The sequence below is a fragment of the Eptesicus fuscus genome, chromosome 6 (assembly GCF_027574615.1).
Source record: "Eptesicus fuscus isolate TK198812 chromosome 6, DD_ASM_mEF_20220401, whole genome shotgun sequence".
NCBI classification, from domain to species: Eukaryota; Metazoa; Chordata; class Mammalia; order Chiroptera; family Vespertilionidae; genus Eptesicus; species Eptesicus fuscus.
Window position 1 is genome coordinate 105,354,757 of NC_072478.1, and position 129,884 is coordinate 105,484,640.

Sequence of the window (129,884 nt, forward strand, 5' to 3'; positions counted from 1 at the left end):
TTGAGGGAGGCATGAGGAGGAAGTGGGTTGTGGTTAGAACGACCTGGTTCCCATCTGGGTTGTTCTACAAACTCCCTGTGTGACTTGAGCTTCACCTCTATGAGCCTGCTTTCTTACACCAGGATTTCCATACCCTTTCAAAATTGTAACAATGTCTCCTCTGTGGAGGCATTTTTACTTCATTGCCTTCCAGGAATGATAGAATCCCATTTCTAAATGGGACTTCAAGGAAGAAGCTAGTAAGTGAGGATTCCAACCTAGGTCTCCCACCTCCAGAATTGAGCTCTGGCCCATAGACCCTGAAGTACATCCCCTACTCAGGCTAGCAATAGGTCTGAATCATTCCATAAGGCCATTCCTGGTTTTGAAAAATCTCGAGTGCCCAGCTCATAGGGAAGATGCCCATGGAGATGACTGATACTCTTTGGGATTTCCCTCAGTGGCTTCCTGAGATTAGAGTATCACTCAGGGGAAACGATGTAACTGAACTTTTCTACCCTCTGTCAAGGGGAGTTACTCAGATTTACAGAAGGTATTTCCCTATGAAACCTGTCACCAGTGTTTATGATGACAGAGAGAAACCAAGGTAAACTTGAACTTGTTACCATTCACGGGGTACTGAATTTGGTGACAACCGGGCATCTTCTTTGGTTGGGGCAAGCAAATGACCACTGCCACATTGAGACGGAGAGGTCACTTCCTAGGGTAAGGGACTCGTGTGAACCACGCTAATGCCTTTGCAGGCCAGACCAAATGACTTCATGGGCCTCTACGATCCGCAGGCCGGACGTTCCCCAGCCCTGCTCTAAGAGGTATTCCTCACTATAATTCTGCCCCATACACCACACGTACTTGTGCAATGAAACCTAGAAAGCCTCTCTGTAAGTCAACATTTTCTAGCAATGGTGATTCTTACAGGGCCCTTGCAGGCCCGTGGGGTCTTGGTCTCCTTCTCTCGGCCATTATTCTATTTTGCATCAACACCCAGAACTCAGCTCTCCTGCAGGTGCAGAGGGAAGCAGGGAACCAAGGCAGAGAGGTGGTGCTTCATGAAGCCTGGGGCGGGGAGGACTGCAGTGGGCAGGGTCCTCAGGAAGAAGAGAAGCCACCTCTGCCACAAGGACCCCTCTCTTCTCCTCCCCGTCCCTTCTCTTCCTCTCAGGTCCCTCCATCCTCTCCTCTGGCCAGGCCCACCCTGCCCTCCCTCTTTGGCCGTGTGTTGGCTCCTACCTGCTGCTTGCACTGTGGTCATGGCTAACTTCAGTGAGCTGCCCCTGGGCGGTGAGAGGGAGCCTGAGGACTGGGCTGGGAAGAGACCCCTTATGCTCCAGCAGAAGACAGGCTGCGGCCAACAACATGAATGAGCGGTGGAGGAGAAAGCCACGGGGGAAGAGCCATCTCAGGTGGGGTGACCGGGGAGGAACTGGGCAGGGCCAGTTCAGAATGCAGCCTCACAATCCTGCCCTACCACCAAGATTCTCAGGTTCTGAGCCTGGAGTCCTGCCACTAGGAAGAGGCTCACAGTGCCACTTACCACATTTCACTCTGGGAGCTGGAGAGGTTCAGGAAATTGCCTGTTTAATTCCACTGCCAAGGCAATTCCTGATAAAAACCATAACCATGAGAAGACTGTAGGGCCAGTGAGGTGAGAATAAAATATGACAGGCACCAAAGACTAAGTCCCATCCATAGTAAGGTTTTTTTTCCTATGTCCATGACTAGGCAAGAATGGCCCCTTGATTCCAGGAACCAAGCCCTCCTCAAACGAGACCATCATTCATTCGTCCGCTTTTGTGGGTCATTTTCCTTATTTCCTAGGACAAGTTCCTCCTGCAGTTCCAAAGTAGACCTAACAGAAAGGGAAATGCAGTTCTGTACCTCTGCCAGGAGAAAGGGGGTACCAGGTGCTGTGCCTACAGGTATCCAGGTCCAGAAAAGCAAGGGCTTTCGGGAGGAGCCCAGCAAGGTCCACTCTGCCCAGGCCATTCCCTATGTTCACTGACTAGTAGGACTTCAGGCTGGCTGCTGCAGGCTAAAAAGTGGAACAGATGTGAAATGCAGTGAGAGAGAGAGAGAGAGACAGAGACAGAGACAGAGAGAGAGAGAGAAAACGAACAAACGTGGGATCAAACCCGAAACCTTGGCGCATCAGGACAACACTCCAAATAAATGAGCTACCCAGCCAGGACCTGCAGAGTAATTCTTAACTGCACACTCCATGCCACATTGTCTGAGGAATCCATTTCCAAATCTGAACTGTTACCTCAAGTTCACGATTACAAGCCAAATCCATACCACCTTTCATCCTCGTTAGTTTCAGTGAAAACGTATCTCCTTCCTCTATTTCTGCATTTGGGACCTGGGACCTGTAATCTTGTTCCTTCTTTTTAAAACAGTCTTATGGAGGTATAGATGTGTGTTCTTTCTTTCAAAGGCTACACAGCTTTCTTTTCCATCTCGTGACGGCAGGACCTGGTCTCCATCATGTCCAGTCTCTCTGCAACCCCTTCACACCAACTATCAGAAGATTCATCTTTAAGAGCCATGTGCTCAGTCATGCTTACCAGCACTCCCTGCTGTAAACCTTCAATGGCTCTCCACTACGCGTTTGTCTTCCAGCCAAGATCTCGTGCCCCTGCGAGAAGCACCCTCCACACAGGCCAGTCTTTCCTTCCTCCTCGGCTTCCCATGTCGCTCATTTAGCATATTCTCTTATTTATTTATTTTTATTTTTTAATCCTCACCTGAGGATATTTTTCCATTGATTTTTAGAGAGAGTGGAAGAGACAGAGAAACAGAAATATTGATGTGAGAGAGACATCAATTGGTTGTCTCCAGCTTGTGCCCCGACCAGGGCCTGGGCTGGGGAGGAGCATGCAACTGAGGTACGTGCCCTTGACCGGAATCGAACCTGGGACTCTTCAGTCCGTGGGCCGGTGCTCTATCCACTGAGCCAAACAGGCTAGGGGCATGTCTAGTTCTTTTGAATACTGCAAACATCTTAGGTAGCAAAACAAGCATATACTAATGTAACAGTAACAAAACCAACTTCTTACTCTAAATATCAACATCATGGATTTAACCAACATGTTATTTCCTTTACTTTTTTAAAAATACATTTTTTGGGTTACTGCTATGTATACTTTGATATTTTTTCAGGGTTGAAGGCCCCAATGAAAAAGAATACCATCCCTAACAAGTGAGTTAAGGCATTTTGGCTATAGATTCTTGGGTAGGGCTGGCTCTAGATTGCTCTTCCCAATGACATCAGATTAAAGTTGCATTAAGCTGAAACCCTTCTCATAGGTTTTAGTTCTCTGCATCCTTGTGTCTCCCTACAACAATGCATTTTAAAAGTCTTGTTTGGCCCTAACTGGTTTGGCTCAGTGGATAGAGTGTCGGCCTGTGGACTGAAGGGTCACGGGTTCGATTCTGGTCAAGGGCATGTACCTTGGTTGTGGGCATATCCCCAGTAGGGGGTGTGCAGGAGGTAGCTGATCGATGTTTCTCTCTCATCGATGTTTCTAACTCTCTATCCCTCTCCCTTCCTCTATGTAAAAAAAAAAGTCTTGCTTGGTAGTATTACATAACCCACCTTTGGGATTTTATGATTGGCTAGCCTAGTCTTGTCACTGCAATAGTGATTTGATTAGCATTATTAAAAATGTATGTTTGCATTCTTAGTACTGTATTAAAATGAGTAAGACCATTTATAAATATGTCACCAGGAAATGAAGGATTGCATCTTCGTGGTATGTCTTCTCTTGAGGACATCTGGGTAGTGTATTATCTGGTAACTCACTGCTGACCTGCTCATTATCTAGCTTTTGTGTGTGAGCACTGGGTTAGGCACCTCATTCTCAGGAGTAACCACCAGTGCTGACAGTTCCTGCTCATTCTGGGGCCACCACTGACTTTGTTTATTGGTCTCATGCATTCACCTGTTTCTACTTACACAGACAGAAACACGTACGCAGCATCACTTTATAGTCTGGGAAACAACATACCCAAATATTAGCAGTCTCCTACTGTATTAGTTTTCTAAGCTACACCACAAATTACCAACAGATTTAGCAACTTAAAACAATGCACATTTATTATCTCACGGTTTCCATGGGTCAGGAGTCGGCACAGCTTACTTAGCTAGTCCTCCCCTCAGGGTCTCACAAAGAAGGAGTCGGCCAGGCTTCGTTCTCACCTGAAAGTAGAAGTGGGGAGGAATCTGCTGTCAGCCCCATTCAAGTTGTTGGCAGGATTCACTTCCTTACAGCTAAGGATTGAGGGCCCCAGCTTCTTGTGAGCTGTTGGCTGCCCTCAGAACCTAAAGGTCTGTGGTCCCCTGCCCTGTGACCCTCCCCAGAGGCTGCTCACAACGCAGCTGTTTGCTTCTGCAAAGCCAGCAGGAGAGAGTTTCTAGCCTCAAAAAGAGCTGCATCCCTCTTTAAAAGGGCTGTTACCTAATTAAACCAAGTTCATCCAGGATAACCTCCCTTTCAGTTACCTCAATGTGCATTTTGTGAATAGTGTGGTGTGGTCGCAATAACAGATCACTGTTTTGTTCAGATTCCTTTGTGTGAAAGAAACTTAGTTCAAAGACGCTGATATGAATACCAGTAATATGTGAGTGCTTGCTGGGTGCCAGGCACTGATGTAAGGGCTGTGCACACACCTTCTCACTTCATCCCTCAGACATCCCAGAGAGGTAGGTAGGTGATGTTATTCCTATAGTTAGGATGGAGAAGAAAACAAAAAAGGAGACGTGACTGATGGAAGGCCAGGCACAGTGCTCATAGAGGCTGAAACTGTCACTGGACCTAGGTTCCCTCCTCCACCCCCCCGGATCTTGCTCCTTTCCAAGGATGCAGACGGACTTTTTCCCTGATTGTGATGACTGGGGAGGCCTCACGTGGGCCAGCTCTAGTAGGGGAAAAGGCAGAAGCCTCTGATTCATCCTGATGGCTTTGTGCAGTCCTATGTCTAACCTGGAACCTAACTTGTGAGGGAATGGCATTCATGGACTGGCTTAGTCTGAAGATGTGGGTTGTTATGAGTTATAGATTTACATCCCCCACTCTCAAATTCGTAAGTTGAAACCCTAATCCCCAATGGGATGCTATTTGGAGACGGGGCCTTTGGGAGGTAATTAAATCATGAGGGTGGAACCCTCGTGATGAGAGTACTGCCCTTATAAGAAGAGGTACGTGACAGCTGCAGCCCCCTCCCCTGTGAGGATATAGCAAGTCAGGAAGTAGGCTGTCACCAGACAGCAGAGCTACTGGAGCCTTCATCTTGGGCTTCCCAGTCTCCAGAACTGTGAGAAATACTTGTTGGGTAAGCCACCCAGCCTAAGGTGTTCTTGTTTGAGCAGCCAGAGCAGGCCAAGACCCATGGCATGAGGGCTCAGCGAGGCAAAAAGGTGGTTCCTTAGAGGAAAATTAGGGTATTAGCAGGAGGATGAGTGGCTGCCAAACTGCAGAAACATTAGTCTGCAAGTAGGAAGACCTGGATTCTGTTCTGGCTGTGACACTGCATAGACATTTTTCCTCTCTGGCCTCAATTTCCACATTAGAGGCATTGAATTAGGAGCTCTCCAAGGTCCCTGCAGTGCTCCTGTGCTGTGACAGAGTTCAATACCAATTTTCCTGAATTCAGGGTCTGGCACAGCAGACCTGGGGATCCCTGCCCCCACCCCCTACTACTTCACTCCCCACCCCTAGTCCTTTCAGACTTTGCAGAGCTGACTTTCTGCAATTATTGTCAACTGATAATCCTCATTCCCATTTCGGCCTTTTTGTTGTTGCTAATCCTCATCCAAGGATATTTTTCCATTGATTTTTTTAGAGAGAGTGGAAGGAAAGGAGAGAGACAGAGAGAAAAAAAAATCGACAGGTGAGACACATTGATTGGTTGCCTCCCACATGTGCCCTGACCAGGGCCAGGGATCAAGCCTGCAACCGAGGTACATGCCCTTGACCAGAATTGAACCTGGGACCCTTCAATCTGTGACCCTTCAGTCTGTGGGCCAATGCTCTATCCACTGAGCAAAACTGGCTAGGGCCAGTTTCTGCTTTTTTAAAATATATTTATTTTTTTTTTTTATTGAGTTTTTACAGAGAGGAAGAGAGAGGGAGAGAGAGTCAGAAACATTGAGAGAGAAACATCGATCAGCTGCCTCTTGCACACCCCCCACCAGGGATGTGCCCGCAACCAAGGTACATGCCCTTTGACCGGAATCGAACCCGTGACCTTTGAGTCCGCAGGCCGACGCTCTATCCACTGAGCCAAACCGGTTTCGTCCAATTTCTGCTTTTTCTAACTTTCATTTCTTGTTTCTTCTCCATCCTAACCCTGCCACTTCTCTCCCAGGCCAGGTACAGGGGGTTCAAATCCCAGCTCCATCACTTACTATGTCACTCAACCTCTGAGCTTGTGTCCTCACCTGTAAAATGGGACTAACACCACACCTGCCTCTTTGGGTCAAAGGGAGGGTGAAGTGAGAAGGTGCATGTCCAGCACTGGCAATGGTGCCTGGCACCCAGTGGGCACTCACATATTACTAATATTATTATGACCTCTGCTTCTCTGGGATTGGGACACTTGGCCATGTATGTCACTGCTTAGTCAGAGTTCCAGAAACACTGGCTTCAGCACCACTCCAAATGATGAATAGAAGGCTGCTTTCAGGATGACGGACATTACTGTATACATCTCCAGTGTTTGGACAGAGAGGGATGGCTAGACTGATGCCAGGCTGGGCGGGCTGGAGTCCAGGGTCGGCCACAGGAAAGAGCTCTGGCTTTTCCTCACCGGGCTCTGCCTCCCGTGTAGCCTCGTTTCTGCCGCAGCTCCCATGAACCTTCAGGCCTCCACCTTGGCAGAACTCACTGCTGCAGGCCCTCCTCTACTCCATCAGACTAGGCTTCCCCTACACAGCCCCACTGTCCCACACGTCCTAGCGACCTTCCTTCTTCCACTGTCCATTCTCAATCAGCCTTACATCAAAGGGAACTCTTCCCGAACCCAGGGGAAGAGCCCAGGCCCCTGCCCTCTCATACTCTAGGTTCTCCACTCTAACCCCCGCACATGCTGCACTGTCATTGTTTTCTCAGTTGTCTTCCTGACCACACTGAGCTCGCTGAAGGAGTCACTTTCTTACTCATATTGGAATTTCCAGGGCTTTAATAATTGCTTAACACCTAATAGGTACTCAGTCTTTATTAGCAGAATGAGCAAGTCTCCCTCAATTCCCCAAATAACAGCTAAGTCACGCACTGAAAAACATTTGGAAGAGCCTGAGCAAAAAGGGCAGAGATTCGCAGAGCTGGCCTGCACACGTGTCTCCCTGTCTCCACCTCCTCCCCCACCGCCACGAGTTAAACAGGGGCAGTTAGGTCGTTCCTCAGCTCTTTCTGATGGTGTAATCTTTGGTAACCACTGTCCATTTTTAACTTTTTCTGTAGAAACTATCATTTGCTGGGAGTAAACTCTTCATCACAAGTGATTCATGGTATCTTTACTTTGGTTCTGCTTACAGTCATCCTTCCCTTTGCAAAGCCAATGAGCCAACCTCCAGTGCTGAGTCTGGTGCTCCTTGCTCCTTGCCCTTGGCTACCCCCTCTCACCACTCAGCCAGGCATGCCCAGCTCCCAGGGTCACACTGTGTCCGTAGCTCCTTCCTTACGCTCTGCTAATTAATTTCAACACTTGTTTTTCCTTGTGATGCCTAAGGTGGTAGGTAGATGAAGCAGCTAAAAATGTGATCTTTCCCTCCCTCCCCTCTATCTTTGGCAAAGGAAAACGTGCAGAAACTGTAGAAAAGTGCAACTAGAAGTTCATGTGCACGTCCTAATTCACATATCTAAATACAGGCGACAATACCTTGAAGAGAAGTGGTGTTTTTGTTTCTAAGAGAAAAAAATCCCTAACACCTAAATCACAAACAAGGGGCTAAGCCTGGAAGTCAATGATAGTCACTAAGAAACTCAGCTGTCTGTCCTCCCGCTGGTTATACAAAGTCATGCAAACATGGCCACGGCAAGTGTTCATTCCACAGATGTTTACGGAGTGCTTGCTATGTGCTGGGTTCTACGCTAGCACTGTTGGGAGTTCACATTGGCCAAGAGACCTTTTCACCTGGAGCGGAAAAGGTTCAATGGGGGAGAGAGAGAGTTAGAGGGAAGGGGAGACTGAAACCCATTGGGGTTTATGTGCGATGTGTGTATAAAGGTGGTTATTAGGGGTGAAGGAGGATAAACTGATGTCAACAGCAAAGTACAAGGGTCAGGAGTAGATAAAAGAGAGCCCAGGTTAATTTGTTGAACATAAACTAGGCCCCAGGAGCAAAGTCATACTTGCACTCAGACCGTCAGTTAAGCCCTGACATTTCTGTACAGGAGGCACATGGGTCTCTGTATGGATCTGGTGGACCAGAACCCTCTCACACGGGACCTGCCTTCCACTGCTCTGTGCATTACTCTGCACTACACCACGTACCGGCCACTGGCTGACAACAGTTTGAGGCATTTCTACTGGCAGCAAACTCGAACAGTAGAAGGAACGTACTATATATTTTGACTCCAGAAATGTAACTTGTCAAACAAACCAGTTGTACCTAACATGTCTTTCATTGTGTTTTACATCATTTACACACATGAAGCTTATTATTAACCTGCTTCAGAGGGATGTTTTCTGTCCGAAAGCCCACAGCTGTCTTCCCAGCACAGAAGCAGAGCTCCGTGGACTGCCACCAGTGGGATCTGCCCTGGGTAGGAACCAATGAAGCAGGCCCCAGCCTCAGCTGCGATGGGCTCCCCACAGCTCTCCCAGGGCACAGGGCACCGAGGATGGATGCCACCCGGCTGGCTGGGCCCAGACCCGGCTCCTCCATATGTTTCTCCACACCACACCTGAAGCCCTCAGTCTACTAGTACAAAGGCCAGAATCACAACTAGCCAACAAGTGCTAACTTTTCCCCTAGAACAGTGATGGGCAACCTTTTGAGCTTGGTGTGTCAAACTTCGCCAAAACACTGAGCATAACGCGGGTAGTGTGTCACTTTGAGGAAAAAACATTATTTCGCAATATTTATAGTTTAAATAACATAAATGTATAATTGTTATATATAATTGTATTTAATAAACCTCAGCGGCCGCGTGTCATCAGAAATGGCTACGCGTGTCAGTGCTGACACACGTGTCATAGGTTCGCCATCACTGCCCTAGAAGAAAAGGGTAAGGGAACTGTACAGACACTTCAGGTGCCAGGAGAAGAGACGTAAACCTAGGTACTATGGCCGCTCTAATTACAGGTCTAAGTGTGAAGCAAAACAAACCTTCTAGAATATATAACGTTCTTAAGAACTTGAGGAGGATTTCTACCAAAAAAAAAAAAAAGGTAAAAAGCACCAACCTTAAAGATACAATTCAACTACTTTAAAATCACGACCTTCTCTTTATCAGGACACCATTGCATTAAGAGGGTAAAGAGGCGGGAGGAGATGATGTGCAACACCCATACCAACAGGGGGCGGGGAACCAGGGGACAGAAACATCTAAACTGGGGCGGGGGGGCGGGAAAAACGTGAAGAGACACTTTAGAAAAAAAGAGGAAATACAAATGGCCAACAAACTTATCAAAGAGCGACCTCGGCAGTAAGCGGGGAAACGCAAATTAAACCCACAAGGAGATGGCCTCCAGGTCGGCGAAGTGGAAGGGGTGCGAGGCCTGGGACACAGTCCGGCGTTTTCTAGCGAAGGCGACGGGACAGCGCCGCGCGCACCGCGCCTGCGGCCACGCGACGCCGGGAGCACCTCTCCCGGCCCGGCGTCCAGGGCGCCCTCCAGGGGCCGTCAGCGCCGGACACCGCCACGCACCTGACTCGCGCCGGGCTCTCCTCCCCCTCGGCCTCCGCACCCAGGCTCCCTCCCCGGCCTGCTCGCGGGCCGGGTCCAGCGGTCTGGTCCGGGGTGGGGGGTTAGGGAGCCCACGGACCGGGACCTGAGAGGAGGCTGGCCGGGAAGGAGGACGGGACCTGAGGGGAGGCGGGCCGGGACCTGAGGGGAGCGGGCCGGGATGTGAGGGGAGCGGGCCGGGAAGGAGGACGGGACCTGAGGGGAGCGGGCCGGGAAGAAGGACGGGACCTGAGGGGAGCGGGCCGGGAAGGAGGACGGGACCTGAGGGGAGGCGGGCCGGGACCTGAGGGGAGGCGGGCCGGGAAGGAGGACGGGACCTGAGGGGAACGGGCCGGGGAGGACGGGACCTGAAGGGAGGCGGGCCGGGAAGGAGGAGGGGACCTGAGGGGAGCGGGCCGGGAAGGAGGACGGGACCTGAGGGGAGCGGGCCGGGACCTGAGGGGAGCGGGCCGGGAAGGAGGAGGGGCCCTGAGGGGAGCGGGCCGGGAAGGAGGACGGGACCTGAGAGGAGGAGGGCCGGGACCTGAGGGGAGCGGGCCGGGAAGGAGGACGGGACCTGAGGGGAGGCGGGCCGGGACCTGAGGGGAGCGGGCCGGGAAGGAGGACGGGACCTGAGAGGAGGCGGGCCGGGATCTGAGGGGAGCGGGCCGGGAAGGAGGAGGGGCCCTGAGGGGAGGCGGGCCGGGAAGGAGGAGGGGCCCTGAGGGGAGCGGGCCGGGAAGGAGGACGGGACCTGAGGGGAGCGGGCCGGGATCTGAGGGGAGCGGGCCGGGAAGGAGGACGGGACCTGAGGGGAGGCGGGCCGGGACCTGAGGGGAGCGGGCCGGGAAGGAGGACGGGACCTGAGGGGGAAAGGGTCGCGACCTGGGGGAGGCGGGCCGCGTCCGGCGGCGGCGGGCGGTCTGCAGGGCCGCTCCGCTCTTGGGAGCGCGGGAACTCGCTCCACGGGACCCTGCGGCACGGACCTCAACGCGACCCCGCCGCGACCCCGAGGCCGGCCCGTGACGCAATGCGCCTCAGCCAATGGCGCGCGCCCTGCTTCTGCGTCACGGAGAGGCCGGCCAATGGGCGCGGGCCTGGCTGCCGCTTCCTACGCGCCCGCTGTCCGAGCGGCTGAGAAGCGATCGCGGCGACCCTGCCCGCCGGGCGCCGGCCCAGGTGAGTGCAGCGGGGGCCCGGGCTCGGCGACAGCGCCCCAGCCTCTCCGGACAGGTCGGGGCGACGGAGGCCGCGGCGCCTCCTCCCCCGGCGGCTGCGATGCCCGACGGTAGGAGGGAGGGCGGGGCTGCGCCCGTGCTCTTTTCTGCCCGGGGATTCGGGCGCCGCCCCCGCCCCCCGGAACGCGGCGGCCAGGTGACGCCGGCCCCCCAGCCCTCGCTCTGGAGTGACGCGTGAGGCGGGGGGCCGGAGCCCGGCAGGTTTGGAGGATCGCGCCGGGAGGAGCCCGCTGTCCCTCTGGGCAGTGGCGGGAGCAAATCTGCTTGGCGTGGGATTAGCGCGGGCAGATGGTCCGGGCCCGGCGCTCCGACTGCGCTCCTGGCGGCCGGGCCGGGAGCCCACCTGTCGCCCAAGTGCACGGAGCGGGAACGCAGCGAGGCTGACCCGCCCGCGGTGATGGGGACGCGGGGCCCCTCCTGCCCGGGCGCCGGGCGGACCTTGCTCCAAGAAAGGGCTCTACGACCATGCATGCCCCGCTGTGTTCTCCTGCCTCTTTGGACCCTCATGTCGCCTTCCAACAGCCCCCGCAGTTGGCAGGCAGTCATCCACCTTGTTTGCCAGGACTGTTTGCCAAGGGGGTGGGATTGACGGGGTGCAATAGGGAAACAAACCAACAGGCAGCCTTTCACGAAGGATCCTGAAGCCGACTCGGGGAAGTAAATGCTTCAGGCGCTTCCTTGGAATTATGATCCTGTTCCCCACCCCACCTGCCTCGGGCACTTTGGCCTGAAGGGATCTGTTAATAAACCCCTGCAGATAGGCAGAGGGCTCTGCGAATGACCGAATGACCGAAGGTCCCACTGGAATTCATTGTGCCCAAGTTCTTGATGAACCGGAAGTGGCTTTCCTGAAAGATGTTCCTTCCATCCCTTCACCCCTACAAAACAAAAGAAATGCCAGGACCCCAGAATCACGGGATTAAAGCTCCAACCCTCCATTCAAGAGTCCTCTGACCCAGTGACCCAGTGTCCCCGACAGGTTACCTGATCACCTCACACCTGGGAAGTGGCCTGTAGGGAGCCGGGGCAGCACCCTGGCAGAGGTGGGAAGGAGGTGCAGCTGACCTAGGTAGGATATTCACGCCCTGTCATCTTTAGCTGAGAAGGGACTGGAGCCCAGGCCCCACTCGGAAGGCAGTTTGCAAACACAACCCCACCCCCATCCTTCCTCTGCAGTAGGTGCCCCAAGGTTCAATTACTGGTATGTCTGTGTGGGAATTACTGCTTAGTCAGTTCTCTGAGGGAAAGTGTATCAAATACAAGTCAAAGTCCCCATTCATTGACTTCCACCTGCAGACTGAGCCTGACTTAACAGGTCACATATACAATGAACTGTCAGCTAAGAGATATCTTTGAAGACTGGAGTTATATTAAAAACTAGAGGCCCGGTGCACGAAATTTGTGCACAGGAGGGAGGGGGGTGTGTCCCCTCAGCCCAGCCTGCACCCTCTCCAATCTGGGACCACTCGGGAGATGTCCAACTGCCCACAGGGATCGGGCCTAAACCGGCAGTCAGACATCCCTCTCACAATCCAGGACTGCTGGCTCCCAACAGCTCACCTGCCTGCCTTCCTGATTGCTCCTAACCACTTCTGCCTGCCAGCCTGATCACCCCCTAACTGCTCCCCTGCCGGCCCAGTCACCCCCAACTGCCCTCCTCTGCCAGCCTGGTCACCCCTAACTGCCCCCCCCCTGCAGGCCCGGTCGCCCCCAACTACCCTCCCCTGCAGGCCCGGTCGCCCCCAACTGCCCTCCCCTGCAGGCCTGGTCACTCCCAACTGCCCTCCCCTGCAGGCTTGGTTCCCCCCAACTTCCCTCCCTCCCCTGCAGGCCTGGTTGCTCCCAACTGCCCTCCCTGCCGGTCATCTTGTGGCGGCCATCTTGTGTGAGGGCGTGACAGTCAATTTGCATATTACCTCTTTATTATAAAGGATAACACCATCGGAACCAACATTTCCCCTCCAAAAAAAACCTTACTTTTCTCCCCCAATAATTTATGAGGATTTTTAAGCATACAACCAAGTTGAAAGAATTATACAGTAAGCACTCACACGCCCACCACCTAGATTCTACTGTGGATGTTTTGCTATATTTGCTTTATCGCACACCTGTCCACCTATTTTGACCTGGCTGCTGACCTGACGTAATTAGTGACTTTTGGCTTTCCTGGAGCAATAGTTCTGTCTTAGCTCAGGGAGTTGGCAGTGTGGTGGTCGGAGGTGGTGGTAATTATTTCTATCTTCAGTTAAAGACCTACTGTGTGCAGAGCACTGTAGGTGCTGAGGAAATGAAGAGGCTGAAGACTCAGGCTGACCAGAAAGGGGCTTGATTTTTGGTTTTGTTTTTAAGAGATAGAAGGTAAGTGGCAATTTGTGGTAGCAAATGCCAGGTAATAAGATGACAGCAGTAACATTCATTGCGTTCTTGATGGGTGCTGAGCACTATTTATTAAAAGCTCTGCAAAAAATAAATTAATAAATACAAGAAAAGCTCTGTACCTGTATTATATCATTTAATTCTCAGAACCACATAGGTAGGTCATGATTCCTTTTTGCCTTTTACAGATCACGAACCTGAGACACAGAGGTTAGTTGACTTTTGGTGGTGCTGGAAAGAAGTGTAGCCAGGACCCGAATTCCAACAGTCTGGGTCTGAGGTGGCTCTGGGCACTCTTAGTCACAGTGTAGACGCCACGGGATAGGGGACCCTCAGGCCTGACCAGGGAGGAGCAAAGGGGTCACTGGGCGTTGCCGCAGTTCTTCCAGGGGCCCCAGCTCGGGCACCGGGACTCAGGTGCCAGTTTCCAAGTGGCTCCAGAATGCTGGTATTCTGACTTCCCATATGTTTGACCTGGCGCCGGTGCCCTAGGAGACAGATGGAGGTTCTGAGAGAGCTCCCCTGGGGTACGTGTCCCAGTATTTCCCAAGCTTGACTCCTGTCCCTTGTGCTTCCTTTCTTCCTGTTCCTTATTCTCCTCTCACTTCCTTTCTAACTTGTCACTTCTCTTGGTGTTTGTAAGACCATTTGTCCCCAAAAGGCCTGTTTGCCAATGGCAGATGCTCCTGTGTTCAGACGCGGTCCATCTCGTGTTGACATTGCAGTCGCCAGCCTTCCAAAGTGCCCTCGCTCCTCTGGCATTCACAGAGGCAGCCTGGCCCAGCTCAGGGGGCCCAGACTGCCTCCTGGTGGCTCCAGTTTCCAAACCAGACCGGCTCTGTCCTCACCTTCTGGCTCTTCCCTCCGTCCTAGCCCTTGGGCAGGCTTTAATCTTGGATGTGGGAGAGCTCCTCACCGCCATTCCCCCTGCCGCCCTCATCCAGCTGCTGTTTGGCTGCCATGGGTCTGGCCACATGGCCCTGCTATGGAGGGAGGCTCAGTCCTACCCACTGCCAGGCTCCAGGAGTTACGCCCCAGGGTCAGCAGCACAGACATTCCCCAGGGTGAGGGGCGTGGCCAGTGGCAGAGTGCAGGGGTTGCCTCGCCCACTCTCTGCCGAGAAGAAAGAGAAAAAGGAACAGGAATGGAGAAAGGCAGGAGACGGATGGGGAAGAGAGAGAAGTGGTCACGCAAGGAGAGTGAAAATAGGACTCACACACCCCTGCCACACAGCCGCCGGGCTCCTGCAGGACCATGCCAGGCTCTGGCTAGGGTGCCAGGCCCACGTGGTGTCCCCCACCAAACCCATAAAGGAAGGTCCCAGCGGGACCAGCACAAGGGAGGGGACCCTCCCACCGTGGGGCAGAGGCTTCCTGGGGTGGCAGCAGGACATTATTTGGAATTCAACTAAATCTGTGACTTTTCATTGATTCTTTTTTAAAAAAATACGTTTTTATTGACTTCAGAGAGAGGGAGGGAGAGGAAGAGATAGAAACATCAATGATGAGAATCATTGATCGGCTGCCTCCTGCACACCCCCTACTGGGGATCAAGCCCAAAACCCAGGCATGTGCCCTGACGGAGAATCACCATGGCCTCCTGGTTCATAGGTCGGTGCTCAACCACGGAGCCACACTGGCCGGACTCATTGATTCTTTTGGCATGAAAGATCTGAAGGCAACATGACAGAATAATATTCATTTAATCTCTGTGTTCTTTTGGATGCTTGAAAGAAGTCCCCGCAATGAGGGACAGAAAGGCAAAGAACGAAAAAGGGCCCTAGACTGGAAGCCGGGCTCTGCTTCCCATTTGTGGGGTGACCATTCACCCACTGTGTGGACTGCATTTTGCCATCTGTGGTATGAGCCTAGAGCTGGTTGTGGACACGACACTGACACTGACCCTCGCCCGTCACCTCCGGTTTTCTTTCCTGCAGCCCTTGCCGCCATGCCCAGCTCGGCGCTGTGGGCGGTGGACCTCTTCGGGAGGGTGTACACACTCTCCACAGCCGGGCAGTACTGGGAGCTGTGTAGGGACACCCAGCTGGAGTTCAAGCGGGTCAGCGCGGCCACTCAGGGCTGCTGGGGCATCGCCTGCGACAACCAGGTCTACGTGTACGTGTGCGCCAGTGACGTCCCCATCCGCTGCCAGGAGGAGGCCTATGAGAATCAGGTGGGGCACGCGTGTTTGGGTTGCTGAGTTGGTTGGTTGGCTGGCTGGTTGGGAAATAAAGTCCCCACTCACCAGACTTCCAGACGGTTCCCATGTTCGGCTAAAGATCCAAGTTGCATGGTGTCATGGGCCTTTGGGACCAGAACCCCTGTTGTGTCCTCACCGAGGCAGGCTGGTCAGGTTCACACAAGGGTGGGCCCCCAGCGGTTTCCAGGAGCCCAGAACGGGCCAGGCCCTCCACTGCTGGCCCCTGGGAGGTGTCCTGTGGCAGGTTCTCTGCCCTTTGGGGCCGTGATGATGTGCTGGCTGATCCCCGAGTTCCAGGCAGGCCCTCTGTTCACATCCCTCCATGGAGATGAGCTGGAGTGCCCTGCTGGCAGGGGCCTGGCCTCCCCAGGCAGCTGCAGGCCTAGAGCCCGTGCCTGCCTCCACCCTCAGCGCTGGAACCCTGTGGGGGGCTTCTGCGAGAAGCTCCTGCCGAGTGACCGCTGGCCGTGGAGCGACGTGAGTGGGCTCCAGCATCGGCCGCTGGACGGGGTGGCGCTGCCCTCGCCGCACTGGGAATGGGAGTCCGACTGGTACGTGGATGAGAACTTTGGAGGGGAACCCACCGAGAAAGGGGTAGGTGAACTTGGTTCCTGTGTGGCTCCACGTGGGGAAGGAATGCTTTGGGCTCAGCCCGTCCCCTCAGTGCTGTCCCCAGTGTCCTGTGGCAGCCGACCCCGGCCTTTGCCCTGCATGCACCCCGCTTTCTGCACAGGATTGGTGGGGATCTGTGCTATTCCTTTGCCCTGCATGCACCCCACTTTCTGCACAGGATCAGTGGGTATCAGTGCTGTTCCTCCTTCTGCCTGCTCCCCCTTCCCCAGCCCTATCACTTCGTTCCCCCAGAGCCTTACAGAGCACCCCCACCTTGTATTTCAGGGGTGGACATATGCCATGGACTTCCCTGCCACTTACACGAGGGACAAGAAGTGGAATTCTTACGTGAGGCGGCGGAGGTGGATCCGGTACAGGAGATACAAGTCCCGCGACACCTGGGCCAAGGTCGGAGCCTGCCTGTGGCCTGGGGGTGGGGCAGGGCCCACAGAAGTCCCACTGCTGGGAGGATCACATGGACCCTCATTTCTGCCTTCCTGCCTGTGCACAGAGGGTGCCACCCCCACACTGGGACCTGGCCTTTGATTGTCTCCTGGGAACACTGTGGCACTGCGTGTCCCTTCCTCTGGGAGAAGGCCACGTGGGGAGGCAGGCCAGATTGGCCCAGGACAGCACAGAACCTGTCCTGACCCTGGTCTCCAGCTGCCCTGTCCCAGAATGAGGCTCAGTCTGTGCACATCTTCCTCCTTTATTCCTGAACTAGAGGCCCGGTGCACAAAATTCATGCACGGGTAGGGTCTCTAGGCTTGGCCAGTGATCAGGGCTGATTGGGGCCTTCCAGATGCTGGCCAGGGCCTCCCTTCCCCAGCTGCCAGCTGCTGGTCGGGGCCTTCCTTCATTCCGCACCCTCCCCTGGTGGTCAGTGCACGTCATAACAAGCGATAGAACTCCAGGTCAAACTCCCATGGGGACACTTGGCATATTAGCCTTTTATATATATATATATATATATATATATATATATATATATATATACACTTTGGCTCTTGTATTGACCCAGACAAACCTCCCAACTTAGGGACATGAGGCCTGGACTGGGTCCTGCATGGCCTTCGAATGAGGGGAAGGCCTCGAGCCCTCACCAGACCTCTCTAGAGGGTCCACGCTTTGAGGTGGGTCTGCCAGCCCAGCCAACCTGCCCGTTGGGCTGGGAGCACCCCAGAGAACAAGGGCTTACACCGCAGGGCCACCTTCTGTGATCGGCCCCCTCTTGGTGGGGGATGGAGTCCCAGCGTGCAGGTCACTGCAAAGCACAGAGCCATACCCTATGTGTGCAGCTGCCTTCCTTGCTGGAGCAGCAGTGACCACTCGGGGATGGCAGCTGGAGCCTGGTGGCTGGCAGAGGGAGGACAGGGTAGAGAGCACCCAGGGGAGGAAGCCGGTGTTCTGACGTGCCTGCTCTGTGAAGTCAGGCAGCTGTGCGCTGAGGTGGAGAGTGAAGGCAGCGTGCTGAGGGCCTGTGGCACCGCTGGTGCAGGGCAGCTGTCTACCAGGAGGGGAACAGTGCCATCTGTCGGCCCAAGTGTCCTCAAGGACTGACTGCCCCTGCCTCCACCTGTTTCAGATCCCTTCAAAGGATGACCCCAAACAGCTGCCCGACCCCTTCAACGACCTCTCCGTGGGGGGGTGGGAGATCACAGAGGAGCCCGTGGGCCACCTGTCCGTGTGGGCTGTGTCTCTGCAGGGAAAGGTAAGGCTGTGGCCCCTGTGCCTTGAGCAGGGGGTGGCTGAGGGGGTGGCCACAGTCAGGAGTGGACAGGAGATAAGTCGGCCTTCGTTGTCCTCCTAGAGGTGAAGGAAGGAGGAGGGCTGCCCCTGAGACCTCCTCGCCTCCTGTCCCCACAGCAGGTGGCATTTATCAGGGTCCCCATAATTGCCCTTTCTGTGAATCCTGCTGTGCTGTTGACCCCCTGGATTCTACTCCTCCCAGAAGCCTCTGACCTCCCACCCTACTCCTGGCCCTGGCCTGGCCCTCCTATGAGCCCCCAAAGCACTGACCAGTGCCCACCCTGGGCTCAGATGCCATCAGTGTAGTCTCCTCAGACAGACTCAAGAGTTCCCTGCCAACTCCCTGTGGCACCTCCACACCAGTCTCTAGAAGTACTGCTGGTTGGTGGGTGAACGGGGATGGGTAGGTGGGATGCATGGATGGATGGGTGGAAGGGTGGGTGGGTGGATGGATGGATGGACGAATGGATGGGTATGTGGACGGGGGATGTTTGGTGAGGGGAGGAGACCCTTTTCTCAAGGAGGATGTAAATTAAACAAAGTAATAAAACCAACCCGACTACAGCAGCAGCATAGGTGGCCCTGAGTGGGGTGACCCAGCACTTACTCGTGATTCAATCCTCCGTTCCACAAACTGACCAAAATCCTCTGATTGGCTTTGGGACAGTCACGGCAGGCTTTTATCAGGCTTACCTCCGGGGTCCTATTTGGGCCTGGCTTCGGTCAACCACAGTGTTTCTGAACTATGCTGCAGGGCCTGGCTTGGGACAGAGCCCCCACCGAGGGGCCATGCCCACCTGGAAGCAAAGAGAAGGGAGAATGGGGGCTCAAGAGCAGTGTTTGTGCTGCCGGCTGTGAGCCAGCGCTGCCCTGCACCAGCCCTGAGGTCCGCACAAGCTGTGACCAGGACCCTGGGCTCCAGGAGAAGCTGGGAGACAGGGGGGGCCCTAAACCAGAGGTAGCAGAGGGAGGCTGTCCAGGCCTAGTTCTGCAGTGCGGGCTGTAGGGGTGAGGCAACAGGGTTGGGAGGCCATGGTACCCAATATGGAGACAGGTCCTAGGAGGGGGCCCCAAGCCCTCCTAGACCACACAGCAATGTGCAGCCCCCTCCAGATGAAATGTGCCAGGCAGCGCGCACATGTGATCAGGTGGCTCAGTCTTAAATATTTGGTTATGCTGACTGTCTTCAGGTTAAAGAGAAAAAGAAAGTGTGTTTTATTTATTTTTTTTTTATTTCAGAGAGAAGGAGGGAGAGGGAGAGAGAGATAGAAACATCAATGATGAGAGAGAATCATTGATCAGCTGCCTCCTGCATGCCCCCCACCAGGGACCAAGCCCGAAACCCGGGCACATACCCTGATCAGAATCGAACCATGACCTCCCAGTCCATGGGTCGACACTCAACCACTGACCCACACTGGCCAGGCATCTTAGACAGCTTAGACATTCCTACGAAGGAGAGTGGTCAGCTTCCCCTAGAGACAGGTGTTTTGAGAGCGTGTCACCACTAGAGTGTGCAGGACGCCCAAGCTGGGGCTAAGTTCTCCCATCCAAGTACTAACCAGGCCCGACCCTGCTGAGCTTCCGAGATCAGACGAGATTGGGCGCGTTCAGGGTGGTATGGCTGTAGACATGGGGCTGAGTTCTCACTGTGCACATGGGTGAGTGAGGAGGGGGTTGTCCCCTAGGACAGCGGAAATCCAGGTGTGGCATTTTTAGCCGCCGGGAGAGATCTCCGCCTTTGGCACTCTGGGCCCTGGTCTCCCAGGACTCCACCCATGCTTGGCCTGTGCGTGTGCTGACGCAAATGCAGCCCAGCTTGGGCAGCTGGGTTCTTCACGGAGTCCTGGCCTGGCCCCGCTGGACCCTTCCTGTGGGCTTCTCTCACCTCCCAGGTGTGGTACAGAGAGGACGTCAGCCACCCCAACCCAGAAGGCTCATCGTGGTCCCACGTGGACACTCCGGGGGAGGTGGTCCAGATCAGCTGTGGGCCTCACGACCTCCTGTGGGTCACGCTCTGGGAGGGGCAGGCCTTGGTTCGGGAAGGAATCAACAGGAACAACCCCAAAGGTGGGAGACCTACACCCATACAGGGAGCAGGGGGTGGGGGGGGGGTGCCCAGCTTCTCCCAGGTGCGCTTGCTGATGGGGACCCTGCGCTTTCTTCTGGGGTCGAGTAGGAAGTTCCTGGTGCCTAGTGGAGCCTCCCACCTCTGAAAACGGCATCATGCACGTCTCCGTGGGAGTGGGCGTGGTCTGGGCCGTCACCAAGGACCGGAAAGTAAGGCTGGGTCGAAGCGGGGCTGGGTCCCAGGACTCTGTTTCACGCTGAGGGCGGGGTGTGTTGTTCTTTTGTCCTGAACCCTTGAGAACAAATTAGCCGAGCACCGTGCACTGTCTGTGTTGCGTCCGAGATGTCCGGCACCTGCAGAATCCCGCCTGCTCGGGCCCTGTGCCAAGTGCGGGACAGCGGCATTGCTCACTCGATAGGCCGTAACATCACAAGGAATCAGAAGCTGGTTTTCTAAAACCCTCACCTAATTGGTTGCCTCCCCCTGCTCCTGTTCGTGCTTGTCATTTTTATGTATTCTTTTTCCCCATTGATTTTTAGAGAGTGGAAGAGAGGGAGGAGAGAGAGAAATATCGATAAGAGAGCAAAACATCGATGTGAGAGAGACACATTGATTGGTTGCCTCCCGCATGTGCCCCGACCAGGGCCAGGGACGAACCTGCAACTGAGGTACATGCCCTTGACCAGGAATCGAACCCGAGACCCTTAGGTCCCTGGGCTGAAGCTCTAACCACTTAGCAAAACCAGCCAGGGCTGGTCATTTTTATTTTATCAGAGGCAAGGCCACTAAAATAAGCTGATTTCAGGTTGCTTACAAGTTCTCTAACCCCACTCACATCAAGGGCATCCCCTAACATCCAGGGGGACGGGTCTCCCACACATCCAGTCCATCTCCAGTGAAGCTCCAGAGCCTCAGGCCACACGCCCCCTTGGAAAGTACAGATGGGCTATCCCCCCCGGGTCCCCAAGCACCCCACTCTCAGATCAACAGATAAATGAGCAGCAGATTAGATTAATAGGAGCAGTTTGCTCAGCCTTAAGACAAATATTCGGTTATATGTGAGCTAAGGTGGGGGTTGCACGGAGGCCCACGGGATGGGGTGTCACTGGTCAGGCTCACAGGTCAGAGTCTGGATTTGAGGTGGAGTATGTGCCCTCCCCTCCCCCACCTCCTCCCAGCTCCCACTGCACCAGTCAGCCGACACCTGCTGCTACCTGCTGCCAACAGGTGCCACTAGTGTCTGAACTGGTGGGGAGGAGGTTCTGGAATGATTCAGGCAGTCTTGTCTCCTGGAGGGACAATGCCCTGAGCCAGAGAATGGACAGGAAGCCACCAGGACAGGTGTGACTGGGGACAGGTGACCCTCAGCCCGGAGGGATGTGGGCGAGAGGCACGGGGCGAACGTTCCTTCCTAAAGGATGTGCTGTGCTCATTTGCGGCATGAACCAGAGGGTCAGATGATTCATTTGTTCTTTCGCTTTAATTGAGAACAAAGCACCCCACCTGTGTCAGTGGCACTCCAGGAGGCGTTTGTGTCTGCCTTTCCCAGGTGTGGTTCCGCAGAGGCGTCAACTCGCACAACCCCTGTGGCACCAGCTGGATCGAGATGGTTGGAGAAATGACGATGGTGGACGTGGGGCTCAACGACCAGGTGCGCCGTGGTTCCACGCCTCGCTTCCCGGGGGCGGGTCTCAAACGGGGGCTCCTGATGCTTCCTCCCCGCATCTCTTCCTGGTGCCCCCATGGGTGGTTGGGGAGGGGGGGTCCCAGCACCTCCACACTCTGCCAGCCTTTGTCCCAGAGCCCCCGCCTGCCTTGGGTCACCACCAGCCCCCCACAGGACCCCCAGAGCAGGGGCAGGGAGCACAGATCTGGGGGAGAGACATGCATCCCGGAGACTAGAAGAGTTTGGTTGAGAAATATTGGGGAAATCAGACCACCAGGGAAGGACAAAGCTGATCTTCCCGACTTTCTAGATGCAGTGTCTCTTACACGTCACCCGTGTAGTTCGCACTGCGTAACCCCCTCCTCGTCAATAATGAGGTCTGGCGATTTTTAAGACTCGATGTGTGAAGGTGACATGTCCCCCCTGTTGCACAGGGATGGAAGCTCCCCCAGGGGTGCTGGCCCTCCCCCCACCTGCCCCAGTGAGCTGTGTGCATAGCGGTCAGGGGTGAGGCAGGCGCCAGCAGGTGCACACAGGAATGGAGCACCAGGCCAGCCCTCCTGGCAGAGGCATGGGAGCCCTCCCAGCAAGGCCTCCTGGGGCCAAGGCTGGGGCCCGTCAGGCACCCCAAGTCTAGGCTCGAAATGGTTGCTCCCTGGACCCCTCCCCTGGGCCCTTCGGCTGCCCAGCACCCCTTCCTCGGCGCCCAGAGGCAGAGGGAAGAGCCACCTTTCCCATGGAAGATGAGGTCAGGATCAAGGAGGTTATTTTACTGAAAGACCAGGACCACCCTCTGTTCACTGGGAACAGCTTCCCTCCCACCAGAGACAAGATGAGCACATGTGGGCTTCGTGTCCCAGCCCAGCGCCCACCGGCACCACCACCTACTCTGGCCCCGGGTCTGCCTGAAGGTCGAGGAGCCGCACAGGCCCCTGCTTCTCCTGAGCTTGGTGCCGAGCCCTCACCCAACGGCGCTAGACTCCACTTCCTGAATTTTACCTCTGCACTCACCCCACGGCCACGCCATCCACCTTCCACCCCCAACACGTCCAAAACACGTGTACACACACCCCACTGCGTGTACAGACACACCCTCTGGTCTTGGGGCGCTCCCCTCAACCCCATCCTCCTCCCACACCCCCAAAGGGAGGAGAGCCCCCAGGTCTGCCCCGGCTTCCCACCCAGCAGCACCTCTGTTCCAGGTCTGGGGCATCGGCTATGAGGACCGGGCCGTGTACTTCCGGCATGGCGTCACCCCGAGCGAGCTCAGTGGGAAGATGTGGAAGGCCATTGTCGCCAGCCGAGTGTGTGACCGGTCGCACTCCGGCAGCTCCTCAAGTCTCCTCAGGTGATCTCAGGGGCGCGGGGCATGGAGGAACCGGGCGGGGAAGGGCTCCGTGGCCTCAGTGGGCAGTGTCTGGAGCCTCCTCGCGGGCAGGAAAAAACTGCAGCCTGTGGGTCCCCCTGCCTGTGCCTGGTGTTCGGGCTGGTCCCGCGGGTGGGAGGTGAGCGAGGCTGGGATGCCTGTCCCTGGTGGAGCCACGGATTATCCCTGAGCAGGACTGGCCTATTGGTTCTGGTACCTCAAGGTCAGGGGAGAAAAGGCCTCTTCGCAGGTGGATGCTCAGGGATGAGGATGGGCGGTCTCTCTCCTCTGGAGCTGGGACTTCAGCCTGGGGCGTGCCCCAGACCCTCTGGGGACTGGGTCCCTCGGTGTTTTCCAGGCCCCGCCCCCAGAGCATCTGTTTCTGTAGATACGGGCACCCGAGATTTTGTTTCTTGCACCGGCCCCAGGTGTGCTGCTGCCTCAGTTCTGGGGCCACACTGAGGTCCTTGGTTCTAGAGAGTGTGGGTGAGGCCCAGCTCCGCCCACCGGCCCTTAGATTGCAGGCAGGTGATTTAGCGTCGGCTCCGTCCGCTCCACACGGTGCTCCCCAGCCCGCCAGGTTCCTGTCTGCAGCCTGGGCCCTCCCACAGCCTGGTGGTCATTGCACTGTTGCATCACCAGCTGAGAGAACTGGGAGGCCAGCCAGGCAGGGTTTCCTCCACTTACCGGAAGTTTCCGTCTCAGCTGGTGGTTCTCACGCTGAGCAGCACATTGGAATCAGCTGAGAAGCTTCTGAAACTACTGATGCCAAAAATCTGCCTGACCTTGCAGTCGGCAGTGGCTTCTTAAATACAAAAAAAAAGCACAAGAAACAAAAGGAAAGATAGATGGGACTTCATCAAAATGAGAAGTTTTATGCACCAAAGCACACTATCAAGAGAGTGAAAAGATAATTCAATGGGAGAAAGTATTTGCAAAGCATATATTTGACAAGGGCCTAGTATCTAGAATACACATCAAGAACTCTTACAGCGTGACAAGGACAAACAACCCAATTTTAAAAGGGCAAATGACTTGAATGCATTTCTGCAAAGTAGATAGGTGAATGGCCATCAAGCGCAGGGAAAGATGCCAGGTGTCGTCAGTCATTGGGGAAATGCAAGCCGAGGCCCAGGTGAGATGCCAATGCACACCCACCAGAACAGCCGCGATCAAAAAGCAGGGCAGTGAAAGGGTTGAGATGTGGAGGAACTGGAACTCTGTACACAACTGGCAGGAATTGAGTGTTGGGAAGCAGCCTGGCAGCCCCTCGGGAAGTTAAAGATCGAGTCACCTTGTGACCGAGCAGTTTCGCTCCTAGACAGGTACCTGAAAGAATGGAAAACAGGTGCTCACTCAACACATGCGTGCGAATGTTTGTAGAAGCAGGACTCACACCTGCCAGAAGGTGGAAACAACCCAATGTCCGTCCTGGGTGAATGGAGTAGTACTAGTGAAATGGGGTCTAGCCATAAAGCAGAATATCATTCAGCAATAAAAAGGAGTGAAGTACCGCCCTGGCTGATGTTTCTCGGTGATGAGAGTGTCGGTGATGAGAGTGTCGGCCGAGTACCGAAGGCTCCAGGGTTCGATTCCCAGTCAAGGGACGTACCTGGGTTGCAGGTTCTATCCACAGCCCTGGTCAGGACATGTGAGGAAGGCAACCAATTGATGTGTCTTTCTCACATTGTTTCTGTTTCTCTTCCCCTTCCTTCCTCCTCTTCCTTCCCGCCTTCCACTCTCTCTAAAAATCAATGGGAAAGATATCCTCAGGTGAGGAATAAATAAATAAATAAATAAATAAATAAATAAATAGAAAGAAACGGCCTGCCCAGCGTGGCTCAGTGATTGAGTGTTAACCTAGGAACCAGGAGGTCATGGTTTGATTCCTGGTCAGGGCACATGCCTGGGTCTCGGGCTTGCTTCCCAGTGTGGAGCCTGCAGGAGGTAGCCAATCGATGATTCTCTCTCATCATTGATGTTTCTCTCTCTCCCTTCCTCTCTGAAATCAATAAAAATATCTCTATATATAAAAGACTAATATGCGAAGTGTCCAACTATCCAGGTAATGATATCACATAGCAATGCCCGGCTTCCTCTCCCTAGTGACTAGCCTCCTTGCAGTTTTTTTTTTAAATATATTTTATTGATTTTTTTACAGAGAGGAAGGGAGAGGGATAGAGAGCCAGAAACATTGATGAGAGAGAAACATTGATCAGCTGCCTCCTGCATACCCCCTACTGGGGATGTGCCTGCAACCAAGGCATATGCCCTTGACTGGAATCGAACCCGGGACCCTTCAGTCCACAGGCCGACGCTCTATCCACTGAGCCAAACCGGTTAGAGCTCCTTGCAGTTTCTTCAGCCCAGGAGCATGACTTGCTTTATAGCCAGGTGCAAACATTTTACACTTTTAACCAAATGTCTGTGAAGCGTTTTCCCATGCCTCATCCCATTTGATCCTCACAGAAGTCCTGGAGTAGGTAGATAGGAGACTCAGTGGAATCCTATTTTCTTTTCATTAGCTGGAAAACGGAGATTTAGAAAGCGTAGACACTTGACCTGACTGAAACGAAGTAAGAAATGGTGGATCTTGACAATGACTTCAGGTTTTCTCGCTGCACAGAATATAGTCAAACACTGCTGCAGTTAAATATTTTACCCTTTGTTCTCCCTGCGTGATCTACAATAATAATCTGCTTCGTGTTGATATTTACTGCTGTGTTGCTGACAATTACCTGAAAGAGAAGTTGGGGTGCTTCACTGGGATAGAAAAAGTTTAGCTAAATCAGAAAGCAGGTCTAATCAAGCAAGTTTATTCTCTATCTATAAAAGGCTGTTGACTTGCTCATGCGCAATACATATAAAGCTCTCACTGGTGCCAACCGCACACATGTGTTTCGACCTGGCATTGTCAATCGTGAATTTGGTTAACACTTCTATTATAGAGAAAGGGCGAATAGCGATATTAAAATATTTCTTCTAATTAATTTCCTTTCAATGTGCACAAATTTGTGCACCAGGCCACTACTATTAAAATTAAAAATAAATAAAAAGGAACGAAGTACTGCCACAACATGAGTGAACCTTGACATCATTATACTAAGTCACAGAAGCTAGTACCAAAAGGTCACGTTTTGTATGATGTCATTTACATAAAGTGTCCAGAATAGGCAAATCCATAGTGACAGAAAGCACATTAGTGGTTGCCAGGAAGCTGGGCAAGAGGAGGATGGAGCCCTAATCGGTTTGGCTCAGTGGATAGAGCGTCGGCCTGCGGACTGAAAGGTCCCAGGTTCGATTCCGGTCAAGGGCATGTACCTTGGTTGCGGGCACATCCCCAGTGGGGATGTGCGGGAGACAGCTGATCGATGTTTCTCTCTCATTGATGTTTCTGACTCTCTATCCCTCTCCCTTCCTCTCTGTAGAAAATCAATAAAATATATTTAAAAAAAAAAAAAAAGAGGAGGATGGAGAGTGACTCAGTGGTACAGTGTTTCCATTTGGGGTGATGAGAAGATTCTGGAACTTGGTTGTGGTGATGGTGACACAACATTATGAATATACATAATGCCACTGCATTGCGTGATTTAAAATGGTGAACTTTATAGCACACGTATTTTGCCACAATAAAAAAAAAGATATTAGATCTCCACGTCCAGGAATATTGATTTGATGGGCGTGGACACGGCCTGGGTGTCGGGACTGCGCACAGAGCCCAGCTCCCTGTGTTGCACAGAGAAGCTGTGACTTGCCCGGGGGTCACACAGGTTCTCGGTGGTGGAGCAGGTGAGCAGCACGTGTTCCTCCCTCCAGAGAGTCACAGCTCTGCCCCCTTCGTCCCCAGCGCTGGCTGTTTCTTTGGTGACGAGGTGAGGGTCAGTGGCGATTCCTGCGCGCCGAGCGACACGGATGCCTCCTCGGAAGCTGAGAGACCAGGGCCTGAGCAGCCTGTCCCTGCAGAGTCTCCGGAAAGTCCCGGCAACTCCAAGGGCAGCTCGGCCTCAGGCCCAGGCACCACCAAGACCGCAGAGCATGCCTTGGAGGGTGCCAGCCCGGCTGATGGGACCCCGGGGCCTGAGCCTTGCCCTGGCCAGGCCTCCACCCCTGCCGAGCTGCCCTGGACCAGTATCGACCTGAAGGAGCCCAAGAAAGCGCCCAGCCACTCCGCTGAGACCACCGGCCTCTCCTCGCTGGAGATGCTCCCACTGGGCTTGGAGGAGCCCTACTGCGCTGACGACCACCCGCTGTGGGTCTGGGTGTCAGGAGGAGGCTGTGCCGTGGAGGCCCACACTGTGCTCAAGTGGTTCACCGCGCAGTCGGGTAAGAGCGTGCCCCGGGGGAGGGAGCAGGCCTGCTGCCCTGTGCTTGCCGTTCTAGGCTGGACTGGGGGACATCAGGGAGAAGGATGTGGGGAGGGCTCGTGGGCATTTTCGGGAGATCATAGCTTTCTAGCAAGAAAGGGCTGACGTAAAAACAAAAACAAAACCCTGGCCTGCTGCCCAGCTGTGGGCGGGCCAGACATCTGGCCCTGAGGCTCTGGCCGGCCGCAGGCCTGTCTTCCTCCACGCAGACACTGTCCCTGTCCATCACGCCGGCCCAGACCGCCGCCTGGCGGAAGCAGATCTTCCAGCAGCTGACGGAAAGGACCAAGCGGGAGCTGGAGAACTTCCGACACTACGAACAGGCCGTGGAGCAGGTGGGTGGGCGCCGGGCACAGTTTCTCCGCCGGCATTTACTGAGTGCCTACTGTTTACCAGCCCCAAGGTGAGGTGGGAGAAACAGACAGATGGATGCCTGCATCCCTCTGTCCATCTCTCTCGGATGGGAAGCCTGCCTTTCTCCTTGTAGATTCCATAATGAAAAAACAAGTTCGTTCCTTTATTTGTCCACCCGGAGGCCTCTGTCAGGCCCCACTGTGATGCGGGCACAGCGTAGACCCTGGGACCAGAGACCACTGCAGCCTCAGCGGGTGGTGGGGTGGGATTCACCGTCCTCTCCCTGCAGGAGGGTCCCCACGTGCCCGACGGGCAGTGTTTTATTGAGAACTGGGGACAGGATTGAGGGTGGTCTCGGCTCCCTCAGGCCGAGCCCAGCCCCTGGAGGCGGGAACTACATGAAGGACTCAGCTGGGTTCATGCAGAGGACCCGCTGTGTCTCAAATGGTGGCACAAGCATCTCCCCGTGGCCAAGGGGCCACCCGGCAGGCGGCAGGGTGTGCGCCCGCTTTGCCACTGGCTCCCTCTGTGATGCTGGGCCAGGCACAGGATCCCCCCAGGCCTCGTTTCCCCACCCAGAACAAGGGGTGACTGTGACCCCCAGGCTGTGTGTGCCGCTGACACTGGCTTGCAGCCTGGCCCCTGTTGGGGTCTGATAGTGTCCCTTGTCGTTGGGGTGAAGTGGGGGAGCTGGGAGCGCTGGGCGGGAGTCCCCTGTGAGGTGGCGAAGGGACTGGGGCCAGGGTAGCTCTGTGGTGCTGGGAACTGGGCACACGCAGGGCCCAAGTCGGGGGCCCGGGGGCGCGCCTGTGACGGTCTCTCGCCCTCGGGCCTGTGCTGCAGTCCGTGTGGGTGAAGACGGGGGCCCTGCAGTGGTGGTGCGACTGGAAGCCCCACAAGTGGGTGGACGTCCGCGTGGCCCTGGAGCAGTTCACGGGGCACGACGGGGCCCGGGACAGCATCCTCTTCATCTACTACGTGGTCCACGAGGAGAAGAAGGTGCAGGGGAGGGGCAGGCGGGAGGGGTGCGGTGCCCGGGGGAGGCGGGTGCAGGAGCAGGCCTGGGACGCTGGCCCCGAGGTGCCCAGCCCAGGACAGCGTCTGGCACCTACAAAGCCCCAGCCCCTACGACAGAGTCCCCGTCAGTGGCGGGCAGGTGTTGGCGGCCCGCAGAGCCATCTCCCGGGTCTGATGCTGGCAGGCTCCCGTGTCTCAGGAGAAGTCGGGCTCACAGAAATAAAGCCGCCCCCGCACCCCCCAGGGCTGGGTCTGAACCAGTCAGTCCAAGAGCCCTTGCCATGAAAGGTAAAACCCCGCACCTGCTCGTGAGCTGGGCTTCCATGCTGGGACTCCCAGAGCCACCAGCAAAACCAGAGGGCCAGGGTCCCAAGGACCAGCTCTGTGGAAAGGGGGGCACCCAGGCCGACCCTGTCCATCCGGGTGACAGCCTCGCCGTCGCCCTCTGTGCGCAGTACCTGCACGTGTTCCTCAATGAGGTGACGACACTGGTCCCCGTGCTCAATGAGGACAAGCACTCCTTCGCCCTGTACACCCCCGAGAGGACCCGGCAGAGGTGGCCCGTGCGTCTGGCTACTGCCACCGAGCAGGACATGAATGACTGGGTGAGTGGGCAGTGACCCCACAGGCCAGGGGTCAAGGGGCAGCAGACTTAGGGCAGCCCAGCCTTGGCCTACTGCCCGCCCCTTCCCAGTGGTGACCGCCATCTGCCCACGCCAGCTGGCCCTGCTCAACCTGTCCTGCTGTGAGAGCCGGCGGGTCCTCGGCCGCCCCTCCCTGCAGGCCATCTGGTCCATCACCTGCAAGGGCGACATCTTCGTGAGTGAGCCCAGCCCGGACCTGGAGGCCCCTGAGCACCCGCTGCCCTGCGACCAGATGTGAGTCCACCCTGGCTGGCCACTGCCACCCGCAGCCAGCGCCGAGGCTCCCCAAGGAGGGGCCCCCGCAGGACACACGGCCTCGCTTCCTGCCGCCAGCCACATGGCCGGCTGGTTCCCAGGCCTGAGCCTGCCGGGCCTGTGCGAAGACCCTGCCCAGGGGGACATCAGGGCGGGGCACCCTGCTGAACAGTGTCTGTGTCAGAGTGAGGGGATGGCTCTGCAGGTGGCATTTAAAACCAGGAGGTGGAATGAGGCCACCCACTGGGGACAGCGTGATAGAATCTGGGGCACCCACCCTTTTGGTGGGAACATGGTGCCCCCACTTCTGTCCCCAGAAGGTCACCCAGAGCCAGGGAGGACCAGGGAGACACGAGACTAGAAGGCCCCGCCCAGGAGGGGACCGTGGCTGTCTGCCCGCCCTTTGGTGATCCACTCATTTGAAAAAGTCACATCCCCTCTGGTGCCAGTGGCGGGACCTGGGCCACAGGAGGTTGACCCAGGTGGCAGCCGCACCCTGCACTCTGCCCCCCAGAGGGCCTCACCGTCAGTGCAGCAGAGCAGGCGTCGCTGGCTGGCGTGGCTCAGACAGACGATGAGCCGACCCTGCTCCCTGCCTACTCACTGTCCCAGGCCCCAGGGCTCCGGGGGGAGGCTGGAAGGCCTGCTGGGGTCGCTTCCCCGCCCTCTCTCCCCTCCTCCCAGGTTCTGGCGGCAGATGGGCGGCCACCTGCGGGTGGTGGAGGCCAGCAGCCGGGGCGTGGTGTGGGGCATCGGCTACGACGGCACAGCCTGGGTGTACACAGGTGGCTACGGAGGAGGCTGCTTCCAAGGTGAGGGTGGCCCGCGCCCCGAGCTGGCAAGCCTGGCTCCCCGCCCTGCACAGCCTTCCTAGCAGTTCCCTCTCGTCCCTCTGGCTCCCCGGCCCCACGCCAGAGCCGCCGTCCCGGTGTTGACACTCAGTTGGCAGCCAGGTGACAGGTGACCTTCAGCACTGCCAGCCTCTGCAGGGAACGTTCCTGGGCCAGCCAGGAGGCATGACAGCCCGGAGACCAGGCCTCGCCTCCCACGTGCCTTCCCGGCCTCGAAGGCTCTAGAAAGGCGGCCACAGAGGCCTCCACCCTGTCCAAGCCCCCATTTCATAGACGAGCCTCAGGCACAGGGGCAGCCCGGCACCGGGGTCCCCTGACTCCCAGGCCCAGGTTCCAGCTCCTCGTTAGGTGGGTTGTGCCTCGGGCTGGGAGCCCCGTGCGCTCCCCCAGCTCTGGGAGGCAGGGGTCCCTTTCTCCTACTGGGAAATGGAGCAGAAACAACGCTGGGACGGGACACTCCATGCCCACGCCCTGCGCTGGGGTGGCTGACGCTGTAGAACTGTGTGTCCACTGAGACCACGGGCCGCACCTCTCACAGGACTAACAGCATCCGTGTTGGTGAGGCCGGAAGTACCTTAGTCCCCACTTCACAAACGAGGAGATTGGGGCTCCTGGAGGTTAGTGAGTGTTAATAGGGGTGAGCTGGTTGGGCCTCTCACCTGGCCAGTCCAGGTAAGTGGGACGGTGAGGGGTAAGAGGTGCAGCCAGAACAGAGTGTGAGACGGAGGAGCTGGCGGGGGTGTGGATGGGTGAATAGCAGGTTCTCCTCACCAAGGTTAGGCAAACCCAGAACAGTCAGAGGCCCCGGCTGGCCGGCCCCTGCGAGGTAAGCTCAGCAGGCCTGTGAGCCCCTCTCGACTGACCTTCAGCCTGACCTCCCCACCCAGTCTCTGGGGCCTTTGGGGCCCAACGGGCAGGTGCAGCCCACGGCCTGGCAGCCTCTTCTCCCCCCAGGCCTGGCCAGCAGCACCGGTAACATCTACCCGCAGTCAGATGTGAAGTGCGTCTACATCTATGAGAACCAGCGCTGGAACCCCGTCACGGGCTACACCAGCAGGTGAGCACGCAGCGTGGACGCTGCATCAGCTGCTGGGGGGCTGCATCAGCTGCTGTGGCCCAGGCCACAGTCTGACAGAACGGGGCAGCCACGGCCAAGGGGCTGATGCAGCGTGAGAGCTGGCGTCGGCCCCGCCATGGCCTCACGGCGCTTTTCTTCTTGAGTCTTTATTTTTTATTATTATTATTTTTTTAAATATATTTTATTTATTTTTTACAGAGAGGAAGAGAGAGGGATAGAGTCAGAAACATCAATGAGAGAGAAACATCGATCAGCTGCCTCCTGCACACCCCCTATTGGGGATGTGCCCGCAACCAAGGTACATGCCCTTGACCGGAATTGAACCTGGGACCCTTGAGTCCGCAGGCCGACGCTCTATCCACTGAGCCAAACCGGTTTTGGCTCTTCTTGAGTCTTTAAATGTAAGGAATACTTAACAACTCACTTGGGAGGTACAACATACATGAAATGCACAAAACGTAAATGTACATACAATGAGCTACAGATCGATCTGTATGCGTGGAGACAGGTTCATCCATAGATAGGGGTAGACAGAGAGGTGGGCTTTCTGCCCTCACCGTGGCCACAGCCCTCCATGGATTGCAGGCCAGGCCCCCTCATGATGTGGGGTCACCCCAATTGTGGTCCCGGGCCTGGGGCAGTTCATCCCTTCGGAGGTGCAGTGGTCCCGGTGTGTCTGTCACTGGCCAGTGCCTGGGTGGGACAGGCTGTTCTTGCCTCTCGAGTCACACACAGACACACACACACTCCCGCCTTGTCCTGCGCAGGGGTCTTCCCACGGACCGGTACATGTGGAGCGACGCCACGGGGCTGCAGGAGTGCACCAAGGCGGGCACGAAGCCCCCCTCCCTTCAGTGGAGCTGGGTGAGGTCCGGCGGTGGGGCGGGCAGGGGTTGGAGTGGAAGGTCGGCCCGCACTGACCCGCCCCTTCCCCAGGTTTCTGACTGGTCCGTGGACTTCAGCGTTCCTGGGGGCACTGACCAAGATGGGTGGCAGTATGCCAGTGACTTCCCTTCGTAAGCATCTCTCTCTCTCTCTCTCTCTCTCTCTCTCTCTCTCTCTCTGTATGGGGAGGCCCTCATGGGGCTGCCCTGAGTATCAGGGGGTGTGGCCCAGCCAGACCCTCCTCCCCAGCAGTGGCCTCACCACCCTGCCAGGCAGAGCCCTGCCCTCTGCCCCCCACCCCCCAAGCACCTGGCACAGCTGAGGAGCAGACCCTGTGTGCCTGCCTCAGCTGCCAGCAGGGTTTGGAACCGGCTGGAGAGGTGTGGGGGGGCTCAGATGGGCCCACGGAGGATGCCATGGCTCCTTCGACACCTGTCTGGTGTCTGCCCAGCAGGGTGCGGGAGGGCCAGCTGGGGACCTGGCTCACCAGCTGAGGGGTCTCGGAGCTTTGGGCCAGGCAGGAGGCCAAGTGTCAGAGCGGGCAGTGCAAGGAGAAGCGGCTGACAAGCCTGCTGGGCTGGGGTCCCTGGCAGGGGCGGGGCGGGGCCCCAGGCCTTCAGGGAACACCAGTCATAGGTTCGAGTGGAAGACGAGCTGGAGAGCCCAGCCAGGGCCTGAGCCATGAGCCGACCAAGGAGGTGACAGGTGCCAGAGGCCTCGGGCCCTCGGCCTGGCTGTTCCCAGGAGAGCTCTGGTTGGGCCTGGGGTGGCGAGGGCGCAGAGCTCCCTTAGCTAGAACCCCCGGTCCGGCAGCTGCCATGTCCTGGCCCTGGGAGACCCCAGCCAGGCAGGAGGTGTCTGAAGGAGGAGCGTCGTGTCCTGTGATACCTGCTCCCTCAGCCCACTCCCCAGCTCACAGGCTCCGTGTACCAATGGAGAGAGAGTGTGTGCACGCATGTGTGTGCGCATGTGTGTGCAGTGTCCCTTTCCCCGAAGGGGTCTCGATTTCGGCTTCTTCTTCCTCTTGCAGCTCATATCACGGGTACAAAACCATGAGGGATTTTGTCAGGAGGAGGTGCTGGGCCAGGTAAAGACTGAGCACAAGGTAGCTGGGGTGTGGCCTGGCCCCTCGTCCTGGTCCCGCCCAGGCCAGACCCCCCTCCTCTGACCTCAGGCCCCTGGAAGGAACTGGGAGGCCGTGGGGAGGGAAAACAGAATCAAAGTAAATGTCAGCCCAGGAAGTGCCCGCGGCTCCCAACGCTTATTTCTGGAGAGTTTGCTTTCAAGAACAAATAAGAAAAATGTCATTGGCAGCCTCTGCTTGTAGGCAGGACAGGAGGCCTGGCTCAGGGAGGGAGCGGCCGGGGCAGGAGGGTGGGTCCACCCATCCAGGAAGGGGTGCCCACCCAGGTGCGGGGTGGGTGGGGTGTCCTGCCCTCCCCGGGGTCCCACGGAGGCTGCTTCCTCCTGAGCCTCCGAGTGCCCAGGGAGGCGGCCCGCGGCTGGCAGTAGCCTCTGGGTGCCCAGGTGCCCAGGCTGTGCTCTCCCCACTGCACAGGAAATGCAAGCTGGTGACCAGCGGGCCCTGGCTGGAAGTGCCCCCCATCGCCCTCAGGGACGTGTCCATCATTCCCGAGAGCCCGGGCGCCGACGAGAGTGGGCACAGCATCGCACTCTGGGCCGTCAGTGACAAGGGGGACGTGCTGTGCCGCCTGGGTGTGTCCGAGCTCAACCCCGCGGTGAGCACCCCAGTCCCTGCCTCTGGGGACCACCGGCCTGCCCCCCTGTGGTCACTCTCGGGGTTCTGACAGATTGTTCCAGAAATAGGACTCCTGCTGAGGAGTCCGGCGAGGCATGGGCCCGCCCAGGGGTCACCAGGCTCTGGGGGCAGTTGGAACCGAGGGTGAGGTTGGCGTGAGGAGCCGCCAGCTCCTGGGCCCGGGGCTGGGGTGGCAGAGGCTGGGCCAGGCAGCCCTCAGCGCCTCCTCGCTCGGTCTCCAGGGCGCCTCCTGGCTGCACGTGGGCACCGACCAGCCCTTCGCCTCAGTCTCCATCGGGGGCTGCTGCCAGGTGTGGGCCGTGGCGAGGGACGGCTCTGCCTTCTACAGGGGCTCCGTGTCCCCCTCCAAGCCGGCCGGTGAGTGCCGCCTGCCCTGGAGGGGAGGGCTGTCGGCGAGGCTCAGTGCGGGGAGGCTGCTGACGGCCCTGGCTTCCCGTTCCCTCAGCGAGCACGTGGTCAAAGCGGCCTGCGGCCCAGCTGCTGGCACAGCCAGGGTCCCGAGGCCACGGCCTGCCCCGCAGCTGCGCTTCACCGTCCTGGCCTCCTGCCAGGGCAGCTGGTGGTGGGCACTCTTGGGTGCCTTGCAGGTCCTGCCCGCCAGGGCACAGGCCTGTTGGGCCCCTCCTGGGGTGGCCCCGCTCGGCCCACTCCAAAGTGGCCACTCCCGGAGGACAGCCTAGGCCGGCGTGTTCTTGACTGGATGTCTGGACAGTGTCCGGCCCGGGGGAGGGCGGCACCGGGATGGACGGATGGAGAGGTGGTGGCTGGTGCGTCGTGCCTTCCACACGGGGCCTCGGGCCTCGGGTTTGCACAGCAGCTGCAGGGCTGGCTCTTGCCCACATGCCGGGCTGGGCACCGTGTGTGCCTGCCTGTGAGACCAGCCCCTCCATCTGGAACCTGCCCCGGCCTCTCTTGGGCCTTGAGAGAGGCCAGGGTGTTGGAGGTCAGCAGGGCATGGCCAGTGCACCCCCACCCACCCTGGGAGCTGGGAGGAGGCCATGGGCCCCCACGCGCCTGGGGTCGCAGGTTCGGTGCTTCCCAGGCACACCCAAGTCCGACTCCCTCTGCAGGTGACTGCTGGTACCACATCCCGTCTCCTGCCAAGCAGAGGCTGAAGCAGGTGTCTGTGGGCCAGACGTCCGTGTACGCTGTGGATGAGAATGGCAAGTTGTTCCTGGTCCCCAGTGGTCACCAGGGGGGTTGGGGTTCTCTGAGCACCCCGATGTGATGAGACCCTCACCAGCCCCCAGGTCCCTGACACAAGACCTTCATAAGCCACCAGGAGAGGCCCGAGGTCAGCCTCCAAACAGATCCCTCCCCATGTTCCCTAGGATGGGGACCCCGGCCCTCCCCCAGGTGGTCAGCCCTGCCTGGGCGAGGGCACAGTGCCAAGGCCTGGGTGACGCTGCACAGCGGGGCCTGTGACCTGCGAGCCCCGCGACAGGCCCTGGGGGAGCAGATGGCCACATGGCGCTGCCTCCGGCGCCTCTGGCACCGCTCCGAGTCCGGTTGTGCAGTTGTCCCGGCTGAGCGCTGAGCGAGGGAAGGCAGGGCGGGGACTGGCCGGGGACCCAGGCCCCAGTTCCAGACCGTCCTCTGTGTGTAAAGGATTCCTTGTCCTCAGTTTCTCATGCGTAGAAAGCAGAGGAGGGTGCCAGCCCAGCCCAGTGGCACTGGGTGTGGGGCGGGCAGAGCTGGTCCTCGGCTTCTCTCTCGCTGTGGGTCAGGGAAGCCCAGCCAGTGTGGGGACGCGGGGGCAGTGGGGGGCCAGACCACTGGCTTCGCAGACCCTGCGGTGGGTCCCGACGCCCTGGGCCTCACCGTGGGTCACACCCTTCTCTCCCCAGGGAACCTGTGGTACCGCCAGGGGGTCACGCCCAGCTACCCGCAGGGCTCCAGCTGGGAGCACGTGTCCAACAATGTGCGCCGAGTGTCCGTGGGGCCCCTGGACCAGGTCTGGGGCTCGGGGGCAGGGCTGATGCTCACTCTGGGGTTGGGGACTTAGGGGGCTCAGGTTCCTGCTCTGGTCTCCCCACTGCCGTCCCCACGGTGCCACCACAGCCAGGGCTGGGCCTTCAGCAGGTCTGTGTTCCAGGTCTGGGTCATTGCCAACAAAGTCCAGGGCAGCCACAGCCTGAGCCAGGGAACCGTGTGTCACCGCACAGGCGTGCAGCCGCTGGAGCCCAAGGGGCAGGGCTGGGACTACGGCATCGGGGTGAGCGAGCCGGGATGGCTGCTGGGCCAGGGCTGCCTGGTCACGTTGTACCTGCTCCCCGATGGCCTGGGGTTGGTGGGAGACCCGGGCAGTCCCTCGGGGGTCCTTGGGCCCCAGCCGTCTGGAAGGATGGCCTCTGCCCCTCGACCCCCTGCGGCCCTGGTGACGCAGCTCTCTCCTTCAGGGGGGCTGGGACCACATCTCCATCCGGGCCAATGCCACCAGGGCTCCCAGGAGCACATCCCAGGAGACGGCTGGCGAGCAGGGCCTCCCCAGCGGGCCCTCGAGTGTGGCCGGTGCCTTGCAGGAGGCCGTGGGCCCCGTCTGCTGCTGAGGCCACCTCCCTCACCTGGTGGTGCCGTCTGAGGAACCCGTCGGAGTGAGCCTCTCTGTGCTGAAATGTGGGTCCTGGCGTGGCTTGCGGGGACCTGGCCTGCGGTCACAGCTCAGGCACCAGAAACAGCCCAGAAATGTGAAGCTGTGGACGTCCCCCACACTGTCCCTGCGAGCACGGAGGCGCTGGTGTGGAGTGGGCGCCCTCACCCGGCCTCTCCCACCCGTCCGTTCCCCCTCAGCCTCCGCCTTCCCAGGGCGGGAACCTAGAGCCTGGAACCTCCAGGAAGGCTGGCCCCTGGGAAAGCCGAGCCCCCCAGAGCCCCCGGTGGCCCAGGGGTCCAAACGCAGAAGTAGCTGGGGGCTCGGGGCCGTGGCCCACGCTGTGATCTTTCTCAGCACGGGACTTGCAGATACAGTCTCATTCCAAAGGTCAAGGGCGGGGTTGGCAGGTCCGAAACAAATGCTGGAGAGGTGTGCCCTTCCCCAGGTGGGCATGGGCCCCGCGGGTGGACAGAGGACCGACGGCCTGGGAGAAGTGGTTGGAGTGTCAGCTGGCCCCTCTCCGGATGGGGCTGGGGCTGGGACATCATGCAGGGGAGGGGCAGGGATGGAGACCGAGGCCCAGCCAGGCGGTAGGAGGGCACCTCCCAAGCGCCCCCTCCTGTCCCGCAGCTTCTGGCTGCTTTTTATCCGACGACGCCCCAGTCCGTAAAGTCCCCAGTTTGCTTCCTACAACCAGTCCAGGTCTCCGAGCTGCTCTCACCCTCAGGTCCCATTGGTGGGTTGTCCTGACCACCACGCGCCCTCCTGAGTGGCCACACCTGAGAGCAGCCCAGGCACTGGGCCCCCCCTGACCCGTGCAGGACGGCTGGGACGGTGGAGTGTGACCACATAGCCCTTCCCAGGGGCTTCCCCCGCATGCTGGCAGGAGGGCTCAGTACCTCCTTCGAGGTGCCCTCCCCGGGGACATTTGAGGGTGCCAGCAGCCTCTGCATTTGCAGGTGGGACCAGGAGGCGTGAGTCTGAGCCCAGGGCCCAGAGGGGCCTTGTGGGGTTGCCAGTCTCGGTCTGTTTACATCCCTTCGTCAGGGGCTGCCTGGGCATTAAGGTTCAATCTACAGCAGCTGCTGTCCTCTCGCTGTGACTCCCCGTGGCCGGTCTCCCCCTGTCCTTCCTCTCACTGCTGAGCACCAACTGTTTACCTGCTCAGCATCACTGAACCCTCTTGAGTCCCAGATGCTTTATTCAATTAAAACTTACACCAGCGTGTGAGTGACGAGACTTTTTTTTTTGCTACAGTTATGTATACAACGCGGTTCCCCATGCTGGAATGCAAACTGCTGTGAACTCGTATTTTCATTTTGTGACACAACATCAATTTCATGAGTACTTTGAAGGGGCCATTAGGGAAAATTAAAGCCAAATGTGGGTCATTTAGGAAACATTTTCACCACAATTACAGCCTGGGCGTTCAGTCGGGGTTTTCCCAGACAGAGAAGTGGGAGTTCTGGTTGCTCTGCTCCATGGCTTTCGCCTCGGGAGCTGTCTGGTCTGCAGGCAGGTCCACGGCCCAGGTCGGGGGCAGGCGCCAGGGCTCCTCGAAGGACAGGTGAGTCCAGCTGGGCTTCGGGCCCACAATGAGGGTCAAGGGAGCAGACTCAGCAGCAGGCCTCTCACCGGACCTGTTCCCTCGCGCCTCCCTATTTAACACCCCCAAAGCGGAACTGAGGCCTTTAAAATTCCGCTATGTGGCCACAGGGCATGCAAGTGCCCTCCGGCCTCCGGTGAAGGCGGACTGGACGTGTGGGCCGGGTCAGGAACAGAGGAGGTGCAGGTCTGGGACCGAGAGCAAGAGCCCGCACGGCTGTCCTACAAGGCGGTGGCGCAGGCCCTCCCGCGCCCGGCACGCTCTCCCGGACACAGGGCACTGCTGGGCGCCCTCCCTGTGCTTCCGGCTCAGTTTGTCGGTTCCCTCAGCAAGTTCAGGGGCGGACTGAGCCCTGCTCTGGGCTCGGCTCAGCCAGGACAAGAGCCACCAGGTTTGCGGGCCTCACCTGTTTGTTCAGCCAGCAGGCCATCCTCAGCAGGGGTCGCATGGACCCCACCTGTCCCAAGCTGGGAGCTGCTCTCAACCTCAGGTCCCATTGGTGGGGAGTCCTGACCACCACGCACCTTCCCAAGTAGCCACACCTGAGGGCAGTCAGGCGCACCCGGGCCCTCACTGACAGATGCTGAAGGCTGGCTGGGACGGTGGGGCCGGGCCAATCAGGCCTCCCAGGACCACCTTCCAGAGGGGCCTGCACTGGGGCCTTAGGGGGGCCCGGCCAGTGTCTGACCAGGTAAGTGGCCACGGCTGTTCCGAGGGGTGCCGCCCTCTCCTTGATGCCAGGGCTGCATTAAATGGCTGGGCCCGGGCCTCCGGGGCTGAGAGTGAGGGCACGCATCAGGAACAAGCCCTGGGCCGCACAGCGCCACTGCCAGCCCAGCCCTCCCCCATCCACAATGCCCAGGAGGGCCGGCAGAGATCTGGGACAGGGACGGCCCCGCATGCCAGGCCAACTCTACCCGCACCCCAGCCCCTGTCACTGTGGTTCCGGCCTGAGGCTGCCAAGGGCCCTGCCCCCTCCCCATGTTGGCTGTGGGCAGGAGGACAAAGTCGCCAAGCCTGCTGAAGCCAGCGGGGCAGGAACACAGAAGGAAGCTTGGCCAGAGGCTGCGGAGACCTGCCAAGATGCCAGTCCTGTCTCTGCAGAGCAGCCTCGGGTGGGGGAGGGCGCTCCTGCCACCCCAGGCTCTCCAAGAGCGCCCCTCACCCCAACCAGGACCCAACATCCTAAAGCCCTATCAGACCACACAGTCAGCCACGACTATGACAGCGAGCAGCAAACCTGGGTGGGACCCGAGGGAGGCCTGGGGGTACACCCTCCCCAAAGGGCCAGGGCTGAGAGGCCCAGCCTCAGCGGAGCAGAGCCTCGAGCCTCTCTCCCGTCCTGCCCCCGCCCCCTCAGCACCAGGCCACAGCCCCTCTGCCCCGCCCAGCCCCTCCGCTGTCAGGAGCCCCCAGCACAAGAGGAGGCGGGAAAAGACCAGCCTCCGGGACCCCTGAAGGTCCCTTCGAGTTCATGTGAGGTCGTCTGATGAGGGATCCTGTCTAACAGATGCTGAACCGCTTCAGCCATCTTGGCTCAGCCGCACTCCCCAAGTGGCCCTGAGCTTTACTTGCTTTGTGCCTCAGTTTACCCCCAATGAGGAGGCTCTGCTGCAGGTTGGAGGCGGTCCCTTCCTGGGCCTGGGCTTCAGGAGGACCGGGGAAACTTACCCAGGACCCCTTTCCCGGGCCCTCCCTTGCTTCCGGAGGGAGCCCGCAGTGAGGAGAATCTACCTACAAAGGCCTGTCAGCTCCCGTCCAGTCAATTGACGAACGGGTCCGGGGCCCCCGGCTCCATCCCAAAGGCAGCGGAGTGTTCAGGGAAGATGAAGCCGCTGGGGCCACGGCCACGTGGGGCTGCCCCCCGAGCCGGGGGCTCTCGGTGGGCCCAGGGCGGTGCTAGGAGCCCTCCCGGAGGCTGTGGATCTGTGTGGAGTATTTGTGCAGGTGGCCCTCGGGCTGGGCCTCCGCGGCGCCCAGGGCGCCCCCCGCCGCCTGCTGCTGCTGGTAGTGCTGGTAGAGCTTCGGGCCGGGCCCCTCCAGGCCGGGAAGGCGGCCGCTGGACATGGTCAGGATGGTGGCCGTCAGCGACTTGATGTAGTTCTTGGCCAGCGTGAGGGTCTCGATCTTGGAGAGCTTCTTGTCGGCGCGCACGTGCGGGATGACCTCGCGCAGCGCCTGGAAGGCGTTGTTGAGCGTGTGCATGCGCTGCCGCTCGCGCTCGTTGCTCTCCAGCCGCCGCTGGACGCTGCTCTCCCGCCGGCCAGCCTGGCCCGAGAGCCCCGGCCGCCGGCGCCCGCCCTCCGCCCGCACCCCCTGCGCCCGCGCGGTCCTGCTCCGCAGACCCTTGGCCAGCGGGGCCCCGGAGGCCGGCTGGGGCCTGTCGGGGGTCTGCTCCCCTGGGGTGGCCTCTGTGTTCTGCGGAGGCACCCGGCGCCGGGGGGGCCGGTTCTTGGTCTTCATGGCTCCAGACTGGTTGTCCCAGGGGGTGGCGGCTCTGAGGGGGGCCCTTGGAGCTGAAATCCAGAACACAGGCCACCCCGTGGTCACTCGTGGGCCGGTGGACACTCAGAACAGCCAGCGGACACTCAGGGCGGCTCCCCCAGCAGCCTCCTCGCTGCCCCGTGGCAGCTGACCGCTTGGTGCAGTGACCCCGGGCTGCTTCCCATGGACACACGGAGCCCCGAGCTGACCCCCCACACCCCCATGTTCCTGTTTGATCTCATGGTGACCCCTCAAACCTTTCCCTGACCTGGTGGCCCCCTCTCCCCCTGAGGGAGGCGTCCTGAGCCCCCGGCTTTTCTCTGGCTGCTGCTTCTCACTGCCCCCAGGTGCCTCCTGGGTTTAGGGGTCAGGCCACCCAGAGCTGTCACCCCCTCCCAGCTCAGCTGCCTCCCGTGAGCCCTGGCCGACGGGCACCGATTCCGGCCACCGCACTGACTGCGCGGCCCGGCCATGTCACCTGCAGGGACAGCCCGGGGCCGGCTGCTGCGGACCGGGGTCAGCAGAGGTCGGCAGGGGCCAGCGCCTGCAGCAGCCCCCAGGCTAAGCCGCCGAGGGTCCCAGTCCGGGCTCTGCGCCCAGACCTCCCACCCAGGCTCCTCTCCAGGCCCCACCTGGCCCTGACCCTGCGTCCTCTCCCCGCGGCTCCCCCCACCGCCGGCCCCCACCCCGTTACCTGGGGATCAGCGATCGCACGCACCGGGGCTGCCCACGGGGGACAAGGACACGTCGCTTTAGCCGCCCCAGGCGGGGCCGCGGCCACACGTAAATGAGCCCGCGGGGCGGGGCCGGGGCGGGGCCGGTGGCCGCGGGGGCGGGGCGGGGCGCGCACCTGGGGACCCAGCCCCGGGCGCGCCCCCACCCCCGCCGCGGAGCCCAGGCCGCGGCTGGGGAGACTGAGGCCTCCCGGCGAGCCCAGCGGCGCGGAGAGGAAGCCGGGGCGGCGCAGGCGGCCGCACCTGACCTTGGGGTTCAGGCTCGGCACACGGAGCCGGTCTGGGGATTCGCGGAGAAGCCGCGCTGAATAATGCCCGTTTCCTAACCGGGAAGCGGCCACGTCCTCAAAGAGCAGCAGCCCCAGTTCCGGCGAACCCGGCAGCGCCCCGGGGCTCTGGGACACCCCCACCCCCACCCCGCCGGCCGGTCCAGGGGCGGGGAGGGGCCCTGCCCGCGGAGCACCTGGGCGCCGCCTGCGTGCCAGTGGCCGGGAAAGAACTGGCCAGTGGCCTTAGGTCTCCAGGGGGCGGGCGGGCAGCTTGGGCTCAAGCCCGGCTCTGCCACCCACGTGCCTGACTGACTCGCACCGGCCTTTCCGCAGTTCACAGGCGCCCGGAGCGCAGTGAGACCGGGGCGGGGGCGCAGGAGCCGGGGCCCCACCCCCGCAGGACCAGGGTCAGCGCTGTCCCTCGCTGCCCGTCTTGGGCATCTCTGAGGGGGGCTCACAGGTCTCCATCCACCCGCTGAGGGTCACACGGCAGTTATTATCACCGGAGTTGGGGCCGGTGTGGTCAGTCTTGCTAAGAGCCTGTTGGGTGCTCTCGGCAGCTGGGACCAGGAGAGCAAGGACCGGCGATGGGGACGAGGGCCACTCAGGGCACAGAAAGGCTGGTTTGGAGCTGATGAGCCTCTAGGTTTGGAGCTCATGGGATGCTGGAGCTCAGGAACTAAATGCTTCCGAAACGCATCCAAGGCTGCGGATTGCAGACACATTAAGGCAGCACCACGTGAAAGCTGGTTCCCAGTCACCACCCTCTGTTCCGGGGCGCCGGGATTTAGGTGGGATTTAGGTGTGCCTCGGAAAAGGGCATCTGAAGACCAGGGCCGTGCCAGCTACCTACCCAGGGTCTTCCGTGTTAGAATTATAGAATAAACACAGCAACAGAGTTTATAAATATATAACTATATTTATTTTGAATATTAAATAGTTTTTAAATTACAAGCAATTTATTGAATCACACTATGCATCAATATACAGTAGAAATCTTACAATTTAAAAATGTACACAATTTAAACTGAAAGTTCCTTCACTGTTACACTGCCGTGAAGATACTCTGACGACTGTGTTGCAGTACCACAGGGAAGCCGCACAGGTGTGCCTGCCCCTCGGGTCCTCCTCTGCGGACGGAACTGGACAGTGGAGGCGCAGGCCCACTGAGGCCACAGACACGGTCAGCCATTCAAACAACGGCTGCTGGTGGTTCAATACTGACAACACATCTTTAAGGATTTATTTGTACATTAGAGAGGACTTTCTTTTTAATAGTCAAAACTTGAGCCAACCCCGTCACAACCTAGGAAGATTGTGTTTGAGATTCAGGTCTGAAGAACTACAGCATTCTTCCTCTAAGGCTACTTCTCAGAAGGCTCCTGTCTTGCAGCCCCTGACCCGGTCCGCTTCTGGAATTTTCAGATGACCAGCTGAGTCAAGTTAAGCCAGGAGCAGCATCCCACACCTGGGCCCTCAGGGCAAACATGCGGCAAGTTAAGTCATTAACCCTACACACACCCTATGAACATAATACTAAGAGGCTTTTAAAGGTGTTTCATGGCAGCAAGACAGACAAAGACTTGTCTTAGATGAACCCATCTCTATAGAAACCACCGCCCGTACATTTAAAAATAGAATGATTTCCAATGCAGCGCTGCTGAGCTGCTTCACCCTTAAGATGAATGGCTGCCTCCCAGACCACAGTCCATGTCTCAGAAGGACTCGGGAGCACTTTTCCTACATTCTTTCTGACTTACAACAGTCACTGATAACCCACGGAACATCTAGCTAGGAAGGAAACGAAGGTTAGGTTGTTTGTACCACGGGATTAAACTCCACCAAAGGAGGACTAATTGAATTGAAACCTGATCAATTCCAAGGGAGGCCAGGAAAGGCTGTGAGCCAGTGTTTCACACCTCACCCGCCTTCCCTAGAGAATCACTGATTTGTTCACTGCATAACGTACTAGAGCAAGTGCTGCCTGAAAACCCACTACTGGTATACAACCGAGTTAAAAAAAAAAAAAATGCAACAAAGCACACGCTGACATTTCAGAAGTGGGCTGAAAAGTTTAAAGTTTAGTGTACATGATTTATTTCCTGCGTATTGCTTGAGATTTCAGAAGAACATGTTCACACACGTGTTCATTATAAATATAAAATATTCCCACCATGCAACCCCACAGTAAGATCTATTCCAACCCCTCCCCCCAACTCAATGTATAAAATGCCTTTTTGGCAATTAATTATGAGAGCGACACAGACTTAAAATAAATTAAAATGGGAATTATGTTGTTAAAATCTCCTTAATCATAGTGAAAAATGGTCAACCCAAAAATATCAGATTTAGCCTGGGCTGACTGTATAAGACTATATATTCTATGGATTGGCTTGGTTTTAGTCATTAAGTCTGAACCCCTTAAACCTATACTTTGAAAAAACTAGTATAATGGTCTTATTTCTCACTCAACCAAGCTGGTAGTTAGATGTAAAAATTCAGAAAGCTCAGGAAGTCTCCATAAGTAAGAAACTCAGAGTTTGGCAACTTTGGCAAAATCACCTTCTAATGCCCTGTTAACTTTTCAAAGTGCACACCACAGGGTCCGGTTCCCAGTAGCGCCCCTGGCCGCCCCCCCGCCCCCGTGGTGATCCATGCTCACAGCAAGTGGGGGGTAAAGGGCTCTTCTCCAGCGGAAGTCTCTGCTCTGAACGTTATTGCTAGTATAGAAAGTCAGCGGAGTGAACCAGAACTGGGAGTAAGGATCAACATTTCCTACGGAAACTAGCCAGAGCCCACATCTGCACCTGCCCTCGGCCAGAGCTCCTGACTGACGCCCCGTGCCCCGGGGCCTGGAGCCGGCCTCGGGCTCGGCTGGAGCCGGGAAAGCACATCGGCACGAGAGCACCCGGGGAGGGCGCCTGTGGGACCCGCCGAGCCCCCCAGCGCAGCGCCGCTCTAGCCCCTGGGCACTCCCCGCGGCGGAGCAGGACTCAGAGCTGCACAGAGGCCGCCAGCATGAGGTCGCACTGCACACACTCGTCCTTTTCCAGGAAGGGGAGGGCGTGGGCTGAATGCAGACGGGAGGGTCAGTGCAGGGCGCCCCGGGGCGGCGTCTGGGTGAACGGCCAGGCAGGGCTGCCCAGCGTCCGACCAGGAGGACGTGCTGGCTGCGGAGGCCTCGCCGCTGTCCCTTGTCCCTCCTTCCTCAGCGGCGGGATGGCATGTACGGCATCTCCTCGGCTGCAGACACCAGCCGCGCCTGGACGGGACGGGACAAGCCTCGGAGGGGTCCGAGGGGAAAATTCCGCTCTGGGGTTAAGAGCTCCACACCAGAGGCTGAGCCTTTACAAACAGAATCAAACCCTCTGGGTCCAGAGCCCTGCGGGAGCAGCTCCTCCCTCCGCCTCCCCGCCTCCTGCGGAAGGAGCTCAAGGACACGGACGCCACGGCAGGTGTCCAGTGATGGCGTGGCAGCTCGGGGGGGTGCCTCTGGGGGAAGGGCCAGGGGCCGCACAGTCTAACCAGCACTCAGTTGTGGGGTGTACCACCTGCTGATGTTTACCAAAAGGGTTTAAAAAGCGGGGGTGGGGAATCGCACAGAGAGGCTGCAAGGCCCTCGGCTCCTCAGAGAAGCCCCTCCGCCTCAGGGAAACCACCGCGCCGAGAAGGGACAGCAGGGGTTCCAGCCGAGCGACCGACCAAGGAGCAGCCTCTCGGGACCCATCAGAAACGTCTCCTGTGAGGACACGAAGCACTCACGTTCGGAATCGGTTATCGTTTACGAGAGAGGACCATCTGTACAACTCCAACAACTCTAAGGACTGCACACACTCAAAATATTTAAGCTTCACAAGTACCATGCAGGGCAAATACACTATAAAACAACCAAAGCATCAAACCAGTGGGGAGCACCAGCTTGACCTGCCTCGTTTTCCTTGAATAACTTAAGGTTCTGTACAATATCAGGGACTCTTAGGACATTTACCCACAGTGCAATTACAGAAGCAGTTAGTGATTTCTTACAAGAATAAGTATGGCTCACGGTGCCAGGCCCACCACGCGCCCTCTGGGCCCCCGTGCGCAGACGGAGGCAGGGGTGTGGACAGAGAGCACCCCGCGCGGAAACCAGAAACAGCCGGGAGCCCCCACGCACCCGAGCAGCGCCAGCCCTCCCACGGCAGACCAGAGCCCGAGTGTCTTTAGTGGTGAGAGTGGCTGCCGGCGCGCAGCTGCCGGGGCAGCAAACCACGCGGGACAGGACCCCGGCTCCCCAGACAGGCTTCCTGCCGTGGGTACCGGGCTCGGGGCCCAGGGCTGGCTCCCGCTCCGCCTCCTGAGTCTCTCCCTGTCCCGCCTCAGCAGCTGTCGCGTGGATGGCGTTGTCCGGTGGGCAGCACAGGCCGCCGCCGCGGGGAAGCAGCCTGGAACCTGAGATGCGTCAGCATGCATCCACCTAGTCCTTTTCTCCATCTTCGCTGCTTCCTGTAGGAGAGAGAAAGCTCAGCGGGGGTTAAGTGCCCGGACCGTCCCAGATAGAACAGTGGGGGTTCAAGTGCCCGGACGGTCCCAGGTAAAACAGCGGGGTTAAGTGCCCGGACCGTCCCGGGTAAAACAGCGGGGTTAAGTGCCCGGACCGTCCCAGGTAAAACAGCGGGGGCAGCATCGGATCTGCACGCAGGACAAGGGGCCGAAGCGCAGTGTGGGCACCACCACCTGCCGCGCCCCGGGCGGCCTTCCCAGGGCGGCAGGCACATCTGCTCCGCTCCCACGCTGGGTCAATGTCGAGGCTGAGGGCGCAGAAGGCGGCTGTGGCCGGCACACATCTGCCCCTCTGACAGGGCGGGAGGTCGTGCGCGCATTATCTAATCGGCACAATTAAGCGCAGCACAAACACAAACAAAAGCTCTTTATGTTTCCTAGTTATTATTTGATCTGCAAACTTCAAATAAAAAACGTACCTCTTAACAGTTATCTTGCAATCTAGTTATGGGGAAAAAGGGTCCGTATGTTCAGATAATACAACTTCAAATGTGCCCTGCCCGTGACTTCCCTCCCAGGCCTCTGGTATCGCACGAGGACCAAGACTTAATGGCAAAATCAACATTCCTGGGAGAAACCAGGGTGAATTTGGGCTCAATCCCAAAATTGGGGCCAAGTGTTCCTAAGAGCACAGCCTTCTGAAGAGCTGCTTCGAGGGGAGGAGGAACTGGAGACAGGGCTGGGGTGGCCAGCAGCAAAAGCAGAAAAAGGGAGGAGATGCCCCCACATGGGGGCAAGTCCCGCTTCCGCCCAGGCCAGCCCAGCGGGGGCAGCGAGGCGACGCCTGCAAGCAGTACTGAGCCCCTGGAGTAACAGGGTCTGGCAGGGTGGGATGTGGCCCCGCGAGCTGCGTAGCGAACTGTCCATAACCCACCCGCCAGGAAAGCAGCAGGTTAACACGCATTCTAGAAAAGGGGGATGGATCTCCCAGGACAGCCCCCAGGCCAGCACCCCCTCACCTCCTGGCTCAATGTCCGAGTCGGTGAGATGTGTGAGAGAAAAGCTGGCGATGCTGGCGGGAGAGATGGAGAACCGGGAGTACGGCGCCGTCTGGGGCCAGCTCTGCTCCGCGCTCCGGGGCGGCGGCGGCGGAGAAAAGTACTTGGAAGTCTGCAGAGACGGCTTGGAACTAAGAAGGTTACTCGTTGTCTTTGACATAAAAGGGTCTGGGGAGAAGTCGTCATCCCATTCAAAGCCTCCACCTGAAGGACAAAATGAGACATGGCTCTCCTGTGATCGGCTGATGATAAAGAACAGAGCAAACACACCCTGCAGATCAGCAAACACCGCTCGGCCAACAGATGGTGTGTCGTGGGTCCTTTAAAGCAACAGTGAAGCTATCTTCACAAGTTTACGTTCACAGCGCACTCTTTCTAGTTTACATTGAACCCGTCTGTGAAGTGAAGTACCTTCTTCGTCGGTGGAACTCTCGGAATTGATGCACCTGCTCAGGCAGGGGGAGCCTGACGACGGCGCCGGGCTGCTCCGCTCAGGGCCACGCGCTTCTGCCCCGCAGTGTCCCAGCTCTTTGGTTGGGGTCTCCTGAAAGGACAAGCAGAAAGCCCGTCAGGAAGTGCCGCCCCGGGAGCTGCAGGTGCACGCATCCCAGGCTGCGGTGCGTCTGACCGGCAGCTGTGAAATGCTCCTCTTAAAGGAGGTGGTTTCTGGTCCTGGAAGGGAGAACAGGAACACACAGCCCGGGCAGAAGGCACGAAGCAGCTACGTGGGGCCTCTGAGGAGGAGGCAGTAGCAGGCCGGTTGGGAAGAAGCCGGAATTCAGATACCAAACAGCAGTGAATTTCACCCCCTCCCCTGCCCCGAACCACCGCTCCTGGCCTGGCCTCCTGAGCCTGACCTGTGCATGGGCCACTCTCTGGCCAGACTGGACCGGGGCAGCGGCCCCCGACAGCTCCATCCAGTGCTCAGTGTGCTGGTTCAGGCGGATCTGCCATGCGCACTTGGAAGCAAGCGAGCGCTCAGAAACCACTTGACGGGGCTGCCTTTCTGAGCGCCTCTGTGGGGTCTCCGGTCCTCTCGGATGTCTCGGGCCTTCCTATTGTGGTCCTCTGGCCAGAAAGCTGGGGCTCTGGTCCCCCACCACGCTGCACGCTTCGCAGGGGAGCACAGAGGTAACAGAGATCAGGGGTCCTCCTCACTCTCTGGGCTCACAGGCCCTCTGGGTGGAGAGGACGTGCGCCCCCTCACGGTCACAGGAGCCGGGCACCCCTGTTGCTGCCACCCTGGGACTGCCGGGGGCTGGACCAGAGAAAGGGAATAAAAGGGAACTTCTCCTCCCCTTTCTGGAGCAGAACACCCCCTCCTGCTGCTTCTAGAAGCAGAACCAAAGAGCCCCGAGCGCTCTCTGTTCACTCCCGGGCCCGCTGTGCATTTCGGGGTGTGCTGAGTTCAAACAGCACACAAACACCTTAAAGAGAGAACCCCCAACCCACGAAGGCTTAAAAACTAACATGAGTGTAAATAATCTAAGGATCAAAGAGGAAGCCTTGAGGAAAATTAGAAAATACTGTGAACGCAATGAAAATACAACATTAAAATTTGTGGGGTGCAGCTAACGTAGTACGCAGAGGGACACTTATAACATGAAATGCTCATATTAGAAAGAAAAGGTCTACATCCTAAGCGTCTTCCTTAAGAGTCTAGAAAAGCAAAGCAAAATAAATCTAAAGCAACTGAAGAAAATAAATGACACAGCAGAAATCAATAAAATTGAAAAGAAAATAACGAAGAAAAAACACTCCATGAAATCAAAAGCAGTTCTTCAAAAAGATCAATAAATCTACACAATCTCTTTCACAAAGAGAAATACTGCCCAACTTCTTTTATGAGACCAGTGAGCATGTCCTCGGGTGAGGGGCCTGAAAACAAACAGAACACCCCGCCAGTCACTGAAGAGCCAGCGATGGAGACGCGGTGGCATGAACCGGGCTCGCCTCCGTGAAGACGGCAATTCTCCTCCACGAGCTTTAGGTGTCACGCGATTCCCATCAAAATCCAAGGCGGGTTTTTGTTTGCAGCTATAGACAAGCTGGTTCTGAAATCTCTATGGCAAATTACAGGAACTGCAGAAGCCAAAACAATTTTAAAAAGGAAGAAAAGTGATAGAGGAATCATACCCCTGATTTTAAGATTTAATCACAAGAGTGAGGTATTGGCAAAGAGGTGAATACACCAATCAGTGGAACAGAACAAAAAGTTCAGAAACAGACCCAGAGAGATATGGTCATTTAATTTTTGACAAAAGAGCAAAGGCTGTTCAATGGACAGGCAACAGTCTTCTCAGCAGACGGCACTGGAACAGCCGCACTCACATCCTAACATAAAACAATGAACCCCAACCTAAACCTCACACAGACATCAACTCAAAATGTGTAACAGATCGAAACATAAAACTTAAGAGAAAATATTCAGGATCTAGGGGTTGGTGAAGGGTGCTTAGACATAACAAAAGTATGAGCCAGCCCGGCCAGTGTGGCTCAGTGGTTGAGCACTGACCTAAGAACCAGGAGGTCACGGTTCGATTCCTGGTCAGGGCACTTGCCCCGTTTGCAGGCTCGATCCCCAGTAGGGGGCGTGCAGAAGGCAGCTGATCGATGATTCTCTCTTCATTGATGTTTCTCTCTTTCTCCCTCTCCCTTCCTCTCTCTGAAGTCAATAAAAACATATTTTAAAAAATTACGATCTATTAAAAAAAGTGATAAATGGAAGTCCATCAAAATTTAAAACTTTTGCTCTGTGAAAGACAACCTACAGACTGGGAGAAATATTTCCAAACCATGGATCTGACAAAGGACTCCTATCTAGAATTTATTAAAAAACTCAAAACTCAAGACACAGAGAATCCAGGTAAGAAAATGGGCAAAAGATGGGACATGTCACTGAAAAGGACGTACCGCCAGCCAGTGAGTGCGTGGAATGAATGAGCGCTGGAGAGTCGTGCAGCCTCACTGGCCAGCCACCGGGAAATGAAGTTAAGATCACGACTGAGGCTATCAGAAAGCAGAAATGAAAGACAGTGACACCACCCAATACTGCAAAGGTAAAGAGAACCTGAACCTCCCCGACACCGCGGAGGGACTGGCACAGCCTCTGTGGAAAAGGTTATTTTCTTTAAAAAATATCATAAACTTACCATACAACCTAGCAACCACACTCCTGGATTGTTCAGCTCCCCTCTCCCCCAATCTATGTCCACTGGAAACCTGCACACAACTGTCCAGAGTGGGAAAACCCAGTTGCCCCCAGCAGGTGGATCCTGAACCACCTGGGCACACCCACCCCGCGGAAAGCGCTCAGCAGCACCAAGGGAGGCACAGGGATCCCTGCGACTCGGATGGTCTAAAGGGATTACACAGAGAAAAGGCCAGCCTCGGAGGGCAGGTGCTGTGAGGTCCATTTACAGGACATTCCTGAAAAGACAGAACTAGCCTGAGGAGGCACAAAGCTGAGAGAGAGGCCGGCAGTCTGTCCCAAGGACTAACACCAAGGGCGGGCGGGCGGCTTTAAGGAGACAAGCGCCAAGGACTCCCACACCTTCTGGAACACGAAGGGGTCCCATCCCATCCATCGGTGCCTGTGACTGAGCTTTCCGTACAGTCTAGCTGATTCAAGCAGCAAATTCAAGGACTACAGAGACTAGTCGACAAAGAATATTTTTAAAAAAGTCTGAATTACAGACTGGTTCATTTTCAAAGAAGGCAAAGTCTGAGCCCACCTCGTGTGGTGCACAGCGGGCCGCCTGCTCCACAGTGGAGTGGAGGGCAGAGGAGGGTGGAGGGCAGGAGGGGGGTGGAGGGCAGGAGGGGGGAGGAGGGCAGGAGGGGGGAGGAGGGCAGGAGGGAGGAGGAGGGGGGGAGGGCAGAGGGGGGAGGAGGGGGAAAAGCAGAGGGGGGAGGAGGGCAGGAGGGCAGGATGGGGGAGGAGGGCAGAGGGGGGAGGAGTGGAGGAGGGGGGAGGGCAGAGGGGGAAGGAGGGGAGGAGGGGGGAGGAGGGGAGAAGGGCAGGATGGGGGAGGAGGGCAGGAGGGCAGGATGGGGGAGGAGGGCAGGAGGAGGAGGAGGAAAGGAGAGCCACAGACCCTGTTGCTGCCCACAGGCACTGCCACTGGGCCGCGTCTCCAGGGCTAATCATGAGCCAGCCTGTCCCAGCTTGCCCCTGCGTGCGGGGTCTTCCTGCCACTGTCAGGTTATAACAATGTCTGTGAAGGGTAACCAACTCCAGCAGGACTCGGCCGGGAGACCCAGGAAGGGCACAGATGTCCTTCCTTAATAAACAGGAGGCCCTGTGCAAACTGCACTTCTGCATTTTCCTGGAATTGTAACAGCAATCAACCGCAATGGCTTTTTAAAAACCAATCTGTGGCCTTAAGATGGAAATGAGGGAAACAGCACACCCCATGTCCTACCACATTCTGGAAGCCTCTAATATGACAACGTGGACTAACAGATACCTGGTCAAACAGATAGACTGTGACGTCATCAAAAAAGGTCACTGCCTTCTTTTCTCTGTTCCCGCCATCCGGACGCTGCTCAGCAGCAGCAGCCGCCGCCGCCGGGCGTTTCAGCAGGCTCCGCAGGGCCCTCCCGTCGTCGCTGCTGAGGATCACGGGGACAGGGTGCTCGACCTCGTCCTCCGACTCGGAGCTGAGGCTGTGCAGGCTGAACGCCCGCAGGTCCTCGTCTGAGTCGTCGCTGTTCTCATCTTCCTCGTCCGCATCCATGCCATCCTCGGAGAGGTCGAGCATCCCCGACACACCCAGCTTGCCCAGGTACTTCCCTTCGACGTCCGGCTCCTTCAGCTTGGGGCCCTCGGCGTGGCCGTGGCCGGGGAAGGGCCGATCGGCCGTCGGGTCCGCCGGGCTGCCGGAGCGGGGGGCGGGGCTGGCCAACGCGAGGAGCTCGTTGGTGTTCGTCCCGGTGGAGGCGATGGTGCAGGGGGGCTCTTCTTGGGCCTCGAAGTCGTCGCCGCTGCTCAGCTCCGAGTTTAACACGCTCGAGGGACTGCCAGCCTCGTCCTGGGGAGCGTGCAGCTCGCCGGAAATGTCCGTCAGTGCTGGCTGGGCCGTTTCTCTCGATTCCAGGAGCCGGGGATTCGGCAAAGCAGAGAGACACCTTTGGTCTGGCTGGCTGGTTTTGGTCTCCGGGCCACTGTCCGTGGTGCCGGGACTCTGCTCGGGAATGACTGGCTCAGGCAGAGGCTGACCCGTTACCAATGCCAAGGCTGACCCCGAGGCTCCTTGGACCCCCTCCGACTTCTTGTCAGGTTCGGAATCATTATCCGAGAAGTAAGCGGAATCCCGGTATGAGCTCTGAGAGCCAGCTGCAAAGGTCTGGGAGGTCACTTCGGTACTTCTGTGGCCATCGGCTGCGTCTGAGATGACGATGACAGGGTTGGGAGGCAACTCGCCATGACCGCTGTCGCCTGCTATGGCCACGTCTGAGGCCGAGGCACCGTCGGGAGCAGGGTGCAGAGTCCATTCAGGCGACTCCAAGTTCTCTGTCTCGTACCCGCTGTCTGCAGGCTTGTCAGGGGGCAAGAGTGTCTCCTGCCCGCCTCCTAAAGAACCCAACAGAGCCTCATGGACGTCCACGGAGTCCAGAGAATCGGGGGTCTCCACCGACTGTTCCGAAGTTGGGAGGGGCGTGGACAAGCTGTCTTCCAAAAGGCTGTCCTGACTGGCAGAGTCCGAGGAGAGGGCGGACACCAGGCCCCCCTCGTTTGCAGCATCTTGACAACCGAGCTGCTGCGAAGCGCCCCCGGCTCCCGGGCTGTGCTCCAGTGGCCGGTGCCTGGGAGGGTCTTCGGAAGGTGGCTGATTTTGCAGGTTCTGTCTCAGTTCCGGGAGACTGCTCTCCGTACTCATTTCACTGGCAAAACTGTCATCCACAAGCACGGAGTCACTCTGGGTCCGTCCCGAGGCCTCTCCACGTCGCTGAGCCAGCCTGTGGGGCGCAGGGCCCGTGTCTGTCCCAGCGTCGGCCGCGGGAATTCCAACCGGGACAGGCACAGAATCTACATTTGCTCCTTGGCCAGGACAGTCGTCATGGAGACTGACATCTGGACGCCCGGGCGTGGTTTCTCCCTGCTTCGGGAACACCCCTGTCGGTGCGCTGTGAGGCGTTCCTTCCGTTTCCAGTGAGGTAGGAGGTACCTGCACTTCCGGGGAGGACGGCAGCGCGGGGCTCGAAGCGTGGTCCCGGAGCACAACCCGTGTGTCCTGACCCTTCGCGCTTGTGTTTTCCTGCAACGAAGAAAAGCCGGGTTTGTTCTCAGCAAACATGAACTCAGCATCTAACGGGTTCCTCCGTGGAGTCTCTAACATGGTTTCCGTAAAACCAGCATTTCTAAGTTCTGTTTGAAGGTCATTTATATGTTCTTGGCTACACCACGCGTCTCTCAGTAAGTTTTTCTCTTGAAGAAATAAAAAGTTTGCTGACAACTCCTGCACATTCAGTGGATCAAAACCATCTCGGTGCGCAAGGTTGTCCGAGAAGCGAAGAGGCTCACAGTCCAAAAGCTCGCGGGGCTCTCCTTTCTCAAGGCGGCCTGTCACTGCTGCGTCTCTGGGGGCGTCCAGACTCGGACTTGAAGTGGCCGGCTGAAGGTCGGCTTCAACTCCATTCAGCTCCATTAGGTCAAACATTTTTTGGTGACTGGGCAGATCCTGCGATTTGTCAAGATCATTAAAAATATTGTTGAAAGGGCTCTCGGGGCCCCGGGTGGCACGCATGTCCTCAGGGGTGCTGGGATCTGTGGGGTCTGTGCTGCTTTGGAAGAAATCCTCATCTGTACTGGACTCCTCACACTCAAGGCCCCGGAGGGTCAGAAACTGGGGCGCCTCGTCACGCGTCCTCTCTGGATCCTCCAGGTCAGTGGTAAGCAGTGCAGGGGGGTAATCGAGCTCCAAGTTGCTACCACTTTTTTCTTCTAATTGGATGTAATAGTCGCTGCCAACAGAAAGGTTGTGGGCATCGAACACGGGGACCACTCCCGGGGCTCTCGCAGGGACGTCCTGGCCACTGCTGTCCTGCTTCCCGGGCCCGGGATCGGAAAGCGAACTCTCAAACACTTCAACGGGGAAGAAGATGCTCGTGTAAGACAAGGCCTCGTCGGGGGGGCCCCGGCTGCGCTCATCGAAGTGGTCGTGCTTAGCCGCCTCCCAGACATACTCAAAGCTCAGGCCCTGGCTGGTTTCCGTCACGGTGAGGACTTCCTCCATTTCACGACCAAGCCGATCCCGGGAGAAATGGTCGAGGATGGGGAAGGCGGCGCTGTTGGACGTGTCCCTGGTGTGCGGGTTTGGTTTCAGAGCGTTCCACTGCTGCTCGAAGTCGACCTCCGGGTCCCTCTGGCTCTGCATGCGCAGGTAGGTGAGCAGCCTGTGCACGTCCTCGGCCGCCGGTCTCTTGTCTGGTGGCGACCAACAGAACTGCAACACCTCATACCTGCGGACACACGACAGGCGGTGAGCGGGCTGGTAACTGACGAGCTCACTCGTCTCTGGATAACAAAGAACATCATAACCCGATGAACAAAAAGACAGATCCCGAGGCAGAGAAGCATCGAACAGACTGTCAAATTACAGCGGGAAGGCTGGGGGACGGGGGAGAGGTAAGAGATCAACTGAAGGGCTTGTATGCATGCATATAAGCATAACCAATGGACGCAAGACACTGCGGAGGTGGGGTGAGGGCATGTGCCGGGAGGTAGGGGAGGCCGGGGGAAGGTCAATGGGGGGGAAAAAAGAGACATATGTACTACTATTTGTAATACTTCAAACAATAAAAAAATAATGTTAAAAAAATACAAAACGAGAAAAAAAAAAGAATTGACCCCCCCCCCAAAAAAAACGTAATATGCAAATTGACTGAACAGCGGAACAACCAGTCGGCGGGGGGCGGGGGCTGGCGAGCAGGTGGCACCAAGGCATGTGCCAGCAGGCAGAGGGAAGGAACGCGATGGGGTGGGGGGGTTGGGGGCCGGTGGCACCATCCCCTGATCAGCCCGTCCGGTCGCCTCCCACAGAGGGAGGCCAGGTGGCGGCAGCGGTGGGGTGATGGGGATGGCGCCGTCCCGATCCCGTTCTTGCCTCCTGCAGAGGGAGGCCAAGTGGCAGCAGCGGCAGGGTGATGGGGGCGGTGCCATCCCCTGATCACCCGTCCGGTCGCCTCCCGCAGAGGGAGGCCAGGTGGCAACAACAGGGTAATGGGGCGGCGCCGTCCTGACTGGCCTGGTGGAGGCAGCATAGCAGCAGGGTGATGGGGGCGGCACCGTCCCCTAATCGCCCGTCCAGTCACCTCCCACAGAGGCCGGGTGGCAGCAGCGGGGTGATGGGGGTGGTGCCGATCCCTATCAGCCAGCCCGGTCGCCTCCTGCAGAGGGAGGCCAGACTGCAGCTTAGGCCCGCTCCCCACAGGGAGCTCCCCGTGGGGAGCAGGCCTAAGCCGTCAGTAGGACATCCCCTGCAGACTCCTGGACTGTGAGAGGGTGCAGGCCAGGCTGAGGGACCTTCCCCCACCCCAGTGCACGAATTTTCGTGCACCAGGCCTCTAGTTTCTAGAATAAGAAAAGACTTTACAAGAGCCCCTAAGCCAAATCGACAGCCCAGAAGTTTCTATACTTGAATCGCTGCTGGCCATAGGAAGGCGTTCAGTTCCTGGTGAGACCGTGGTGAGAGAGGAAATGCAGAAATAACACATTTGTCACTAATTTCTGTGTTCTCAGGACATTCCATAGGATCACTGCAATTCTGTTGCCTTGTCATTTGTTCCTCTGGTGTTTAACCAAGGACTTGTTACTGAATTCAGAAAGAGTAGTTTTAACATGCTGTCCTCAAAAACAACTGCCACGGGTATTCTGTGTGGAAAGAATGCACTTGCCTTGAGTTTGTAGATTTACTCACTTTATTTTGCAAAAACTCACACAGACAAATGCTCTGTAACTAATCTCACTGGCCCCTGACGAACAGTCACACTATAACCTTCTGCAGCACGTGGTCCCCTCAGACCATAAACGGAGCTGAGAGTGGAGGGAAAAGAGAGGAGGAAGCCCAAAAGGCAGCACCAGGAGCTGGTCTTCCAGGGCTGGCTGAACACAGCTGACGGCAGCCATGCAGAGACAACGTCACAAGCTGAACTTACAGCGTATATGCCAAGTTATTCTGAGGCAATGGTTCTAGCAACCTGGGAAGCTGAGCACTGCCCACAGGCAGGGGCACCAAGCTTCAGGGGCAATGCCAGCGGGCACACAGGGGTGTAGACAGAGGCCTAAAGAGAAGTGAACCAGATCCTAATTGGAAATGGAGTGAGAACTGGTTCAAAGACTCTTAAGAAATAAGTTTGTTTTGCAAATGTGAACATATGTTATGTTACGTTATGCAAATTAGTTTCAACTGCCAATTTAAATATTATCATTTTATGCTATCTGTTTTCTCACATATTAGATATCACTTACATAGCTAGCCTCATTTGAAAACAATTCTGCAATAGCAAACTCTCCTACTGTTGACTCTTTTAATAAATCTAACTTCACATTTTTTATTGCGCATAATACAAAAATCCCTGCTTGTTTCCATACTTTTTTCAAAAACAATGTTAAATTATAAAAATATACATTAATTATTTTAAAAAGTCATGAAAAATATAACATTTATTGTATAAAAACAGAAACAGAAGTCACCAACCATCTGTCAGAATAAGGCTGCTCCAGCTGGGGCTTGGGGAGTTTTGTGTCTCTCTCTCGAATGACCCGGTTAAGAACATCTAAGTTGGAAAGGTTGGAATACGGCTGAGCAGCATTATCAAAAAGTTCCCAAAGTGTCACACCCAGGGACCTGAGGGAAAAATAAAGTGATTATTTCTTTCTCCCTTTAGACGTTGAATTTTTAACATCCACATTATTTGTGCAGTCACTAGGAACTTTAAGGACAGGTGTGTACTGAAAGGTAGTAAAGACAGCTCTCTAACATGATTGAAAGAGACATTCTCATTAAACCGAGGACCATGGCAAGCAGGCCTCCTCTTAGCTACTGGTGGACACGACTCTGGTAGTTCTGGCCAATGCAAAACAATGTGAAACAGAGACAATAGGCACAATTATAGGGAGGAGCTAATCTGACCCTCAATTTCAAAAGTCAAGACATTATTTGAGAGAGAAACCAAGATGGCGGCATAGGTAAGCACCTGAACTTGCTGCCTCGCACAACCACTTCAAAACTACAACTAAAAGACAAAACGGACATCATCCAGAACCACAGGAAGGCTGGCTGAGTGGAAATTCTACAACTAGAAGGAAAGAGAAAAGCACACTGAGCCTCAGAGGAGCTGCGGAAGTAAAGTGCAGAGGTACGGAGGTGCGCGCACGGTAAGGGCTAGCAACTGAGGACGCGGCTGGCTTCTTCAATGGGAGGGAGACACAAGCTCCCGACCGCTCTGAACTCCAGTTCCAGGCAAGACTCTGGGGACCCAGACTCATATGGGAAGAAACTGGACTGCCTGGAAGCGGGCGGAACTCCAGGGTGGCTTTCTCTCAGAGGTGCTTGCAGCGATTACTGAGGGACACTGAGACCCAGGGGCCTCTTAGGGCAGGGCTGATGGGAAGCCATTACTATTTGCTCTGCCCTGAGACCCCGCCCCACCCAAACTGTGTGCAGAGGCTTTTGCATATGAATGGCCTGGTCCTTTGAAAACTAAACTTACTTAACAAACTGTAGCTGAGTCAGTGAGACCCAGAACATCCAAAAGAAGGCCCAAGGCCCCGCAGCAGCTTGCATTGCTTCACAGCTGGGCCTCATCTGGGCACCTCCAAACCCCAAACAAAGAAGAGGAATCTGCAGATCTCTCCATAGCTCCTGCTGGGTGGCCTCAGGCAGAGGCTAAATTAGCATCTCCTTGGAGATCCAAGAGCCAGTGTACCCAGTGGTCAGAGTGGGACTATGCAGATTAAACTCCTCAGATCCATAAGGGACACACTCAGGGGGAAGACTCAGTGAGTACCAAGCCCCACTGAAGCAAGTCTTGCCTCATAAGGGTGTCTCCAGCACAGAAGTTCTCCCATCGTAGACTCAGCTGATCCTCACAGCCAATTGGCCTGGAGGTCAATTCCTCCCAGTGATACCAACAACAATCAAGGCTTAACAACAAGACTGTGCACACAGCCCATAAAGGGGTGCACCAAGAGTGTCCACCTCAGGTAACTGAGGAGGCTGAGCCATTGGGCCCTATAGGACACCTAGCACATGAAGCCACTCTATCAACTCAGGGAAGCAGCCAAAATGTGGAGACAAAGAAACAGGTCACACACACACACACACACACACACACACACACAAAAAAAACAAAAAAAAAAAAAAAACAGGTCACAAATGAAAGAAATGGAGGAAAGCAAATGACTGGATATAGAGTTCAAAACTACGGTTATAAGGTTTTTTAAGAATTTTCTAGAAAAGGCCGATAAATTTAGTGAGACCCTCGAGGATATGAAAAAGGACCAACTAGAAATTTATCATACACTGACTGAAATTAAAAATAATATACATAGATCCAACAGCATACTAGAGGATCGCAAGAATCAAGTAAAAGATTTGAAATACAAAGAAGCAAAAAACACCCAACCGGAAAAGCAAAAAGAAAAAAGAATCCAAAAATATGAAGATAGTGTAAGGAGCCTCTGGGACAACTTCAAGCGTACCAACATCAGAATTATGGGGGTGCCAGAAGAAGAGAGAGAGCAAGATACTGAAAACCTATTTGAAAAAATAATGACAGAAAACTTCCCCCACCTGGTGAAAGAAATAGACTTACAAGTCCAGGAAGCACAGAGAACCTTGAACAAAAGGAATCCAAAGAGGACCACACCAAGACAAATCATAATTAAAATGCCAAGAGCAAAAGACAAAGAGAGAATATTAAAGGCAGCAAGAGAAAAACAGTTAGTTACCTACAAGGGAGCACCCATACAATTGTCAGCTGATTTCTCAACAGAAACTATGCAGGCCAGACGGGAGTGGCAAGAAATATTCAAAGGGATGAATAGCGAGAACCTACAACCAAGATTACTCTACCCAGCAAAACTATCATTCAGAATTGAAGGTCAGATAAAGAGCTTCACATATAAGAAAAAGCTAAAGGAGTTCATCACCACCAAACCAGTATTATAGGAAATGCTGAAAGGTATTCTTTAAGAAGAGGAAGAAGAAGAAAAAGGTAAAGATAAAAGTTATGAACAACAAATACATATCTATCAACAAGTGAATCTAAAAATTAAGTGAATAAAAAATCTGATGAACAGAATAAACTGGTGAATATAATAGAATCAGGGGCATAGAAAGGGAGTGGACTGACAATCCTCGGGGGGAAAGGGGTGTGGGGGGTGCGGGAAGAGACTGGACAAAAATCATACACCTACGGATGAGGACAGTGGGGAGGGGGTAAGGGCATGGGGTGGGGTGGGGACTGGGTGGATGGGAGCTATGTGGGGGAAAAAGAGGAACAACTATAATAATCTGAACAATAAAGATTTATTAAAAAAAAGAATTTGAAAGATCATGAAAATGACTTAAGAGTTCAGCAAAATAGTTAGATAGAAAATAAATATATTGAATTCTGAGTTTTATGGTAGAAAAAGAGTTCCATTCATAATGGTAGTAAATATGATAAAGTATCTAAAAGAAATCTTTACATGAACAACTCTTCCCTGTTGGACCCTCACATTTATTTTGTGTGTGTGTGTGTGTGTTTTGTTAATCTTCACCTGAGGATATGTTCCCACTGATTTTTAGAGAAAGTGGGAGGACAAGAGACAGAGAGAGACACATCAATTGGTTGCCTCCTACATGAGCCCTGACCAGGGCCAGGGATCGAGCCTGTGACCGAGGCACATGTCCTTGGCCGGAATCGAAGCTGGGACCCTACAGTCGCAGCCAACGCTCTATTCATTGAGCCAAACCGGCTAGAGCCCACCCATTTCTTGTTGTTATTCCCGTCGTTGGGGGCATGTTGCTGTTATGAAGGGATTTCCCTCCATCACTCTGCCAGCTATGTGTGTGCCCGGAGCGCCACCTGCCCAGCCTCTCCATGCCTCCAGGTGTGCGGCCGTTACCAAAGGCAGGAAGGCCCCTTCACCGCTGGTCCCCCTGCTCTCACGTCCACTGCCTGGCCCCACGGAAATGACCTCTGCTTCTCAAGTCAGACGGACACTGACTGAATCTTCACCTCCTCGACGTGGTCTCCGCATTTCTCTTCCACATTTCCTGCCTTCTGTCGTGCATGATTATCTCCTCTTTATGGCGATGGCTCCCAAACCGGGCTGAGCATGTGTGTTATCTGGGCAGCTTTCAGGAACACTTTGATATTTAGGATCCCCGCGTCCCCACGCACCCCCCAGAACGCTTAGCTGGTAGATGCCAGTGTGGCCTAGGAAATGGTTTTTCTGAAAAGCTCCCTACTGATTCTGATACCCAGCGAGGTTTGGATAATGATGGTTCACGTGACTGTGATCAATACCCACCAGAAGGCTTATCTGAATAAGCTGTATGGAGTTAAATAAATGTATTATCTGACATTGTATAATACAATATAACATGAATTAAATTCTCTGATGCTAATTTCAAATCAGTGAAAACAATCAGCATATTCAGTATCTAAGCTGAGAGACCATTTCTATCAGAGGAAATAAAAGGACCCACATTTCTCGATCCAGTTCAAGAGGTAAGAAGTACTTAGCCTTTCTGTGTTTTCATTCACTTCAATAAATATTTATTAAATTTGTATTACATGCCAGGCCCTGTGGTAGGCACAGAAAATGGACTTGGATCCCGCTTTTATGGAGCTTATTATTGTTGAATGGGTAAGAGAGGCAGTGTTCAAAAAGTTAATTATGTCACTGCAATGTGACTACTGCCATATCAATGCATACATTGTCATTTCCATACCACCAGGCACTCTTGAGTCCCTACATCTTATTTAATTACTTCCTTTAAGAAAGTGCTCCAGGAGAAAGAGTTAGGACTTTGCTACACAAAAGCCTAGTAGAATGGTAGATCAATACATACCAAATGTTACTGTACTTAGTTTGATCTGCAGTTAGTAGTCTGTCTTGAAAGCTGGTTACTAACTCTGGAGCAGTCCATCGCAGAGGGAAAACTTTTTTATCATCTGTTTCAATATAATCCTCCTGTTTTGTTAGAAAGCACACAGAATTTTGAATTCTCGCATACTTTTAATGAGCTCAGTATTTTAATTCCAGATCATTCCCAGAAAACAATACTCAACCCAAAAGAAAGTGGGCATAAAGAGAGACTTTCTGGGCGGAGGTGGGTGAGGGTTCTCCAGAGCCCCTGGGCTTCATGAGCTGGTCTCAGCACAAACACTCGCTCCAGGAAGGGACGCTGCATGTGATGCCCAGAACCCAGAGCTGGGCTCCATGCCCCGAACAGGGGAGTGTGCCAGTTAATAGGGCGCAGGCTTCAGAACTGACAGGCTGGGCTGCAAGTCCATGTTCAGCCATTAACCAGCTCGGTGACTCCAGGTAGGAAACAATGCCCGGCCTCTTCCCTCACCCATAAAGGGAGGTGACGCACGCCCTCCCTCTCTTCAGGGGGAGGGTTAAATGGGATGATGCAGGCAGCACCTCAGGGTGCCTGGTATATACAGTAAGTGCTCAAGACACTAGAGCTACTATAGCAACAAATGGCCAACTTATATTTGCATAATATTTTTTGGTTAAAAAGTACCGAGAGCCACACGAACCCCGTAACACAGCACAGGTGTTATCCTCGTGTTGCTGCTTAGAAAAGGAGGCCGGTGGCTTCGCCAGGGTCTCCCGGCAGCGTGGGGCGGACAGTTGCCTTCTTTGCCCCACATCCAGCTACCTCCTTCCCTTCAGTTGGGCTACACAAACACACAGATAAAACCTCATCTACTTCTTCCTCTCTTTGGGGATATATTTATGACAGTTTAAAGACCTAAACGACAAGCTTACTGAATTTGACCCAAAATTTTACTGAACAGAGAAGGGAGAAATAGTTATGTGGCATGTATATTTTATTATACACATGAATAATTACATTGTCCAAGTGCACTCTAACACTTGTTATACAGCATCAAACTATATCAATTACACCCAGTGTACGTCTTTTTAAACAAAGCATCAGGGAAGCTGAAACCCAGCCTCCAGTACAAAGTCACTGATTTAGAAAAACCACACATCAGACGCCAACACTCCCACTTCCATGACGGGAACCAACCTCTCTCCAAAAAGGCAGCCTGAACAAGATTCTCACCCCTCTTTCCGAGAAGGAGTGGCCTTCTGTGCTATTACCACCTTGGCGCCATGAACAATTACATCAGACTAACGACGAAGGAGAGAACCTGCGAACCTCTGGCTTACCTTGTACCTGCTGAATCCTATTCCGTAGTCTCCCACTTTCACATTTAGATCCGAGGTAAGAAAACAATTCCGCAGGGCTAAGTCGCTGAAAACAGAGAGAGGGAAGTGAACTCCAGAACAAGGAAAATCCGTGACCAGAAAACGTGACAGGACATCGCTATGGAAAAAGGCTTTCTCTGGGAATCAGAGTAGTATTTTGAGCTCCCTACTTAATAATTTATATTTTAAAATTATTTTTTTATAGAAAATGGATTATATATCATATTTTAGTGACTTAAATAGTGGAGATGATCAGATATTTTTGCAACTAGCTATGACAGCTAAGGTCAAATACTGAGCATGTCTGTACCTTGTGCTGCATTAACACCAGGTTTATGGGTCCTTTCCTAGTCAAGGAGTGGTCCAGAAAGAACTCTAAAATACTATTGTCTAAATTGTCTGAATATTTTTTACAATAACCTGTATTACTTGAGTAATAGTCTAGTAAAGATTAATAAAGTTAAAACTTCAAGCCCCCCCCCCCCCCCCCCAGTTTACATTATTAAACCTGTTTGTGTTTAACTTCCTTTTCAGGGACATGCAGGCATGAGGAGGCGGCCCTTTTCAAATTACTCTCGTCTCCTCCAAACTCCTCCTCTCCACCAGGGAGCGAAAGAGGACATTTGCAAGAGTTACTTAAAACAATTTATATAGTTTATTTAAGAACAAACTGATTTTCAGAAACACATAATTTGAAAAATAATTACTTTTCTTAAAGGAACTTCCTATATAGACAACAGATTAAATTTCTTTTATTTTGGCTTTAGTCCTTGGAATTTTTTAAATCATCAACTGGAATACATATAAAAAAAGCCACTAAATTAAAAATGAATTTATAGTTTTAAATCATGAATAAAAGTTATCAAAAACTGAAAATCTATAGTCCAAAATTTAAAATGTTTGTCTTTATATGATAGAAGACCAAACACTTAAACTAACTCTTAAATTCTTCCTTTCAAAGATTTTAATTTCCAAAGCTCACATCTGAAATATAATAATGAGAATGACAACAGCAATAACTAACACTGATATAATTCAATGGCAACTTGGTATATAAAACCCTGATGCAATTACATGCTAATGGCTAATGTTTACAAAGCACTTACTTTACACACCTCGTTTCTCTAAGCCCGTTACGGTGTCGTTAGCTCATTTAATGTTCACGTCAAACCTCTGAGGTGGATACTACTCTTTTCCCCATTTATAGACCGCCAACCCGGGCACAGAGAAGCGAAGAGCCTTTGTCAGGGTCCCAAAGCTGACAGGACAGCAGCATTTCACCTTTTCAACACCAGCCACTCCCCATGCACTGCGTTAACAGCCAGAGCGCTGCACCTGCGTATGGCTGGTTCTTCATAAACATGTGCTGATCTGAATTTCCAGTTAATCTCCCAAATAATCAAATTACACGAAATTCCTCTCTACACATTCTGTTTACACACGGTGATGTTCGGCATTCCATCCAGAAGCCTTCAGACCTGTGGATGTGTCTGGGGAAAACCTGGGCCCCCGCCCCCCGACTCCATTGCTACAAACAATAGAGAAACTTCCAATCTTAAGAACAGAATTGGCCCCTACGTTTTGGGAAGAGGGAAAGGGACGGAGGGAGCAGAAGTAGCATGCCATTTGAGGGCAGAAACAGGAAAGCGCTGTAAGGGGGCAGCTTTCCCCACGGGACTGAAAGCTGCGCAGGTTTTGCCAACAGAGGTCCTGCTGCTGAGCACCACCGATGAGCACCTCCGGAGTTTCTATAAACAGACCCTTCTCAGCCTCCCACACCTCCTCCCGAGACGAGAAGTAAAAGCTGGTGCCAGCTTCCGACAGGGGCGTGTGCGCCCTCTCAGGCCCTTCGGGGCTCCGGACACTTTCTGCTCAGGCCATTCAAGCCATTCCCGGCCTGCCCGCTTCCCCCCACTCCTTACTCGTGGTCGCTGTAGGCATCTAGACTTCAAATGTGAAGGTCAGGTGAAAGATGGGACGTTATGTGCAAAAGGCACCTGCACACTGTAAATGGCACTGCAAACCTCTAACCCAGCTCCGCTGAGTCTCAGGGCAGAAGGGGTGCCTCTCCTAACAGCCGGCGCTAAGGAGGAAGACAGTGGTGTGACGGGAATTTCTGCTAAGCCTGCTCCCTCCCTCCGCTCCCCACACGCCAGTCCCCACTGTCAGGCCTGGCACTGGCCTCAGCCCCACGGCTGGGAACTGGGGGACTCTGGGCAAGTGACCTAACACATCAGAGCCTCAGTGCCCTCACGAACAACAGGGCTGGACTGCAAGGGCTGCCTTCCTAAGGATGAAATCACACAGGAACCGGTGAGTGCTGCCCAGAGTCCAGATGACAGTGAGATCATTGAGTCAGAAATCGGTAAAAAGCAGATACGCTCTGAAGCCCAAAACATGCAGAGCTCAAGAGGAGAGAAGCACAAGGTGCAGCTTCTCGACAGCAGCGTGGCCTCCTGACGTCAATGCCGGTTCCGTCAGGAAACCAAACACGCCAGGGTATGCTCCCTCCCAGCCGAGAAACAGGTCTGTGGGAGGCTGCCAGCACCCCGGCTCTGAAAGGCTCTCTCGAGGCTCTGGCTCGCTCCCCTTGGCAGCGCCTACTGTCGCCTCAGCTGTCAGTGACTGCACACGACGCAGCCACCCGCGAGACTGGGGCTGACAGACACAGGGACTGGGAGCTCACGGTTCTGAGGAGTCCCCACCCGACTTGTCCTCAACTCGCACCCGATCTGGAGTTTACCCATCTGCAAAAGGACTGCTCTCGTGAACAGCTCAATGCCACTGCAGCCATTTTTCAGAACCGACCACACCCCCACTCACTCCTGTGCTTTCTTGAGTAATCTGAATTCCTGGTAGCAAATGGCAAGCAAAATGACCGCAAGTTACTGAATGTCATGCATGTCCTGTGCTGACTGCACGCTGCCCAAAGCCAGGCCTGGCTCTCTCCGTAAACGACAGCAGAGGAACGTCTACCGGGTGCCTCCCCACAGCAGCTTCCCAATGCAGCCCACAGCTTCCAGCTGGACATTTCCAACCAACACAGAAAACCTGACTTTGAGTCAGCCAATAACTATTCTAAATTCCAACTTTAACAATGCTCTACCGCCCTGGCCGGTTTGATTCTCATTCAGGGCACATGCCAGGGTTGTGGGCATGATCCCCAGTAGAGGGCGTGCAGGAGGCAGCTGATTGATGTTTCTCTATCTCCCTCTCCCTTCCTCCCTCTCTCTCAAATCAATACAATCTTTAAAAAATTGTCATTCTATAAATATATCCCAGTCTAACCTTCCTTTTGAAAAAAAATTTTTTTATTGTTTTTTAGAGAGAGGAAGGGAGAGGGAGAGATAGAAACATCAATGAGAGAGAGGAACATCATCGAATGGCTGCCTCCTCCATGCGCCCTCCTGGGGATTGAGCCCAAAACCCAGGCATGTGCCCTGACCAGGAATCGAACCTTGTGACCTCTTGGTTCCTGACACTCAACCACTTAACCACACCAGCCGAGCCAACCTGCCTTTTAAAAAACATAATGTTTCATAGACATTCCTTCACATCAATACACATAGGTGTCCCTTTTTAGGTCTTTAGATTATTAAGAGTTAAATGTTAATTAAATTCAACTAAAGAGACACTGCCTGGTTTCCCAGGAGACCCAAGAAATAATTTTAAACATAAATCAGAGCTCAAAGGCTAGAGAATAAGCAGAACTCTCTGGGTTCAGAGAACCATCAGATCAGGTAGGGCTCAAAGCCCCTTGTTGTTTTAATTACAAAATTACATCCATGATCTGAACACAACGTGCTCCAGGGAGCCGCGGTTGTGTGAGTAGGACCAGACAGTTTTGACAGGGAGGTGTTTACCCACCGCTGTGCTGCTCACACAACCGCTGACCTCCTGCACCACTCGGCAGGCCTCTGGAGCCCTGGCCAGAAACCAGTGCTAAGACCTGCCGTGAGCCTCCTGGGCCCTCATCCTCTCCAGGGCAGTGACGTGGGACACACCGTGAGACCTAGCAGGTAGAACCGGAACCTAAGGCTGACGTGACAAGGACACGGGAGATGCCAGGGGGTAGACTCGGGATGTTTCTTCTCATGCAGAGCAATGTGTAACTTGGTACAGTCTTTGAAATTGGGGAATAATTCCTAGAGCTTAGGCTGTATTACGACATTGCGTCCCCCGGTATTGATTTAAACGAAGCCCAACTTATTCTGACACTGGGAAGCACAGGACCGCTTCTGCGATGTAAGCCGGAGTGGACTCTCCAGCCCGTCTCTTGGAGCTTTTCACAGGCCCTTTGACCAACTGCACGGCCTCCCCCCACCGCCGGCCGGACCCACCTGTGCAGGAAGTGCAGCTTGTGCATGGCCGCCAGCCCCGAGGCGATCTCACACGCCATCCGCTGCAGCAGCATGGTCTGCGAGTCCCCCCGAAGGTGCTCCTGCTCGTGGCGCAGGTACGCTTTCAGATCGCCCTGCAAAGACCAGTTCAGTTCGCTGTTACAAGCAGACAACAAAGGGGCAACTAAACATGTGCCTTAACGGGCATTAGTTACTAAGATTACTTATTAGAAATTACTTAGAGTTAGCTCAATAAAGCATCACAGACTGAACAAGTTTCAAATTACAAAATACTTCAACCAAATACTTCAAAGGTATAGAAAACACTCTTCACCTTTAGGGTCATTCTAATTAAAGGCCAGCTCATCTCTGTTCTATAAACCCCGTAAGACAGAACAGTGAGAAAGGGAACTGTGCAATGGCGCACGATTTAATCTAAGACAGGAGTAGAAACGTGCAGGGAACAGAGAGGATGAGAGTGAAGGAAACGGTGCCCCTAGCACTACCGGTGGGGATGCCTGGAGACACAGGGCCAGAGGGCACCCCATCATGAAGGCTACTGCCCAGGCACTCGTGAACAAGGCCGAGGGACAGAGCAATGGGAACGGGAAAAGGAAGGGCAGTAAGTGCAGCACTGGGGCCAACGGCCTCAGGTGTCTGCCAGCTTCCCCAAGGCCCGTGTTGGGCAAAGACCACGGTGAGAAAGACATTCCAGTCCCTCAGGAAAAATTCATGAGGCCAAGCAGCCTACTCGAAGGACGGCAGCATGGGCAGGAAGATGCACAAACTCCCCCTCAGCATGCACTACGCGTACATTCAACGCTGAGCTCCCAGGGACTCCGCCGGCTCCCATGTTGCTCCTGGCTTTATTTCATGACTAATTCATTCTAATTCCAGGCTGCGTGCTTTCGGGAATTCACTTTGGAGGAAATAAGTACTCTCCATTCTCTACCATACGATTAAATATTTATTGATGTGATTTAATTCCAAATTAAAGCTTTATACAATCATGCTAAGCTCTCCCCAGCATGGAGTGGTGGGAATAAAGGCAGATTTGGATGACAATAAATTAACCCAGAAAAAGTCCAGCAAAAAAGTCCAGGCCTACGGGCTATGGGATTTTTATAAGGTAGATCACATGGAAACTAAGTATGAAAACAAATAGCTTAATTTATTTATATTACCAATGAAATGGCAGCTTAAACTCATTTGATAACCCCTTTCCAGAAGTACCCATCTGCGATAAAAATTACCCCACACCAGGTAGCATTACATTGGCTGTGTCTGGCTAATTCTCAAAGCAAACAGAAGCTTCTGGCAAACCAGGAACACTTCACGAAGAGATTCTGGCCATGAAGGCGGAGGAAGGGCAGAGTGGGCGCAGTGACTGTTCAAGGTTATCTGAGATATATTCATTACCACTCACTGTTCTTAAAATATCTTCTCTCCACAACCGATGCCACTCCCCAAATTTCACTAGAAGACAAATAGCGAACAGGAGATTCTGCTCCTAATGCTAACACTCCTAGGGTTTCTGCTGGGCAAAAACTCAAAGCCTCTCCCCACAGGTCTCTAACCTGGGGCGAGGAGTTTACGTCAGCGATTACAAGGAGCCTGAGCAGTTTCTCATGGGGGAGATTTGTGATGACTGGCAGGATCCAGGGTTAGATCTATGGTCTAGAAAGATCCTTAAGAGCTCTCCATTTAAAAGAAAAATCTGAATAAAACCTTTAATTATATAATAAAAATGTTCCTATTATATAAGTACTAAACATTGACCCATTCTATCTAAAACAAAGCTGTTTTTCAATGTCTAGTTTGTTTTATTTATGTTTTAACGATGTTTAGTGAGTAGTCGGATTACTGCTTTGGTTTGCTATTAAAAATTCCCAACACTGCCCTAGCCAGTTTGGCTCAGTGAACTCAGTTTGGCTCAGTTCAGCCTGGGGACTGAAGCGTCCCGGGTTAGATTCCGGTCAAGGAACTATGCCCAGGTTGCAGGCTCAATCCCCAGTGTGGGGTGTGCAGGAGGCAGCTGATCAATAATTCTCTCTCATCATTGATATTTCTATCTCTCTCTCCCTTCTCCCTTCCTCTCTGAAATAAATTAAATATATATATATATATTTTTTTTAAATGCCCAACACTTAAAAAATAGCAATGTATTCTGAAAAATAGTTTCCTTTATCCCAGTTTAAAAATGTCTCAGATCCTCCCCAAAATCCAAAAAAAATCAAAAAGAAAAATTTGACACTAGATGGCAGCAAAGTGCTATACGTACAAAGAACTCAGATAACAGAACAACAAATGGGAATGACTTCTTGAGTCATTCAGTGAATAATAGACGTTTAAATGGATTACTTAAATTCCAACACAAACTGCCATGAGGGTTTTATTCAGTTTTTGACAGGATACTGAGAAAAATTAATTAATTTCAATACAATGTAAACACCAAACAATTAAATAGCTTTGTAACTGAAAATTTAGTTATTTATGTTTGATAGGATGACTTGGTGGTGGAGGGGGAGGAAGTTATAATTTTTAAACAAAACTGAATGAAAGGATGAATGAATAGCCTACATAGCCACATATTAAGCATTGCTGACTATCATCACAGCTGTAGCCCCAGGGACCCAGTCCCTGTCTCTACAACTATTTTTTCTCACTACCACTTGAACCCCAACACCCCCGTCTCCATCCACCTTTACGCACCTCCACATCTCTGTCTGTTATTATGGACCAGAGGCCCGGTGCACGGATTCGTGTACCGGTGAGGTCCCTCGGCCAGGCCTGCAGGGATTGGGCCAAAACCTGCAGTCTGACATCCCCCGAGGGGTCCCAGAGTGCAAGAGGGCACTCTGCTAAGTTGTTGTTGCTCGGCAGCTCCTGCATTGAGCACCTGCCCCCTGGTGGTCAGTGTGCACCATAGCTACTGGCTGGTTGGCCAGTCGCTTAGGCTTTTATATATATAGATTAGTCACCCCGTTGCCTTCCTAAGCTCAACCTCTTGGTGAGCCCATCCCTTCTGCCGCTCTAATGCTCAAATACCTCTCAGGTAAATCCAACAAAGAACCAAACACGTTTCCTGGGCCCCCACTCCTCTCCCGCTGCCATCCCAGTTCCCTCCTCTCTTCCCAGATAACCCTCACAAGGCTGGTCTGTCTGCTATTCCTCCTCCTGGCCTCCCACTCTCTCTTAATCCTTCACTCCCCCAACCCCCCTGCTCCTCCCCCCACGCTCAGCTGCAGCTGCTCCCAAGGGGCTATGGCTGACGGCCTCTGCCACATGCTGGTCACTGGTCCAAGTCTCACCAGCATAGCCAAGTGATGGGCCCATCCCATTTCCCCACAGCCTCCGGGCTTTCTTCCTGTCCCACTGGCCACTCCCTTCTCATGCCCTTTCTTGGATCCTCCCCCTCACTGATCTGTAAGTGCTGCCACACCCCCGGGCTCAGTCCTTGGTCCTCATCACTGTGACACGCACTCCTGGGTGATTCTACCCACCCCATGGCTTGTAAATAAATCACTCAAATACATTTCCTGGCCCCAAACCCCTCCATCTCCTGAGCCCGAGGCTCATTTGTCCAATTGCTGACTTGATACCCTTTCCCGGATGACCTAAGAGACACCTCAAACCTCACATGTCCTGCGTGAAACTCCACAATCTGTTCTTTCTCAGCAGTGGCACCGCTTTCCCAGTGGGTCAGACCAAAACCTCCCGCCTCCACCCTGAGCAGCCACTGCTTAAAATCACGCCCAGTCCGAACTGGCACTTTGTTTGCTTGTCTGTCCTTCCCGCCAGAAATAAGCTACCCAGGGCTGGGGCTCTGTCTGATTCTGTGTCCCCAGAATCTACAACAGCATGAGTTCGGCAAATATAGCCCTTCCTCTGTAGCCACAGGTTCCCCACCAAACACAGACCAAACACAGATCAAACATATTTGAAAGTTACATTGCTGCTGACATGTACTAGTAGTTGGACCCACAATGATCGCATCTGAACTGAATATGTAGATTTTTTTTTTTGTTACCACACAGTATACACTATTTATATACCATTTACATTTTAGTAGGTATTATAAGTAATCTAGAGATGACTTAAAGTATACAGGAGGGCCCCAGCCAGATGGCTGGGTGCAGCGTCATCCCCTATACTAAAACAGTTGTGGGTTCAATTCCCCGTCAAGGCACATACCTAGGTTGCAGGTTCAATCCCTGGTATGGGCACATATAGGAGGCAACCTATTGATGTTTTTCTCACACATCAATGTTTCTCTCTCTCTTTCTCTCCCTCCATCTCTCTCTAAAATCAATAAACATATCCTCAGGTGAGGGTTAAAAAGAAAAAAGTATACATGGGGATGTGCATGGATTATATGCAAATACGACACCATTGTACATAAGGGTCTTGAGCATCTGTGGATTTTGGAATCTGGGTGGATTCTGGAACCAATTCCGTGGATATCGAGGGACATCATTGTTTAATGTGGGTATCACTGCTTAATGAGTGAGGGGGAAAGAAAAACTTTCTGAGAAGTTCTAAAAGATGTTCTCCCAAATTAAAGTTGAGACAATAATTTTCCACAAAGCAGTCCATCATATTTCAATTTAACAATATAATAATGAATTTAGGAGAAAATCTCTAGTGTCAACATTTTATTGGGCTTAATATTTATTACTTCATTACTCTGCACACTCAAGCTAGCCAAAAAGAGGCAATATGTAAAGTATTTTACTTTAGCCGAAGCCGGTTTGGCTCAGTGGATAGAGCGTCGGCCTTCGGACTGAAAGGTCCCAGGTTCGATTCCGGTCAAGGGCTTGTACCTTGGTTGCGGGCACATCCCCAGTAGGGGGTGTGCAGGAGGCAGCTGGTCGATGTTTCTCTCTCATCGATGTTTCTAACTCTCTATCCCTCTCCCTTCCACTCTGTAAAAAATCAATAAAATATATTTTAAAAAAAAAGAAAGTATTTTACTTTAAGTAAAATCTAACTGATTCTGTTTGGAAGTTTTATCTTTGTTAACTAGGAAATGCAACAGATTTTACTTCAAGAAGAGGGAGTGTGGACTGTTCTGAAACTCAGAGTACACCTGAACCTCAGACTGTACTTCTCCAGACACAACTGAAACAGGTGCCAGCCACATGTGTAATTTTAAATGTTCTAGTGGCATCAAATTCCTGAAGAGAACAGCTTCCCCGCGCGTTCACCTGACGCATCAACTCCAGGTGTGCACCTCGGTGCCCAGCAGTGAGGGCCTGTGACAGGAGGGAGGGCAGAGCCGGCTACAGGGGCCCTAGCCTCAGCACACCCGGGGTGGAGTGAAGCAGGCGTCAGGAGGGCAGGACGGCCTGGACACAAGCAGTCAGGACAGCCGGCCGGCAAAGAGCCAGCGCCACGGGCCCAGGGCCGCAGCCCGGCCTGGGGAAGGGGGAGATGAAGGGCCAAGTGTAACCTACGCCCTTCCGTCACCTCAACTTGCAGTTTGGTCTCCCCAGTGGTGTCACTGCTTTTCACCCAACGGATGTTTCTCAGCAGATGCCAACCTGCTTCTCCTCGCCCGCCGCCTAGACTCTGCAGCCCGCGGGAGCATCTGCTGCTCCCCCCGCACCGCCGGGCCGGCTCATGCTGCTCCTGATAGCCTTTTGTGCCAAGGAAGTCAATCCACTCATCTTCCACACTCCGATCTAACGCACTTCCTTGGCCAAGCCTTCCCCAACGACTCTAGTTCGATTTCTTCTACACACACGACTCAAATCTTTACTCAATGATTATGATAAATGACTTTAACTAAAAATGAAAAAAACAAACACCCTACCATTTCCTGGGCACATACTCTAAGCCCAGCAATTGACGTTCATAATCTTAGTAATGGTGAGAGTAGTCTGTGAGGTAGGCAGTATTATCCCCACTTCACAGATGTCTAAACTAAGGCTTAAGGAGTTCAGGTAACTTTTCAAGGTGATACACAAGTGGCAGAATGAGCAGCTGAAGCAGGCCTGCCTGGCTCTACAGGCAGAAAAGGCAGGGATGTGGGGATGCGGGGATGTGTGTGTGTGTGTGTGTGTGTGTGTGTGTGTGTGTGTGAAAGACTCACCTCTGTGTCCCCAGGGCACTGCCCAGCTCTTCGTACTTAATAGGTGCTTGCTATGTTTTTGTTGAATGAGTGATCCTTACCCAAAAAACAATCTCCTTGCCTCCCTGCTCACGTGATGGCTCTGTGTATTTCCCATGGCAACAAGTCACAGACAACGCCCCGCAGTGAGGGCTCCTTCATCAACACCGACCCCCAGCATTACACATCAGCGGCTACGGTCCAGCTGCCAATCTCACTCAGAAGTGTTTTCATTTTCTTTCATAAAATTCTAAGATAAAGTGTTTTTGAAAAACAGGCTGGTAATTCTCTCTCACAAGGAACTAAATAAGTGCAAAAATATTCTCTCCTTTCTACTTAAGAGATGTTATCACGAGCATGATCAGGGCCGGGTGACGCCCGGAGGCTCCTCAATAGCGCCTGACCTATAAGGACATGTGGAGAGAGTGGCCCTTTCACGGTGCCCGCCGCTGCTTGCTCGCGGGCCGGCGGCTTTGCCTGGATGGCGCCCCTCGGCTCAGGCAGGCCCTCTCCGGCTCACTGGGCTGACCCCCCCGACCGTTCCTGACACGGAGCCTCTGCAAACCGAGCCTGGAGCCCGAGACCGCAGGCCCAGGGACCGCGGAGGCCCTGGTCCTTGCTGCAGGGAGCTTCTGAAGTTGACGAGGGCCGAGAGGTGATGAGCACAGAACTGCCCAAGCAGACAAGTGACCTCTCACTACTGGGCACACTGGCAGGGCCCTGGATTAAAGGCCTTTACTTTGACATGAGACTAGCCATTCCAAGTACTGACAGATTTCCCAAGGAAATCTGGGAATTTCTTGCCTCCTCCTAGTATAGGTAACACAGAGTATAGGACCTTAAATAATAGTAGGTAATTATCAATGTTTTAAGAATTGTGGTAAAATGCATGACATAAAATTATCTTAACCATTTCTAAGTGCAGAGTTCAGGGGCATTACATACATTTACACTGTTGTGCAACTGCCATCACCACTATCCAACCAACAGAACTTTTTTCATCTTCCCCAACTGAAACGCCGGACCCATTAAATACCAACTCCCCATCCCCCTCCTCCCAGCCCTTGGCAGCCAGCCTTGCTCTCTCTGTCTCTGAGTTTGACTACGTCAGATACCTCACATAGGTGGACTCACACAGTATTTGTCTTTTTGTGACTTGGCTTCTTTCACTTAGCACATGAGAATAATATCCCATTGTACGGATATAACCGATTTTGTTCATTATTCAACCATTGATGGACGCCTGGGTTGCTTCTACCTCTTGGCTATTGTGAATAACGCTGCTGTGAAATGGGTGCATGGAAATCTCTTTAAGATCCTGCTTTCAATTCTATGTTCCAGTGAAAATGCCGGATCACATGGTGATTCCATTTTAATTTTTTGAGAAGTAACGACTGTTTTAGAAATTTTACTAGAGGCCCAGTGCACGAAATCAGTGCACAGGTAGGGTCCCTAGTGGCTGCCAGCCAGGGGCGCCTCCCTTCTCCCAGTCACTTGCCGCCGCCACCGGCCCCGCCCCCTGGTCTAACTCCCGGTAGAGGGGACAATTTGCATATTACCTTTTTATTACATAGGATTGTTGATCAATGTATCACAGATGGTGGACTTAACTGAAATAGCCATTAGCTCTGCCCTGCCTATGACAGCTTGGGGAGGGGGAGGGGAAGATGGGAGCTCTTTCCAGATGCCCAGCCTTCAAGAGTAACATCCTCCCAATATGGCTGAGGAGAGTCACATAAAATATGTGTTTCAACCATAAAAATCCTAGAACAAAACACAAGCAGAAAAGCCTCAGACATTTCTTGTAGTATTTTTTCTAATATTGTATATCTCCTCAGGCAAGGAAAACAAAATAAAGAAATAGGACGATATCAAACTAAAAACTTTTTGCACAGCAAAGGAAATCATCAACAAAATGAAAAGCCAACCCACTGAGTGGGAGAACATATTTGCCAATGATATATCTGATAAGGGGTTAACATCCAACATTCATAAAGAACTTATATAACTCAACACCAAAAAAAACAAATAATACAATTAAAAAAAGGGCAAAGGACCTGAATAGACACTTCTCCAACAGACATGAAAAGATGCTCAACTTCACTAATCATCACAGAAATACAAATTAAAACCTGTCAGAATGGCTATTACCAATAAGCAACAAATGATTGTTGGCAAGGATATGGAGAAAAGGGAACCCTCGTGCACTGTTGGTAGGAATGCAGACTGGTGCAGCCACTGTGGAAAACAGTATGAAGTTTCCTCAAAAAATGAGACTTCAGGGAATGTGAAAAGTGGCTGCCTAAGAGACACCAAAGAAACCTAAGACAGCAACTCAAAGGAATATATGCATCCCCATTTCACTGCACCGTTATTTACAATAGCCAAGATTTGGTAGCAGCCCAAGTGCGTATCAATAGATGAGTGGCCATTAGAAAAAATATCCTTGGGCGAGGCTTAGAAAAGAGAGAGAGAGAAATATGATTAGATAAGCAATGCATAAGAATAGCTTAGCATAGAGATGAAGTATAAAATAACACTAATACTATTATCAAAGGTAATGAATGAATACTTCATTAAGTTCTTAATATGGAGGACAGAGTGAAAGCGGCCCCTCATCCAGGATTTCTCTCTCTCAAACCTTTTGCATGCTTGACCTTGAATTTCTACTAAAAACTTACCAGGTCACAGAACTCAAACACCAGAAGGTAGGGGATTGCTTCTACACACTGCCCAACACACTGAAGAACGTTCGGATGCTGAAGAACACTGGGGGGAAAGTCACAGTACTGTTCATCAGAGAGCACGCGAGTAAACTGTTCCAACAGCAATCCACATTTTAACACTCATCATGATTTCAATAGGATAACCTGAAAAGAGCTCATTAACAGACTGATTGTTATCTAATAATTAAATCATTCAAAGGTAATCGGGTGAACATTTTCAAAATCTCTAATTTTAGTAATTTTAATTTATAGATGATCATTTTGAAGTAGCACTTTCAAAAAGGCAAGGAAAATATATAAAGTTCTGCTTTATTTTCAATCCATATACTAAATAGCCCAGCTACGCCTAGGCTATCTACCTTATAACTACTTCCATAAATTTCCACAGCATATGCAAACTCTTTTTTGGAAAATATTTTGTCCAAAAGAAAGTTTATAAAAAAAATATGCCAAAATAGCTTTTTTAAAAGCTTTTCATTTTAAAGCAATTATGACTTAACAATAAGTTGCAAAGGTAGTATAAAGAGGTTCCACCTTTCCTTCCCCCGGTTCCCGCTGGTTACATCTGACAGCCACAGTGCAGTACCGAAACCAGGGCACTGACACAGCACCCACGTGTGCACATCTGTGTGCTGTTACCACATGCGTAATTCCCACAACCACCAAACCACCACCTCAACAGAAAAGCAGAAGTGCTCCCTCACCACACAGGCTTTCCCCAAGCTACCCTGCCTCCCCACATCCCCTCCTCCCTAAGCCCTGGCAACAGCTAATCTGTTTTCCATTTCTAGAATGTTCTCATTTTGAGAATATTACGTATATGAAATCATACAGTATGTGGCCTTTTAAGATGGACCTTTTTCATTTAACTTAATGCCCTCAAGATTATCCAAATTGTTGCCTGTATCAATAAGCATTTCAATCCACATACTAGATAGCCCAGCTACTCCTAGGCTATCTACCTTATATACTACTAGAGGCCCAGTGCACGAATTCATGCACAGGTGGGGTTCCTTGGCCTAGCGAGCGATGGGGGGAGGGTGGGCGCGCGGGGACGGCTGGCCAGGGCGGGGAGGGACCGAGGGAGGTTGGCCGGCCATGGGGAGGGGATGCAAAAGGTTGGCCAGCTGGCCCCACCCCTAATTGGGGTGGGAGGCAATTGGGAGCGGGGCCAGCCAGGGGGAGCGCCTGCGGGTGATTGGCCAGCCGGCCCTGCCCCCTGGTCTAACTCCCAGTAGAACTCTCGGTTGAGGGGACAATTTGCATATTAGCCTTTTATTATATAGGATTCCTTTTTATTGCTGAGTAGTCCCTGGTATGGAATATCAGTTTGTTTAACAACTCACCTACTGAGACACATTTTCATTTTGAGTCTTACGTTATGAGATTCTGGATCTGATTTAAATTGTGTATTTTGCAAACAGAAATTTCAAAGTTTAGTTTTTTGGGGCCTTAAAAAATATTTTGGTTTTACTCAAAAGCAAACTTACTTGGTAGATAAAATATTCTTAGGTCTAACAATGCTGTAATTTTAAGTGACATATTTAAAATATTGTTCCTTGAATGAAGTTTTACAATCTGTCCATACAGAGATAAAGAGAGAAATTTCCTGAATGAGTTCATTTTCGTTATCCATGACAGGTGCACAAAATGACGTGCAGTGGAATGAGCAGGACAAGCAGATGTGCCTGTGACATCAATGTCGGTTTTCTTTGAGGTCCCCTGTGTCTGGCTGACAAATCTCAATCTTTCCTTCTCCCTTAGGGTCACAAAATCAATTTGTTGCCAAGAACCTTGACAATCATGCTCTACTTCTTGCTTTTGGAATTACAATGCCATCCTTTCCTTACTAGGAACTCTCATGTTCTATAGCTCCCTTTAGATTTGTTTTTTTTTTTTAATTTAAGTATAGTTGGTATACAGTATTAGTTTCAGGTGTACAATATAGTGATTCAACATTTATATACTTTACAATGTAATTACAAAGTAGTTTTAAACATGTGATTTTCAAAAGACCACAGACTGTGTTTACAGAACATATATTAAGGATTACTTACTAGTATGGTTCTCCATTTTTCAAAAAAGTATCTTGTTCCTTTGGGCTTGCACTTGCTTTTAACTCCTTCACTATTACTCTTGCTACACTAGTGCCCGTGTAAATCTCTCCAAGGAGGACCTAAAACAAAGAACAGTTTTTCATTTCACTCCCAACAAAATGGTAAAGAAGTGTGTCTCATTTATTAGGAAATGGAATACAGGAAAACAAATTCAGCAACAAGCAGATGGCCTTCTATTATTTTAAATACTACTTCACAAAAAGCTTGGAAAAGTAAAATACAACCTTCAGTTTTAAGCCATTCATTAGATATTTACAATATTCATAAATTTATGTGTATCTCTTTTCTATTTACTTAAAAATGTATTATACTTTCATGGAAATTTCCAATGGTATTACTGAAGAGTAATCTATAAGTTCAGTTCAAACATAACAAGTATTTCTCAAAAACACTTCAAATGAGATTTTTTATTTTGTCTCCTTCACATAAAGTAAACTGACAAAGAGCCAATGTACAAACAAATTATCACTGCATTATAATGCTAAAAATCCATGGCATTCCAATTATTCCAGGCCCTTATCTTGTACTAAAACCTTAATCAAAATTCAGGGGGGCGGGGGGAAATATAGCACTGAAATTAATAGAACACAAAATGAGAATGAAAATAAGAAGTTAAACATGAAATATTAAATGTAATATAGGACAATGCTAAGGCATTCCAAAATATAATCCTATCTAATAAGAGAGTAATATGCAAATTAACCACCACTCTGTCACACTCACAAGCCACACCCACAGCCAATCAGGAACGAGTATGCAAATTAACCCAACCAAGATGTCTGCGGCCATGGAGCGAGCAGGAGGCTTGGGTTTCCCCGGCAATGGAGGAAGCCAAGCTTTCCGCACACCCTGGCTGGCCCAGGCCTCCACTCAAGGCTACAAAGTTTCAATTATAGAAGATAAATAAATCCCAACAAAAATGGCTGCAGCCACGGAGCAAGCAGGAGGCTTGGCTCTGCTCAAGGTTACAAAGTTTCAATTATAGAAGATAAATAAATCCCAGATACCAGGGCCTCCACTTGGGTTGCCAGGGGGCGTGGCCGGCCTGCAAACCACCATAGGCCCCTCACCCAGGCCGTCCCATGCCCCAAGGGAACCTCCACCCTGATCCAGGACACCCTTCAGGGCAAACCAGCCGGCCCCCACCCATGCACCAGGCCTCTATCCTATCTAATAAGTAATATGCAAATTGACCATCACTCCAACACACATGATAGCTGCTCCCATGTGGTCAAAGATGGCCACCACAAGATGGCCAGCAGGAGAGGGCAGTTGGGAGGGACCAGGTCTGCAAGGGAGGGCAGTTGTGGGCGATCAGGCTTGCAAGGGAGGGCAGTTAGGGGTGACCAGGTCGGCTGAGGAGGGAAGGTGGGGGTGACCGGGCCTGCAGGGAAGGGCAGTTGGGGGGCGGGACCCAGGCCTGCAGGGGAGAGCAGTTGGGGGGGACACCAGGCCTGCAGGGGAAGGCAGTTAGGGGTGACCAGGCCTGCAGGGGAGGGCAGTTAGGGGCAAACAGGCTGGTAGGGGAGCAGTTAGGCATCAATCAGGCTGGCAGGGGAGTGGTTAGGGGGTGATCAGGCTGGCAGGCAGAAGCGGTTAGGGGCAATCAGGAAGGCAGGCAGGCGAGCAGTTGGGAGCCAGCAGTCCTGGATTGTGAGAGGGATGTCCGACTGCCTGTTTAGGCCCGATCCTACCTGGGATCATCCCTTGAGCGGTCCCAGATTGGAGAGGGTGCAGGCTGGGCTGAGGGACTGAGGGACACCCCCCCTCCCCGTGCACAAATTTTGTGCACCGGGCCTCTAGTATCCTATATAATAAAAGCCCAGCGACTGAACGGGGAACAACCAGAACGACCAGTCGACCAGTCGCTATGATGTGCACTGACCACCAAGGGGCAGCTGCTCAACGCAGGAGCTGCCCCCTGGTGGTCAGTGGGCTGCCACAGTGGGAGCGCTGATCGGCTGACTGGGATGAGCAGCTGCTCCTGCTGCAACCCCCGGGCCGACTAGCAGGAACCCAGGCTGTGATCATCGCCCCAGGCTCCTCCTCCTCACTCCCTGCCGCCTCCTCCAAATGCACACAGGCTGTGCAATGCCGCCACCAGGCTTGCAAAGCTGACCCTGGAGGCTGGGAGGCGGGTTTGTGGCCGCCGCGGGACTGAGGCCTACTCTGCTGCCTCTCAGTGCTATTGTCCCTGGGCCCAGCCCCAAAGGGTCCCCTGGAGAGGGGAGTGCTCCAGCTCCATGGAAGATGCTGGACCAGGGAGCAGCCACTCAGAGGGTGGTTCTATAGCCACTCAGCTGACCGGGATGAGTGGCTCTCCCACAGTGGGCTGATCCCCGCAGGCCACGCCCCCATCAGTGCAAGAATCCTATGCACCAGGCCTCTAAAATAAAAATGATGATGAAGTAAACATTTTTATTTAATTCAAGAATGATCAAAACTAAAGGCTGCCTTTTAGAAGTTATTTTATCTTTTTATAAAATAGATTCATTTTAATGCCCTGGAAAGAAAGAGCATATACTTGAACAGAATTTAATGTCTTTATTAGGAATATAAGGGCAGAAATATGAACAGAACAAGAAATTCTGATAATTAACAAAGTTACTTTTTTTTGTTTGTTTCAAAGAGCCAACTTGTGCCAATATACTATAAGACTAAAAACCATAAGATATCAATTTCAAAAAGAATAATAGTATGCTATTGCAATAACCTGGCTCGTTGTTTCTCTCCCGCCCCCACTGTTACCATTCTTGATGTTCAATAGATGCAGGGACAAATTCTTCAAAACCACAACCTCTCAGTTCTTTGATCTCACTTCCAATAATCATTTTCCTACTATCCCATCTCAGCAAACACTCCCATGAGTCTATACCTAGCTAATTAATAAATATAGTATGTCCTAAACCTTGAATTTTAACTTCTTCTCTGCCAGTCCTTTGATTTCCAGTCACTTACTTCAACAGTCCAATCCAACAAGTGTACAACTTGTCCTCTGAGTCCAGTCATGACACCACTTGTCTACCATCTTGGCTGGTTCCAAACATCTCCTACTCCATTTCTCTAATTGCTTTCAGAGTAAATCTCCTCTACAGACTTGTCTAAAGGCTGTCTCCACTTTCTCCCTTGAACTTCCTCAGGAGTGCAGAAGGCAACTGATCAATGATTCTCTCTCATTATTGAAGTTTCTATCTCTCTCCCCCTCCCCCTCCCCCTTCCTCTCTGAAATCAATAAAAATGTATTTTTAAAAAATAAAAGGACCTTTTTGGAAGAACGTACCACACAGAAATGTTGAAGCTCACATTCCCATGTAGTTTCACAGGGTAATGGGAAAACTCAATCAGGACTGTAACGGCTGCAGAGAATGTGGAATGTCACGCAATACAATTCTTAATTAGCCTTAAATTCTAAACAGTATAAGTAGGAGGAAAAAAATAGAAGTAAACAACACTTTACCTTTCCAAACCAGCCATTTCCAATTTCCTGTATATAGTTTAGACTGTGGCGGGCAACTTGAGACTTCAAACCTTCTGTAGGAAAAAGTAAAAAACATTAAAAACTAAAAATAGGGCCCTAACCAGTTTGGCTCAGTGTTGGCCTGCAGACTGAAAGGTCCCGGGTTCGATTCCGGTCAAAGGCATGTACCTTGGATGCAGGCACATCCCCAGTAGGAGGTGTGCAGGAGGCAGCTGATCAATGTTTCTCTCTCATCAATGTTTCTAACTCTCTATCCCTCTCCCTTCCTCTCTGTAAAAAATCAATGAAATATATATATTTTTAAAAAACTAAAAATAGGTATTTAACTGAAATAAATTAAATATTAAATATACAACTTATAGCCTAGCTGGTGTAGCTCAGTGGTTGAGCGTCAACCCATGAACCAAGAGGTCAGTGGTTCAATTCCCAGTCAAGGGCACATGCCTGGGTTACAGGGTCGATCCCCAGTGGGGGGCATGCAGGAGGCAGCTGATCAGTGATTCTCTCTCATCATTGGCATTTCTATCTCTCTCTCCCCTCCCTTCCTCTCTCTCTAATATCAATAAAAACATATTTAAAAAATACAACCTATAAAGTTCAAACACCAACATAAATTTAATGCTTGTGCTAAAGACAGAAACAAATACGTAAAACATCTCTTTCAAACTAACAATGCCAAAACGTTTTAAAACTGACAATATTTTGTAATTGAGTATCCCACCCTGACTCTTCAATACCTTGTACTGTTTTTTTCTGACCCAACTACACTACCGTAACCTCTAGTCACCATTCCGCTGGCCTTTAGTCAGTCCTGTTTCATGATGGAGCAGGGAACCCCAGAGACTGTCCTTCCGTATCTTAGGGTGCAAAATCCATCTGATTAACAAATCCAAATACACCCCTCCTCCCAAACACAGGGCACCCCAGAAGACGGCAGAGTCCATTCAGCACGACAAGCGGGCAGAGAACTAGGAGAGAAGCGTGCCTACTGAAAAAGAGGCAGGAGCCCTGGATCAGTGGATAGAACCCCGGCCCTTGGACTCACGGGTCCTAGGTTCGATTCTGGTCAAGGACACTTACCTCGCTTGCAGGCTTGATCTGTGTGTGGGAGGCAAACAATAGATGTGTCTCTCTCACATCGATGTCTCTCTCTCTCTCTGTCTCTCCCCCTCCCTTCCACTCTCAAAAATCAATGAGAAAATATCCTCGGGTGAGGATTAACAAAAAAAAGGGAGAAAGAGAAAGGCAGAAGCTCTGTCTGAGAATTCCATCCTAAGAAAGTGAGGAGGCTAGTTTACTCTTCAAACAGATCCAGGTCCACAGGAAAGGACTCGGCTTTTGCGGGAATGCAATGGCCTGACCATCCAGCCTCAGAGGGAGCAGAAGGAAGAGAAATACGCCCACGAAGGAGACCGTCGGTGCAATTACTTTACGCTTCGCAGCAGGTTCCCAGCTCACCTCAGAAATAACTCGGGAAACACGAAGGCCTTACCTACAGAAGGCTGGAACTGGGATGGAGCTGGCAGTGACACATCTGGTACTGAAAGTGTGAACACTTCCGCTGGGGACTGAACGGAGGGAGTATCTTCTGCTGGTGGTGTGAAATCTATCTCATCATCAAAATTATCTTCAAATTCCTAATATAAAAGAAGACAATGTTATAGTGAATATAGGTCAATTTGAGGGCAAATCCTTAAAACCACTGGCTAACATTTAAGATATGAACATTTATTCACTCATTTGGAACATGTGGCCAAATTTTTTTTCCCAATTCACACTTATTTCAAGTAAAAAGCATATAATTTGTGTTCTCCAACTCCAAATAGCAGAATCAATAGGACTTGAAAATAAATTATATTTTATGTAACTCTTTAGACTGATAGCTTGAAGTTAAATGTAAAATCCTTTATAATAAAAGGCTAATATGCAAATTGACTGAACGGCAAAATGACTGGTCACTATGACGTGCACTGACCACCAAAAGGCAGATGCTCAACACAGGAGCTGCCCCTGGTGGTCAGTGCGTTCCCACAGGAGGAGCGCCGCTCAGTCAGAAGCTGGGCTCATGGCTGGTGAGCACAGCGGCGGTGGCGGGAGCCTCTCCCGCCTCCATGGCAGCGCTAAGGATGTCTGACTGCCAGCTTAGGCCCGCTCCCAGCGGACAGCAGACCTAAGCCGTCAGTCAGACATCCCCCAAGGGGTCCCGGACTGCAAGAGGGCGCAGGCCAGGCTGAAGAACCTCACCGAGTGCACGAATTTCGTGTATCGGGCCTCTAGTTTTCTATAATGACCATGGAACTTAAAATGGAAATACTCTTCTAAGTTCAAAATTTTACTTCTAAGTTGTTATAGTCTAAGCTATTCTTTTTTCTTATTATTCACTTTCACAGATCTCTTTGCATACTGAATCAAAACAATTTTAAAATTGTATATGCACTTCTGGTTACAATGTAATTTCAATCAAAACAAGGAAGTTAAAAGACTCAGGAAAGATATTTTTAGGCAAGTCCTATTTATCTGAAAAAAGTAGAATAAAAAATTAATCGAGGGAGAAAATAATCTGAGATCTGAACACCAAGATTACAGTATAAAACTGCAGCACACTAGTTCAGTTGACATTCTAAGAACATCTGGTTTTCTAGAGATGGCAACTTAAAAACCGAGGCTGCCCCAGTTGAGCTGCAGAAACCTTTGAAGTGACTTTGTTCCGCAGAAAGCTATCTTACCTGTTCCCATCAGCGAGCTGGGTCTGCCTCGGTATCCATGTTAACACAGATACAGCTGATTATCAAGGTCATTCATTCCCTCAGGTAATGAAAGAGTATTACACCACCAGGACTAACAGAGTTCTTTCCATTCCTCACAGAACAACCTTCTTTTCATTTTCTACCACCTCCCATAGCCCTCCATATAAGGAAGAAACTAAAAGCTGAAAGGGAAGATCTCTCTGATGTAGCATTTATGTTCTCACGTGCATGTGAGGGGGCATTCTTCCATGTATGTCATATATGTTGCCATATGCATTAGGGCATCATTGCTAATGGGAAGTGGGAAGCGGGAAGCAGAGTAAGTGAGGTACACCTTCAAACAGAAGAGCTGTGCCAGCTTTCCTCCCGGCCATTCCTAAAGGTTCTCCCACTGAAAAGAACTTGATCCATCACGTCCACCTTAGAAATAATGCCACTCCAGACTCTGCCACGGCATGGTACACCATTAGGCAGCAGATGGTTCTATGGTTCAGAGAGGGTGGCCGGCTGATGTGGCTCAGAGGCTGAGCGTCAACCTAAGAACCAAGAGATCATGGTTCGATTCCAGGTCAGGGTACACGCCCGGGTTGCGGGCCGATCCCCAGTAGGGGGCCTGAAGGAGGCAGCCAATCAATGATGTTCCTCTCTCTCGTCGAGGTTTCTCTCTCTCCTTCTCCCTTCCCCTCTCTCTAAAAATCAATAGAAACAACATTCTACCCATCTGCGGCTACACAAGCCAGTATTTACAATTGGCAGCATTCTTCTTTCTCCCCCCTTAGGGAGTTGTAGGGTTCAAGGTAAACTGAAAGATGCTCTCCTCATACACAAAACACACTAGGGGATCCCTTGGCCTCAACAATCACAGACTCACCAGCATAGAAAAGTTTGGGGAAAATCAAAACCAGCCGGCTCTTCCTTGTAGGCCTTATAGCAAGTGAATACAATCATCACACTTTATTCCTCCCTTTCAAAACTTAAAATTGTCAATAATGCTCTAAGGCAGGGCGAGCAAACTACAGCTAGCGAGCCAAATCCAAACTACCCATTTTTATAAAGTTTTATTGGTACACAGCCACAACCATCTGTTTCTGTGCTGTCTATGGCTGATGTAGCACTTCGCTGGCAGAGCTGAGAGGTGACTGTGACAAGACCCTGCGTGGCCTATGGTATTTACTATTTACAATGGCCGAATTTATTTACTATTGGTTCTTACAGAAGTCTGCCCATCCCTGTTCCCAAGGGAGTGTGATACTTAGCCATTCTATTGATAAATGTATCGGAGGATGATTTTGAATGTTCCCACCATCTGTGCTCACCTTAAAGTCAATTTCTGGGTCTTTACAGCAGGATACACAATTTGCAATTAACACGATTAATATAATGAAACTGCACACAGATAGGATCACAAAAGATGAGGAAACTTCGGCAGCAGGTGACTCCCCTAGAAAGAGAAGTAATATTAACATCGTGGACATTCCAAAATCAACTTTAATAAACAAATCAATATATTTTCCACCAAATATAAATGAGGCTAAGGGTTAATAAAATAATGCTTAAATGTTCAAGATAAAGATGATAACCAATCCAAGATAAGAAGTTAGGGTTTTGCCCTAACCAGTTTGGCTCAGTGGATAAAGCGTCAGCCTGCGGACTGAAAGGGTCCCAGGTTCGATTCTGGTCAAGGGCATGTACCTTGGTTGCAGGCACATCCCCAGTAGGAGGTGTGCAGGAGGCAGCTGGTCGATGTTTCTCTCTCATCGATGTTTCTAACTCTCTATCCCTTTCCCTTCCTCTCTGTAAAAAAATCAATAAAATATATTAAAGAAAAAGAAGCTAGGGTTTTAAAAAATCTTGTGAAATAATCTCAGATTTACAGAAAAGTTCCAGAGACAATCCAGAGTCCCCATGCCGCTTCCCCTAACATTAACATCCTACGTCTCCACGGTACACGCATCAAAGCTAAGACAGTAACATTGGTACACCACCAGTAACTGAACTTCAGACTTTATTTGGATTTTACCAGTCTTCCTATTAATATCCTTTTACTTTTCCAGATTCAATCCAGGCTACCAACACTGCATTCAATCATCATGTCCCCTTAGTCTTCTCCAATCCCTGATGTTTCTCAGTCTTTGTTTCATAACTTTGACACATTGGGAGAGTACTGGTCAGTTACTGTGAAGAATGTTCCTCAATTTGGGCTGCCTCAGGACTGGACCGAGGTTATAGATAGGCCCGAAGGATCTAGACTAGCACAGGGTGAATGGCCCTTCTCAGCACATCATAGCAAGGCACAAGATGTTGGCACAACTTGTTCCTGGGCATGTGAACTTGATCACCTGACCCAGGTGGTTTCTGCCGGGTTTTGCCACTGGGAAGTTACCCCTTTCTGCTTTACTACTCGATTCCTTAAAGTAGGTCCGAAGTCAGGTGCACCTCACAGGGGAGTAAGCTGTACTTCCTGGAGGAAGGAACATCACAGAATCATGGACATACGTTACAACTTCCACAGTAATTAGTATTTGAGGTTAGGCCAATATCCTGTCTCCTTAAAGTTCTGCACACTAATTTTCTTATCTGTCACTGCGCCTTGCCTGCAGCCATTAACACCGTGATGTTCTAATGGTGGTTTTCTATTTCCCTCGCCCCTTCTACATTTATTATTTGTAATTCTTCCTCCGCCCTCACTTCCACAGCTATGACCTCACAGGTATTTCTTTTAGATGCTGGGTTATAATCCAGGATGATCAGTATTTTGTTGCTCAGTGTTTTAGCTTTGGCCAGGGAGCTCTTTCCCGTTGCCCACGGGGCCTTTGGACGTGCCCAGCCCGCGCTGTTTCCCCGCGTCTCCTTCACGTGTGGCACCTCAGCGAGCTCCGGCTCCTCTTTACCTCACCCACCCGCTGCAGAAGCAGCCACTTCCCCGAGGAGCCTCGTCCCCGGGAGCAGAGCCTGCCCGTGCCCCTTCCGCACGGCACTGGTAGGGGCAGGGGCAGATAGAGTGGTTTTTACATCTTTACAGAACTGTTTTCAAAATCAAACAAAACGAGGTGCAACAGACCCTGCACGGGAGCCACAAGGCCTAAATATTGGACTACTGACCCTTTATGGGAACTGTGCAAGCCCCGTCTAGAGCACAGAGCTTTTCACATCTCACCTGCAACACAAAGTTACTGGAAAACTTCTCATCCAACTAGGGCTATTTTGAGCCTTTTCTTTAGTGGAGCAAACTGCTGAGTCTCACCTACCGGTGTTTTCTAAGAAATAAACATTTCCCCCCCGTTTTATTGAGCTCATGACTGACATATCACATGGTGTCAGTTGAAGGCGTACGACGTGATGATTTGATGTACATATGTATTGCGAAATGATTACAATAAGGTCAGACATAAATTTTTCCTTAATATCCTCATCTGCAGCTAATTCTGTGTTCAAATACACCAAGGGGTAGGCATGGAGACAAGTTAATGAATGATGCCACCGTTTTCCTGCAGCAAAACTATGTAATACCTGAAGGAAAGAAAAACGAATCCCAACGCCTACGTGAGCAAGACACACTGCTGAGCATGAACGACCTCGGTGAAGCGCAGGGAGGTCTAAAGCCAGCCGCCAACAGGACCAAGTCTCTTCTCAACACCAAGGTCTGTCTGTGGAAGCCACGCCGAAACCACACTGCTACAAGCGGGGCTCGCCTCTGCGTTTACAACTAACAGAGGAAACGGGGGCTGTTAAGAATCTGCAGGCCTAAACCAACAATATCGACGACAGGAAAACCTGGGCATTCACTGACCCCCCGTGCTGGCTTGCTGACTCTCTCAAAAGCCCATCGGGAGGAAGTCAACTTCCAGAGAGAGAGAGCGAATTCCTTAACCTCAGACTCTGCACAACTCTCAACGGAGGGAGGCGCGGGAGCCAACTTTCTAAGAACGAAGACGGCCCACAAAGGTCACTTCCTCCTCCTCCAGCTACCTGCGCTCTCACTCAGCTCGGCTTGCGTGTCCCACTGTTTTCCTCCCTGGCTCATCCAATAAAGAGCAAATATGACTCCTGAGGCTCCTTACAGCAAAGCACTGTCATTGCCGCTGTATTTTATTTTTAAATGCAGTTTGCCCACTGCATTTTAACATCCTGAATTTTCAGGTGTATCTTTTTTTTTATATATATATTTTATTGATTTTTTTACAGAGAAGAAAGGAGAGGGATAGAGAGCCAGAAACATCGATGAGAGAGAAACATCGATCAGCCACCTCCTGCACACCCCCCACTAGGGGATGTGCCTGCAACCAAGGTACATGCCCTTGGCCGGAATCGAACCCGGGACCCCTCAGTCGGCAGGCCGACGCTCTATCCACTGAGCCAAACCGGTTAGGGCTTCAGGTGTATCTTATACTCGAAAAGTTGGTTTTCATTGGCAGAGTTTCCTCTTTTTTAAAGGCACAGAAGGGTGTGTCGTAATCAATTGTATCTGAGATGTGACAAACTACAGCATGATTTCACTGGATCGTTACCGCAGCGCTGAGGGAATCCGACCAGCTCCACATCACAGGTGACACACTGACGTGCAAGGACACAGTGGGAGTGTGGCGCTGAGTACAAACCCCATGCTCCCCAGGACCCCACATGGTTTGCCTCGTCGAGGTTAACTTTTAACTCGTAAAAACAGCCTAACCTAAGTACTCTGAACAGGAGTCTGCCACTGTTAATTAAGACAGTACACACTTCTGGGGCTCTCCTCCAAGCTCCACATAACAAATATTAAATCATTTTTTCCTCTCTTTTCAGCCATGTTTTTTCCTCAGCACACACTGTCTATTTATTGTAAAGTTTGATCAGAACTGCCTGAAGGCAGCTCAATTATCTGATTCAGAACCGTCTTCTGTGAGTCATGAGGTCGGCATGAGAAGTCGTCCCGTGTTAAACTAACCAGCTGTGTCGAGTCTGGCCCTCCCCTCACTTACTGGCTCCATCCACCTACAGGCGGATCTGGTGAGGACCCCACGGGGCATCTGCTCCCCGCACTCCGATTTCCTCCGTGTCTACCAGTCCCACCGAAAGGACTCTACAAACTACAGCTTGAAAAGAAACCTACTAGTAGCCTCAAGTAGAAATGTTTAGTTTTATCACTTTTAAAACTATCTTATATCCTGTGCTTTTCTCCTGGTTAGTCCAAGGCGCTGTTCTTTAAAAAAAACTCTGTATCCCAGTTAAAGGAAAACTCCCGTAAGCTAAAGAACTGGACCCAACCTAGCACAGGCTGCAAGGTGAGATGGGCCTGCAGAGCCACAGGAAGTCAATCCCAGCCTGAGGAACTACAGCCGAAGTCCCCACTCCCCTGCGGTCCAAGTGCAAACCAGCCCCTGGGAGGTTCCTGATTACAACTGTTAGGAAACCATGAAGCAAGACGGGTTTCCTTTAACATTCTCGGTCCACGCCATTCAGAACGCATAAGTCAAACCAACCGTCTAGAAAAGAAAAACATCAATGACAACAGGAGTGTCTCCAGACACTGAGGCAGCTTTACCCACTGCAAACTGGGAATGCGGGTAACTGGAGGGCTGGGGTGCTCAGCATGCCTCCCTCAGACACCAATGAAAACATCCTTGGCATCTCTCAAACACATTCTGTGAGCGGTATTTCACAAACCATTTTAATAGTTATCTAGCACTTGATTTAATAAGCAGAAAACTTGAGAAACTCTAAGAGGTAGGTACCTATTATCTGTTTTATAGACAGGTAATCAGGAGCATGCAATTTCTCAGTAGTGACTCAGAGTAAGTCAGGAGTACTACCTGGTTATTAATTCAACCATTATAAATCCCTGCCTAGAGCTTCCATCAGAATTTGAACATACATGTAATTAACTAAAGAGTTACCTGTGAAACAATTTTGGGATTAAATAAAAAATGTAAACATCCACAGATAAAAAGAAATGATAATCAATGCTTGATCCATTAGAGATTGCAAAATGCTGATACTCTAATTTTGTCATTCCTTCTTCAGTTACAAGCTGATACACTTTCATAAAGAGAAATTTCCTCATATTTGCCGTTGGGTTACCCAGTGGTTCAGGTCAGAAAGGGGGGGCTGAAAGCACAAACCCTCTCATCACGGGCTTGGCTCCTCTGGCTACCAGCCCATCATGAAGCTAATTGGGGCCCACCTCGAGTCACGTCATGAGCATAAATTCATGTATGACTGACAGGGGCTTGTTAATAACAAGAGATGCTCCCATCACCCCTATCACCAGGAAATCCCATGTTTTGGGAGCTCTGGTCCTGGAAAGGGGGACAAAGACCAAGTATGTGTTCCCTGTTACGTCACAGGTATTTACGTTCTTTCTACCAGGAAACTCCCACACCCTTCCACTAACTCATCTTCACCATCAGATCAACTTGGAAGCTGGTCCCACAGGTCCCAGGCCCTCCCTTTGGACCCCACTGCACCTGTATTTCCCCATCGTAGCATTTATCACCCTAGCATTCCAAATGTCCATGTCCTCCCCACTAGACTGAAGCTAAGCAGGGTTGGGGGCCAGGCCTGTATACTCCACCAGCGACTCTCAGGGCCCAGCACAGAGCCTGGCATTCAGTCAGAAGTGGGGGGAGGGGAGAGAGAGAGAAAGTGAGGGAGACCCCAACTAAGGAGCACCAGCAAAGGAGGGAAGGAAAGCAAGGAGGGGGAGGGGGAGAAAGAAACGCATGACTAATCTCCTGGGTAACAGGATGGACTTAGGCTCTCAGGGTCAAACCCTGCAACAGCAGCAGTCCTTATAATGTGAGGCTCTTATTTGGCAAAGATTTTCCTCCCACTCCTCACCATCCCCTAATGCACCCTGTACCGGGAGTCCTGTCCCTCCCACCATTCATAGTTAACCACTATCCCCAGGTCTCAGAGAACTTCCAAAAACATTCTTAATGTACCCATTTTGCAATTCATATTAAGCAGTGTAACTATTAAGTTGTTTTCTTTAAACAATAAGTTTCCTTAAATGGATTTCCCCCAACTTATGTTCTCCTCTGATAACGATATTCATTCACACACACCATGTTCTCCAGGCCGGCTCATTTCACCGGAAGCTGCAGGAGACTCACTGGTGCTGGCAAAGCCAAAGTCCAAAGGTGCCCGCTCCTCCGTGGCGGCCCGGGGTGTTGGGCTGTGGAGACGGGGCTACCCGCCCCTGGGCTGCCACTCCTCTCTTTATTTTAGTCAAAAAGGAATCTTCATAGATGCTTTCTAAGATGTGACTCTAACGTTGTTGTTTCACTCAGCCTATTCCACTAAAATTTGTTATCAAAGGTTCATTTCATTCCAAGTGTAAAGACACTAACTTGGATGGAAGCGACCAGAGAGGAGAGCTCCCCTGAGGAGGCAGAGCTGGGCCAAAGGGGTCAGGTTCAGGAGACCTCCGTCGGCCGCCGGTGCCCCGCGCTGGGAAACGATGGCAGGGCGGTGTCCTAGGGCCGGGGCTCTCCATCCCGCTGATGGCCCGGCTGAGCTGTGCAGCGGTGCGCCCTGCTCAGCTGGGGCAGCTCTGAATCAGGGCTTCCTGCCGGCCCGGAAGCCCGGTCAGAACAGGCAGGAGCTGGCCCCGGAGCAGGGCCTCAGGGCCCGTCTCCCAGGTCCTCTCCCCACACCGCCACTTCCGTGGCCATTACTGGCTGGGGAAAGGACATTCTGTCTCCACGCAACTTCCCATGGAAATCCGTACAAACGCGCAGGCAAGTCAATGGAAAATGGGAGTCACAACACAAACTTCAGCCAGTGCAACCTCCGCACTACAGGGCCAAAGGCCAGGCGATGACCGAAATGCAGGCACCTTACTTCCAGGGAGGGCAGACCCTGAAAATCCTAGAAAAACACGCCTGCCTTTCTTTTTCTTTTTCATTTCCTACCTCACCTTGCTACAGCCTCTAGTTTCAGAAGCTTTGTAGCTTCCTAGGGCCCAAATTCAATTCTTGTTAATATAACTGCAACAGTCACAGGCAATGTGTCTTTTAAAAGTTCTCTCTTCAGAGAGGAAGCTGACGGCGGTGTGGATGCAGCTGGACTGGCCGGAGGCATGGCTGGCACTGGGAGATGGGTAAAGAGAATTCATTTCACTCTTCTGTCTACTTCTGTGTATGTTCAAAGGCCTCCGTAACAAAGCTTTCTTTTTTAAGTTCTATCTCCAAAACTCAGCCAGAAACTGCTGACCACACCGGCCCTGACAAGGCTCCGCAGCACACAGGTGAGGTTTACTAGGGTGTCCTGATGATGCTTCACGGATGTGCCTTTACATTCATTATACAGGAAAACAGACCACGGAGAGTTTAGCCCATAGATCTAGGTGCTTCCGCACTGAGGTGTCCAGCCCAAGACAGAAGACCTTCCGGTAATAAGGAGCCACGGGGACGGGGGGGGGGGGGGGGGGTCTCTTATTGAAGTGGCTGCTTCATCGCCCTGATGTGAAGCCCGCCAGTCAACAAGTCCCACCCAAAGCATCCTTCGTCAAATGTTTCCTAAGCATCTTCTCTAAAGCAGGCACTGCCACGGGCTCTGCGAACCTGAGTGGAAAACAGCTCACCTGCTTGTGCAGGGAAACGGACAGTAAGGAATGGTGGTACCCGGATGGAGATAAGCCACGTGGAAAATAAAGTGGCAGATGGGGGGGGGGGTGTTATTTTATATGGAGTGATCAGAAACACATTTCTGAGATGACAGAAATTCATGCAAGAAATGCTGGTGGTTTGGCCCAGGTGGTTCTAAAAATACATAGTTAAGCCCGGTGAGTGTGGCTCAGCGGTTGAGTGCCAACCCAGGAACCAAGAGGTTACCAGTTGGATTCCCGGTCAGGGCACATGTCCAGGTTGTGGGCTCCATCCTCAGTAGGGGGCTTGCAGGAGGCAGCCGATCGATGATGTTTCTCTCTCATTGATGTTTCTCTCCCCCTCTCCCTTCCTCTCTATCTAAAAATCAATTTATAAAAACAAATTAAAATGCCCACTAACCTTTAGAAAACCAATGTAGTTAATACTTGAACGGTGCTTCTATGTGCCACACACTATTCTAAACTCACCCAATCCCACAACAGCCTTTGAGTAGGCTCTATTATTAGCCCCACTTAAAAATGGAGAAACTGAGCAATGGAGAGGTGAGGACACTTTCCCAAGGTCACATGGCTCCTATGCGATGCTCAGGGCGCACGCTCCTACCCTCCCTGAAGCGGAGGGTGAGAGAGGCTGCGCCCAGGACTTGGTGGCAGGTGTGACATGGAGTGTGGGGTGCAAGGACAACTCCCATCGGCGTCCCTCACTCTACCATGAACAGACTTCCAAGGACCACCTGACACTGAAAATAACCCTCCTTAAAAAAGTTAAGAGAGCAGCCAACCCAGCAGACAAAAAGGTACTTGAAGGAAGCAGACAGAGCAGGTGTTTAAAAAAAAAACAAGAACTAAAACTAACAACTATACTTATGTCCTCAGCAGTAAGAGGAGATATTATATGCATGAAAAGATCCCATTTTAAGTGTGTGGGCATGTGGGAGGGGGATTCTTGGAAATAAAATGTAATAGAAAAAATAAAGGCTCTCACATTGTAGAATGAAGAGAACAAAAGGAGAGAAGAAGCTCATTCCAAGAAATCCAACTCAACAGATGTTCTTCAAAGAAATAACATGTTTATAAGTGAATGTTTTACACGTTTGTCATTACATGTTTAAAAAATTAGAAATATTTTACACCTTTAATTAAACAGTACAACTTAATCTCACAGGTGGAAACGAAATTATTCATACAAATTTTAAAAAGTAAAAAATGAACCTGGTCTTTTTGAGCCTAATCATGGAAGCTAGCACTTTAGTTTATTAATTTTTACTAAGTAATTATCTTCCATACTTCAATAATCGACTCTATGGCAACTGTGTTTACATTTCATCTCAGTACTTCCAGACAGTAAGCAGAAATAAAAATCCAGAGGAGAAATGACTGGAATTAGTCTGTGTGTGTGCATCACACTAATAAGAGAATTCTCGACGGAGCGAGGCGGTGAACTTGCTGAACAGGGTGGACGGGACGGTAGGACCCCTCATTCCACAATTAGTCCGCCACTCACTGGCATATGGGGCTGGGCTGCTCCTAACTTCTCAGCCTTGGTTCCTGCACCTGTAAACTTGCATGTCAGCTCTGAAGTTCTATCTATAAGGACATACAATTCCAAACGTCATGATTCTACCAAGTGCCCCATGGTTAATATTGGTTGTAATGATCTTTTGTTAGAAGTTCATTTTTCCTCCAGAAGAAGTCAGATTACAGACTGCTGAGCTGCCGCAGGCCTCTGGGAGTGTTCCCAGACTATTTTGGTAAGTGTGTTATTGCTCAGGGTCTCACTAGCAATCAGCGTGCGGGTGCTGCGTTTTAATAACAGTCTGAAGTCAGAGTCAAGTGGGGCGCTGCCTGTAACTGCAGGCTGGGTCCTTGGAAAGTAACAGTTGCTACTGACATAAAGAACCGTTCTAGAGAGGCGCCCTGCCAGGGAGAACCAGGAAGAGGCATTTTTTTCCTTCCGAAAGGAACACAAGTTGAATTTATTGAGGTTCCAGGAAGAATTTGTAACGTGAAAAACACATAAAACTTAAATTTAGACGCTTATGTGAGAGGTCACCAACACTTCGGTTTTGCAATAAAAAGCTGAAATTACAAAATTTCACAATTACTATCTAGTTAAAAGATATTTTAAATGTGTAAAATGACTACAAACTCTTCCTCATCAATCTTCTAAGTCCAAGATATCTTAGAGATTTACTTCCTGTAATTAAAAGTTGCAATTATATCATATGAAACTCAAGTCTCCTGTTCACTATAGCAAAAAAGGATGTAAAAGGTGTTTGGGATGGACTATGAACATGGAGAACACAGGAAAAAAAAAAGTGCTTTTAAAAATTAAATTATAGTGGTTTCACTTTGGGATAAGAGCAACTTCCCTAAGTTCACTATCATAGATGCTTGAACTAATTTCTTTTCTCCTATTCAAGGCATATGTGTTGCAAAAAATAAGAGAGTCCTGAATTATCTGTACTGGTCTATGAACCTATGATATTCTTAATCAAACCCATTATAATATAGCAGTTTCTGGGGTAGTTTACTTTCTTTAGCTAATCATAAGAATATTTTGTACATCAATGCAAAATGCACAGTTTTGGAAAATAATACAATAATTAATCAATAATAATACAAGAATAAACGCTATATTTCCCATACTCACAACTGTTTTTGCTCCATCCTGTGTATCAACATATATCGACTAACTTTAAATAAAAAAGTACCTGTTGGAAAATATGAAATACGCTACGAACCCTAAGCTATTCCAAGATCAACTAGCTTGGAAAAATAAACTTTTTAAAAACCAACAAGTTAACATGATATTGTGCTGAAAAAAGTAACGCCAGCAGCTACTACACAGGTCACGAACCGGGCCCCCTGGGGTAGTGTGCACATCGGTGACGCGGGGGACAGGAATGTCGCCTCCTTGCCGGCGGGGCTGCAGGGCAGAACCTGGCATCGGGCTGGCACGTCTACACCACAGGCTCTCAGCTCCCCGGGCCGGCATCTGACTGTCGGGTACCGGTTCACAGCGTTTACTGATTATTTATACGGGATTTGTATAAAATGTAAAGAGGTTCCTAGCTATGCTGACTGCCAAACAAGGGGCTGAAGTTAAACAACAACAACCAGAGGCATGCAGAGCTGTAAGGATGCCCTGCCCTGGAGTGCTGCAATTCTCCTGTGGTTACCAACAGGACTTCTCCAGGAAGAGTCCTCAGGACCGTATCTGGCACATTGTCAGGAGGAGCAACCTCTTCCCATTTCCGGTATTGACATTCATTTAAATTTTTTGAATTTAAAGTTGTTCTTCCTTCCTTGAGTCTCACTGGTTATACAAGCCAACAGATTTCTATTAAATAGCTGATACTATTTTGTCGCTAGTAGAAGATAAAATATTTCGTTGTAGGGCAGAGAAATCCCAGAAAAATGTTATAAATGCAGATTTCCAGGCCAACTTCCAGAATTCTGACTCAGTTGGTCTGTTTGGGGCTCAAACACCTGCACTCCTACAAATCCCCAGGTGATATTTTTTCTTTTTCTTTGGGTTTTTGGGTTGTTTTTAAGAGAGGGAGGAAGAGGAAGAGAAAGATAGAAACATCAATGATGAGAATCATTGATTGGCTGCCTCCTGCACGCCCCGCACTGGGGATCGAGCCCGCAACCCGGGCCTGTGCCCTGCCTGGGAATTGAGCCGGGACCTCCTCCTGCTTCATAGGTCAACTCCCAACCACTGAGCCATCCGCTGGGCTCCCAGCTGATCTTGATGAAGTGATCCTGTTTTATAAAAACATCTTTACTTTTTCCTGAAACATTTTCAGCTGAACTGACCCCACAGCTGGGATTTACATCAAAACCATGGGGCTGGAGCCAGTGAGAAGGGCACATGTGAACAAGACGGACCATAAATGAGAAACTGTTGATGCTGGGCGATGGGTACGTGAGCGTTCATTCTATTACTTCCTCTACTTTTGTTTATGTTTGAAATTTTCCAAAATAAAAAAAGAGAAAAGCTCCGTAAAGATCAAAACAAGTCTACCACCATGCTCTGCAAGAGACCTGCCATCAGACATTTGATCTTCACTTTCACCAACCACAGGAGGTGCCCACAATCCCCTTCAACAATTTCCAGAGTCGACAGACCCCTAAAATCACTCTAAACTCATTAAGCCTACGAGGCTTCCCTCACATCCTGAGGGATTAGGGGGGTAACATCAGCAGGAGGAGGGGGACGGTGACTGTACCGTGGAGAAAGCTGACACACAGCCCCTCAGCCAGGTGATCAAGGGAAGGAAACCAACCTCTTAGGCTTAAGAGTTTAGTTAGACAGTGACTTGAGGGGATCTGAAAATTCAGTTGGAAAAAGTTCCGATAAAATGTCCGATGGCAGTCATGTTGAAATCATGTAACCATTAAGTGATGTGATGAGAACGGTACTTTATCTCTGTGGTGTTCCGCCCCAGAATATATGGCCCCCATCTAATCATGAGGAAAACACCAAACCAGTAACAGCAGAGGGATATTCTACAAAACACCTGACCAGTACTTCTCAAGACTGTCAAGATCATCAAAACAAAGAACAGCCCCTGGTCGGTGGCGCTCAACGGGTAGAGCGTGGGTCTGCGCACCAAGGGCCAAAGGTTCAATTCCTGGTCAAGGGCACGTACCTGGGTTGCAAGTTCCATCGCTGGCCCCAGTCGGGGCATGTGTGGGAGGCAACCAATCAATGTTTCTGTTTTTCTCTTTTCCCCACCCCTTCTACTCTCTCTAAAAACCAATGGGGGGAATATCCTTGGGTGAGGATCAAAAAACAAAACAAAATGGAACAAAGAACAGATTGCTGGAGCCTAAAGGGACACAGCTAAATGTAATGTGGCATCCTAGAACAGAAACAGGACTCAGGGAAGCACTAAAGAAATGGGAATAAAGGATGGACTCTAGTTAATAATAATTATTAGTAATGGCTCCTACTTGAGACAAATGTACTATGCTAATGTAACATGTTAACAATAGGGAAATCTGGGTAAAGGATGTACAGGAACTCTGTGTACTACCTTCGCAACTTTTCTGTAAACCTAAAATTGTTCTAAAAGAAAAATTTTATTATTAAAAAATAAAACAATTATAAATGGCCTCATTCCAGGCGATGAACTGTGGCTGGATAAAAAGCAAGGTTCACAGAATTAGAGGCTCTAAGCTTGTACTCTCTCCTTTTAAAACACACACACACACACACACACACACACACACACACACACGACTCCCGGTGTGATGAACCCAGTTCTCCTGTATCATCCTGATCATCCTCACCCACAAACTTTTACTGATCATCTACACACCGTGAGATACCATGCAAACGCTAGAAATACTAAGGATGTAAGACAAAGTCCTGGCAATCTGGGTGAAGAGGCAGAACTTAAAGAAACAAGGGGTATTTGCAAATGAAAACTGTAGACTGGTACACTGAATCCAAACCTTTTTGATCACACAGCCCGCCCATCCGTAAATTTTCTTTACATTCCTTCCATTTCATATAAATTTATTTATTTACAAACCATAAAAATGTATCAGTATACCAATATATTCTATAACTTAAAAAATCACATAAACCAAAATATTAAAAAGGTGAAGACAAATAAAGAGTTAAGTTCCAATGTTTTCATCCTGCATCCCATGAACATCCTGTCCCACAAATAAGCACTCTAGCAGTTCCTTAGGGTTAGGGCTCGCTAAGGACTGGGAAAAGAAAAAAAAAGAAAAAGGTCTTAGTAGGGAAATTGAGGCTGCAAAGAGCTCTCAGGCACCTGAGCATTTCGTGTCGAACGAAGTCAAATGAAGTGTGGAGTTTCTGCACTGTGCTGACCTTTGTAAAAAAACAAACACGTTTTTGAAATAGCGAGGTTATTTTTCTGATACGCCTGTTCTTTGTGGCAAATAACTGTAATGCCAAGGCATGGTTCCAAATTAGTCACTTGCTACAATTTAAAAATACTTCACTCCAACAGTTTGCTCTGACACACCGGTTTTAGCCTATTTCTTCAGCTTTCTCTGACAACAGTGTCTTCGTACGAAGATTCACAGGAAGGTTGAGATTAGGATCTAAAAACAGCCCTCGATGTAGCAGTCTATTTTATACCAGGAATATCCAGCTTCTTTCTAAAATATTCTTTTCCTCATGTCAGAGTAATAAATACACATTTTTAAGAGTAACGCACAGCTCGGAGGCTGCAAAAAGGCATGATTTTAAAAGAGAAGGAAAGAGTCACAGTCATCCCTCCGAATGCCATTTTCTGAGGGAAGCCTCAGCCCTGTGGGTCCCGGCTGACGGGCTGCCTTCAGGGATGCTTTATGCGAGTACACAATTTTGTTTGGGATCAACTAACTGAGATTGCTCTCGGCTCCTTTAAATTAAAACCAGCAACTGCTCACATGCAAGAGCTTTAGGTATCTTGATGTTTAAGACCAAGTTTATTACATAAAAGTGGAGTAATCCAGATCATCTTTTAAATTTCTGGCATAATTCCCCAACCTTATAAATTTCAAGAAGTAACAGCACCAGCCTATATTTCATACTTAAGCTAGATTTAAAGGGTTCCTTCTCCACCCATCATAGAACAATTTATTTTGAGTAACAAAGTTTTTTAAATCCCGAAAGTTCTAGGCATTCCACTTGGAGTTCCCTCTCTGGAGCCATACCACTGCCCATTAGTCAATTCTATGATAACCCCCTCAATTCACAAATCAGAAGTAAAGAAGACTATGTTGTGGAGTGCTCGACACGCAGCAGATGTGTCATGCGCCGGGACCCTACCTCACCTGCCCAACAGCCCTTTGGGTGACTATGACCATCGTCTTGTTTTCATGATTGAGATCTAAGAAGCTGGGAGAGTCAGGGAACTGGCCCAGGGTCTTAAAGCTGGTGAAGTGGCACAGAAAGGCCAACGCCAAAGTCCAAGCTTCCCCACCACACCTGCCCTTCCTGTGACTGGCTCAGGACTCTTACTCTCAGCGAGACTGGAAACCTTTTATGTGTCCACCTACGAGGACTTTTTGAGCACTTGTTTAACTGTTTCAGAACCCTGGCCATCCCCTCCTTCCACTACAAAGTCTGTTTTATTGCATGTACAGCTGTTATCTGAGTGACACAGCCCACAGGGGACACAGAGGGCCCAAGGACTCTACATTTCAGGAGTTGTATAAACAGTCAGCACATTGGTATCAGCAAAACTGTAGGAATTTGATAACTTCAATGCTAATCAGCTACAAAATTGTTGGACAGACTTCCTATTACTGGGCAAATGAGCATATTTAGTTAACCCCAAAATATCACAACTGAAAGCAATTAGAGCATTCCCAACCTGAATCTCAGGCCCCGTAGCCACAAATCCTGAAATAATTTGCATGGGAAGCTTATTGAAAATACTTTTTCTCAGAAGCTGTTACAATAAACACAAAAATTCAAACTGTAGAAAGCACTACCTTTATTTACTTCAGAAATCTTTTTCAGATACAAGTCTGTTTGTTTAATCTAAAACGAGAGCCTCGGTTTCCCGAGCTGCTGTTTAATCAGGAGCCGAGTCCCACGGGCTTCGCAGACTTCCGTGAGGTCCTGTATCTGGAGCTGCTCAGCGCTTCCTCTGTACGCCGTGACCTAATATGCCACAACACAATAGAAGTGGCTTCCTTGTCTAACCACTGCCCTAATATTAATAAACCGGGCCTGAGAGGAATGCTTCACCCATACAAGATCTTTCTTTCTCGTGTGAATCCGGAGTAATCGTATAAAAGGCACATAATGGGACACTATGATCTGTAGAAAAGAATTTCTTCACTGTAATCTTAGTTCGGCAATTTAACTGTGTGAAAACAGGGGACTTTCTCCCTCTATGAAAGCTTCCCAGTGAGGGCCAGCAAGATGCCAGTCTACCTAACAAGGATATTTCTGTATTTGCAGAAATACAGATTCTCAGGAAAAGAAGCTTCCGGAGAGGGTGGAAGGGACTCCCAGAGAGACAGAGAGGCCCAAAATAAAATGCAACCAAGAAATGCCTTTTGCCTCGACATATTTACAAAGTTTTATTATGATTAAGTGGATAAATATTTGTTAACTTCTGAATCTAGAAATTATTTTGGATGACAAAAAAAACCTTGGATAAATGAATTTCAATTTAAATGCTGAAATTTAGTAAATTGCCTCATTTCTTTCCCCATGCAAATGGGCTGGCAAAGGATAAAATTCAAGTATTTTTTCCAACCTGGTTTTAATAGCCATGCTTTCTCTAAGACATTATTAACCAATTTGAACTTTAAGTAGAAAGAATATGGCTAATGAGGCCAAAGACCCCATGCAATGATCTATCCTTCATTTGACAATGGCCACCCTGCAGATAATTAAAAGCTTGAGTTATCATGTTTTCAATGTTTAACTGCTCTTTATCTACCATATATGTTCAAACGGGGTATATCTTTCATAACCAGTGGGCTCACTTATGAGAATTAGCTCCAAGGTTTCTTTATTCTCCTTGGTCTAGAATCCATCTCTGCTACCAGGATTAACAATCTCTTCTAGATGGAAATACAAACCCCAAATCTAGGTGTGATTGTGCATCTTTTCCACAGAATTTAACTTTATTTACCTGTCAGTCATAAGCCTCATGTCTAACCATACACCTTCCAAGCAACAGAATATGAAGGGAAAATTGTAAAAAGCTGCTATAAATCACCAAATATTTTTATGCTTCATTTATGTCAAGATTTGATACTTCTATTTACTAATTAATTTTCCTGATTTAACAGCACTCAAAAATTTTAGATTTTATTATTTATACCACCATTAAAAAAAACACATTAAGAGATTTATAGGAAGGCAAATTTCTATAGGTTCCTACATAGGATCTGTTTATCAAAATATAAAAATATTCGATTAAGTGCAAGTCATCTGGAAACTTCTTGAATCCCTTCCACTCTTTATCCATTATCCTACTCTGGGGCTAATTTTCAATTTAATCATTAATATCTTTCAATACCAATATCAATATATTTCCATATAATCTTTTTTTTTATAAATATATATATGTACATGTATGTACATATATACATATATATACACACATACACACACATATATATATATATATATTTTCAGAGAGAAAGGGAGAGGGAGAGAGAGAGAGAGAAATATCAATGAGAAAGAATCATTGATTGGCTGCCTCTTGCACGCCTTCGACCGGGGATGGAGCCTGCAACCCGGTACGTGCCCTTGACCAGAATTGAACCCAGGACCCTTCAGTCACCAGGCCGACTCTCTATCCACTTAGCCAAACCAGCTAGGGCCATATAGTCTTTTATAACTTGCCAGATACTTTCTGTGACTCCTACCTGGCCTGCCTATACACTTCTAATAATAGTCACTCTTATCTATCATATCAGAAAACAGAATTCACCTTACAAATATTTGATCTAAGGCAGTGGCAGAAATTTAGCAATACATTATATGATACAATGATAATAGTTAATACTCAACTAAAGGATACTCAATGACATAGCCTGGTATAGCTCTGAAAATAATTACATATAGCTTTCATTGCAGACGTGTTTGAAAAATATGTCTTTGCTGGGGACGGTAAATTCCACGTTGGTACCCAATTAACATCTTTCTAAAATAACCCTCAACTTCAAAAGTATTCCTAAGCAGTTACAAGACTTGAATCACACAAGCAGGGAATCTAAGATCTGGGTTTTAGTTATGATTCTACCTACAATCCAGCTGTCACCTTGGGTAGGTCATCTGACACCCCCATGGCCTCAATATCTTCAACTAAAAAATGAAGAAATGGTACTAAATTCTCTTTATGGTCTATTCCAACTCGAAAATTCTATGATGGTGACAGGAGAAGACTTGACTTTGGGTGGTGGCATACAGTGCAATATACAGATCTTGTACACACAGAAACCCGCACCTGAATCCTGTGTTCATGTTGACCAGTGCCACCCCAACGAATTTAACAAATAGAATAAAATAAAATACCGAAAATTCTATGGATTTTCAGTCTCTTCATTTCAAAGATAAGCAGCAGATGATAACGACAAATTAGCCTAGATATTTTTCCTTAAAAAAAAAGATCCAACTTGGGGTGCTTTCTGGGGTGGGTGTTTTATCTAGGAAAATAAACCGCAAATGAAAACGGCATCGCTAAAATAGAAAGAAAATCACAGACTTGGCTAAAATAGAAACTTCAATCACCCTTGGGCCATTTTGTCAATAGTTATTCAGAGGCGGCTACTCTAATCACTGGCTTCCTAAAATAGAAATATTCAGAGTTGTTTCCTCCTCACCCCCCGAGATTCAATCCGAATAAAAAGCACAGCGTCTAACGCCCGTGTAACTTCAGAACAAGTTGCAGGGACGGAAGGGAACTCCGCAGGGCTCTCGGGTCGGCAGCGCTGAAGCGGGTGATGAGCGCCGGGAAGCGGTTCCCATTGTGAGAAGGGGGAGACCCAGGGGGCAGGCGGCGTCTGGAAAGGGAAGCAGAGCTGCCAGGAAGGGACGCGGGTTGAGGACCTTCAGGCAACAGGTCTGGGGCCAGCACCGCAGTCCGCCCGGGAGGGGTCGGCGCGGCCCCCCTCCGCCGCCCGCCCAGCCCCGACCGCATCGCCTCGCCCCCGCTTCGGCCCCGGGGAGGCAGCCCGCGCCTGCGGCACAAACCTCCCTCCCCGCTCGCTTCCCCCGGCCTCCCGGCCCGGCGGGCCCTCCGATTCCTCGGCGCCGAGGCCGGCCCGGCCTGCCGCCTCCTCCCGGGTCTCGGCGGTCCCGCAGCCCGGTCCCCGCAGCCCGGTCCCCGCAGCCCCGTGGCCGCCGCGGGCCGCTCACCTGCACCTGTTTGCGGAAGTGGCACGGCCCGGGCACCGCCGGCGGCCAGCAGCAGCAGCAGCAGCAGCAGCAACGCCGGTGGCCCCGGCATCTCGCCCACGGCACGGCCCGGGGCCGGCGCTCGGGTTGCCTTCCGTCCGTCCGTCCGTCAGTCGCTCCTGCCTCCCTTACGCTGCCTCCGCGGCACCGCGCTGGCTGCTCCGGAGCGCACGTCGCTTCGGCCAAACCTCAGCCCGGCTCCCGGTCCTCACCCGCCGCTCCGGCCACAGAACCACCATCCTTCCCGCCCGTCCGCCCGCCCGCCTCGCCGCCGCCGCCGCCGCCGCCGCCGCCTCTCAACAGCAGCAACGGCAGCAGCCCTGCGGAACCCCGGGCCCCGGCAGCCGCGCTCCCGCCGCCATGATGGGCTGCGTCATGTGACGTAGAGCGGGGGCGGGAGGCCGTGACGGACAGCCCAGCTAGCCAATGGTCAGCTCCACAGGGCACAGGAGGCCCCGCCCATTAACCTGCCAGAGAGCGTGTGTCTGCGGGTGCGCCCCCTGCAGACCGAGAAGTGCGTGGGCAGCAGGTAATACCGGCAACTATTTTAAATTTGAAAACACAGGAAAGCATAAAGACAATAAAAAGCATCCAGAATCCATCCTGAATTTTCCCCTCCCTATTTTAAAACATGTTTTGCCTTCGGCCTTTTTTACTTGTCGGAGCCGTTCCAGGCTCTTCTCCTTAAGGTTGACCTACACATCCTATCAGCCACCAAGGAGCTTTCGGCTTTTTATTTCAGCTCAACAAGAATAGAATCCCTCTTCCCTCACACCCCTGACTCAGATCCTGAGCTCGAGCCACTCCCTTTGCCAAGAGTGCCCTTCCTGTCCCATCTTGGCCACCTGGCACACTCCCTCTCATCTGTCAGCACTCACCTGAAGGTTGGCGTCATCAGAGAAGGCCACTCCCCAATCCCAGGAGAAATGACTAATGTCTCCTAAGGCCCCGCCCAGGCCCTGGACAGACTGCTCTCCCAGATGCCATATTTATTGTTCCCGTGACTGTAAGCTCCCTGAGGACAAGAACTGTGCCCATGTCCGCTGGGGCCCCCGGGGGGCTGGCTCAGAGTAGGGGTTCTCTAAAGGAAGGGTGCCTGTCCTATTCCTGGGAGCAGCTTCCAGGTCCAACCTCTCCCCACCCAAGGACAAGGTCCAGCCAACAGGGGGAAAGGGTAGAGAAAGCATTTTCCAGACAGAAGGAGCATAATCATGGGAGGCCTAGAGGTTGGGCAAAAGGTGGGCTTTTCTGGAAAATACCTGTAGTCCAGTTTGTGCCTGAGAGGAACTGATCTGAATCTTACCAGATGGGCTCTACCAACCCGCAGGGGAGCCTCCCCAATTCTCCAAACTCCTCCGACGCCCATCCTACGTGCCCCCTCTCTGTGGTGCTGACCCAGCGCTGGACAAACAATATGTGCCCAGAGAATAGGTGTCAAATGATCAAGGTGAGCCAATAAACACCTAAGAAAACAAACACTAGCTGCATGTGAAATGCTGAGTGACAGCGTCCCTGGCTATCTGCTGATCTCCACGTGGGAAAGGTCTAGGAAAGAGACGCAATCGCCCTGGGGTGCTTCGACAGCTATCAGGAAGCGCTGACGGACGTGGGGTCCCAGGAAGCCAGGGAACGCCCTCGCCCGGGCCCGGAGGAGCCGCTGAGCTGGCCTGCAGTTCATCCTGAGGAGAGTGCACCCCAACAGCAGCACGTCAGCCCAGGATCGCAAAGCAGGTTTCCTTATCATCTGAGCAAGCCCAAAGGTTCTTTGAGAAAACTTTTTTTTTTTCCACTTCACAGAACAGGGGTCGAGGTGCACATTCCTCAGAGGTTGTCTAATGGCAACCTTTACCCCACCACCCACCTGGCCGCTCACACCTTTGCCCCGTGCTTCTCCTGAAGACTCCCAGAATGTAGAAAACAAACGAAAGCCTGCCGGCTCTGTCTCATTTCACCCAGGAGTCAGAAGATAACCTTGGGTACAAATGTGGGATTAAATCCCAAACTGTGATGGTGGGAGGTATTGTCCAGTGTGTTACTGTTGTCTGTGCTTTGAGGTTGTGCACATCTGTGGCAGCTGTCTAACAGAAATACTGTGTTACACTAGGCTACTGCACACCTCTTCCCAACTCCAGCTTCAGTGGTATCATGTCTGTAGCCCGAAGTAAGCCATGGTGTGAGTCTTTACACCATGGAAATGGGCCAACAGCTCCAATCAGGGCTCTTTTCCCCGCACACTAGGGGTCTTGCCTAGGGGACCCTCCACAGGGCCTGATGACTGCTCCTTGCTGCCCCGAATCTTTCTTGTGGTTGTCGCTTTACTTCGGCCTTTGGCAGATAAGGAGACCCCGCAGACTGAAAGCCAGACTCTCTCGGGTTCTCTGCCAATAGAACAAAGGTCACATACCTCATCCTGTCTCGCCTTCTAAATGCCTTTGTATTAAACCTCACCTTTTGTTGTCTTCTGGATCCTCTGTCTAGAACTGTCTGAGTCAAGGACAGCGCACCAGGTGCATTTCAGAGCCCTGAGGCATCTCCCATTTTAGAGGCATACCTATATGGCAAAAATATGAATGAATGAATGAATGAATGAGTGAATGAATGAATAGAAATAAGAAATGCTGAAGCAAGGCTCAAATACATGCTGAAGTAAGTGTAACGAATGAACACTTTTAATACACTACATAATTTATATTGCAATATAACGATGCTATCCACAACATAATTACAGGATTTATAAAAAGTACACAACAGACAATGAGATTCAGCAATGAGATTGCACTTCAAAATTGTATTATGAATATATTTTTCCAAGCTTATTGGTGTGTACACCTTCATTTGGAGGTGAGTTTTATTTGACAATGACTTAAAAATCACTTTCTACCTGTCAGGCACTTTGTAAGTCATAACTCTTTAAGCTTCACCTAATTCTAAAATAGTTTCATCGTTCCTAAAAGAAACTCTATACCAGCGGTCAGCAAACTGCGGCTCGTGAGCCACATGCGGCTCGTGAGCCGCGGTTTGCCACTCTGTTGACTAAGGAGTCTGCCGACCACTGCTCTATACCTATTACCAGTCCCTCCCCACTTCACCTCTCCCCTAGTCCCTGTCAACCACTCATCTATTTTTTGTCTCTATGGACTTACCTAACATGGACATTTCCTATACATGGAATTATACAATATGTGGCTTTTTGTGACTGGCTTGAGCTACGGTTCCCATTTTACAGAGGAGGAAATTGAGAAACAGAGAGTTAAGTACTTTGGCAAGGTCACGTGGCACAGGTAGGACCCAAACGCAGGCAGGCTGGCTCCAGAGTCTCTGCTAAGTGTCAGCATCAAAACTGAGTGAGGCCCTAGCCGGTTTGGCTCAGTGGGTAGAGCGATCCCCAGTGGGGGACTTGCAGGAGGCTGCCGATCCATGATTCTCTCTCATCATGGATGTTTCTGTCTCTCTCTCTCCCTCCTTCTTCCTTCCTCTCTGAAATCAATAAAAACATATTTTTTTTTAAAAAGCTGAATGAGGTCAAAGTGTACAGGCCAAAATGCCCCAGGTGCCCCTCAGGGGAGAGGCCCTATTGGAGCTGCCTTCTACTGGGGACGGAGGCGGGGATAGGGAGAAGAGCGGAGGTGGGGACACAATACTACCCAGCAGGCAGTAGTTGCTCAATAAAGTACATTTTTTCCTTTGTGAAAGACAGGATCTCCTCCTGGAATGAACACTTGCATTTCTTCCCTTTGGCCCGCCCAGCAGCTAAGTCCCTTCTTACTGAGAAAGCCCGTGATAGGAATCTCGAAATGGAAGGTCGCCTCCACTCTGAAGACTGGAGGCCAGATACGCCCTCTGGGGCCCCAGCAGCGTGCACAGGCATCCTTTCAAGTCCCAAAAGGCGCCAGCCGCTGCGACATCCTAGCGCACAGTTCCCCGGGGGGACCTGGTGACCTCCCCACTGCCCAGCCCCCTCAGTGGCTACTTATGCCCTGAGCCCATGTGCCCAGCTCTTCGGGGCCTGTCCAGAGCTCTCCAGCACCGGCTCAGCCCTGCTCAGCCTCTCCAGGATCAGATGCTCACAGCCAACTCAGCTCCTTCCAGCTTCTGCAAAGACCCGTGGCCACTCCGAACGGGCGGCCAGCTCCACGGGAGCTGCTCCCGGACCAGGCCCGCGGGCGTCCATCAGGCGTCAGTTTTATGTCGATCGCTGTGCTGGGCCCTGGCCATGCCGTGATGGACAAGACAGACGGAGTCCTGCCTCCTGGCGCTCATGCTTGTCGGGCCCAGAAATCACGCAACCTCTGACGCAATTAACTGTGGATGTGCTGTTGTGATAGTGGGAGGTTGTGAAGAGTGTGTGCGCAACCCAGCCTGACCCAGCCCTGTTTAGGGATCCAGGAAGGCTTCTCGGAGGAGGTGACACGTAAGTGGCAATCCCACGGGTGAACAGGAGGTAGTGTAATAAAGGGATAAAGGAAAGAGCACGGGTTTTAATGTTTTCTCTCGGATGTTTCGAAGTGGAGGCCATCACTGCCTGATAGTAGGACCCTGGACAGGCAAGTTTTAATGGGGAAAGGGAAGAGTCTGGTATAGACCATGGGGTTGGGGATGCCCCGCGAGCATGGCAGGGTCAGGCCCCGCGTGTGGTGTAGCCACGGGGCTTGAGGATGACATGGAGGATGGCTGACATGGAGGATGGCTGGGTTGGGTCCCGATTCCTCCCATTTCTCCCCCGAAGTGGGGTGGGGAGAGCGTCATTTCCATTTTTGGCTGCAGGGCAGACACACCGTTCACACAGTGACACTGTCCCGCAGACTGTCACTTCCTCCCTCTGTGCACCTGCCTTTTCCCTGGAGTAGGGCTCCTGGCCGCTCCTCACACACTCCACGCCGCTCCCTCCTCAGGGCCCCTGCACGCGGGTCCCTGGGCCTGGATTGCACCCCCATCTCTGCCCGTCGCTCCCTTAGGTTCAGATGTCCCCAGAGGGGCCTCCCCGGCACCCACCCTGACCGGCCCCTCCTCGATGTCCCCGTCCCCCCAGCGTTTCCCTCTGCCTATCCCCAGCGTCAGAATGGAAGGCCCAGGAGGGGAGCCCTGCCCGCGGAGTTCCCACCACCTCCCCCGCCTGGAGGTGCCGGCACCCGCGGGCTCGCAGGCGGCCACAGTGCGCGGCCGTGGGCTCCTGGCCTGCCGGGACCCAGGTGGGTGATGCCTGTGTGCCTGACTGAGGTCCCCTCACAGTCTGCAGCGTGTGTCTGGGCGGGATGCATGTCCCGTCACCGCTGCTCCTCACCAATCATTTGGTGACTTCCGCAAACCTAGGAGGTGGCTGTGGAGTGCTGGCCCCGGTCAGGGCACCGGAGTGAACCAGATGCGGCGCCTGCTCTCGGAGTGGCATTCTGTGCCAGGCGGAGCCCAGACTGCTGTGCAAAGTCCTGCCCGGCTCGGCGTACCTGCCAGTCACGAGATGCTCGCCCCAGGCCCCCAAAACCCAGGCTGGTTCCAGCGCACCCTCTCCCGTCGGTCCCGCCGGCAGCTGGGGAGGCGGGTGGCGGGTGCCAGGCGGCCTGCCCGTGCAGGCGGGAGCGTCACCAGGGTGGGGCTGGCACGTGGGCCCAGCACGGCCGGAAAGGGCAGGCAGGGGCCTGTGGGCTCACCCCCACCAACCGGCTCGTGCAACGCCGCCCGCGGGCCCCGCCTTGGCACTGGGCCAGAGGCGGGTTTCGGAGGGAGTCCCAGGGAGGCCCTCCAGCAATGCCACCTGTCCCATCCGAGGTGGCCGTGGTGGCCCCGTGGAACAGCTGGAAATAGGAACTTTCCTTTTCTTTTCCGTCTGCCCCCAAACGCCAGGGAAACAAACGCTTCGTGTGACCCCAAAGCCAGTGAGTGAGGAAGCGACGCCTCCAGACCCAACTGCTCAGAACCGGGGTCAAGGCCACCCCGATAAGCCAGGGTCACTGTTTGGCTGATGCCTGGTCCTATCAAGGCCACCCCGATAAGCCAGGGTCACTGTTTGGCTGATGCCTGGTCCTATGGGGGCTCAGTGCCCAGCAGGAAGCTGTGCCTTCCCAGCAGCACCCCTCACCCCCACCCCAGCTACGGGCCGAGCCAGGGAGGCCCAGGGACTTCCTGCACCTCCCTGTGCCCCACCTGCGTGTGCCCGGAGCGGTTTGGGGCGGTTCCACCATCTGCCGACAGGCTCAGCCAGAACAGCGTGTGGCTCCTCAGTGGGTTTATTATTTTATGGCAGAGGGAGGTGTGGCTGCTTTTAATCACCAGATCTCATTAGAAATGGGCGTTTTCACTGTTCCTTGCACACCCGGCTGCAGCCCCGAACCACAGCCCTTCCAGGGGGACGAAGGTGCGTGTCCCTCGCTCAGGTTGTCGGGAACAAACCACACACAGTTCCAGACTGTGCTCAGGATGCGGACCCGGGCCGGGGCCGGTGACATGCAGACACTGCCAGTGTGCTCGCTGCCTCATTACTCCCGGAGCACCCACCGGGTGGGCACTGCGCCCACCTACAGATGCATCATTGCCCGCCCCCCCTGCCAGGATGACCGGGGGCGGGGCAGTATTTGATTGGCAGCAGGAAGGTCAGAGGAGGCTGACCTTCCAACTCGGACCTTCCAACCCTGGGCCCAAGTGGTTTTCTTCTCCACGCCCGTTTCCTCTCCAGGGAGACCGGGTCTGTCCCACCTGCTCACCTCTCCGTGACAAGGGCCACGGCTGCCACCTGGGAGCGGGTAAGGCTCACCCAGTCCAGGTGGCGCGGCAGAGATGGGGCAGAGGGGACCTGGGCGTCAAGGACTGACACAGGTGTGTCCTAGGTCTTGAGAAGACAAAAGACCTCACCGAGCCCTTCAGAGGAGAAGGGGGCCTTTCCTGGCCCTGCGAGGAGTCGGGCTCAGAGTGTGGGACCTCTCTGGGCACCCCTGGAGACAGCCCCGGCCTCCTCCGCGGGTGCCGTGTTCCCAGGGGTGTGGCTCCACCACGGCCTGGACTCCTTTGAACAACCACCTGTGACTTTCTCCGGCAGAATGGGAACCATGATTCTCACAGGGAAAACCGGTGGCAAATTCCTTTACACGTCAAACAAGTCATTTCAAGGCAGATCCGGGCCTCATGAGCCGTTTATCTGGAGGCCGGTGGTGAGCGGCAGCTGTCTGCAGAGGCTGCTGCCCCGGCTGACGACAGTCTGGCCAGGGAATTGGGGTCCAGTGGGGCTGGCTGCTGGGTCCCCAGAAGGGCGTGAAGGTCCTGCAGGCCCGAACACAGAAACTCCAAAGGAGAGAGAAACAGAGCGGAAAACCCCTGGAGGTAAGGCCGGAGGAGTTAGGGAAGGGCCTGGCGGGAGAGATTCCAGCCGGAGGCCGAGGCCAGAGGCCTCCACAGTTAGGGAAGGGAGTCCTGCAAGTGACCAGGCCAGGAGTGACCAGGTCCAGGGGAAATGCCATGTCACACACTAAGCTGGACCCCATGTTCACGTTCTTACATATTCACAAGGAATAGAAGGACACCACCAACCATCAGGATACTACCGCGGCGCTCTGAGCGGGAGGCTCTGGATGTGTCTTCCTTTGTTTTGTTTTGTTTTTTTTTCTTTTTCTTTTTTGACGCTTTGGGTTGTTTTTTTTAATGTTGTTATTGTTTTTTGTATTTTCTCACTTTTTCATAATGAACCTGAGTTAGTTTACAGGCGGAAGGGAGGCCTTCTCTTCGCCGCATGCTTATTCTTCGGGTGCTTGAGCTGCTGGATCTCACGGATTCCACTCAGAACAACATCGTGTCGCGCACAGAGACGCTGTCCGCGGCGTGGCTTTGCAACGAGAGGATCACGAAGGGTTCTTTCAATATGCTTTACAGGGTGGGAAACGCTCCCGACGGGACCAGGAGGGTAATACCCATTGCTAAACGTTGCCAAGCACGGCGCCAGGGCCGGCTGCTCCCGGCCGAGCCAGTCCGTGTTTTAGTTTCCACCTGGGCCTGGCTGCTCGCTTATGCACTGCTATCCTCACCAGCTGAGTCTGCTGCCTGCTGGGAGGTGTTAAAAAAAGCGCTTTTTTAAGAGAGATAATTGAATCGGCTTAGGAGAGTGGGGTGTTTTATTTTTGGGTGGGATGGTTGGCTATCGTCCATGTATTCTCTTCAAATTTTACTTCAAAGATTGTTGCTATTCGGTGATGGCCGAGAGCTGTTGGACCTTGTTCTTGGGCACTGTTTGTGAGCAAGGTACAGACGCGTGGAGATGCCGTTCCATTCGTCGTGTCTTCATTAAAATCTGGGGGAGCCCTAGCTGGTGTGGCTCAGTGAATAGAGCGTTGGCCTGTGGACTAAAGGGTCCTGTGTTTAATTCCGGTCAAGGGCACATGCCCAGGTTGCCGGCTCGATCCCCAGTGGGGGGCATGCAGGAGGCAGCCGATCAATGATTCTCTCACATCATTGATGTTTCTATCTCTCTCTCTCTCTCCCTTCCTCTCTAAAATCAATAAGAATATATTTTTTAAAAAATCTGGAGGAGGAGGTGTCTATGTTCAGAAGGAAGCTGGAGCCATCAGCTGACTTGTTTAGGAACAAGACATGCTGTGCGACTTTAGGGTATCTGAGCAGAGTCAGAGGGTCTGGTCTCCCGGCCCGTTTATGTAAGAACTAGAGGCCCGATGCACAAAGATTCGTGTAAGAATGGGCCCTCCAAGCCCTAGCCAGTTTAAATAAATATATTAATAATAATAATAAAAAAGAATGGGCCTTCCTTCCCCTGGCTGCCGGCACCGCGCAAGCGTCCCGCCCCCAGCTGCTCTGCGCCTGCATATGCAAATCAACCTGCCGTCTTTGTTGGGTTAATTTGCATACTCACTCCTGATTGGCTGGTGGGCGTCGCGAAGGTACGGTCAATTTGCATCTTTCTCTTTTATTAGTGTAGATGGGGGAGAGGGTTGGCTGGGTGCTTTCCTCTGTCCTGATTACAGTTATCAATGAACAAGTGAGCTGATGGGATGTTCTGACATGTTGCTTGGCTTTAGTTCTGCCAAAAGTCTTTGAAGACACTGGGCTCTGAGCAAGCAGACATTTTCAAATTATTATTATGGTAAAATATACATAACATAAAATGCACCCCTTTAACCACTGTCCATTGTACAGTTCAGTGGCCTTCAGCACATTCACACTTGGTGCAACCACCACCACCCTCGTCTCGGGAACTCTCTCATCTTCCCAAGCTGAGACTCTGTCCCCATTAAACACTCACTCCCCACCCCCCTCCCCCAGCCCCTGGCACCCACCCTTCTCCTTCTGTCTCTATGAATTTGACTTCTCCAGGTGCCTCATACAAGTGGAAACATAATGACTGGCTTCTTTCACTGAGCGCAATGTCCTCAAAGTCGGTCCACGTTGTGGCACACACATCAGAATCCCCTTCCTTTTGATGGCTGAGTAATATTCCACTGTACGGATAGACGGCATCTTGTTTACCCATTCATCCAGACATAGCCACGTGGGTTGTTTCCACCATTTGGCTATTGTGAATATCGCTGCTAGGACCGTGGTGTGCCAACTCCTGCTCATGTCCCTGCATTCAGTTCTCTTGGGTGTATATGCAGAAGTGGAATTGCTGAGTAAGCAGACATTTCAATAGAAATGGAAATGAGGTCAACTGCAAAGTCTTCTGGCTCTCAGCGATCCTTGGTGTCAACACCTGCATCCTGGAGGGACCCCGGGAAGATTACAAAATGCAGCAGCAGCAAACCCGAAGCATCGGTGTGAGCTGCAAGGGTCTTCGGAGGCATGGAGCTCAGAGCTCTCTCTTTTGTGGATGGAGAGTCTACATGGAGTCCAAGTCTTGCAGGAGATAGTTCCTCTGTCCTGGTCACGAAGCCTGGGAGCTTCTCCTCTCGGGGATAAAGAAACCAAAAGCGGGCCCTGGCTGGTGTGGCTCAGTGGACAGAGCACTGGCCTGTGGACTGAAGGGTCCAGGGTTTGATTCCTGATCAGGGCACATGCCCAGGTTGCGGGCTTGATCCCCAGTAGGGGGCGTGCAGGAGGCAGCTGATCAATGATTCTCTCTCATCATTGATGTTTCTCTCTCTCTCCCTCTCCCTTTCTCTCTGAAATCAATAAAAATATATATGAAAAAAAGAAAAAGAAACCGGAAGCGACGACTCTGGAGCAGGTGCCGTGGGGGGTTTTCTGCTGGGTCAGGAACTACTTGCTCCCCAGGCTGCACGTGCGTATGCTTCTCCTCAGGACGGGCAGGGGCTGCACGAGGCACCACGCGGACGCATTACGTCCAAAGTGCAGGCCCTCGAGCACACGCAAAGGTGCGGCTGGGTCGGTCCTGGGTAAGCCGCTGTCCATTTCCTCCCCGGGAACATGAGCCAGAGGCTCCGTTCAGCAGGCAGCGGAGACTCTGCTTTGGAAACAGCGGAGGGAAATGCCAGAGGGGGCTGCAGGGGCCGTTTGTCATCCCTCCGGCTGACCAGCCCCGGCCGTGGGAGGCTGACAATGACTTCCCTTGAAGCTGGGGTCCCGCCGTGGGACTCTGTTCACAATCGGACACTCAGGTGCCTAAGCAGGGGCGGGAGAGAAAGGCGTCTCCACGTGGAAGGAGGGTGGTGGCGAGAATGGCATGTGGCGGCTGGAGAGAGGGAACCAAGGGGCTGCTGTTTGCCTCTAACTGGTGCCTCACCAAGCCTGTTCTCTGGCCTCCCACTGTGTGGGCCCCAAGCACGCTCTGCAGCCTTCCTGGCGATTCGGTGAGTTGCCCAGAACCCTTTCACACTCAAACCAGTTAGAATGAGTTTCTGTGCTTACAACCAAGAACCCAGACTGACCCCTCAGACTGCTCGTTCACAGTTAGAAGTAGATTCAGTGTAGCCCTAGTCCATGTGGCTCCGTGGATAGAGCGTTGGCCTGTGGACTGAAGGGTCCCGGGCTCGATTCTGGTCAAGGGCATGACCACCGTTGCAGGCTCCTCCCTGGCCCGGGCCCTGGTCAGGGTGCGTGCAGGAGGCAACCAATCAATGTGTTTCTCTCACATCGATGTTTCTCTCTGTCTTTCCCTCTCTCTTCCACTCTCTTTAAAAACAGTGGAAAAATATCCTCAGGTGAGGATTGAAAAAAAAGAAAAAGAAGAAGTAGGTTCATTGTGAATATCATTGTCCCCTTCTCTCCCCCTCCCCCGACCAATAAGACAAAAGCCTCCTCATTTAGACGTCTGGGCACCAGTTCTGCACCAGGGAACTGAGTGTCACATCTAAATCCACATGGCTACATGTGACGAGTCACTGTACCAGACAGCACTGACACACAACACCTCCAGCCCTCGGCCAGAGCCAACCTCCCGCATCCCCGGTACCCCTGCTCCGACCTCTGCCCCCAGGGACGATGTGCCTGCTCCTGAGCTTCCTGTACGGGGAATCACAGGTGCACGCCTGTACGCAGCTTCTGTCACTCAACATGCCACCCGAGAGCCATCCAGAGGAGTGCCGGTAAATGCTGGACAGCAGGCTCTCCAGAAAGGAAAATGGACCAGGGATGCGCTCAGTGCAAATGCTCCCTCCGCGGCCCATGGGTGACATCAGCTGGCCAGGACCAGCTGGTTCCAACAGCCACTGCTCAGGCCTGCTGCTGGCTCGTTCGCGTTAGAGTGGCGGCAGGAGTGTGTCCTGCTTCCTGTCCGTACCCCAGGCCCCTGGCGCCAAGGGCAGCCCCGCTTTCTCTAGTGCAGGCTCCCATTCACCCGGTTCCCCAGCGCTGAGCTGCCCCCTCGGGGGCTTGGATCTGGAAGAGCTACGTCAGGACACGAGCTCTCACCACCTGCTCCCTCTGGCCTCGGTCCCTCTCTCCTCACTGACCGCTGTGTGCTGGAAGGGAACACTTCCGCTTCTTGTCGAGCCCTTCGGTGACAGGATGAAGCCAGCCAGTCCTGCACGTGCTCATTAATAGAAGCGACAAGAAGTTAGGAAACCGCCTTCCTTCGTGACAAAGCGTGGATGTCAACACCACCGACTCGCGATAGACGCCCAACAGAAGTCAGTGTTGAGGCAGTGAGTTCCTGTCCTCCTTCTGTCCCTTCCATCCCTAGAGCAGTAAGACCTGCCAGAGCAGCCTAGGACAGGGGTCGGCCAACCACAGCGGGGCCAAGTCCGTGTGGTCCCTGGTCCATTTCCTGTGTGGTCCACAAGTAAGAACGGGTTTTGCAATTTTTAATTGAGATATAACTGACAAAACACTGTGTATGGTTACTGTTGTGTACACCAAAGTGTTGCTCTGATACATCCCTACATTGCTATGTGATTACCACCACAGCCTCAGCCGACACCTCCATCCTGCCGCACAAGCGTCATGGCTTTTCTGTGGGGAGAACAGTTAACATCCAGTCTCTTAGCAACTTGGAAGTTTATACTCGACCTTGTTGACTATAACCACTGTGCTGTGCATTAGGTCTCCGAGACTTACGTTCCTCCTGGTTGCCAGCGTGTGTCCTACAACCTCTCCCCAGTTCCCCCGCCCCGGCCCCCGGCGTGCACCGGACGCCTTGCTCTCTCTGTGAGTTCAGCTGTTTTAGATTCCACCTGCAAGTGCTACCAGGTCGCAGCTGTCTTTGCCTGACTTACTCACTTAGCACAGTGCCCTCGAAACCCATCCCTGTCACCAACGGCAGGGTTCCCTTCTTTGTCGTGGCTGAGAAATATTCCACTGTGTGTGCGCCACGTCTTCCGTATCCACTCATCCGCTGCTGCACACGGGCTGTTCCCATGTCCCGCTGTTGTGACTAATGCTGCAATAAAAGGGTGTCTTGGTGATGGCTTGTTTTCATTTCTTTTGCATCTATACCCAGAAGTGGAATTGCTGGGTCCTATGGTATTTTTAATTTTTTTTAGGAACCTCTATACTATTTTCCATCATGGTTTTCACATTTTTAAAACCCTTTGCACTCGCTTGCTTTTTTCTCGATTCCTTTATTCTAATGCTAACCGTGTCGAAGTCACACTCGACATCCGAGTACAAAAGGTTAATGGTTGGGAAAAAAATCAAAAGAAGAATAACATGTCATGAAACATGAAAGAAAAGAAAACTAAAATTTCAGGATCCAAAAGAGAGTCTGTATTGGAACAGCCACCACTACTTGTTCATGTAGAGTCTACGGCTACTTTTGCGCTGCCCATTTCCGGAGTGTAAATACTCTCACCAGGGCCCATTTACTGGACTCAGAGCGGGAGAGGCTGCCTACGCCTCTTGTTCAGTTAATGACACAAGATATGCACTTTCAGCTTAAGTTAGCTTGTTTTCTACTTTCTGTTACCAAAAGAGCCCTGATGCCGGTGCCAATAAAAAACATAACACCAACGCAGGTGGCATTGCCGCTGGGACAAGCACGGCAAAGAGAGAAGCATGAGAAAGTTCGCCAGGCAGCACTGAGAGAGGCCTGACGGGGGAAGGGATGCTGACATACCCAATGCGTGAGAAGGCCTGTGAGACAGGTGCCGGAGCCCGGGGGACCCCATGAGAGGTGAGGGGGAGGGTAGACAGATATCGGGGGCCTTTATCAAAAAGAAGATTGAGCTACGTCCATCTAAAAAGCTTCTGCACAGCCAAGGAAGCCATCAACAAAAGGAGAAGGCAACCCAGGGACTGGGAGAAAGTATTTGCAAGGCATATATCCGATAAGGGATTAATATTCAAAATACATAAAGAACTCACACAACTCAATAGCAAAAAAAAAAAAAAATTCCAATTAAAAAGTGGGCAGAGGAACTGAATAGACTCTTTTTCCAAAGAAGACATGCAAATGGCCAACAGGGACATGAAAAGGTGCTCCACACCGCTGGGCGCCAGGGACATGCAAATCAAAGCCACGGGAGGGATCACCTTGCACTTGTTAGGACACCTGTTATCAAAAAGACACGAGATACGGGGGCCGGCGAGCGAGGATGTGGAGAAAAGGGAACCCTTGTGCGCTGCTGGTGGGAATGTAAATGGGTGCAGCCGCGACGGGAAACAGTATGAAGGGTCCTCAAACAAATGAAAAATGGAATTACCACACAGCCCCGCAACCCCACTTCTGGGTGTTTATCTGAAGGCAATGAAATCACTATGGTGATAAGCTACGTGGCCAGAGGAAAGAGGGCGGACCAGCTAGGAGAGCGAGCTGGTGGGGATGATGGACGAAGGAGGTGCAGGCAGAGATGAGGGGAATGGGAGGACGGCAGAAAGAGGCCGAGGGTGTAACAGGACTGGCCATCTCTCGGATCCCGGATCCCGGATCCCGGGGCGGAGCAAGGGAAAGCAGGCAGGGTGGCCTCTGAGTTCTCGGCTGGTGCACAGCTGCCTCGGCCATGTCCGGCCCCTCCTGTGTGCAGCCCACCTGCTAACTCATTCGGTCCTCACGTCCGCCCAATGAGGCAGGAACGATCACCAGGGTTTTACAGGTGAGAAAACGAAGACACAGAGAGATAAAGGAACTTTCCCAGAGTCACACAGCCCCCGAGAGCCTGGGAATCACCCCCAGGCAGTCTGCGCCCACAGTCTTTAAGCTCACCCACGAAACTACACGGACTCTCTGCAGTAAAACACAGGGTAAGAAAGAGGGGGGGGGGAATAAAAATATCTGTACCTACTGATTACAACTGTAGTCATCCCCACGCCCTCAAGAAAGAGCCAAAGGTCACTGGAAGCGCCTGGGAGGTTGAGGTCACATAGGTTTTGGGTCTGGGGTTGTAAAGTGGCCGAGGCAGGCAGCATTCGGGGTTTTCTGCTCCACATCATGCGAGTTTGGCGTGGCGTCTGCCGGCTTCTCCTTCATTGCTTCAGGAATTAGCAGCCGCTTGGGAGTTCTAGGGAACAAGTGACCCTGTCCAGGGACTCTTTTTTTCCAATGCATTTATTGATTTCAGAGAGGAAGGGAGAGGAAGAAAGAGATAGAAACATCAATGAGAGAAACATCATTGATCGGCTGCCGCTTGCCCGTCCCACAATGGGGATGGAGCCCACAACCCGGGCATGTGCCCTGAAGGGGAATCGAACTGGTAACCTCTCGGTTCCTGGGTCGGCGCTCCACCGCTGAGCCACACCGACCGGGCTTTGCGTATTTTTTAACCACCTGGGCCAAACCACCAGCATTCCTTGCATGAATTTCTGTCAGATCAGAAATGGGTTTTCTGATCACTCCATATAAAATAACAACCCCTTGCCCTAGCCAGTTTGGCTCAATGGAAAGAGCATTGGCCTGCGGACTAAAGGGTCCCAGGTTCGATTCCGGCCAAGGGCACATGCCCGGGTTGTGGGCTCCATCCCCATTAGGGGGCGTGGAGGAGGCAACCGATCAATGATTCCCTCTCATCATTGATGTTTCTATCTTTCTCTCCCTCTCCCTTCCTCTCTGAAATCAATAAAGAAATATATTTATAAAATAAAATAACAACCCCCTCCCATCTCCTGCTTTCCTTTTCCCCATGGCTTATCTCCATCCGAGGTACCGTCATTTACTTCCTTATTGCCTGCCTCCTTGCACGAGCACGGGAGCTGTTTTCCACTTCCAGGTCTGCCACCTCCTGCGGTGTGACTCTGTGTGTTGCTTGACTTCTCTGTGCCTCAGTTTCCTCCTCTGGGACAGGGACGATGGCGTCCTATCTCTTTGGATTACTGGGAGGACTAAATGCAATCATGTATCAATCGGGTGTTAAGAAATAGCAACAGTCACAACTGCAAGAGCTCCCGGGAACGTGTGCTTAAACACCCAGACAGCGGTCAGAGCCTCGGTCTGAGCCTCAATCCCAGAACTGAGCTCCAGGCACCTGAGTTGAGGGAGCTGAGGCCTCCCTCCCAGGAGAAGCTGGCCACTCGGCCCTGCCTTTTGGTGTCAGTACAGCAATTACTGACATGATTGCAACACAATTCTCACCTAATTACAGCAAAAATGAACTCCCACCCCTTGGAGACAAAACCCACAATTAACCCGGGAGGGGTGCCAGCACTCAGGCCTGCACTCAGGTGCACTCACCCGGCCCTGAAAAGCTTAGGCCTGGGGTGAGAGTCCCCCTTCCCTCCAAACGTCTTCCTTTCATTCTTAACCACCAACAACGCTGGGAAGGTCCCCTAGGCAAAATGCCCAAAATGCTTGACGGCCAAGCTCAAGGAAAGGTGAGGAGAGGACCCGTACGTAGCCCCCGCCCATCCCCCAGATGTTTCCGCGGACTCGGTTTGGGCTTTTTGGACCTGCCTTCCCTGTCTGTCCCTTCGTGGCTGCTAGTGACTTCAGAACCTCCAAGACAGAGGTTAGGATGGACCTCTCCAAAGAGAGGCCTGGCCTCTGCCCTCAGCTCCTGGGAGGTGACCTCTGTCTGTGCCCTGCAGATGTCCTGCCTCGCGGAGCTGGGCCCTTGGGCCACACTGGACAGCCTGACGTGATTTATGGTGGGGACATTGAGCCGCACAGTATCAGCCTGGCCTCTGGGGGGGCTGGAGATGGGGGTCAGCCCTGTGGGAGCCAACCATGTCTTCGTGACGGAGCCCCAATAAAGACTCTGGACAGCGAAGCTCAGGGGGCTTCCCTGGTTGGCAATATCCCGGGTGTGCGGTCACATGTTGCCGGGAGAGGTCAGCACTGTCCACGCCTCCACGGGGAGGGGCATCTGGAAGCTCGGCACACGGCGCCCTCCCGGCCCTTCCAGCGTCTCTGCTGCTGTGATAAAGCCACCGCGGAGGCAGGAGCGCTGAGTCCTCGGGCTCATCATCAAACTGGAGGGGGCTCTCGGGAACCCCGGGAGTGTGCAGACCGGGTGACTGAGCGTGGTCTTGGGGATCTCTGACCTTTGCAGTTGATGACAGAAGTGGGAACGGTGTGGGAGACCCCAGACTGCATCCTGCGTTCCCCGTGACTCGCCTTTCAGGGGCAGGCAGCAGACCCAGGGAGGAAGTTGGGTGAGGCCGTCACCTGTGATAAGTGGCCCAGGAGGAGCGAGAACCCGGTGGGAGGTGTTAACGTGAAAGCATTCGAACCTGTAAAGAATTTCTGTGAGATTATTTGAATTATTTGAGCCAAACTGTCGACAATTGCCGGGAAGCAGAACCTCAGCGGATTGGCTTAGTGCTCCGGAGAATGGCGGGTTTTCACCTATTTTTATACGTTGCAACCAAAGGAGGGCAGGTGAGTTACAGGAAATCCACTGGAGACAGATTAGAGGGGCGGCAGAGAGCAAAGCAGGAAACCTCCGGGACTGAATACAAAGTAAAATGATGGACACATCCTTAGGTGGGTAACAGTCAACAATTAACACGGGAACAGTGACAACGGGGGGGGGGATCTGTGGTCTCTGTCCTGGCGCCCAGGCACCTTAGGTTGTGCCCCAGGGGCTCCGGAAAAAGGGAAGTTACAAGTTACCCAGACATTTCAAGGGTCTGTTATCACAGTTGCAAAAAAGACAGATATAGGCTCAGTTAGGCAAAGGTGACCTTGTCAGGGAAGATACCGGCCTAGGACGTAACTACCCACCATCACTGCTTTTAAAGTTTAATTTCAGGCCATCCTTTGTGGTGACTTTAGGTCTCTGAGTTTGCAACACCGCCACGCAGGCCCCCCCTGAGCTGTCAGGTGAGCATGCGGCCCCTTTCGTCCACAGACATCCCTGTCCCCCCTCAGGGGAGCCTGTGGAAGGAAGGCTGGAGTGTGGCGCCCTCTTTTAACCGAGGACCTGAAACCAGCCTGCCCAGGTGTGATGGTTACTCCCCACCTTCCCCCTCCTTCCTGGCAGCTCCCACTCTTGCTTCAGCTGTTCTTCAGATTCCATAGGGCCGTGGAGGGGAGCGGGGAGAGGGCAAGACAGCCCCAACCCCAGCCCAAACTCCGCAGAGTGGATCCTGATTGGCCTCTGCCAGTCATATGACTCCAGTGTCCCTGCCAGGGATTGGCTCACACATGACCACGTGGCACAATCCTGTTCAGAGGTCCTGTTCCTAAGGGACATTCGGAAGGAAAGATGGGCGATCCGTGGAAGCGAGGGGTCAGGAAGAGACCCCTAAGGGCACTGGCCATCTCGAAGCCACTCGGGGAGCCTTCCTGGGGTCCAGCCCACCGCTGGCCCTGCTGGCCCTGGCGGCAGCTGGACCCGCCCAGCCGCCCCTCCAGACACCTTGCTACGAGATAAACATCCTCATGTGCAGCCCAACTTGGGTCCAGCTGTCCTTTTCCTTCCAGGAGAATACGTCCTGGTCCAGGCCCGGCACAAGGCCTCTGGGGACCAGCCGGGCGGTGGACATGACGGCCCTGCTTTGTGGTGGGAGGAGCGGAGCAGAGCCGTTTCAGTCCGAATGCAAGTAACGCTCAAGCAGCTCGGACAGAGCGGGGCTCGGTGGGAGTACAGGAGCCACCAACAAACACACCCATTCCAGGGTGTCATGGGGAATGTGCCCCTCCTCCTGGCCCTGCTCACCGCCTCTCACCCCCACCCTGACCTCTCGTGCCATTTCCACCCCCCCCCCACCCATGGCCTGCACTGGCGGCCCCACCCCTGTAGTCCAATAGTCACACGGAGGGGCCTGGGGTGGGAGCCAGGCTTCCGGCTGGCTGGCGGGGCTTCCTTCCCAGGGAGGTCACACCTGCTCCCTGGAGGACCGAGGTTTGGGCGTGGGGGAGGGGCACACCAGGAACACCTGGGCTGATTTGCCAGCGATGCCCAATCGGCCCCAACAGCACAGGGGACGCAGGGCCCTTGGCTTCGTGTCTGTGGAGAACAAAAACCCTCCATTGACCGAAACCTGAAAAACCAGCCCCGCCCGGCTGAGGGCGCCGGCAGGGGAGTGCCAGGGACATTCTTCTGCTTTGCCCTTGGCCCAGAGATAAAGGCTCCTAGTCCTTGTTCTTGAAGAAAACTGTTCACAGGAGCTTTAGGCGGAAGGCAGGAGCCAGGGACGAAAGGGTGCTTTCTCGAGACCTCCCAGCTCAGGAGGGCCCCAGAGTGCTGGAGGGAGGGAGCGGAGCCCCGGGCCTGGATCCCGGCCCTGTGAGGGCTGACCCCTGCCCGCGGTGGGACATGTTGGGAGGCCAGGCCTGGGTCTATGTGCCAAACACAGGCACTGCCGGTCAGAACGGGGCGGTGTCTGCGGTGTGGACGGCCTGGCCTGCCCACGGCTCTCCATCTCCTCGGTGTCCCGTGGCCAGGCCCCACCAACTCTTGCCTGGAGATAGTGGCAGGCCTCTCTGCTTCCTCAATGGTGTCCCCGCAAATCCACACCCACCCGTAACCTCACAATGTGACCTTATTTGGAAAAGGGGTCTTTGCAGGTGTCCTTAGTTACGGATCTTGAGCGGAAGTCATCCTGGATTTAGGATATTTAGGGTGGACCCTAAACCCAATGGCTGGTGTCCTTCTAAGAAGAGGAGGGCACAGAGAGACACTGGAAGAAGGCCATGTGACCACAGAGGCGGAGGCTGGAGGAATGAAGCAGCCACAAGCCCAGGAAGGGTGCCTGGGGCCACCAGCGAGGCCCCTCCTCCTCCAGAGCCTCGGATGGAATGTGGCAGGCCCACACCTGGAACTTGGACTTCTGGCCTCCAGAATAAGGGAATGTATTTCTGTTGTTTTGAGCCACCCAGCTTGTGGGAATTTGTGACAGCCGCCCCAGGAAACTCACCCCCAATCTGTGCCCCACCCCCACCCCCAGCATCTGTCAGAATGTTCCTGGAAGGGGACCTGGCCCGCAGTGTGTCTGCCTAGGGCCGGCGGCAGTGTTACCAACTCTTGACTTCGCTCAGGAGAGATTTCACAACACGAGTCCAGGCGATTTTCTTTTTAAGTTAATGTTTTCATTGATTTTTTTAGAGAGAGGAAGGGAGAGGGAGAGATAGAAACATCAATGATGAAAGAAAAATTATTGATCGGCTGCCTCCTGCACGCCCCCTACTGGGGACCAAGCCTTCAACCTGGGCATGTGCCCTGACCAGGAATCGAACCAGTGACCTCTTGGTGCATGGGACGACACTCAACCACTGAGCCACACCGGCCAGGGCCGCCCACCTGGTTTTGCTGCTTTGCTGGGCCTGGGGCTGAAATACAATGGGAGCCTGGATAAGATCTCTAGGGAGGGGACCTTCTGTGTCTGGCTGTGAAGTGCTCGGCCAACGGGTTCAGCTCTCGGCCTCGGTTTCCCCATTCCACTTGGCGAGGGACGTTCCCGGCTTCTTGCTGGGCCGCCTCAGAGTAAAGCCCAGCGCGGCCTTGCCACAGCCTGGCCGGCCTTGCCCACCTCCCCATTCACCGCCTCCCGCCCGGACTCCCCCCTGAACTGTGTTTCCTTGAACACTTGCATTTCTGAGAACCTCTGCTCCGCACATCCTCTCAGCACCGCCACGTTTCCTGTTCCGTTCTTGTCCCTGCCCCCACCGCCATCCTCGGGATCAGAGGATCTGCACACGGGTGACTCTGCCCCTCAGGGGACACTCGGCCATGCCCATGACATTTCCCGTTGTCACAACTGGGGGGATGGGCGGCGGGACGGAGGGCATGACAGGCATCTAGTGGGTAGAGGCTACAGAGGCTGCTCATCACCCCACACGGCACAGGGTGGTCCCCACAGCAACGAATTCTGCCCCAAACGTCCCTCGTGCTGAGGTTTACAAACCTGCTCTGGGTCTTCCCGGAACTCCGTCCTCCGCAACGTTCAGACCCCAACTCGGATGCCACCTCCTCAGGGAAGCCTTCCCTGACCACCCTTTGTGCGGGGCACCTCCTGTCACCCCCATCACATCACATGGCTTCCCTTTCTCAGGCCCCATCATCATCCGCTGGCTTGTTTTACTTACTGTGTGTCTCCTGGCTGGGAGGCCAGGAGGGTGTCACAGCCCCTGCAGATGGAAATGTCACTGTCTCCCCATCTCCCCACAACCCCCCCCTCCAGCCACGGGAGGCATGAGCTGGAGGCCTGTTCTGTCCCATTCAGCCAGCACCTCTGTTTCCCCTCCGGGCCTCTGCGTGGAGGTGGGCGCTGCCGGCCTGGACCTGTCTCAACCACCGTCCGCGCAGTTTTGCCGGCACTCTCTGTGGGCGGCCTCCTCTGGGGGGAGCGGGGAGAGCGGGCTGGGCTCCCTGCATGCCCCTCACCAACTGCTGTTTCCTCCTGGTCCCGACACGCAGGTCCCAGCACAGACCTCCTCCTCCACTTATTTCAGAACCAGAAGCCCAAACCGACAGGAAGGGGCTGCCCCTCGCTGTGTGTGCACCCCCACACATACATGTTGCAGTCCCAAAGCCCAGGACTCAGAACGGGTCTGTTTCTGGAGGTGATTAGGGTAAATGAGGCCAGGCGGGCGGCCCCGATCCGTTACAGCTGGGGTCCTTGTACGTAGAGGCGATTAGGACAGGGCGTGCACGGAGGGGGGACCCTGTGAGGACACTGGGGGGCGGGGAGATGCCAGTGTTTTTATAGAGGTGAAATATACACAAGAGATTTTATTATAATAATTTTAGGTGTAAGCACATTCACATTGTGCAACCATGTCCACTATGTATTTCCAAAACTTTCCCATTATCCCAAACAGAAGCTCTGTACCCATTAAACAATGATTCCCCATCCTCTTTGCTTCTTTTAATTTTTTATTTCTACAAGGAGAGAAAGAGATTAGTTGTTCCACTCATTTGTACATTCGTTGCTTCTTTCTTTCTTTTTTTTTTTTAACATATTTTATTGATTTTTTACAGAGAGGAAGGGAGAGGGATAGAGAGTTAGAACATCGATGAGAGAAACATCGATCAGCTGCCTCCTGCACACCCCCTACTGGGGATGTGCCCACAACCAAGGTACATGCCCTTGACCGGAATCGAACCTGGGACCTTTCAGTCCACAGACCGACGCTCTATCCACTGAGCCAAACCGGTTTCGGCCGTTGCTTCTTTCTTTTATGTGCCCTGACCTCGGATCCGATCTGAAACCTGGGCTTATCGGGATGACGCTCTAACCCACTGGGCTACCCGGCCAGGGCCTCCTTGCTTTGTGATGTCCGGATCTCAGCTGGAATCCGGAGACTCTGGGGCTGGGGCTGGAATCATCTTATCCACCCACAGGTCTGCCAGTTGATTCTGGCCAGAGCTGCCGGTTGGTGTTTCTCTGGATAGAGCATCGGCCCTCACATCGATCAAGGGCATGCACCTGGGTTGCAAGTTCAATCCTCAGCTACAATCAATGTGTCTCTCTCACATCGATGTTTCTGTCTCTCTCTCTTTCTCCTCACTCCTTCCACTCTCTCTAAAAACCAGTGGGAAAAAATATCCTCAAGTGAGGATAAAAAAAAAGCAAAGGGAGAGATGGAGAGAGGGAGAGAGGAGGAGGAAGAGGAGGAGGAGGAGGAGGAGGAGGAGGAGGAGGAGGAGAGAGAGAGAGAGAGAGAGAGAGAGAGAGAGAGAGAGAGAATGCCAAGCAGTATCCTTTCTATGGTTTCGTCCCGGAAGTCACATAGTGTCACTCTGGCTGTGCTCCGTGGGATGGGGCAGCCACAAGGTCCTGACTGTGGGGGGAGCATAGAGACCCCAGTTCTCAGGGAGGCAGCCCGTCAATCTCTGCAGGACGAGCAGGTGGGATGGTACCGATGCTGGTGAGGCACAGTCTGCCGCACAGGAGGAGCTGGATAGGTAAGTGGGGAGAGGGCTCCAAGTGTGGGCGGGGGAGGTGGGTTTGGGGCTTACAGGGGTTTCTGATGGCGGGAAAAGACAGCAGAGACAGTCAGCGCAGGCTGGGGGAGAGCCCGCGGCGTGCCTGCTCCTGTTTGACACGGTGGCGGGTGGCGGGTGGCGGGTGCGTAAGGTTGAGCTTCCCTGGGACCAAAGTGACGCCTTGTGGCCACTGGAGCCATGAGGAACCCAGTGCGTGGATGTGGGAGCCAGAACGGAGCCGGGTTCAGAAGCTACTGAGGGGATGTAGCAAGTCACCAAGGAGAGCGTGGTGCTTCCGTGATGATGCTGGGCACCTGGCGAGGCGATGGTGAGATCAGAGTGAGATTAGACTCCTTAGCTCTCGCTGTAAGGTATCAAAATACAGCCCAATGGATTAAAGACTTCCATTTAAAAACATGGAGCCGCCAGGAACTAAACACAGTCAGGAGAGTGGTCGTCCTAAAGAGTGTGAGACGATGGAAAATATTTACTGTTCATCTGATCCTCGGGAGGGGAGGGTCTTCCTGAAATAAAAGTGAACGAATCGGCAATAAAGGGGACACTCACAGGAATACGCTCTGGGCGCTTCTGTAAAAAGGAACAATCAGGAGCCCTTCAAATCCAAAGGTGGAGAAATGGTTGAGGAGTCACTGGATAGCTCTGTGTGTGGAACTATGCGATCATGAAGAATCGTGTTCTCCGATAATATGTAAGGGTATAGAGTGTGAGATCACGGAAAATATCTCTGCTCTGGGTTCCTGGCACAGGGCTCCTCAGTCCTTTGTGGTTTCCTAAGTAATGAGAGCACTATGAGCATCTTTTGTGAGGTAGCTGGGGGGCTGCTGGGGGGTTGCTGGGGGGCTCCTGGATGGCTCCTGGATGGGGCTGGTCTCCAGAAAGACCAAGCCATCCTTAGAAGCTTGGAATTTTCAACCCACCCCATCCTCCAGAGAGGGGAGAGGGGCTGGAAGTGGAGTTGATGACGGACCGTGCCTACATGACGAGACCTCCGTGAAATCCTGAGAGTAGGGCATTCAGAGAACTTCTAGGTGGGCGAACACATCCACACCTGGCGGGTGATGCACCCAAACTCCACAGGGTCAGAACCCTGTGTTTTGGGACCCCCCTAGATTTTGTCCTGTGTATCTATTCACCTGGCTGTTCACCTGTATCCATGATCATATCCTTTATTAGATAATAAACTATTAAGCATAGGTAAGTGTCCCCCTGAGTTCTGTGAGGTGCTCTAGCAAATTAATAGAACCCATGGAGGGGTCCCTGTAACCTCGGATCGGTGGCTGGTTGGTCAGGGCACGCGGGACTGGGCTAGTGACTGGCATCTGAAGTGTGCGTGTTGGGGGTCGGGGGGCAGTCTTGTGGGGCTGAGCCCGTAACCTGTGGGATCGGACACTGTCTACCTGGAGACGTGTCGGAGTGAGTTAAAATGTAGGACACCCAGCTGCTGTCACAGAGAATTGCTTGCTGCTGGGAAAATCTCCACACGCTTGGTGACCAGAATTATAAAGTGAAATCACTTTAAGGGGAAAGGAAGGAAGAAAGTAAGCTTTTCCTTTACGTAGGAAAAATGCTCTTGCTGTACTAAGTGAAAAACAGTGGGCTGCAGAAGGCCATCATCATACCATGCTAAGCTTTGCTATAATTTGAGTGAGAGCTGAGCATCTATTGCTTACTATGTTTTCAGCTGAGTTTCATATGCATCAGATGGTTGAAAATTTCCCAATGATCCTACAAAGTAGGTGCAGTCAATATTCCCATTTCACAGGTTAGACGGACTGTAGAGAAATTCATTCATTTGCCCGAGATGGCAACGAAACAGAAGAGCTGGGCTTGTAACCCAGGTCCCCGTGGAAAATCACTCTGAGGCTGTGAATTTCCAATTTTGTAAGAAACCAACCCCTCAAAAATGAGCGGAGCAGGGGGACATCGGGAGGATAAAGACACAAATGTTATTTCTGGTCCTGTGTGGGTAGTGAGATGATTCTACAAGTTATGTTACTTTTAGTGGTGAAACATTTATGAAACATATAAAAGAATGTGCATATGCTATATAAAAGCCCACACTGGCATGTTATAAATCCCTCTTCTCTCTTTGGGTCTCCAAGTCATTTGTAACCACGAGCTCTGGGGTCCCCATGAAGATACACCCCTAAATTCCCAGAGTGCTATGGGGACCAGAAGCGCGGGATGGGGGGTGGGAGTGGGGCATGGGGGGGAGGTAGGGGGACAAACCCTTGATGGTCAATGGCTGCAGCCGAAGTTTAATGAAAGCACTTTCTCAAATAAGCTGCCATTGTCCTAAGGGCAGCAAGCGCGGCTACAAGGGACGCGGGCGACTGGACAACGCTGTTCCTTATACACAAGGATCTCCCCAAGGCAGCCCCTCTGACTCACACCTGGGGACCTCTCGCAGAGCGCGCCACCAGAAGGGCCACCAGGTGGCGCCCGTGAGCCTTGCTTGTCGACTGGTCCAGCCACGCAGTGCCCCTGGTTGCCATGGATACCACAGGGCAACTATTGTACGATTCCACTTACAGGAGGTCCTTAGAGTAGTCCAATTCTTAGAGACAGAAAGTAGAAGAGTGGGTTCCAGGGCCTCGGGAAGGAGAGATGGGGAGTTAGTGCTTAAGGGGCGCAGAGTTTGAGTTTGGGGAAAGTGACAAAGTTCTGCAAATGGATGATGGTTGCACAACAAGGCAAATGTACTTAATCCCACTTAGCTGTATTTGTCGCAGATGGCTAAAGGGGAGGTTTTGTGTGCGGAATATTGTACCATAAACACCACCACCAAATCCCACTTGTCTATAAAGTGGGTGGGCCATGTTTCACGCTGGGGGAAACAGGTGTGGACGGCAGACCCCTCGGCGGAGCCCCGCCCCCCAGAGCGCGGCAGAAACCTGGGAGCCCCCACAACAGCCCTTGCAGAGGCGCCCTCCCTGCCTCTGGCCTTGTGAGGCTCAGCACTTCCCCCCTCTCTCAATCTCTGTCAGTCGCATCACTTACGACAAAGGGCAAAACGAAAACTACCACCACACCAACTCCACACTCTCCCACGTCCTGCCCACTCTCTGCTCAGCGGCAGGTGCCTTTTCCCGTAGTCCTCGTCAGCACGGACTCCGTTTTGGATCCTGCTTATTTTACTTTCAACGCCGTGGACACTTGTTA

At 52.5% G+C, this 129,884-nt stretch overlaps 3 protein-coding genes and 2 long non-coding RNA genes across 9 annotated transcripts; 1 reads left to right on the forward strand and 4 right to left on the reverse strand.

Moving 5' to 3' along the window:
• Positions 1-4,094: 4,094 nt before the first annotated feature.
• LOC129149525 (uncharacterized) lies at positions 4,095-10,834 on the reverse strand. 2 transcript variants are annotated; one of them, XR_008556455.1, is made up of 3 exons: positions 10,776-10,834; positions 4,670-4,722; positions 4,095-4,198 (listed from the first exon to the last, which is right to left on the reverse strand). It is a non-coding gene; the product is annotated as an uncharacterized LOC129149525 (long non-coding RNA). The 2 variants fall into 2 exon arrangements; XR_008556454.1 differs by lacking the exon at positions 10,776-10,834 and adding an exon at positions 9,873-10,053.
• Positions 10,835-10,975: 141 nt separating this feature from the next.
• On the forward strand, positions 10,976-38,207 carry TECPR1 (tectonin beta-propeller repeat containing 1). Of its 2 annotated transcripts, none has more exons than XM_054718238.1 (25): positions 10,976-11,069; positions 15,441-15,676; positions 16,115-16,297; positions 16,601-16,723; positions 17,901-18,026; positions 19,960-20,134; positions 20,244-20,344; positions 21,685-21,786; positions 23,004-23,149; positions 27,015-27,490; positions 27,721-27,866; positions 28,729-28,884; positions 29,358-29,507; positions 29,623-29,780; positions 30,486-30,613; positions 31,607-31,709; positions 32,498-32,594; positions 32,667-32,746; positions 33,646-33,702; positions 34,174-34,354; positions 34,617-34,752; positions 35,466-35,558; positions 36,243-36,349; positions 36,478-36,610; positions 36,795-38,207. In XM_054718238.1, exons 1-25 carry the CDS (start codon positions 10,976-10,978, stop codon positions 36,974-36,976), a joined length of 3,669 nt encoding a protein of 1,222 aa, XP_054574213.1. In that variant the 3' UTR covers positions 36,977-38,207. The 2 variants fall into 2 exon arrangements, with proteins under 2 accessions (XP_054574213.1, XP_027987663.2); XM_028131862.2 differs by having other exon boundaries at positions 36,491-36,610.
• A 2,271-nt stretch (positions 38,208-40,478) lies between these two features.
• Positions 40,479-41,057, reverse strand: BHLHA15 (basic helix-loop-helix family member a15). Its single transcript, XM_054718229.1, has one exon. It carries the CDS (start codon positions 41,055-41,057, stop codon positions 40,494-40,496), a length of 564 nt encoding a protein of 187 aa, XP_054574204.1. The 3' UTR covers positions 40,479-40,493.
• Positions 41,058-42,980: 1,923 nt separating this feature from the next.
• On the reverse strand, positions 42,981-104,332 carry LMTK2 (lemur tyrosine kinase 2). Of its 3 annotated transcripts, none has more exons than XM_054718170.1 (14): positions 104,041-104,332; positions 85,903-86,027; positions 83,332-83,476; positions 81,819-81,892; positions 78,302-78,420; positions 76,200-76,287; positions 67,407-67,540; positions 63,028-63,112; positions 61,691-61,812; positions 57,323-57,472; positions 52,091-55,085; positions 48,033-48,165; positions 47,583-47,825; positions 42,981-46,566 (listed from the first exon to the last, which is right to left on the reverse strand). In XM_054718170.1, exons 1-14 carry the CDS (start codon positions 104,123-104,125, stop codon positions 46,538-46,540), a joined length of 4,527 nt encoding a protein of 1,508 aa, XP_054574145.1. In that variant the 5' UTR covers positions 104,126-104,332; the 3' UTR covers positions 42,981-46,537. The 3 variants fall into 3 exon arrangements, with proteins under 3 accessions (XP_054574145.1, XP_054574143.1, XP_054574146.1); XM_054718168.1 differs by having other exon boundaries at positions 104,035-104,332; XM_054718171.1 differs by lacking the exons at positions 78,302-78,420; positions 83,332-83,476; positions 85,903-86,027; positions 104,041-104,332 and having other exon boundaries at positions 81,819-81,888.
• Positions 94,222-103,492, reverse strand: LOC129149527 (uncharacterized). Its single transcript, XR_008556457.1, has 2 exons — positions 103,112-103,492; positions 94,222-94,760 (listed from the first exon to the last, which is right to left on the reverse strand). It is a non-coding gene; the product is annotated as an uncharacterized LOC129149527 (long non-coding RNA).
• Positions 104,333-129,884: the final 25,552 nt, after the last annotated feature.

Excerpts from the sequence above, each read along its gene's own strand:
- TECPR1 (XM_054718238.1), top strand. The coding sequence starts at position 10,976 with ATGGGCGCGGGCCTGGCTGCCGCTTCCTACGCGCCCGCTGTCCGAGCG. Across the intron at positions 29,781-30,485 it reads CCGCTGCCCTGCGACCAGAT|GTTCTGGCGGCAGATGGGCG; the intron begins GTGAGTCCACCC and ends CCCTCCTCCCAG. Across the intron at positions 31,710-32,497 it reads GTCACGGGCTACACCAGCAG|GGGTCTTCCCACGGACCGGT; the intron begins GTGAGCACGCAG and ends TGTCCTGCGCAG.
- BHLHA15 (XM_054718229.1), bottom strand. The coding sequence starts at position 41,057 with ATGAAGACCAAGAACCGGCCCCCCCGGCGCCGGGTGCCTCCGCAGAAC.
- LMTK2 (XM_054718168.1), bottom strand. The coding sequence starts at position 104,125 with ATGCCGGGGCCACCGGCGTTGCTGCTGCTGCTGCTGCTGCTGCTGGCC. Across the intron at positions 86,028-104,034 it reads ACTTCCGCAAACAGGTGCAG|GGGAGTCACCTGCTGCCGAA; the intron begins GTGAGCGGCCCG and ends TTCTCTTTCTAG. Across the intron at positions 61,813-63,027 it reads TAGGATTCAGCAGGTACAAG|GAGGATTATATTGAAACAGA; the intron begins GTAAGCCAGAGG and ends CTAACAAAACAG.